We start from the raw sequence: 128196 nt of genomic DNA, 5'->3' as shown, positions 1-128196 counted from the left end.
CACACGACATTGTTTGAGGGAAGAAAGGGAATCCTCAATAGTCAGGACCAAAAATCAGCGAGGGTACCATTGGTCAAAAGCTTTTAAACTGCTCAAAGAGTCGTTATGTGTGAGGAAGGACTCACTGGTGCAGGGGTAGATATGCTTAAGAGCATTAGAGATGGCTACCAACTCCTCAGTGGAAACACTGCAGCTGTCCAGCAAGGAACAGAGTTCATTCCATCCTGTATGAAGGTAAGCAAAGCCAATGTAACTGGAAACCATCGAGCCATCAGTGTAGACTAGATATGGACCCCAAAATGCGCCGAGAATGGAGAACTGTTGGGGGAGGGCTTCAGGACTAGCTGAGTCTTTTGGACCTTATGATAGTTCAAGACAGAGATGTGGCGAGGTATGTGCCATGGAGCTGTACATGAGTAGGTCCAGAGACGAGGTAGTAAATGGGAAAGCTACAGTTCAGAAAAATGGAACAAGATGTGGATGGCGATCATAATTCCAGATCTGGGCTGACGTTGCAGGAGGTGGTTACACGTATCTAGAGAGAGGAGACGGTAGTTTGGGTGCTCTGGGGAGCAGCACATGCATAATGCATAACCTATCAACTGCTATTGGTGCAGAGACTGCAATGGTGGAACCTCTGCCATTCATTAGGAGGCTGATCACAGGGCTATTGCGAGAGGCACAAGCATCTTTAATCTAGAAGGTGATGCTGAGATGTTTGCAAGACTCTCGAAATTAAGATGGGACTGGACTATTGTTGTGTAGAGCCATATCAGCGTAGAGGAGTCTATTCCCCAGTTCGTGTTGTTGTGGCACTGAAGAGCATTAAGGTGTGACCAACATGTCTACTTCAGTTGATGAATATGGGGAAGCCAAGTCAACTGAGTATCAAAGATCAGTTCCAGAAAAAGAGTCCACTACATTGAGGAATGGGCCATGAAAGTATAAATACAGATGGGAAGGATTGTACAATGATGAGAGACATGCATAATATAAGTCTTGGCAGCTGAAAAATCGAATCCTTGAGAGAGAGCTCAAGATTGCATTCAGTGTTTTGCTCCCTGCAGTCTGCATTCAGCAACATCCATTGCGAATGAAAAAAAAGAAATGAAAAATCATCAGCATACAAAGAGGGGGACATTGTAGGCCCCACCGCCACCATAAGACCAGTGATAGCCACTAAAAAGAGAGGGACACTGAAAACAGAAACATGCAGAACCCCATTCTCCTGCAGATAGGAGGTGCTACACGATGTGCCAATTTTTATCTGGAAAGAGCGACAGGAAAGGAAGTTCTGGATAAAAATCGGGAGCAGGCCACAAAGGCCCCATTCATATAAGGTGGCCGGGATGTGGTGCGGTATCATAATCTTTATGCAGATGGAAGTAGATTGCAACAAGGTACTGATACTTCGCACAAGCCATTCAGATAGCTAATTCCAGGTAGACTAAATTATCTGCAGTAGAGTAGCCTCGGCGAAAACCACCCCGGGTTGAAGCCAAAATGTCCTGAGTTTGAAGGATACAATACAGTCTTCCACTCACCATGCTGAATTAAGTTGCAGAGGACATTTGTTAAACTGACTGGACAATAGCTGTCCCTCTGAAGCTGCAGTTTACCAGATTTCAAAACTGAAATAACGACACTTTCTCGCCATTGGGAATGGAATTCGGTCTCACTACAGAGACAGTTAAAAAGGGCAAGTATATGGTGTTCCCTAGCCTGATAAGTGTTGAAGCATTTGGTTGTGTACCTGGTCCGGTCCAGGAGCTGTGTCGTGACAGAGAGACAGGGCACTGGCGAATTCCCTTTCACTAAACAGGGTGTTATAAGGCTCTAGGTGAGAGGGTGGGGGGGGGGGAGGAGGGAATGATAGATAAATGGAGTCATTCCAGATGGCGTTTGAGAAGATGGAATGCAGGCAGATAAAGGACTGATACTGAGGCGTGGATGAAATGCCAAGCAAAACGCTCAGCAATAGAATCTCGGCTGGTGAGGATAATACCATTCAGGGAAACTTCCCAGGACATCTGTATGAGGGTAGTGGCCAGAAATGCACCTGATGTTTACCCATACCTGCGAGGAGAGAGTATGCAGCCTTATGGAAGTGACATATCGTTCCCAACAAAACCATGTCTGTCGTTTAAGAAGATAATGAGCCCAGACACGAAGCTGTTTAAAGCTCAGAAGGAGGTCAAGAGATAGATGGCGTTTGTAGCATTGGAGGGCATGATGGCTGTCTGATAGCTGCAGCAGTTTCGGCGATCCACCAAGAAACAGTCGTCCACCAGCGAGAACCTGAGGAAGAAGGAATTGTCGAATCCATTGCGAAAAGGATGGCATCGGACAAACTCTGTACAGACTCTTTAGTGTAATCGTGTGGTGAAGTGGCTGAAATAGCAGACAAGGAAAAGGCATTCGAATCAGGATTAGTAAAGGCCCACCTGAGAGTTATCCAAATGAGTGGCGCTGGAGAAAAGGTAAGATGATCAGAAATGATTGCTGTCACACAAATCGTCATGAACTCTTCGTTGAACAGGGGGCAGTAATCTAGGGCTACATATGGAAAGATCAGTGGGCGAGAAAATGCAGTGTGCCACACTAAAGTGTATGGGGACTCCAGTGTTTAGGAGTTAAAGATCAAGCCTTGGCAGCAGGTCTTCAAAAGTCTGCCCAATCAGTGATCTCAGAGGATTATGGACATTAAAATCCTCAAGGAGAAGGAAGGGGAAGAGGCGCTGAGGAAGATGGGCAAGAAAGACAGGACGCATAGGAGGCCAGTCTTGGGGGAGATAAAGATTGCATTTCGTTACTGCAGAGTCTAAATTGATCCAAATGGCCACAATTTCCAGTGAAGTATGAAGAGGAACTCAGGAATTGGCAATGTCTGTGCAGACTGACATAAAGACATGACCAGACGCTCGCAGAGCACCAACCTGGTTCTGACAGAAGGCTTGGAAACCATGAAGAGTTGACAAATGAGTACCCACAAAATGAGATTTCGGTAATACAACACAAGCTACAGAATAGAGAGAAAGAAGATACTGGAATTCTGGGAGGTGACATTCTACTGGAGGGAAATAGTACAGGAGGACAGATGGACATTGAGTGTCTCAGAATTGGTCGTTGTACTGTGTCAGTGTCCATTGCCAGTAAGGATGAAGTGATGTTCATTAATGTGAGATCAGACCCTCTTTGAGACGGAGAGGCTGGGATGTTGGGTGGGCCTCGTCCCGAGAGTTACACATAATCTTCTTCTCCTTCAGACGGCGAGAGGAGGTGTGGTTAGGAAGAGAGAAAGTTGCAGCAGTATCAGGATATGAATGATGATGGTGGCCATGACGCCTACAGAGCGTGATTCACGCATCTGACTCGAAGTAACAGTCTTTTTGTCCTGGAGACAGTGGATTCCTAGATGGCGCCTCATCCCCAGTGGATGTCAGACGAGAAGATGGTTTATTCTCGAACTGAGGAGAAGGAGTTGTTCCGTGACAGGAGGGAAATGGAACTGCCAGGGAGGAGGAAAGGGAAGGGGGACGGGACAGAGGTAAGGAAGAAGGAGGAGGAAGAAAGGGCATAATGAAAGTAAAGGCAGACCTTAAAGATACTGGGTGGAGACAGTTGAATGTCTGCCATACCTCAGAATATCATACACGATTTTGAATTCCTGAAACTTTCTGTCCTTTTTATAGATCGGGCAATCCAGCAAGCGAGGAGAATACGGGCAGGAGCAGTTCATGCACTTAGGTGGTGGGATGCCATATCTCACCACATGGAGAGAAAAGCTGCAGTCGCTGCAAATAGGATTCACCTCACATCGCGAAGACATGTGACAAAATGGAGACACCGGAAATAGCGCATGGGAGGTGAAATATAGGGCTTCATGTCTCAATGATAAACCATAACTTTGATTTTTCCGCAAGAGTATGACCCTCAAAATCCAGAATGAAAGTACTGGTATCAACAAGATTATTCTTAGGACCTCTCTGAACTCTCTGGACGAAATGAACGCTCTGCCATGTCATATTAGTTTCGAACTCCTCGTCAGATTGAAGTAGGAGGTCCCTGAGGAAGATAATGCCCTGGGTCATATTTAAGGACTAGTGAGCAGTGATGCTCACTGGGATATTTCTTAAGAGTTCGCAAGCACAAAGGAAAGCCTATTGACTGGCAGAAGAGGTATTAATCAATAGGGTACCAGATTGCATCTTAGTGAGTCTACTTCACCAAACTTATTTTCGATATGTTCTACAAAGACTGTTGTGGAAGGAAAGTAAGTTCGAGCCACCGTTAGTGATACCAGCAAAGTTTACAGAGGGGATTTCAAAGCAAGCACACGATGACGTGTTATGTGGTCATGGAGTGTTTGGAGCAGAAAACCATAGAGTAACTGAGAGGTGCTGGTGGAGAGAGAGGAAAGCGGATAGGGATCAGTATGTGAGGAACTGCACACAGTGTGCAGAATCTCACTTGAATCGTAAACGAGTACCGTAGTAAAGGCACCCGAAGCATCAAAACAGTTTTAAATGCTTGAGATTGATTTATTAAAACCATTAAGTCGTACATCAGAGGGAAACCGGTTTTTGTTGACAATAATAGATCACTTTTCTTGGTACAAGGAGTTGGGTACTATGCCAAACCAGCAGGTAGTGACAGTCGCGCAAGCAATTGTTAACAACTGGATATTGAAGTTTGGAGTACCAGATACAGTAATTATGGACCGGGATACGAATGTCATGACAGACCTATTGAAGGAGTTATGTTGGTTACTGCATCTGAAGAAGTTTAGAACTAGCCCTGTTGATCCACAGGTCAATGGTAGAAAAGAACAGGTGCACAGAACAATAGGGAAAATGTTACGTTACTATGTTAATACACATATTATGGACTGGGATGCATATTTGAGGCATGTCGTGTCAGTGCATAATTCAAAAGACACATGAACACCTGTTTGTCCCCGTATGAGATGGACTGTGATCAGAAAATGTCATCACCATTCTACTTAATAAAGGTGAAGGAAGGTAAAGCTGGAGATACGCTTCATGAGTTAGCAAGTAGCACGAGACATATGGAAATGAGTACAGAAGGCGAATATGAATGCGTTAGAGAAGCAGGAGGAATCAGCGAGACACGATTAGTTTACCACATTATGAGGTGGGATAATGAGTGATGTTATCCAATCCTTACACACGGAAAGGGAAGACAAAAAGTAGTTCATCACAAGGCATCAAGAACCTTTTCAAGTTCAAATGGCTCTGAGCACTATGGGACTTTAACTGCTGAGTTCACCAGCCCCCTAGAACATAGAACTACTTAAACCTAACTAACCTAAGGACTTCACACACATCCATATCCGAGGCAGGATTCGAACCTGCGACCGTGGTGGTCACGCGGTTCCGGACTGTAGCGCCTAGAACCGCTCGGACACTCCGGCCGGACCTTATCAGGTAGTGGAGACTAGTTGGCCACAAGAGCAACAAAAAGTACAAGTTGGGCGTCTAAGATCTTTTCAAGGTAGTCCAGAGCCAATTCCAGGAGCGTCAAAGAGGAGCCGTAGAAGAATGCAATGAGAAGGAGTTGGAGTACAAGACAAGAAGATGTGGTTGATCCTGTTCACGAAGTACCGAATGCATTAAGGTCAAGACGATGAGGTGTGTTGTTAATGATTTCTTTGGTTTATATGTTTGCATATGTATGGGATTGTAGTGAATATGTTTCGTTAGTACGGAAATTTTTTTCTTTTATTCTGTTGCTTGTGAGTAATCTCGCTAGTGGCTGCAGCCTTCTGAGGAAGGATAAATAGTGATGGTTGTCCATGTCCTCAGTTTACAGTACACTGAGTGCAAGAATGGAAGGTATACAAGTTATGATATTATCGCATTTTGTCAGCCGGATCGGGATGGAAGTGTTGCAAAAGCGGTACCCGGAAGGAGGAATGCTGCTCCCAAAGCAAGAGGATGTGATAGTCACCAACAATCAGTGGATATTGAAAGTGGTTTTTAACGCATGGGAGGTACGAAACGTGGTGAGGAGGTTGGAAGGAACATTCAGCAAGGAAGTTACAGAAAGCAAGGAGCAAGCTTATGCTTGAGTTCAGTCAATTTATGGAACCCAGCAGACAAAACCTACCCTTCTACTACCACATAGCATCAGCAGATGTGAAAACTGGCCAACCACGATTGTATACTCTACTTCGATTCCCGTTGAGATGCAGACATGAAAAATTTAACTGCTATGCCATTCACACGTACCCAGTTAAGTAGGGACTTCTTGGAAAATCCATGCAGGATGCGTGGTTTGTTATTTACTTCGGGAGATGGTATTTGTGACGGCCAAACGGTTAGTGCTGTGTGGTTGCTCTTCTAAACAGCAGTCCACACGAGCAAACCAGCTGCTACGTTACCTGCGGTTACTCGAACTACAGGTACTGGGGCTATGCACAGCTCTGTTGAAAGAGAATGGTACGATGTAGTGACAGGACCGAGCTGCGCACGGCTACTTTCATGCCCCGCAGCTAATTCGCTGAAAATAATAACCTGTAGCTGTGATTCTGCAGTCAAATAGCCCATGTATTGGCTAGAACTGCGAGTTAATAAAATATACAGAAACACAAAATGAAGGTTAAATGAATAATTTAATAATAATGATTCTATTCTAGTGGGTGTAATTGATGTGCTCCTCAGATAATTATGTTGAATAATCTTTGTTCAAGAAAGGACATCTTAGAAAAACGGAAAGTGATCCTACGTTTCTCAGTGAAAATACAGAGATATCTACATCTACATCTACATCCATGCTCCGCTAGCCACCTGACGGTGTGTGGCGGAGGGTACTTTGAGTACCTCTATCGGTAAGAAAGCACGGAGCTTTGTAAAGTTACGCTGAGAGCGTTAAGAAAACTGTAGCAAAATCGCCAAACTAAATAGTCATCAAAGACTCGCGAAAACTAAGCCCATTTCGTGATGACAGTATATGAAATATCTACCAGCTCAAAACAATTCCGAATTCAACATGATGATTCACAAACTGACACATGCGATACAAAGAACAGTAACTCATACTTCCTCTGTCCCCAGTTCCGTAAATCAAGTGGCAAAAGTTAGTCCTACTATGGATCACATTTAGATCTCTCGAAATATAAAATCCCTTCAGAAGCTAAAGTATGGTAGCGGCCATTCACCGCTCAGACTCAAGCACATAGCCAACGGAATCGCACGCGCTACTCTAGATAGGTATGCCTTCATCCTGAAGTCGCCAAAAATTGTCCAGAATCGCTCCGTTGAGCGCCACACTCGGAAGTCCGAGTCCCATTTGACTGCAGCAATGTCCGCCACAGTCCAAGGCTCATTGGTTGAATATACCGTTCACAAGCCCTAAAGACATGGTTTCACTCAAAGTGACAAGTTCTCGGACTAAACTAGTGTTACAATAATATTTAAATAAAGAAATATCATGAACACTCGGTTACATTCAAATTATTCGCAATGATTAACAAATAAACGACACTTTTGAGCAAGTGCGCTTACGTTAAATGACAACAGACTGTCACTGAAAACTGCTTAAACAATTATTTATGCCTGCTTGACAGAAGCGTCTTCTGGTCCTCTTTTCAGTTGTGGCGTCCGCTAACACATGCAACTGACCACTTTTAACTAGCTTAGTTTCTTATATCACTTACAATCAGCATTTAAAATTATTGGCACAATAGTAAACTATTCATTAAATAAAAACACAAAGATGATAAAATATGCTGCATTCATTTGCTGTGTAAATGTGGAGAATACGATGTTCTGATAAACATTTGCACATTGAAAAAGATAAAAAAGACGTCATAAATCAGTAAATAAAATGGATATAGATACGTAGCTTTCAGGGATGATAGCTACAGGTCAACGCTATCATCTGAGATACCGTTTGTTGAAATCGCATGATGTGATTGAAAGTTGTTAATTCAGACGTTCGCTGTGTAAATGTTTATTCACTGTGAAACATTAACTTCTGCAGTTTTAAAGATACTGAAATATTGTTATGTCTTTAGCCGCAGTGTAAATGAATTAAGTCCTGCAGCTCCGCCATGCCGTTAGTAAAACATCTACACTACGTGCCAAAACGCCCGCTAGATGTGCTGTCAGCTGACGGGAGAACAGCCAGATCTCGTGTTGCGTTGTTTTGCAGGAGCTGTTGGCGTAGCCGGTGCGGGTGACCGGGTAGCTTCTGTTGCCTCAGTCGGTGCTGGAACGGGCGACTCGTAGAAAACGTAGACCGGCTTGACTATGTCGATAGTCACAGTGGTACGTTTCCTGTTCAGGAGAATGTCCAGATGTCGTCTCCTCTACTGACGACCTGGTCTCTCTATATCTCTAACGTCGATCAGTTGTAGAATTTTGGAACACGAATTATGATCGAGTATAATGACTTTTCTGGAGACTAGAAATCTACTCCTTAGGAATCAGCACGGGTTTAGAAAAAGACGATCGTGTTAAACCCAGCTCGCGCTATTTGTTCACGAGACACGTAGGGCCTTAGACACGGGTTCCCAGGTAGATGCCGTGTTTCTTGACTTCCGCAAGGCGTTCGATACGTATCCCCACAATCGTTTAATGAACAAAGTAAGAGCATATGGACTCAGACCAATTGTGTGACTGGATTGAAGAGTTCCTAGACAACAGAACGCAGCATGTCATTCACAATGGAGAGAAGTCTTCCGAAGTAAGAGTGATTTCAGGTGTGCCGCAGGGGATTGTCGTAGGATCGTTGCTATTCACAATATACATAAATGACCTTGTGGATGACACCGGAAGTTCACTGAGGCTTTTTGCAGATGATGCTGTGGTATATCGAGAGGTTCTAACAATGGAAAATTGTACTAAAATGCAGGAGGATCTGCAGCGAATTGACGCATGGTGCAGGGAATGGCAAATGAATCTCAATGAAGACAAGTGTAATGTGCTGCGAATACATAGAAAGAAAGATCCCTTATCATTTAGCTACAATATAGCAGCTCAGCAACTGGAAGAAGTAAATTCCATAAATTATCAGGGAGTACGCATTAGGAGCGATTTAAAATGGAATGATCACATAAAGTTGATCGTCGGTAAGGCGGATGCCAGACTGAGATTCATTGGAAGAATCCTAAGGAAATGCAATCCGAAAACAAATGAAGTAGGTTACAGTACGCTTGTTCGCCCACTGCTTGAATACTGCTCAGCAGTGTGGGATCCGTACCAGGTGAGGTTGGTAGAAGAGATAGAGAAGATCCAACGGAGAGCAGCGCGCTTCGTTACAGGATCATTTAGTAATCGTGAAAGCGTTACGGAGATGATAGATAAACTCCAGGGGAAGACTCTGCAGGAGAGACGCTCAGTAGCTCGGTACGGGCTTTTGTTGAAGTTTCGAGAACATACCTTCGCCGAGGAGTCAAGTAGTATATTGCTCCCTCCTACGTATATCTCGCGGAGAGACCATGAGGATAAAAGCAGAGAGATTACAGCCCACACAGAGGCATACCGACAATCCTTCTTTCCGCGAACAATACGAGACTAGAATAGAAGGGAGAACCGATAGAGGTACTCAAGGTACCCTCCGCCACACACCGCCAGTTTTATTGTGGAGTTTGGATGTAGATGTAGATGGTGTGTACCAGTGTGTGTAGGGCAGTCGGAGAGCTAGTTGGATCTCGCCACTACGTAGCATCACGTCAGAGCACGAACTCTGGTCCTTGAGCACGAACAGCGGGCCGCTGCCGTGCCTGGTTGGCTGCGGGGGGGGGGGGGGGGGGGGGGGAGGCGTATCTTCTGGATGTCCTATCTGAGACGTACAACGAGCGTAGAAGGATCCACTTCTTGTTTTGGAGCTGCTTCTACGAAATCACAGGGTAGTCTCAGCGCTTCCCCATATACTAGCTCGGCCGAGGAACTGCTCAAGTCGGGTCTGTATGTGTTTCGAAGTCCGAGTAGGACGACTGTTAAAGCCCCAGTCCACCTAGTCGCATGGCACATCAGGGCTACTTTTAGGGTGCGATGGCATCGTTCCACCATTCCATTGCTTGCCGGGTGGTATCTAGTTGTGGGAAGGTGGTTCATGCCGCAAGGTACTGATAGTTTTGCGAATTGTCTGCCTCTGTCGTTGGTGACGTGGAGCGAGCAGCCAAACCGCGATATCCAATGCGACACAAAGGCATGCGCCAAGTTTTCGGCCGAGATATTATCTATTGGTACAGCTTCCGGCTAACGAGTGATCTGTCGAAGAGGGTGATCTGGTAGCGTTGGCCGTTTGAAGGCGGCAGCGGTCCGACGACGTCAACGTGAACGTGAATGAATCGCACTGTGACGTTGAGGAAATTTCCTAATGGCGCATGTACGTGTCTGCCGATTTTTATGCGTTGGCACTGGGGACAACACTTCGACCACTCTCTACAACCCTTCTTTGTCCCCAGCCACACGAAGTGATCTAGAAACAGACGGAGCGTAGATCTCGTACCTGAGTGGCTCAGATTGTGTAGGGATTCGAATGTTTGCCACCGGAGGCAGGTGTGGACGTGGCTTGGCCGTGGACCATCGTAATACAGTTTCACGCCGGCGCCAGGAATGTCTACGGGTTGTAGTTGGAATGAAGTTCGTGCATCTTGTAACAGGTCCTGCAGATCTTGGTCTGACCCCTGTGCTTCTGCGAGTGCCGCGTAGTCCAGCGTAGATACCTACCGACGCGAGAGAGACAGTCCACCACGATGCTGTCGATCCCGACCACTCTCTACAACCCTTCTTTGTCCCCAGCCACACGAAGTGATCTAGAAGCAGACGGAGCGTAGATCTCGTACCTGAGTGGCTCAGATTGTGTAGGGATTCGAATGTTTGCCACCGGAGGAAGGTGTGGACGTGGCTTGGCCGTGGACCATCGTAATACAGTTTCACGCCGGCGCCAGGAATGTCTACGGGTTGTAGTTGGAATGAAGTTCGTGCATCTTGTAACAGGTCCTGCAGATCTTGGTCTGACCCCTGTGCTTCTGCGAGTGCCGCGTAGTCCAGCGTAGATACCTACCGACGCGAGAGAGACAGTCCACCACGATGCTGTCGATCCCGACCACTCTCTACAACCCTTCTTTGTCCCCAGCCACACGAAGTGATCTAGAAGCAGACGGAGCGTAGATCTCGTACCTGAGTGGCTCAGATTGTGTAGGGATTCGAATGTTTGCCACCGGAGGAAGGTGTGGACGTGGCTTGGCCGTGGACCATCGTAATACAGTTTCACGCCGGCGCCAGGAATGTCTACGGGTTGTAGTTGGAATGAAGTTCGTGCATCTTGTAACAGGTCCTGCAGATCTTGGTCTGACCCCTGTGCTTCTGCGAGTGCCGCGTAGTCCAGCGTAGATACCTACCGACGCGAGAGAGACAGTCCACCACGATGCTGTCGATCCCGACCACTCTCTACAACCCTTCTTTGTCCCCAGCCACACGAAGTGATCTAGAAGCAGACGGAGCGTAGATCTCGTACCTGAGTGGCTCAGATTGTGTAGGGATTCGAATGTTTGCCACCGGAGGAAGGTGTGGACGTGGCTTGGCCGTGGACCATCGTAATACAGTTTCACGCCGGCGCCAGGAATGTCTACGGGTTGTAGTTGGAATGAAGTTCGTGCATCTTGTAACAGGTCCTGCAGATCTTGGTCTGACCCCTGTGCTTCTGCGAGTGCCGCGTAGTCCAGCGTAGATACCTACCGACGCGAGAGAGACAGTCCACCACGATGCTGTCGATCCCGAAAATGTGTTGAACGTCCTTGGTGAATTGGGCAATGTACAGCAGTTGATTGTGTTGCCTCGGCGAGCAGTTCAGATTATTTTTCCGGAAGGTGAATGCCAGCAGCTTGTGATCTGTAAATATTGTGAAGGAGCGAGCATCGAAGTGAGAATGAGAGTATTCAACAGCCTCGTACAACGCCAGCAGTTCGCGATCGTACGCGCTCCATTTCTTCTGCGAGGTGGTCAGCATTTTAGAGAAGAAAGCTAGCGGCTGCCAAGCCTCATCAACGCGTTGTTGAAGCACTTCGCCTGTTGCTGTCTGGCTCGCATCTACAACCACAGCTAACAGTGCATTCGGCTCGGGATGTGCCAACAATCCCGCGTCCGCTATCCCTGACTCTGATTTCTAAAATTCTGACATTAATTTGAACTCGTCGCGTAACTGTGTTGCGTTTTCTGAGCATTGTTTAGCGACTGCACTGATTTCATCTCTAAGTAATTTTGTTGTGGCTGCATGGGTATTACGTATTTCTTGTGGAGCGGATCTAATTTCTTCACTACTATTCCTAACACAAGCCTTAATTTTCTCACGTAACTGTTCTTTGGTATCATGACATTGCACGGCAACGGCTGTAATCTGTTCATTAAGTTGTTTGTAACTGTTGTCGTGTTTTTCATTAAGTTGTCTATAATTGTATTGTTTTTCATTCGACTGTTAAAAATACTTGTCTTGTTTTTCATTAAGTTGTTTGTAATTGTTGTCGTGTTTTTCATTAAGTTGAAGCAATAATGCCACAACTTGATCCATGCCAAAATTAGTCACTCTATTCTCTGTGCTATGTGATAGTGTATCTGCATTTGTCACGTTTTTTTGTAACCATTTGATCATTGCTTGATTCATGAAAAGGTATGCTACTTGGATGTGCACTGTTGGTCAATACATCGGAATTAAATAAATCTGACGTATTTTGAGTACATTGTTCATATTCGCTAGAAACATTTATCTGTTCACTGTGTAAATTTTGCAAATCAGGTGTGTCAAACTGGGCAGCATTCATTGTGGCGGAACGCACCGCGTCTTCAATTATCGTTACATTTACTGTGGACATAATTGAATTTGTTTGCTCATCATTTAGATTAGAATCATTACTGGTGGCCGGCACGCACAGATTATCTGAAATTGGGAGGATTATCATAATGACACTGCATGTCGCTAGTATTATCAGTCAAATTATTAAAGTCTGCTTCTTCACTCATTACGACTCGCGATGTACTGTTGGCAGTTTTTCGTGGAATTTTCACAAGTAAAAAGTAGTCACAAAATCAAACAAAGACAAAGCAAAAATGGAACAAATACAATAACAACAAGGAGCAATAAATAGCCGATGATCTGTGAAAGAAGAAGTGACAAATTAGTAAATCTGTTGCGCCAGATGCAAAGTACATTTAACATTAGGTAAATAAGAGCAGATAAATAACTGAATACTTCTCAGAAATTCACAAAAAATACGATCCTGGCAGGCTGTCGACAAGTGTAACTTCCCAACTCATTAATCCCATAACCTCGCAATAGAAAGGTGACTAACTTTCCAATAAAAAGTGACTCATAAATGACCTTTCAACAGAAATCTCGTAATGTAACCTTTCAATAATTAACTGACTGTGAATCGAAATTGGTAAATCTGGACGTCAGCAGTGCTGCGTCATGGTCCTGAAAAATCATTCTCAATAAACTAAAAAATTCTTACCTCAATGGTGTCGCCGGATAACGCGTATATATCTGCTCTTATAAGAAATTTTTCTGGCACAGCTCAGTGCAAAGCTGGCCACTAGATTTTGTTGTGTATGAAAAACAACTGATTTTCTTTACGATACACTGAAGCGCCAAAAAAAAAACTGGTAAAGGCATGCTTATTCAAATACAGAGATATGAAAACAGGCAGATACGACGCCTGTATAACTTTAGGAACGAAGAGATGGACATGTCTACAGTGCTGACGGTCACACTTTGGAAATTTTACAGGAAGATGAGCTGTATGGAATAAATTCGGACCTTAAGCTTAAGCAAGCTGTCGCCTTAACTGCATTAACCTGCTTTACATGAAATTGTGAAACACTTCGACAGAGCAGGAAAGTTATCAATGAAGGAATTGTTAGCAGAGTTGGAGTACCTGTTCAATTCTCGAGAACTTTTGGCAGCGACCCCACTGAGACAGCATAGTATCCAAACTGGAAATGAACTGTCTGCATATCATAAACTGTACAGAATTCCGCGTCATCTCCATAAAAAGAGATGGAACAAAAGTATATCAGTTTTGTTGCGATTACAGATATCTCAGTAGTTGTTCAGTCACAGATGCTTTTGCGATTCAAATATAATCGAAACTTTGGGTGATCTAGGACGGTGCAGGTCTTTCTCCACCATGGATCTAAGGAGCCGATATTAGTAATTAGAAATAGTACTGAAGGATCGGCCAGAAACAGCATTTATGGTTCGTTCAGGACACTATTAATATCGCCAGGTCGTTTGTTAAATGGAGTTTTGCAAGGATGGAAAACGAGTGTGTGGTAAATTCGGATGTCATAATTGTCTTTGTAGAGGATATGGAAAAACATGTACTATGCCTAAGGGAGAGGTTGTGCACACGTCACCTGACACACATGAAGAAGTCTGGACAGATCCTAGATTAGTAAAAGCTGAACAAGATTTTCTGAAAATGCATATAGAAAAGGAGTTACAATGTCTTTATGCCTAGAAAATTATTGTAGGAAGTCTGTACGGGCATTTGCAGAGATACTGTGACCCGTCATCACCTGTTGAAAAAGGGAATAAAGTTTCATTTGATATCAATGCGCATACATGGGTTTGGTAAATTAAAAGAACTGTTTAAGACTAGTGCAATGTTGCTTTTTCGAAATTACTAGAAGGAAATCTTATCGTCATGAGAGACAAACTGTCATGTGCCTTGGCTGTGCATTGAATCAAGTAGAAGACTGCTCAGAGCCTCACGGCAGCTGAATAAAGTGGGAAGTAAGTACTCTACGACAGAGGAGGAAATGCTGAGCCTCATACTGGGTGTTCGTGTTTAACATACAATCATATAAAGTGTAATAACTTGTGAGTTGGTTGAGATATTTATTGACGGTACGTTTCTACAAGTAAGATAACTCAAAATATTTTTTTAGACACCTAATATACTTTGATACGCACACCATTAGTGGTACGACAGACATCTAATCTGTATTTCACTTCTCTCCAAGTGTTTTGTAGCATTCCAGGCGGGACATTTGCGATGGCTGCAGGAATGTATTTGTACATGTCTGGTAGATAACGAACTGGTGTCTGGTGAACTTGGTTCTTGATAAACGTCACAGAAAAAAATTCAAGTGCTGTGATGTCTAGACTTATAGGGGGCCAAGCAATCGATGGCCTAGCTCTCTCAGTCCAGTGATTACGTCAATAAAGCAATCATGCACAAGTGCACGTGGTAGCAATAGCCGCAAGCAAACACAGAAAACATTTAGAGTTACATACTTGTAAAAGCAAACCGCCAATAACTATCTCGATTACGTGCCAAGTTATTACATTTTAAAAAATGGAAAATTTATGATAGAATAAAAACAATGTTATGAAAAACATAGATTGCTACTCACTATGCCGGCCGGAGTGGCCGAGCGGTTCTAGGCGCTGCAGTCTGGAACCACGCGACCGCTACGGTCGCAGGTTCGAATCCTGCCTCGGGCATGGATGTGTGTGATGTCCTTAGGTTAGTTAGGTTTAAGTAGTTCTAAGTTCTAGAGGACTTATGACCTCAGCAGTTGAGTCCCATAGCGCTCAGAGCCATTTGAACCATTTGAACTCACCATATACAGGAGATGTTGTGTAGCAGACAGGCACAACAAAAACGCTGCTATAAATGTGCGCTTTCGGCCAAGAAGCCTTCTTTTAAATGTAGAAAAGACACTCACACACACACACATTCATGCATGCTCTTTTCACATAGGAATACACACAACCACTAAGTCTGGCCATTGAGGCCAGACTGAGAGCAACTGTCACTGACGGGAGACATATGTGTAACATGGACACATTGTATATAGCGTAACATGCTTTAGATGTTATCTGAACTGGCTGACCTAGGAGGAATGGGCAGTATTCAACAATATGATAGGGACGCTCATTTCAAACAAGGAACTTCATATGGACATATACCCTATCACGAATGCTTCCTGCGATAGCACACATTTAATGTACATTTATGTTTGAGCTAATGGGGCACACATATGTTCTTACCTCTTTGACGTTTTATTCTAGCCCAATCTACCTCGCTGCTTTCAACCTCTTTGCTCTGGACGTCTTTTTGCCATTATACTAGTCCATTGAGCGCACATGTATGTTGATGTGTAGTTACAAAAGGAGTGAGAGGTACTGAGAGTCTATCAGACAGAAGCACAGGTTAGCTATGATTATCAACACACTGGCTAAAATTCCACACGTCTTCCCTAATGAAGAATATGCAGATGTGGTGTATGTTTACGGCTTCTGCAATGTTAGTGCTTCAGCACCGTAGGCGCTCTCCGACATGTCGCTTTCCTGAGCGTAGAATGTTCACCAGACTTTTTAGCACAATGCGCGAAACAGGTATTGTCCAAGTTCCCATTTTTCTTCTGAACGTGTAATTTATGCAGGAATGAAACACAATGTTTAATTGTGCAGCGTAGACTTACTACCAGCCCAAGGCGACTTTCTGCCTGTATCAGTGTCCTATGAACACATGGACATGGGCTTCGTTTCATATCTTCCACAGATTAATGATTAACCTAAGTGTTCATTGGTGACTAGTAAACAACATATCCGGTTGCGAGAAAGGAACGCACCTGCCTCCAACAGTTGAATGCGAACTTCATATGTTACTCCTCCATTGATTCTGTGCAGTCACATCAAGATAATCGCATCCCATCTGGTTGCTCCTGGTGATCCGTCACCTACGCAAAGGCACTTCCACCATCCCTTCCCTTCTTCAAAATCTCGTACATATAAATAGTAAGAAATAATACACGACCATTAGAGAACTACACTAAAGCGCTAAAGGAACTGGTATAGGCGTGGGCTGTTCCATTCGCTCCAAAGCTTTGGTATTGGCTCGTTCTACCGACTGCCATACTTCCTATATTCTTTTAGCAAATTTCTTAACTGATTCACAGACTGGTCTAAATTTAGGAATCAAGATTTCAAAGTGGAGCGACATTTTCTTACTATACATCACCTAGAAATTCGAAAGGACTGTATTGGTATGCACTTTAGAGTTACACACACAAACTATATATTGTAAATATGTATCCCCGTCCGCATGAATGTTGCGAACCTAATAACCCAACATTTGAGAGATTATTTTTTGTACTTGTTCTGTTCTGCAAGTAATCTGTGAATGGAGCCGGCTTGTTTGTAATTCCCGAATATGTAGTACATGACATAACTGTTTCATCAAAGTCAACTCAGTGTATCGTGACGTCGCTGCTGCAGGTCAGTGCCTAAGTTGCGTGCTATGCTGGTGACGGTGGTGGGCGAGGTAAGCGCGGCTCGCAGGATGTAATACAGTGGCGCAGACCGGCTAGTACCTCAGCACTCTCCAAGAACACCCCGCCATGCGCTTAGGTGGAGTCCGCCGAATATGGTCCGGTATGTCAGTTGTCGTGGAGATAGGTCTGGTCATCCACATACATCGACCAAGACTGCAGCAGATGTTCACAATTAGATCATCAGGCTACGTGGATGTGCCTCGCTTGGTCAGTGCGAGAATGCCCGTTTATAGATCAGCTGCGATGACTCAGTGGCAGAGAAGGACTGGCTGCTCACCAGTCTTCTCATCTGCAATGGCCTAGTAGGCAGCAATGGGAAGCCACGGCTGTGGTGTGCATCATGTTTGGGTGCAACTAGGTCAGCAACTAGGTAGTAGATTGATCATCATCGAATAGATATTCGTGATTTTATTGAAACTCATTAGATGGTCATTCTCGCTGCTTCTAACAACGTGCGCAGAATGGCAGCACAACAGAATGTGTCTTGAGCTTCGAAAGCTGCGTTATTTATATGACTTTCGGCCAACGTGCAGCGGCTCTGAGTCCAAAAGCGTATTAGTTCCCATTTATTGGACTATCAGCACTCCTTGCCTCGCTGTGGTAACTTCACTAATGATTTTAGGTTGTCGAGCTCTGCCTTTCTGTCAATGATTTCTTAGTGGTGCTCAGTCACGGAGTTACATAGTGTTACCTCACAGTTCCGTGCTAAGTACGATAGTGTTTTCATTTCTACCTGTTCTCAATGCCTACTGCATTGATGGTATGCCATGTTGAAGTAACGATTGGTACATCACTTCAGCTCTAACCTACCCTGTTCTGAGCTCGTTTGATGGAACCTTAACAAAAATAATAAGTCTGCACAATAAAATTATTCTGCTGTGCAACAATACATATTTTTAAATTGATACTTTTTACCCCCCATGTTTGCTAACTCATGTTTACTAACTGCTGTGGATGTGTAAACCTGACAATGTACTGAAAAATACAGAAAATAAATAACAATGGACATTAAATGTGTTTTACCTTGTGTTCAGAATAGCGCATGTGTCCATATGACGTTCTCTGCTTCAAATAATCTTTCCAGTCATATCCCTGAATACTTACCCTTCCCCTGGGACATAATGTATGGTCAAAGTAATAACTGATCATGCAACATTAAAGCTGCTATTAAGGTTGGAATATCCACCAATCAGGTTAAATTATTTGGCATTAAAACTGATTGAGTTCAGTTCTGAGTTAATCCATCACCCAGGCAGAACACAGGAATGCAAATAGCCTCAGTCAAGAGATTTGTGAACACAAGAAGTGGGTCACACCACTATGGAATGCCTGATTGTGAAAGCTCATGGCATAAGGTACTGCAACACAGCCACAGTTTACTGTGCGGAGCACTCTGTTATATAAGCAAACAAAACTAGGAGCTCATGTTGTGTTTGTTGGCCATGGGGATCGAAGAACCATGGAATGATATGTAGCTGAACATTGAAGGTGGTGAACATCTATGCAGGATGTAGAACAATATGTAAAGATCTGTGTGTCATGTAAACAACAGGTTGAATTGAGCCAGCAGCATAGTCCACCATAAACATCACCAGGTGATAGTAAATGATTTAAAATGATTGGAATGGACATCTTAGGTCCTTTTGGTCGGAAATCACTATGTACTGCCAATAGATCACTACTTGGGAGAAGTAGCTACCCTGAATCAGCAGAATGACATTGCTCAGAACCAATCGTGAGGCTTTATGAAACAATTTTGTCAGTTATTACATATTCATATTTTAAAGACAATCATGTTACAACTATTAAGAAATGGAATAATAGGGAGAGTTAATGTAACAAGAAGGCTAATGCAAAAAACAGCCATCATAATGATTATGATATACTGTTACGATATGCCAGGCACTTAACGGTTAACTGCGGAGTAGTACTGCAGATGTATGTGTACATTAATGTAACTCCGGCTTGGGCTCAGGAGTAATGGACAGCAGCTGGTCGATGAAATGTAGTAATACTGTACCTGCATCAGTTTTTTTACTATTATTTTGTCAGGAAACTGGTTTCGACGTTCAATTACATCTTCATACGTGTCACATGAATGAAACTAAGTGCCTCTCATGCATGTATAAGACAACATGTATAAGACAACGCATCAATATCTGTATCTGGTTTCGTAGATATACAAACTTCATAGGCTCTTCACACATGTAACAGGAGTCGTGTCTGCGAACGAAAATTAAAACCATGTTTATCAAGTTGTGACTCATTCTTTGTGGATGGAATGTTTAAGAGTTGGAACAAATACTTGTATGTTCTTCACATCGATCTTAGAAGTTATTGGGAGGTAACAATCAATATTCAGGCAGTCTACGCTTTGTTACCAGTTGAAAAGCGAAAAATCATATGATCTTCTTATTTAACTATTGAAAACAACGTGTCTGGATGGAACGTTGCTTCTCTTATGATGGCCTTAGAAACTGCTATTTTCCAATCAGCCAGAAGTTTGTTTCCTGAAACAGAGATTATGGGCTGAAGTCATCAAAAAAATGGTTCAAATGGCTCTGAGCACTATGGGACTTAACTTCTGAGGTCATCAGTCCCCTCAAAACTTAGAACTACTTAAACCTAACTAACTTAAGGACATCACACACATCCATACCCGAGGCAGGATTCGAAGAACCTGCGACCGTAGCGGTCGCGCGGTTCCAGACTGTAGTGCCTACAACCGCTCGGCCACTCCGGCCGGCCTGAAGTTTTCATTTAATCAATGTTTGTCGAAGAAGTTCAGTGTTGCGGCCATGTTCCTCCCTATCAGGAAAACGAAGAAATACATTGTTATTAGGTTGATGCATAAGTTCGTAGCGTTTTTCTTTTGCATCTTGGTATTCCGGTTGCTATAGGTTTATTTTCATTTTTTATTTGTAGTTTATTGTTGATATCGGAGTTTACATGTTCCCATTATGTCTTTTGAAGATAGTGAATGGAGCTGTGCACGCTAGAATATGGAGCGCGAAGTGGAGACATCGGACTAGTTCAGACGTATTCTGTTTGAGTTCAATACAGGGGTTACATCAGTGGAGGCAGCCAGAAATATTTGCGTCGTGTGTGGGGAGAAAGCCATTGGACAGAGCACGGTAAGAAAATGAGTTTCTCGTTTTAAGCAGGATTATTTTGGCATTAGCGACTCTCCACGCTCAGGAAGACCTTCAGGATTCGATGTAAATCGTTTAAACGCATTAATCCACAATGATACACGTCAGTGCACTCAAGAACTGGCAAAATTCGGATGTGTGGGTACTGCAACCTCTAAGTAAAAATCTCCTAAAATCAGCGACTGGTGAAATGTGCATCTCTGTTTGCTCGTCATCAATTGGCTCATGAACGGTGCCAAACATTCCTATCCTGTATAGTTACTGGTTACAGGAATTGGTGTCTTTATCCTAACATAAGGAAAAGAAAGGAATGATGAAGTCCCCACAAATCACCAACGCCACGTACAAAGACTTGCGCGTACCTGCAAAAGACGATGTTATGCAACTGGTGGAACAGCGACGGTGTGCTGTACTAGGAATTAATTCCTCGATGTGTATCCATCATTGCTGACGTTCATTGTCGACAAGTGAGGCGTCTTGCAGACGTAATCCAAGAACATCGAACAGGAAGAGTGCGTGGAGTGATGCTACCCCACGATAACATCCACCCGCATTGTTAGACTGACAAAACATTATACCACTGTTGCGTAAGTCATCCCCCACCCAACTTATTAATTTGATTTTACTCCCTCAGATTTTCACTTTTTCCTCTCTCTATCGAAAAACCTTCAAGAAAATCCCTTTCCGTGTGAAAATGCGTTCCGAACATGGCTCGGCGAGTTCTTCGCCTCAAAACCAGTAGCGGAATAGAAAAATTACCGCGGCCTTGGAAGACTGTTGTAAATAGTGAAGGAGAATGTATTATTGATGACTAAGTGTCTGTTACGTAGCATCTGTTTCGTTTATTAAACTTGTAAGTAGGCTGTTTAGGTTTTTATATTTGTAACGCCACGTAGCGCTCTGTATGAAAATCACCGACTGTGCTGTGTGCAGTCTGTGGCTGGTTTGCATTGTTGGAATTTGCTATTGTAGTGTTGGCAGTTGGCTGTTAACAGCGCGTAGCGCTGCACAGTTGGAGGTGAGCCGCCAGCAGTGGTGGATGTGGGGAGAGACATGGCGGAGTTTTGAGAGCGGATGATCTGGACGTGTGTCCATCAGAGACAGTAAATTTGTAAGACTGGATGTCATGAACTGATATATATATATATATATATATATATATATATATATATATATATATATATATATATATATATATATATATATATATATATATATATAATGACTTTTGAACACTATTAAGGCAAATACATTGTTTGTTCTTTATCAAAATCTTTCAATTGCTAACTATGCCTATCAGTAGTCAGTGCCTTCAGTAGTTAGACTCTTTTACTTAGCTGGCAGTAGTGGCGGTCGCTGTGTTGCAGTAGTTCGAGTAACGAAGATTTTTATGAGGGAAGTGATTCGTGAAAGGTATAGGTTATTGTTAGTCAGGGCCATTCTTTTGTGGGGATTATTGAAAGTCAGATTGCGTTGCGCTAAAAATATTGTGTGTCAGTTTAGTGTTGATCAGAATAGGTAAAGAGCGAAATGTCTGAGTACGTTCAGTTCTGCTCAGCTGTTTGAAAATAAAATAATGTAAGAGGTTTATCAGCACAGTCATTCATAAATTTTTCTTAGGGGACGTTTCAAACTTGTGGACCAACCCAATAGATAAAGATGTGGTAGTGTGGTATCCCAATGAGAAATTTTAAACATTTCAGCTCTGAGCACGAGAAACTCTGACTAAAGTTCAGGGAGTAGTTTATCAAGAACGGGCTATACATGTAAACGTCGTAACATAGGTGCAGTATGTGAAAATTTCCTCTTGGGAGAAGGCAGTCCGAGACCGTGTAGACGTAGATTCGATGACGAATATCTTCAAAAGCAGTTATCTCGGTGTACAGAGGAAAGTCTCGGTCTCTCGACGTGAATTCCATAGAAGCACGTTCTAAGCTGAAGTTCTCCGCCTTCGCTTTTGCCTAGCTGAGAAGCAATGCCAAGAGAAAATTAGGGACTGCGTACCACGCTGACAAGTTGTATCATAATTTTAACCTAACTTCTGTATTATCTTCTCATGCTCCATTCTTTCCTTAGTGTTACATGACCTGATAAAAGGAAATGATACCAACAGATTTATTATAAAACAAAGTATGAAACTAAGTATTTACTACTGAAAGAATACAGCTGATTCCTTCAGTCGGAAATAACATCCTAGAATCATGGAAGATTTAATAAAGAGTCATTGCAGAACTCTTACGATATTGTAACAATATTTTTGAGATGATAGAATATATGTAGGACAAAATTTTAGTAGCTTATGCTGTTCAAAAACAGTGCATGAGCAATTACCACACCTGCTTGGAAAAAAGAGTCCTTCGTGGTAACTGTCAGCTACAGTTCTCTCGCTAAAGGAGTGTCACACAACGCTGGTACTGGACTGAACTGACATCTGGAGAGCTACGTCGGTAGCTGTTGTCGAAGTGGTAAAAGACGAAACACAGACGTATCTGCTGTTAACATGTTATCGTCAAACTGCGTCCTTGATGCCTATGACCACATGTGCGGTTTTTGTCTTTCTTCAGTGTGTCAATAGAACACGTAAATGATGCCCGCCGTAATTCTAAATGATAAAAAACTGATGTAGATAAGATCTTTCTCGCTTGCCGTTTGCCGGTCTTTTGTGTGTTATACGTATAATCTGAAAGACCCTGAATCTGATAAAACGCGATAATCTGCAGATAGAATTGTTGGGGTAACCCGCGAAAAATACTGTTCGTACTGATGAAAATGCTACAGTTTTCCCACGAGAGTAGAACAGTATTTACCTAGCGGGAGAACATAAGGACCTACAACTTAAGATATTTTTTCCCATAGTGGGTAATTCCAGCTTACTTAAACAAATGAGCCAGCCTTACTGTGCAAAAAGCGTTGCTTTCTTTGACCTCTGTTGGAAGATAGGACGCACACTTTATAATTAAGAATCATTTGAAAAAGTTATGTTTCATAGCTTATCTTACGCAATGAATATATTTACCTGACGTTATGGTTACTTGAAAAATACTTACAGAAGTCTAGCATGTTTCACACACACTGCTAAAAGGGAAAATGGAAAAAAATGAGGAAAAAAATTGTCTTGGTTTTCCATATGAAATGGACAATAATTGATATGGCAAAACCATGCTGGAAATCATAGCTAGTATTTTTTCTTCAATGTTTCCTTACTTACTTGGAATGAAGACCACGAGTTTATATTTTGTTTCGAACTTGTCTGAAATTTATGTCGTGAGTTTGCTGTTAACGAGCGGATAACTGAAGCACCATGAAAGCTATCTACTGCACTGTGTAATCCGACATTCACTGTAAATGTGGACTGGGAGCAGTCGCTGCCACATTTATTTGTACATCTACGTGTTCTCAAAATTTGACTGTGTATGGATAATTTACTGTTTCTTATGCTGATGCGTAACACTTGAAGAGAGCAACCAGCTGTTTGCTTTGGACGGGTGCCAGTGAGAGTGGCTTGCTATTCGCGGGAAGTGGAGGATGTCTCACAGCTCGCATAGGTGTTAGATCTTTGCTTGATCACTTTCTATGCCACCTGCCCCCTATGTTAATTTATGTACTTCAGAATTATTCCTCTCTGAGTTTACTTCTAGATGAAGCTGACGCTGTCTGTGAGAACGTCGTTCTTCTAGCCACGGCAAGGGATCACGAACTGTGGTTTAGAAGAAATGCTGTGTCTCGCGTCCTTGAACAGTCATTTAATAATGCTTTCCAACGAGCAACATTCTAGGTGTTTCTCAGTTATTATATCTGCCGTTGCATATATCTGTGTTTTCTCGTAAATTGATTGCATAGGACGCACACTTTATAATTAATGGATTGACAGATATAGATGTACGCAACTCAGTTGCTGTAAGCATGCGTAGGTAGGTTTTTTCAAATAAAGTTTCCAAAAATACTACGTGCCATATCTTATGATAACGTATAGCCATTTAAGCATCAATTCCAGAACTGGTTGAGATTTGGTGATTTCCAAAATGTAAGTAGACCCTTTTGTTGCTTGCACTATTCGCTGCTTTTATAAAGACTGTTCAGTGACTGCGTGTGGTTGTCAAAAGCTTTAATCCATAAAATTCTTTGTGTGTCTATGACCGTTCAGTGCACTGTGTATATCCTGTTTGCTATTCAAAGGGAAATCTCAACAAAAGTAATTTCAGTAACTAATATCCAAATCACTAACTAATATCCAATTTTCACAAATATATATTTTCAAATTAATGTTCCTAATTAGGCTGGCGACCGTTCATTTTTTGATTCACTTATAATTTTACCACTTCTGTTAACTCCCAAGGTTAAGGCCCGTTTGGTTTACTGTCAACTTAACAAAGTTCGAAATTATAGTCCGATACCCTTTTCCATTACACACACGTACCATCAAAGTTTGAAATCCTCTCATAGGGTAACATTATATATGGCAATCGTGACAGGACATTTGTTAAAGTCTCACTCACTAAACTACATATTGTAACATAAATATTGGGTGTAAAATAACTGTAAGACGAGCATTGAATGTCCAGCGGCGCGAACTTGCAATAGATCGGGCAAAATAATTAACAGAAAACTTTACAGGCCTTTAAAAGATAAAATATAAAGTGTTAATAAAATTAAAATGGATATAAAGAGGGCAATAGGTCAGAACGAGCGAAACGAAAAAGTACCTAGTGTACCAGGTGGCAGTAGTTCACTAGACAAGAGCACAGATGACGCCATGGGACGGCAACAGGCTTATGTTGAGTACCATACGCACGTCAATGGTCGTGGCAGTCAGCGTCAGCGCGGAGTTCGCGATGCCGAGGAGCTCGCGGCCAACACAGCCGCCTCCGACGCGCCGGAGTCAGCCGCTGGTCGGTTGGGCCAGGCCCGCCGGACGCTCCAGCGGCCGCTCCACACAGGACGGATCCCAGGTTGACGACCCAGGCTACGGCACCGGTTCATGACAGGATAGAACGTCAAGAACGACGATCGACAGGCGCTATTCGACCGCAGAAGACTACACACCATACGACGAAACCGTATTCGGACGTCGGCCATACGTCACATCACGACGGACGCAGCAATGAAGACGACCGCCAGGACTACGCCAGAAGACCCGATATATGTCGGGAGGAGGACAAAGAAACGCTGAAGGACACACAACGCCTTATCCGCTATTCACGAGAAACGCAAGAGCAGGATAGCGACACCTGTCTGGCATCTCCAGCTATGGACTCAGATGTCGAATCACAGCACTCCCACCAAACGGCCGACGACGCGGAGATGGCAGCGGCCTTTCCAGCAGAAAACGACAACGACTCCCCACACACAGAGGGGGACTTTACGCTCGTACACAACAAACGGCGCAGAAGCAACGCAATAGCCAAGGACTTAGCCAACTCGGCTAAGAGACGAACAGAGACCATCCCCACAACGAACCGATTCGCCCACTGACACCGCAAGCTGCGCCTCCATCACCCACCAACAAGCCACAGGCACAAACTTCTAATGCCGCAGAAGTGGTGGACAGAGACAAGAATGTGCTTCGCAAAGTGCCCCCAGTCACTATTTATTGCACAAACGATTACGTTCACCTCAATGAAACGTTCAACGGACTTCTAGAGGGCAACCTTAAAGCTATATACCAAAAGGACCGCATCAAATACCATTTTGAGTCCTTCGAAGACCAAAGACGTGCAATAAAATTCTTTACGTACCACAGCTTCTCCTATTTTACGCATCACGCACCAGGCAACAGGGAACTGAAAGTAGTTGTCAAACGCCTTCCGGCGGAAGTTACCGAAGAACAACTTTACTATGCCCTCAAGGAAAAAGGCTTCAAAGTGATACAAGTCTACCAACTTAAGGAACGCGACGAGAGGACGAAACAACTGATACCGCAACCTGTGTATCGAGTCACCTTCCCATCCGGAAAAGACAGTGACAAGATATATGATGTCAAGTACCTGCTCTACACACGAGTGATAATAAAAACCTATAATAGTAAAGAAGGACCAGTCCAGTGCCGACATTGCCAACGTTTCGAGCATACAGCGAACTACTGCAGCGTCCGCTGCGGTGGCTCCCACAAATTATCGAATTGTACCTATCCTAGGACGGCGCCCCCAAAGTGCGCCAATTGTGAACAAGAACATCCAACGACGTACCGTGGCTGCCCCAAATTTCAAGAACTCCTACGGAAATATACTAGAAGGACACCAAAGAAGTCGACCCCACAACGGCCTATAATTGTTAAGAACTCGGTCATGGCAGCGATTCCGACCACCCAGCAACAAGCGGCACCTCTCCCTGTGGAAACAATCGCTTCTTGACCACAACCGGGTGACTCTACGACAGACAAGGCAACAGCGCTCTTACTCCAAAGCACTACACGCCCATCCACCGACGCCAACACCAGCGGAGACGTCATCTGCCTGGTCGACCGCCTGAGACATCATCTGCCTGGTCGACCACCTTTACATTAGCGTTAACAGATATTCTTCAACTACTCTTCGCCCTCCAGCAGAAGCTGACGTCTATCCTCTCGCCTGTAGAAAGCGTACTGGCAGCTTTTCAAACACCCTAAATGGATAGACGGCATCACACGAGGAATCTTAACTTCTGCATCTGAAATTCCAACGGCCTGAAACTGAAGAAAATGGAATTCTCGGACTTCTTACATCGCCACAGGATAGACGTAGCATTTGTCTCCGAAACACATCTCCGTGAGTCAACCGACCTCCGCTTGAGGAACATGCACATCTACCGGACAGACAGACGGGACCAACGGGGTGGAGAGACCGCACTTCTGATCAAAAAAATGCATTTGTCAGCACCAAGAACATTTACCCCAACTCCAGACTTTAGAGGCCACGGCAGTAACAATCCACACGACGCTTGGAAACATTAGCTGTAGTGCGGCTTACTTTAGCCCAAAGACGCCTCTCCACCCAGAAGATTTTTATGCCGTTACAGAGTGTTACATCAAGATCCTCCATAGAAGGGATCTTAATAGTAAACATGTTGCCTGGAATTCCCGTAAGACTAACCCAAAAGGACATATGTTGTTTGCACTGGATGAGGATTTACATGTTTCCGTCCACGACCCACGGGAACCGACGAGGGTACCTTACGTCCAGACACAAGACCCTCATGTTATAGACATCGCCATAATCAAGAACATCAACCCGAATCTCCATCTGCGGACGCAGGATGATCTTTCGTCGGACCACAGACCGGTGTTAGGACTCATAGAGACAGCTACTTTGCAACTCCCACTGCCGACGACAAGAACTTACGACTGGCAGCAGTTCCAAACGTACCTCAGCAACAATGTGCGACGAACCCAGGTTGTTACTACCAGAGAAGCGATTGATGTGGCAGTCGCAGTACTCACGGAGAAGATTAACAGTGCGAAACAACGAGCACTCACGGAGCGCCTGCAACCAGAAGTCAATTATGACGAGTTTCCACCACCACTGCAGGAACTTAAGACAAGGGGCAATCGATTTCGGAAACGATGGGTCCGTTACCGCCATCCGGATGATAGGCGGGAGACTCACAGACTAACCCGAAAACTCCGGCGGTAGGTTTAGGACTGGAAGCAACACATGTGGGAACTCCGAATGGACAACTTTCTATTACGCACCAAAGATGAATGGCGACTAGTTAAAAGTCTCAGACAGCAGCAGTCCCCCCCCCCCCCCCAAAAAAAGGCAATTCGAGGACCCCATGGTCTCTTGTACGACTCACTGGCGCAGGCGGAGCTGTATGCGGATACATACCAACAACAGATGACTACGCCCCCCATGGAGGATGGAGATGATGCACTCCACCGTGCAGAGGAGGACACAGCGGCGGAATATTACGTCAGTCGTTCTTCATTCAAAATGTTAAGTGGAAAACGCAGATATTAAGTAAGAGTGCGAGAATATAATAATAGAAACTTGATACCTTCTGCTGCATTACACAAAACTATATGGAAATGTCTCGGCAACAGAGAAGCTAAAATGGAAAGTAAGCAAGAAAAACGATTTAATACAATATCAAGTATGCAGAAAATAGAACTGAAACTATAGTTAACAGATACCACATTTCGCCAGTTTCAGATGACAGAGGAAATAGTCTGAGTAGTCCAAGATCGCTTTAAATGTTTAATGTAGTAAAGAGATCAGTTGGATACACGGTTAACTGTTAAAGAAAATGATATTACAGAGGTAGTGGAAGTGTAAAAAGCCATGACTCTAAGAAGTAAAGAAAGGCAGAGGGAAATGGTAGTGTTTGAATAGAAATGTTTAAAGTTGGAGCTGACTTATACAGAAGAAATTTGCAAAAATAGGTACTGAATAACTGCGTAGCAAGACAATTTCTCGCATCCGGTACAGTATTCTACTTCACAACAGGACAGGAAACAGCCAAAATAAAATGTCAGTATCCATGCCGCAATCATATACACTCCTGGAAACTGAAATAAGAACACCGTGAATTCATTGTCCCAGGAAGGGGAAACTTTATTGATACATTCCTGGAGTCAGATACATCACATGATCACACCGACAGAACCACAGGCACATAGACACAGGCAACAGAGCATGCACAATGTCGGCACTAGTACAGTGTATATCCACATTTCGCAGCAATGCAGGCTGCTATTCTCCCATGGAGACGATCGTAGGGATGCTGGATGTAGTCCTGTGGAACGGCTTGCCATGCCATTTCCACCTGGCGCCTCAGTTGGACCAGCGTTCGTACTGGACGTGCAGACCGCGTGAGACGACGCTTCATCCAGTCCCAAACATGCCCAATGGGGGACAGATCCGGAGATCTTGCTGGCCAGGGTAGTTGACTTACACCTTAAAGAGCACGTTGGGTGGCACGGGATACATGCGGACGTGCATTGTCCTGTTGGAACAGCACGTTCCCTTGCCGGTCGAGGAATGGTAGAACGATGAGTTCGATGACGGTTTGGATGTACCGTGCACTATTCAGTGTCCCCTCGACGATCACCAGAGGTGTACGGCCAGTGTAGGTGATCGCTCCCCACACCATGATGCCGAGTGTTGGCCCTGTGTGCCTCGGTCGTATGCAGTCCTGATTGTGGCGCTCACCTGCACGGCGCCAAACACGCATACGACCATCATTGGCACCAAGGCAGAAGCGACTCTCATCGCTGAAGACGACACGTCTCCATTCGACCCTCCATTCACGCCTGTCGCGACACCACTGGAGGCGGGCTGCACGATGTTGGGGCGTGAGCGGAAGACGGCCTAACGGTGTGCGGGACCGTAGCCCAGCTTCATGGAGACGGTTGCGAATGGTCCTCGCCGATACCCCAGGAGCAACAGTGTCCCTAATTTGCTGGGAAGTGGCGGTGCGGTCCCCTACGGCACTGCGTAGGATCCTACGGTCTTGGCGTGCATCCGTGCGTCGCTGCGGTCCGGTCCCAGGTCGACGGGCACGTGCACCTTCCGCCGACCACTGGCGACAACATCGATGTACTGTGGAGACCTCACGCCCCACGTGTTGAGCAATTCGGCGGTACGTCCACCCGGCCTCCCGCATGCCCACTATAGGCCCTCGCTCAAAGTCCGTCAACTGCACATACGGTTCACGTCCACGCTGTCGCGGCATGCTACCAGTGTTATAGACTGCGATGGAGCTCCGTATGCCACGACAAACTGGCTGACACTGACGGCGGCGGTGCACAAATGCTGCGCAGCTAGCGCCATTCGACGGCCAACACCGCGGTTCCTGGTGTGTCCGCTGTGCCGTGCGTGTGATCATTGCTTGTACAGCCCTCTCGCAGTGTCCGGAGCAAGTATGGTGGGTCTGACACACCGGTGTCAATGTGTTCTTTTTTCCATTTCCAAGAGTGTAGAAATATACAGGGTGGTGGTATCTGGAACAGTGTGAAAGTCATCCTACATTTCCATACTCTGTGTTGTTTACCGATGAAACAATGTTCGGGCGTGATGGAGTCTTCAACATGCACAATTCGCATGAAGTGATGATAACCCATATGCCACAGTTACTATCACCCATCAAGTGCGGTTTTTCGTTAATGTGTGGATCGGTGTTGTTGGGGACTGTTTAATTGGGCCGTATCTGCGATCTAGGCCATTAAATGGTAGGTACTATTACAATTTTCTCGCCAGAGCATTGCCAGAATTGCGGGAAGACGTGCCGCTCCCTACAAGACAACGAAAGTGGTTCCAACATGACGGGGCGCCGGCACATTTCAGTCGTCGTGTGCGTCGATTCCTGGACCGACGGTTCACAGAAACGTGGATTGGCAGTGGTGATCCTGTACCATGGTCTGCTCGATCCCCAGATATGTCCCCTCTAGACTTTTTTGTGTGGGCAGAGATGTGCAACCTTGTTTACGCAACTCCTGTTGCATCAGAAGACGATCTGGTTGCCAGGATAGTACCAGCAGCAGGAACAATTTAGGATACTCCTGGGGTTTTTTCCCGTGACAGACAGAACATGATCCGACGGTGTAACCTTTGTTTATGTGTCAATGGGCGCATTTTTGAAAATCTACTGTAACTGAAATTGGTTTGTGTTAATGTATTGTGTCTTGGTCATAAAAAAATGGAAAAGCGTTTGTTGGTTTAATTAATTTGCCTCCAGAGAAATCTTCCTCTACGGGTTTAAATACTCCTCATAGGAAAAAATGATATTAGGGAAAAATATTTGTTTTGATGTCCCCTACAACCTCCCAGAGTTTGTCGGTTTAAATACTTTTCACCCTGTATATGTATAACCACTGCATGAAAGAGGAAAAGTACCAATCAAAAATGTACCCATAGAACCATTTTATGAGATTTTACAATAAGGGTAGTGGAAAACAGCTGACAATGCCTTAAAAACTATCGTTCAGATGCGTCTGAAAGGAAAGTCTAGAACGAAAGTATATCACTAATTTAGACATACCGCAGTGAGGCACGCACCATAACGGACAACTGTTCAAAAACGGAGGGTTTCCGGGCGATTAGCGGAAAAAAGAAAGAAAAAAATAGTAAACAAATAAATGGATCATGAGACAGTCTGAAGTAGAATATACAATTGTGGATCTAAGAAATTCTTTGCTATATTTCTGTAGATAAAAAGAGAAGGAGACGGCAGTCTAATGCGAGATGCGGAAATGAAATTACAAAATGTGCAGGAGGAATATATGTGAAGACCATGTTGCTTGAAAAAGTCTAGAGGAGGCGACATTCAATCGTCGTTACAAAATGTCTGATGATGATGATGATGACGATAAAGATGATGATGACGCGAAGATAAAAGCAAGGGTGATAAAAGGCTTGAAACGAGTCAGACTGACAGTTATACTTCCCCTCGTCCATAATGACAATGGGTCCAAGAAATTTATTACGTATTACTCTGTGTACACTTGCCGTATTTCTAGAATTAGGCAACTGAAGATGTCCGCGTTACTTACTGTAACTTATTGCCTGTACAAAAAACAGTCAGTTATATCTAATGGTGAGCGTAGGACTCCAGCAGTCTCATTTCATATCGAAAAGAAAGTAGCACAAAGTAACAATGAAGTCATAGAACCAGTTTATGACTTTTGCATTTAGGGCAGATGACGATAAAATATGGAAATGACGTAGTGGATAACGTCGGAACTCCATGAGACTTGGGTTGATGCTGTTGTACACAAAGAAGGCAAGGCTAGAAATTGTAACGAAATGCACGTAAACCTGCAGAGGACCGATACATGATACAAGGAAAAGCAGTTGATACTCAGTACAAACAAATACAACATAAATAGGCCCAGTGATCTATAATTATGATTACAAGATTGCCACTACGCAATGGAAGCAGTCACATCCAGACATGGGAGTGTGTATATGAAGCAGTTTAAAGTGGAAGTACCACACAAAACTAACCTTAGAAAAGACAGATGCCAGATAGGCTCATTGGGATAATTCTGAGGTATTGTAGTCCAACCAGCAAAGTCTTGCTAGAGTGATGATTAAATATCGCTTGTGTGGATCTCGAACATGTTTGGGACTGACAGTAGAAATAGAGAACATTCACAGAAGAACAGCGCTTTTTCACAAGTTCGTTTAACAACCACCAAAAAGTCATGGTGACTCCAGAAAAGAGCGGCTCTGCCAAACACGTTGTGCGTTAGGTATAAAATTCCGTGAGCCTACATTCCTGGAAGAGTCAACCTATGTATTTCTTCTTTCTACAAACATGAAGGAAAAGAAACCGCAACAACAAAAAATAATTAATGTAGAGTAATCACCTTTTGGGAATACATTTGTCTAGGTAAGGTATTGAAGTGATTAACACTGCAACAGCACAGGTTAATCTAAGCGCGAGATATGACACAACAAATGTTACATGCTGGTTCGTTAATAACGTTGTAACCACCAGAATGTTGAATGCAAGCATGCAGCAGTGCACACATTGTGTTGTACAGGCGCCGGAAATCAGTTTTTGGGATGGAGTTCCATGCCTGTTGCAATTGGTCGGTCAATACAGGGACAGTTACTGTTGGCTGCGGATGACGCCGGAGTTCTAGTCCTATGATGTCATATATGTGGTCGAATGCAAACAGATCTGGGGAGCGAGCATGCCAAGGCAATATCTCGACACTCTGTAGAGCATGTTGGATTAGAACAGCGGTATTTGGGCGAGCGTTATCCTGTTGGGAAACACCACCTTGAGTACTGTTAATGAATGGCAGCACAGCAAAGCGAATCACCAGACTTATGATCAAATTTGCTGTCAGAGAGTGAGAGATAACCACGAGAGTGCTCCTGTTGTCGTACGAAATCGCAGCCCAGACCATAATTGCAGGTGTAGGTCCAATGTGTATAGTAAGCAGGCTGGTTTATTGCAGACCCCCAACTGGCCTCCATCTAACCAAAACACGGCCATCGCTGTCGCCGAGGCAGAATCAGCTTTCATCAGAAAACAGAACAGACACCACCTTGTCCTCCATTGAGCTCTCGCTTGACACCACTGAGGTCGCAAACGGCGGTCGTTTGGGGATCAGTCGAGTGCACGCCACAGGGAATGCACGCTAGAGGGTGTCCGGCTCGGAGTTGTCCTCGAAGTAAACGATTTGCAACAGTTCGATGTGTAACTGCGGCACCAAATGCTGCTCAAATTGGTGCTGCAGATGCAGCCAGAGCACAACGGTCTTCCCTCTCGGTACTGCCACGTGGCCTTCCGGATTTTCTCGCTATCTTACATTCTCGTGACAACTGCTGCCAGCAATGATGTACAGCAGCTACATTCCTACCAAGTCTTTGTGCAATACTTCAAGAGGAACATCTAGCTTCTCGCAGCCCTGTTACACAACGTCGTTCAAACTTGTGAGGTGTTCATAATAGCGTCTTTGTCGCCTTAAAGGCATTTTTGACTAAATTCAACCCACGACATCCAATCCCAAAGGTAACTAACACTCACGAATGTTATTGGGTGTATTTAAAAGAAACTTGATTTGCATCCTCTCTTCCAGTGCCACTCCTATGCGACTGGCTCGAAATTGGAACAGACGTAATCTTTCTGATATGAAAACATGCCTAGCAACTTTCGTTTATTTCGCACGAATCCTTCTTGGTGAGGTGGATTTTTTTTCCTTCAGTGTAAATCTCGCGAAAAATCCTCCCCCTTACTATCCCCGACCGGAACAAGAAATGGTGGGGAGTGACGGTGATACACAGAGTACTCCCCACTGTTCACCGTAAGGAAACTCGTGGAGTATAGACGTAAACGCACATGTAAATAATGAGTGGATGGACGTGTGTAAAAGAAAAACACTGAAGACTAAGCTTAACTGGAGTTTCAAAAGTAGGTGTACAATGAGCAGTGTATTAACAGTGCAAAGGCACAGCGACGTTTGACAGAAAATGAAAAAGTTTACTTTGAGGGACGAGGTGCGGCGCTGTACCCGCAAGAGGAGTGACAACGTCAGAGGGGGGAGGGGGGGGAGCACCGCGTACATTGTTGCAGTCAGGAGGCCCCCTTATATCACGGCGAGTGCCCAGTATCAGACACCTTTTTGCAAATCGCTTGAAGAAGCTACTTCCGTAAGTCGATTAGGCATGGAAACACACACAACAGTGTGGCTTCCGCACGTTTCGTCATGTAGAAGTAGCTTCCGCAAGTTAAACAGTTCCTAGTTCCTTGGAGCTTGCTGAATCACCTGCTGAGCTTGCCGGTTGCTGCACGTTTTTGTGCAACGTGCAGAAGTGTTGTGTGGACAGTGCAAAACGAAAGTATTGAAATACGTGTGGACCAGTGAAAAAATCAGCGGTTATTTCAGAGTCCAGTGCTTTCCTGTGTTGCGGGTGAAACATATCACGCACCGTCTGGTCGTTAGGATAAGTATGAAATGAACTGTCGACTCCAGCTGTCAGGCTGCCACATATACAGGCTTATACAAACTTTATAACATTCTTGTTTCATTTATCTCATCATTTACAGGCTCAATTTATTAAACTGTTATTAATTCCGTTACATCTCTGCTCTGGTTCGACTGTTACTAATCGACACTTGAACCTAAAACATAAGCAATTGTCATTTTGTAATTCCAGAATCCCTTTCACAAGAAGTGAAACTAGCTTTCCGTTAATATTTATGTGAAGAACACATCTACACGTTAGGAATGTTTTCCGACTAACAGGCTTCATGCAATAAGCAACTTTACACAACCCATTGTTGATGAACTGATTTTACGAAGTTCAATACTAAAAGCCAAAAGCCATAAAAAAACTATGTTGCGATGTGAGAGGAATGAATTAATACGTGATTCCGTGATGTCAGTCTGTACACACCAGCAAGTTTTTGACTGTAGTCAGCAAAATCCTCTGACGTAACCAGTGGTTCTTAAAACAATACACAAGTAGTCGCTAATCAGCCACCAGTGTCTCAGTTTTCCGATAGACTTTGTGAGCCGCTTTTGTTAGAATTTTGTAACCGTATTAAGGAATGAACGTACAATTCTGAAAGAGATACTTCTTGTCAACCTGAATTTCTTGAAATTTCTCTTGGCGTTACTAGATCATTAGCTACGCTGTCAAGAAATCATAAATTTTAGTCAAGCGAATACTCGCAAATTCTTTCACAGCCACTGCAGTATCGATGGTCGCCGAGAAACGAAGATGAATATTTACTATTTAACTGATACGCCTGTGGTCTTTCATGGGCCGCATAACGCGTGGTTTTCAAAAATAATTTAAAGAAGTAGTAAGTACTGGAGATTGAAACTACAGATGCGAAAATACCTAACCAAATTCAAAATTTGTAGACTCGGTACGGTCATAAAATTAAGAAAGCGAGAAAACGGAGAAAGTCGACAAAGTGTAGATGACTTGCACGGAAATTAATGAGAGTTCTTTTGACTCCATGAAATTTATGTTTACCACTCACAGCACCAATAATGTTTGGAAAATCCTATCTATTTGGAAACTATTGGTGATTTGTAGTAATTCTTTTTCTGTAGAAGACATCTAAAATTTTTAAGGACAAAACTATACCTGAAATTTATTCCTTTGAAGATAAACTACGTTATGGTATTTATTTTAGGTATCAGAATTCTTCTGGCAGGAAATTGAGGGTGAGAAAAATTCTGTTCTGGAAAACATAATGATACAGAAGAAAAAAGAACTACTTTGAAAAGAGATGAAATAAGTGAGAGAAATGCCGACGCTATTCTTAACAGGGCGATCGAAACAATGCGCAAGCCTGTTGAGTATCACATGTTCGGAGATTAAGCGTCATATGAGATGCGTTGTTTATCAGACCTTAAGAGAAAAAAAAATTGAGACGGGTGATCCAATATGCAGTACTGTAAGTTTCTACAGAGGATGCCTATATAAACTGCTACGTGAACGCCGGTGAAGTACATTTCACACGCACACCGCCCGAAGGAGTTGTTTTTTCGGCCTACTGCCGAAATACATCATCCACGAGATAACTGATTTATAAATATTCTGTTTAAACGAATTATTTGCGTGAGTTATGAAATATTAACATTCTAACAATCAAATATCCTCTTTTCATAGATTCATGTAGAGCCACACAGCAGTCTAGAGCAGTTCGACAGATTGTGCACATCGGGAATCGGGAAAAATACATAAACGAGTGGAAATTATCCCCTAAAAATAAAAAGAATATTTCATTTGATTGGTGTAAAAGTATAGTTTGGGACAATAAACATTACTTTTATTCGATATTTAAGCGTTTCATTGAGTTTAAAAAACGATTCAAATGGCTCTGAGAACTATGGGACTTAACTTCTGAGGTCATCAGTCCCCTAGAACTTCGAACTACTTAAACGTAACTAACCTAGGGACATCACACACGAGGACATCATGCCCGAGGCAGGATTCGACCCTGCGACCGTAGCGGTCACGCGGTTCCAGACTGCAGCGCCTAGAACCCCTCGGCCAACCCGGCCGGCTTCATTGTCTCACCTGTGGCTAATAACCGAAGAGTAAATAGACGACGATGTCTTGGTGATGTAGCTAGCAGCACTTTTGTATCCTGCTTTCGAAACCATGAGCCTACAATCCACAAGTGATGTTCAAAATTTGCTTATAAGATTATCAGAAAGTTTTTAATCTGGTCGAAGTTCTTTAATTTTAGTTTATTTAATAGCGTTTCTTGAAAACGTAAACACATAGGCCTCTATATCCAGTCATTCACCCAAGAACATCTTTTTTCACCAAGTTATTGTTTTTCGTCACGCTTTTTCCCCAGCAGTAACAATACAAGAATGGTGGCGGTTACCTCTCGTTCCTGCGCACAAAATTGTAACTGCAAGTGGCCATGTGACTCCAGATGGTTTCTTTTCCGCAATTTTGGGAAAAAATATTTTGTTGAGAAAAATTTTGGAGAAACGGAAACCTTGGAGAAATTTCTGAAGAAGAAAATTTCGTTACCAAGGAAATTGCGGGAGCATTTTATCTGCCTAGCTTTACTGCTAATGCCATCTCTGATATTTTAGTTCAAACAACGCCTTCGTTGTCTTATTAGATCTCTCTCTCTCTCTCTCTCTCTCTCTCTCTCTCTGTCTCTTTTCAAATCGATAGATACACTTCCATTTGTCGTCTCTGGTGGAAGCTTCATATTAATGGCTGCAAGATATCAATACAAGGGTCACACATATCGACATTTCGAACTTTGGTAGCCGAAACTGTGTTAAGGCGTTCAAGATCAATACAGGCAAGAGAACAAATATAGAACGTTTATTGAACAGAAAATTATGACTTGAGTAAATGACAAATCCTTTATTTGGATATAATCGTACACACGATCGGGGCTTCGGAGTGTAAATTCATCTTCAAGCGCTACAATAAATGTTGAAGAAGATTATACTAACGAACATTTTACATGTCTGCAAATGTTTGTACAAATGTTAGTCACAAACAAAGTGAAACATTCTTTTACGATTTTCTTTCTGTTTTTCGGCCTTTATCCCGCGCCAACGCTGGGTCGGCTGTGTTATTACGGATTTGGCGGTGTTAGTTGCTTAGGGTGGCCGGATGCTCTTTCTGACGCCACCCCGAAACTCCTGGGACGTAAGCAGTGTACCCCAGCTGTCGACTTCTGGTGTAAGCCATGAAATAATGCGCATGTCTTCAGATGTCTGCGAGTAGTGTAACTGAGGTGGAACGTGGGGACCAGCCCCGTATTCTCCTAACGGGCTGTGGAAAACCGCCTAAAAACTACATCCAGGCTGGCTGGCTTACCGACCCACGTCGTTGATCCGCCGGGCGGATTCGATCTGGGGATGGCGCGCCTACCCGAGTCCAGGAGGCAGCGCATTAGCGCTCTCGGCTATGCTGGTGGGTCAAAACATTCTTTTATGATGTGCTGTTAAAATACCGTTGTCATACAAATGCACACCCAGACTATTGAATACGCTGCAAGGTTACTTGGTATCATGGATTTGGCTATAAGTTGTAAGTAGGATGTTTAGGTTTTTTTTATTGGTAACGCCGCCGCCACATAGCGCTCTGTATGAAAATCACTGGCTGTGCCTTGTGCAGTCTGTGGCTGGTTTGCATTGTTGTCTGCCATTGTAGTGTTGGGCAGCGGCAGCTGGATGCTAACAGCGTGTAGCGTTGCGCAGTTGGAGGTGAGCCGCCAGCAGTGGTGGACGTGGGGAGAGAGATGGTGGAGTTTTGAAATTTGTAAGACTGGATGTCATGAACTGCTATATATATTATGACTATTAAGGTAAATACATTGTTTGTTCTCTATCAAAATCTTTCATTTGCTAACTATGCCTATCAGTAGTTAGTGCCTTCTGTAGTTTTAATCTTTTATTTAGCTGGCAGTAGTGGCGCTCGCTGTATTGCAGTAGTTCGAGTAACGAAGATTTTTGTGAGGTAAGTGATATGTGAAACGTATAGGTTAAAGTTAGTCAGGGCCATTCTTTTGTAGGGATTATTGAAAGTGAGACTGCGTTGCGCTAAAAATATTGTGTGTCAGTTTAAGCACAGTCATGTAAAATTTTTGAAGGGGATGTTCCATATGGCGACCCTGCCAGGATCATATGGAACGTCCCCTTCAAAAATTTTACATGACTGTGCTTAAACTGACACACAATATTTTTAGCGCAACGCAGTCTCACTTTCAATAATCCCTACAAAAGAATGGCCCTGACTAACTTTAACCTATACGTTTCACATATCACTTACCTCACAAAAATCTTCGTTACTCGAACTACTGCAATACAGCGAGCGCCACTACTGCCAGCTAAATAAAAGATTCAAACTACGGAAGGCACTAACTACTGATAGGCATAGTTAGCAAATGAAAGATTTTGATAGAGAACAAACAATGTATTTACCTTAATAGTCATAATATATATAGCAGTTCATGACATCCAGTCTTACAAATTTCAAAACTCCACCATCTCTCTCCCCACGTCCACCACTGCTGGCGGCTCACCTCCAACTGCGCAGCGCTACGCGCTGTTAGCATCCAGCTGCCGCTGCCCAACACTACAATGGCAGACAACAATGCAAACCAGCCACAGACTGCACATGGCACAGCCAGTGATTTTCATACAGAGCGCTACGTGGCGGCGGCGTTACCAATAAAAAAACCTAAACATCCTACTTACAAAGTGACAAAGTATTTACTAAAATTTAGCATACACTGACGCCTAAGTAAGTAGAAGTAATTCGAGGCAACACTAGTCGACGCCCATTGAACTGAGCCTGTATTCTACTGAGGTGTTAATCGCAACATGAGCTTCGTAACTGTCCAGTGTAATAACATCTTCATGAATTTTGGCTACACAATTGTAAAATAAAAATAAAAAAAACCGAATCGCGTAAATACCAATGGCTGCAGCACTCATGACTACCGTCACAACTCTCCTAATGGAGGTATACAATGACATCATTTGTTCCCTTTTCTACCTACAGCACTTTCTCGCCTTATCTCTCTTCATGTAACTGCTCTCCCTAAGAGGAGGAGTAAATGGAAGATTCAGTCTCAGGTGTCACTATTTTCTCTTACCCGATCACTACAAAACTTGTTTTACACGCGTAAGAAACAGTTTCAAGAACTGACGTGTGATGAGAATACTTTAAAGAACTTGAGGAAGTAGTGAAGAACTTTATTTAAAATATGCATGTCCTTTCATTCATCACATTTTTCGCCACTTTAATATTGCCACGTAATTATGTGCAAAAGTATTTTAACATGAAGGGAAGAATGGTAATTTTCAGAGAAGTTTTGTTTTAATGGTTTCAGGCTTTTATATCAAATATTCAAAATTCTGGGTTGTAGGAAACAGAGAAATAACTAAGATTGTCTCATACGATGTAAAATCGGACAAATGATCAAACTTACTGTAAAATCAATATGTCACGAACGGAATAAGCGTTCTAGACATATTTTCTGCAGCTGATAGGAATAACTATCGGATAGAGGTAGAATGCTTAAATCAAAAGCTAAGTTAATCACTGAACACAGCGAAATACAGTTACTCATGTATCAACATAGTACGTTCATTAGAGGGCTCCATAGAAGCACTGAATAATGTCTTCGTTCGTCTGGGGTTCCATGCGGTATCCGGAGATAAGTGCGAAGTGTCTCCCATCTCGGAGTGTTAGGGCTGGGTGCGTCGGCCACAGCGTTCTTTAAGTCTGCATACTCGCAGAAATACAAGTATCCCTTCTCCTGGTCCGTGGCCTTCCAGGATGTCCAGCTGATATTGCTGCATACGTCTGTGCAGACGTAGTAGTCAGTGCCAGGGTTCTCAATGTACGGAGTGTTTACGCCCACGAACACCACAGCTGCCCTAGTGTTAGTGTCGTACACGATCTTCCAGAAGATCTTTGGAACTGGAATGTACTTGCTGCCGTCAGCATAAAGATACAACTCCGTCTCGACATTGTTCACGTCCGGCAGCGTCGTGATGCCGTGCGTACCCGTGTAGATTTCCAGCTCTATCTCGTTGTTCGAAACATAGGAACGTACATTATTTTCCAAGGTGTTCCAGTTGCCACCGTTGAACGTTTGCCACTGCGGCGCAGCATTCACATACAAAAATGAGGCATACTCCAGCGCGCGGAGAATGAAATCGGCCTTAGCACTGAGGTGTCCCCTGGAAAGGAAGTAGTCGCTGGTTTCAAAAATGTACTTGGACCCCAGTTGACTGGACCCCAGCAGCGTGCCGACCGTCTGAATCTGCGTGGCACGTTTGTACTGGTTATCCAAGTCGATGTCGCCGAAGAAGCCGCCGTCCAACCAATCGCGCCGGTCAAAACCGCTCTGCCTTTCCCCCATTTCGGCGATCATCGTAGAGTGGTCGTACACCGTGCTGTAGGAACGATCGTCGAAGCAGGCGTCGATCAGCGTGTAGAAGTCGGCGCCGACCTGGAAGCCTAGCTGGATCACTTGGTACTGACCGCTGCTTCCGCAAGAGCTGCCCGTTTTCTGGCCTGACGGCTTCAGCTGGGATCGGCATCTGAGATCAGCGAAGTCGTACGATCGCCCGTTGATGGAGAAGGTGGAGCCCGAGACGCAGAAGGCCGTTGCTTGGGACTGCCCGGTGGCCTGGAGGCTGTTGTCGGGGCACGCGAGTACGATCTGCTCGTTCCGGCTGAGCGAGATCACCCCCGAGGAGTCCGGCGTGACGAAGCCGTGCACGTCTTTGCTGCCACCGGGTTTCAGCAGCAGCGGCTGCGGGTCGCGCATCTTGGATCCACCGAGCAACCTGCCAATTTGAATACACAGTTCATACTGGTCACACCCATAGGGTTAGTTTCGCAACAGGCTACAAAAAAGATTACAAAAAAAACTCTGGAAAAGCATTTCCACACAGTAAATCGTAAGTTGAAAATTTTACGACCGAATCGTATTAGTTTGCTTCAGTTAAGTATTAAAGTCAGAGAAAGAGTCTGATGTTGCTTAATCTACAATTACAGAAACTGACTACTGTAGCCTATGCAAGAGAAAGCGAAATAATCCTCAGAATTTCACGAAGAATCTAATACACTACTGACCTTGCTAAAAACTTTATAAAGTCAAGATCGTATAATTGTTTCTTTATTTAACACTCGGTTTCGACAGACATTGCTGTCATCCTGAGATCCTGAAAAAACTTTGTTATGAAACGTGTTCATTTTAAGTTGAACCTCTCACCAAGTTGTCATGTGGATAAAAAAACCAGCACATTACAAAAGGTTTATCATAATTAAAATATCTAAAAACATAAAGCACAAACACATCGCGGACGAAGACCGAAAGCACACAACTTTACTACTATGCGGCCCATGATTTGCACATGCGCAAATCATGGGCCGCAACTCAAGAGTTGCATAGGGTTACATCAAACAGAGAGCATCCCAGGGTGCCCCCGAGAGCTACAACACCAACAAGAGCTTCTCGGCTTTTGGCAAGATAAATAGGTAGGTTTTGTTCTAGGTCACACTTTATTGATGAAAATATACAGTCATATCACAAACAAAAAGGGTAAGCACTAATAATTTGCTGTGGATGTCATATATCATTCATTCAACTGTTTATGGATTTTAAAATTAAAAAGAAAAATTACTTTCAAGCTAATTCGTACTTGGATCGTAGCAACCATTTCATTACTGCATGCTTTGAGCACAGTACTCTTTACATCAAGTTTTATTTTGTAAATGTTTCTACTCACAATATTTAAGAACCCTTTAGTAAGTAGCTCTTGTTACTGGTGATCGAGTATGTGCAGCAATCACGGCACACATTTCTTACAATCGCTACACATATCAAGTGTCGGTATCAATTTTAGTTTCGTTGTTACTGAAAACTTAATTTTCATGTTATACACTGGTTTTGTGTGAAACAAGCGTTGTGCTACGCAGTGATGTAGTATTTTCCTTATGTATTTTTAAGTATGTGAGCATCAGCGTCACTCAAGTACCGAATACTCTCAAATCGCTTCTGGAGTCCATAACCATAAGTGAGTATACAGACATTCGAAGATCAAATCCCTGTGCATGATGACGGGAACTAGGAGAGGCACTTTGATAACATAATACCCGTGAAACAATTGTTTGAACTAGCAAGCGTTAAATCACGTCCATAATCAGTATCAAGTACGGACGCCGGTGCAACCCATCATATTTACGTCCGACAAAAATTCATTTTCGGGAGAATATCATCAACACCGAAATAATGGAGGCGATGTAAAATACATAGTACTGTCTTGCTTGAAGCAGAACCACACATTATTTCAAAAGCCATAGCTGTTTTCCCACGCGTACTACGTTGCTATATCATTATTTTCCCAATCACAATATGGTTGACGTAGGTCGTTACAAAATTTTAGAATCGTAATTGACGAACTAGTTTATGTAGGTAGGAGAAACTGGATTTTTTAATAGTATCTATTACGGGACACTGTAAATAACGTGAATTAAGAAATGTTAAATTTGAATTGTGCCAGTGGCCTTTCCTGTGATTTTCCTCTATGCTCAATTTAAGATTTTAGAACTTGACTTTGAGATCTGTATAAAAGGATATAAACCGTACCTTCTGAATCCGTGTGTAACGCTGACTGATATTCATACATATGCCCACGTCGTAGCGAGACTCATACATTTTCGTCGAACATGTTTAGTTTCAGCATAATGTACTGAAGACGGACTAATACGCATTAAGTTCGTAATGGGATAAGAGATGGTTGCAGCTTAACATTATGGTATCGTTTCTGCGTCGAAGAAGCTATGAAGGGAGCTCAAATCAGATTAGCCAGTGATATAAAACTGCACACGGCGGAGGTACCACAGCTGAAGATCATAGACGTTTTAGTCTTTCATCCCAAACCACTTTGGACAGAATGTGGGTTAGGTATAAAGAAAGCTAAGACGTTCGCGGTACTGAGAAGTAGAAAGAACAGCCGCTTGTTTAACAACATAATTTATTAATTACGACAATAGAAGAAGGTACTGGATTCACCTATGTATGAAGATATCAAAAGTAGATTGGAATAAGCGGAGAAGGCTTGTGTAAATAAAAGAGACCTTTTGATGTCACGTATCGATATGGAACAGAAGGGAACTTTGATAAAGCTGAGTAGTGAGTGAAAACCAAATGTGGATTAAGGGAAAAAGCAGGCATTAGAAATGTGTAGCTGTCGTAGAATGTTACAGATAGTGAAGAACTACAAAAAAGGACAAGTGAAGACAACGAAGAAAGATGACTACTGACGACCCTTATCAAACAAGGCACAGGTTAATCGGACGGCACTGCGGCGTACAGGAATAATAAATGAGGTCCTGGAAGAAGTGGGAAAAAATTTTGAATCTGTAATTCACGTACTGTTTCTTTGTCTTAATCTGTATCAATGATGCACTTAAGAAAAACAGCCGAGTTAGATTACCAAATCAACAAGTAAACAACCATCTAAAGCATTTGATTTTATGATGTTGCTCTCACATGTCTCGTACAAACTATTACGCACGTAAAAATACGTCTAAGGAAGAACTTCAGTGATGAGGATAATTAGAGGGAGCAGCCATCACCTGTAAGAGCGCTGCACTAACCTTTGTGGATTCACGTTAAGTCTAATGCGTCATCAGATAGTTCTATAAAATTGGTGTTCAAGACAAGAGTTAATAATTAAATATGGGAAGTGGTATATGGTTTCTGTAGCGAAATAATAAAAAAATGTAGGAAAAATCGAATAATAAAGGTGTAATGTACGATGTGACGATCTATAATCACTTTATAACTGCAATTGACTATAGATTCTTGTTGCACAGTGTAAACGTAGGTGCAAAGGTAGAAAGAAACGTTCAGCAAACCAAATATCCACATTGCGAAAAAAATTTTGAGCGTAGGAGAGAATACCAGATCAAATTAAGCAACGAGTTAGATATATTATAAACTGAAGGATGTATTAACTGAGGAATGGGGAAACTATTTACCTAGAAACAGCAAAGACGTTGGAATTGCGAAGGAAGTAAAACAAAAGAAAATCTTAAATGCAAAGACGTAGCTATTAAAGATGGGCGAGAGGGCTGGGCCCGAGAATACAATAAGAGGAACTTTATACCATTTGCTGAATTAAATAGAACTATTTGGAAATGTCTCGGTGAGATAGAAGATAAAATGAAAATTTAATGACAGAAACATCAGAAGGCAATCTGAAGTGTGAAGGCAATACGAAATATGAAGAAAATGAAACAGAAACTTAGGTTAACAGACACCACATTTTATCAGTTAAGATGGCAGGAAAATAGTAACAGCTTTACAAGATTACTTTAAATGTTTACGTAACTCAGGAGATGAATTAGATACACAGAAACTATTAATGAAAGTAATGACATTCCAGAGGTAACGCAAGCTCAGGTGTGCAAAATCGTTCAGTCAATGAAGCCAGAGAAGGCGGTGAGAAATGATAGTGTTTCAATAGAATTGTTTGTAGCTGAAGCCAATTTTGCCAAGGAATTGGCAAAACTAGATACTGAACATCTGTGTTAAAAAATAATCCTGACTGTTACAGGTAAGAGTAATAGATATGAGCATCCATTCCGTAAAGAGGAAGGAATCTGCATAACACTATATCTAAGAGAAAGTAGTACAGATTAATAATTTTTCATAGAACCAGTTTTTGAGATTTTCGCTTCAGGGCACTTGAGACAATGGATGGGTAAAAAAATGAAGATTTTCGATATATCAAGACTAATCTTTAAAACGAAGCTTCCGATATATCCTCAAAGGGGAGTTTACAATGAGAGTGTATTGCTACTTTTGATTTACAGCAGTGAGCCACACACGATGAAGGAAAACTGTTCAAAACTAATTACGTCTCAGCTATCGTCTAAAACTTAATTATCAAGTAGAAGAAGAATGGGAAAACAAACGGATCATCGAACAGACTGAAATGAAAGAGATAATTGTGGACCTACGAAAATGTTTGTTGGATCCCAAAACATCCTGGAGGAACATGGAAGCGTTTATGTGAAGACCATGAATCATGGAAAAGTCTAGAGGAAGCCTTTGTCTATCTATTCTAAGTAAATGGATGATGATGATGATGATGATGATGACGAGAATATTAACACACGGTTGGTAAATGATAGTACCAAACCAGACAGACAATTAGTTGTTCCTTCACTGGCCAATAATGGCAGTGGGTCCAAGAAACTTAGTATGTCTTATTCTATGTTGAAGTATCATGTGTGTAGGATTAGGTCACTGGAGATGTCTGCATTACGTAACTTACTGCATGCACAAGAAAAGTCACCCACGCAGGCTGATGCCATATCAAAAACGAAATAATACAAAGTCATCGAAGCAGTTTATGACCTCTGTATTTAGGCCAATTGACGATAACATATGCAAATGATCTCGTGGATAACGTCGGAAGCTCCAGGAGACATCGCGGATGATCTTGTAGACAGAGAAGACGCAACGCTAGAATATTGTATAGAAATGCAAGCAGACCTGCAGACGATTTGGCAGTTAATTCTCAATATAAACGAATGTAACGTATTGCGTCTAAATAGGCGTAATGACCTTTTATTATATGATTACAAGGTTGCCGAACATGCACTGGAAGTGGTCCACCAAAGCAGTATCTGGGAGTGCATACACGAAGCAGTTTAAAGTGGGACTATCACATAAAGCTAATCGTAGGAAAGGCAAACACAATACCGATTCATTGGTAGAATATTGTAATTCCGCCAGAAAGGAGGTAACATACACGATCCCTGTTAGAAGCTTTAATATTGTTCGTCAGTCTGGGATTTATTGTAGGTGTCCCAGAAATGCCATGCCAGACATAGAGAGGTTGTAGAGGTTACCTTGAGGAACGAATCGAACATAGGAATCTGTCACCCAAGGACGCTAGAGACTGTCGAAGTTACAGGCACCGGCACCAGCTATTAGCCGGCCGTCGTGGTCGAGCGATTCTAGCCGCTTCAGTCCGGAACCGCGCTGCTGCTACTGTCGCAGGTTCGAATACTGCCTCGGGCATGGATGTGGTTCAAATGGCTCTGAGCACTATGGGACTCAACTGCTGTGGTCATTAGTCCCCTAGAACTTAGAACTACTTAAACCTAACTAACCTAAGGACATCACACACATCCACGCCCGAGGCAGGATTCAAACCTGCGCGCCTAGAACCGCGAGACCACCGCGGCCGGCGGGCATGGATGTGAGTGATGTCCTTAGGTTAGGTAGGTTTAAATAGTTCTAACTCTAGGGGACTAATGACCTCAGATGTTAAGGCCGATAGTGCTCAGAGCCATTTGAACCAGCTATTAGATCGTTCCGTCAGCAGCAAATGTGACTTTGTACGCTGACGTATCGAAGGCAGAAAGACTGGCAATGTTGTTTGTTATTCACTGATAGTGACTGTTTGCCATGATCGCCAGTGGAGGAGATGGAATTAGTTGTTACGTAGAAACTCCTCAGCTCCTACAAATGCGATGCTCTGTTGAGTCGGTGAATGACGGTTTCGGACAATGATTTTCATTCGCAATTTGTTTTTCTCCTGCAACCGTTTAAAATCTCCAGTGTTTGACGGTACACAAGAGAAAAATAAGCTGCAAATGGAAACTATACAGGACAAAAAGTAAACTGCAAATGGAAACCCGTGTCGGAAACAATCGCCCACCGTGACAACACAGGGTCCCATTCATAAGAGATGAGGCCTTTATACACAGCAGCTAGCTCCATATTGTCTACTGGCGACATTTCCAGTCAGTCGTGATCATTGAATAACAAAAGTAACGTTTTCTGCCGAAGGAGTGGCCGAGTGGCAGGCGCTGGCGCCTTAACGTCTGCCCTCTGCAACGTCGTTCGACAACGCTTCAACCATGGCTTTGTCAAGCAGAGTATGGGTTACAGTTAAAATTCCGTGCGCATACTGTCCTGGAAAGGTCAACCAATATATTGATTCGTCCTACGCATATTTCGCGCAAAGGTGCTGAAGATGAAAGTGGAGAGTGTAAAGCTGACGCGGAAGCTTAACGAACAACCGTTCCTCCCGCGTACTATCGCTGTTGGAATCTGAAAGGAGAGAAATGGCAGTGTTACATACATTGCGGTGACAAAAGTCATGGGATAGCATAGGCACATATACAGATGACGATAGTACTGGGTGCAGCTGTCATTTGTACTCAGGTGATTCATATGAAAAGGTTTCTGACATCCTTATGACAGCGCGATGGGAACTGACATACTTCGAATGCGGAATGGTATTTTGAGTTAGACGCATGGGACATTTCATTTTGGAGATCGTTAGGAAATTCAATATTCTGATACCCACAGTGTCAAGACTGTACCGAGAATATCAAAATTCAGGCACTACCTCTCATCATAGGCAACGTAATGGCAGACGGCCTTCAATTAACGGTCGAGGGCAGTGGTATTTGCGTACAATTGTCAGTGCTAATAAACAAGCGACAACGTGTGAAACAATAGCTAGCATCAATGTAGAGCCGGTCGCGGTGGCCGCGCCGTTGTAGGCGCTTCAGTCCGGAACCGCGTGACTGCTACGGTCGCAGTTTCGAATACTGCCTCAGGCATGGATGTGTGTGATGTCCTTAGGTTAGTTAGGTTTAAGTAGTTCTAAGTTCTAGGGGACTGATGACCGCAGATGTTAAGGCCTATAGTGCTCAGAGCCATTTGAACCATCAGTGTAGGACGTACGTCATACCTATCCCTTAGGACACAGTGGCGAAATTTAGCGTTAATGCGCTGTGGCGACAGATGACGGACGCGAATGCGTTTGCTTACAGCAAGACATCGCCTGTAGCGCCTCCCCTGGGGTCGTGACCATATCGGTTGGAGCGTAGACGACTGGAAAGAGTGACTTGGTCACAGTCCAGGTTTCAATTGGTAAGAGCTCAAAAATGGTTCAAATGACTCTGATCACTATGGGACTTAACATCTGAGGTCATCAGTCCCCTAGAACTTAGTCTACTTAAATCTAACTAACCTAAGGACAACACACACATCCATGCCCGAGGCAGGATTCGAACCTGCGACCATAGCAGCAGCGCGGATCCAGACTGAAGCGCCTAGAACCGCTCGGCCACAACGGCCGGCTGGTAAGAGCTGACGATAGGGGTCGGGTGTGGTAAAGACCACACTAAGCTGTGTACCAAAGTTTTCACCAAAGCACTGTGCAAGCTGGTGGTGGTTCTATACTAATGTGGGCTGTATTTGCATGGAATGGACTGGGTCTTCTGGTCTACCTGAAACGATCATTGACTGTAAATGCTTACGTTCGACGTCTTGGAGACCATTTGCAACCAAACAACTACGGAATTTTCATGCATAAAAATACGCCACGTCACCGGACTACAGTTGTTCGCGATTGATTTGAAGAACATTCTTGACAGTTCGAGCGAATGATATGCCCACTCAGATCGCCGTACACGAACACCATCGAACGTGTACAGCACTTAACCGAGAGGTCAGTTCTTGCACAAAATCCTGCACCTGAAACAATTTCGCATTTTGAACGGCTATAGAGGCAGCAACTTCCAACGACTTGTTGAGTCTATGCCACGTCGAGCTGCTGGTATACGGCGGGTAAAAGCAGGTCCGACACGATACTAGTACCTATCCCATGACTTTTCTCATCTCATTGTAAGGTATCCTCCACGATACACCATCAGGTGGCTTTGCGGATTACAGACGTAGGCAGGCAGACAGAAAACGAAGACTATGCTAAACCTGGTTTTCAAGTTTATGATGAGCATGTACTACCAGTTTTATGGCGAAGAGGCCTGGGTGTTTAATGAGAAGTGCTGCAGTTTGGTTCGAGGGACGAGGCGTCGTACCTGCACGAGGCAGCGGTGAGGCGTGGCCAGCCGTGGCCAGCAGCAGAGCCAGCAGCAGCGGCAGCGGCAGGGGGGCCATCGTGTTCACACTGAGGGGAGTGTGGTCGCCGCCCGCTTATATTACGTGCGCTGATACTCTCGCTCTATTTTAAGCTCGTTAGTGGCTGCACGTGTCATAAGAGGACCAACGGGAGGCGAAAGGTTCAACTACCATTCTGAAAGAGAAACATCTTGTCAACCTTAATTTCTTGAAATTTCTCTTGGCATTACCAGATCATTAGCTACACTCTCAAGAAATCATTTGGGTTAAACCCCTTAAGAGATATCTGCTGAAGCTGTGATGGGGTTAGAATTTATGGTCTCGGCGACATTGACTGACTGAAGGCGGAGATCTATAGTTCGATATAACGTAGCTAATAGGCTGGCCATCCTCTGTGACCGAGCGGTTCTAGGCGTTTCAGTCCGGAACTGCGCTGCTGCTACGGTCGCAGGTTCGAATCCTCGGGCATAGCTGTGTGTGAAGTCCTTAAGTTAGTTAGCTTCAAGTAGTTCTCTAAGTCTAGGGGACTGATGACCCCATATGTTAAGTTCCATAGTGCTTAGAGCCATTTGAACCATCACACCCGTAAGAGCTGTTCTTGTCATGTCGGCTACAACTGGATTGTCAATTCCAAAGCATTGTGCTTGCCACTCCTCAGTTAGCCTTGCAATAGGATATTCCTGTAACGTTTAGTCTCGCGTGCGTTTCAGTGTAAAATGAAAGTCCGAAGCTCGTGGTCGTGCGGTAGCGTTCTCGCTTCCCGCGCCCGGGTTCCCGGGTTCGATTCCCGGCGGGGTCACGGATTTTCTCTGCCTCGTGATGACTGGGTGTTGTGTGATGTCCTTAGGTTAGTTAGGTTTAAGTAGTTCTAAGTTCTAGGGGACTGATGACCTAAGATGTTAAGTCCCATAGTGCTCAGAGCCATTTGAACCATTTTGTAAAATGAAAATAGTTGAAAGAGAGGCATAACGGAGACACTATAGCGATCTACACCATAAATCAATTTCAGAATGTGATCGCATTTTTGTAGGAGATACAGGCTTTGAACTTTATACTTGTTACGAGTCAATTATTGACAAAACTGCCATAAAAAAGGAAATCGTCGAAGTTTATACATATTAAATGCAAAGCGATTAACTAATCAGAAAAGATCCATTGCGAAACGAGTTCTTTTGTAATCAACAACAAAAGGTATTTCTGTGAGCTCTACAGTTTTCGAGATACGGAGTTATAAAAATAACTCTGGCCCAAAGTAAAACTAAGAGAAATTTTTCGACAAGCACAGAAATAATACAGAGATTTTTACCACACGTTTACGTGATTTTCCCAAAAGATAAACTTTACAGCGATTTTCAGTGGCCGCGGAGAGCACAGTGCTGTAGTGCTGCGACAGCTGCCTTCAACTGCGTCGCTGCTTTGGAACCTACAACTCAGATGCCACCTAATTTAACAGTGTAGTTCATTGAAAAAGTTTTAGGGAGATGGGGGCAACGAAACCCTATTTGGGGAATCACATTGGCATACCCCTATAATATGTTAGGGAGACGTGGAACACGAAAAATCTGGTTTGTTGTGCAGTGATCGGGACCCTGCTCCATCTGAATGCGAAGCTTTTGCCCCTCCAAATCCGCTACATGTCTCGCTACCTCGTGAGTAGTACGGTGCAAAAAAGCAGCGTTTTCGTCTTTCCACGTTTCTGTAGATATTGAACTTTTCGGATTGTGGTGAGCTGTCAGTACAAATGCCTCAGCTGTAACTAAAATGAAAGTAATGGGATACATATTATAAATGCTTTTAGGCATACCATCACTACTATAGAAGTCGGCAGAGCGCATCCCATGTCAACCACGATGTTGTTATAACTGACTGTATCAGAATTGTTCAAGCAGCCTAAGAAGATGTGATTGGCATCTTCTTTGCTGCTGAAGGTCGGCCGTCGCTGTAGCTTCATCAGATTGTACAAGGTGTTAGTTGTATAAGTGCAGATACTTCTGTTGATGAGTGAGGATCGTGTACTGAGCAACATTACATTAGCTTTTAAATCATTAGCACACTAGTAATTCTAGTTTTTAGGTTGCTACGAGTAGCACATGCAAGCCATTAATGTATATTTTCCCCTGGGAACAGGTCACGTATTCAAGTATGGACATAAAGCAGACAGTCTTCACGGGGAAGGTAACGACTGCGCAGAAAACATAAGGTGGTAAGTAATGTAAGGGGTTTTCGAGAAGACTGTTAGACAAAGTGAAAAAACACTGTACCAATTACCAACATATCTGCACCTATACCCTTAACGCCCTGTATAGTCACTAGAGTCTTGCCTGACTCATTTCTTAAACATGTTACCGGTTATTGTCTTCTGGAAACCTAAAAATTCGGCGCCTAACTTAAGCTTGAGATTTCACTAACGTGCACTAAATATTTTTCAAAAGCAATGAGAAATCAATTCAACTGACTGGAAGAAGAAGCACGTTTTAGTCTTTACATAATTTAAGCACAGCGCGAGGGTGACCAATGTATATGTCACTTGATTTACTTAAGACGTTTTCAGGATGGTTCCTTGCCGAAGGCCATGGCCGGTTCCTTTTCTCATGGTGACCCAAATGAATGTTTTGTAATGGAATTCAAAGTCCATATATTCTTTGTTAACATCTTCTTCTTCAGGAACGAAATTTACAGAAGTTTTTGAAGTTTAAAATTAAATGTATGGCTTCTTCATAGCACCGATTGTCTATGGAATCCGGTACGGTAGCTCAGCCTTTAATAAAAGAAGTGAGAGAGATATTAATCGATGAACTTGAAGGAGTGTCTTATGACGTCTGCCCAGAACAAATAATGAAAACAATTACGAAGAAATGGAAAAGAAAGGGTAGCGTCTTTGAATAGTAATTAAAACGGCTTCGAGCCTCGCCACTGCTTAAATTTTGAATAAAAATGATCAAAAATGCCGGTCGAAAGGTCATAAGGAGTCACCGTCGTTCTACCAACCGCCTTGTCATAGAGGGCAGAGGAGCGGACAGAGGTTAAGGACACTCTCTTGTCTTTGGGCTGAGAAACTGCCCATAAAAGACGAAAAAAATCAGCAATGATCAACGGAACGAGGGTGTAGAAGGCAATGAAAACCACTGCGTTACAGATACACAATGTGTATCCACAGAACATGTGGCCTGTAATTGAAAAAACGTCGTGGTGTTCCCTCCATTGGCAAAAGATTCCCCTATTCGGATCTGCGTGAGGCGACTGCCAAGTGCGAGGTGACTATGAAAAGAAGACTGAATAACCAAAGAAACGGTAACGGTCTACGAATCGGGTCGTGAAATGTCAGACGTTTGAACGTCGTAGGTAAGATAGAAAATTTGAAAAGGGAAATGCTAAGGCTCAATCTAGATACAGTAGGGAAGAAGACAAGGTTTTCTGTACAAATGAGTATAGAGTAAAACCAACAGCAGCAGAAAATGATATAGTGGGAGCAGGATTCGTTATGAATAGGAAGTTAGGGCAGAGAGTGTATTACTGTGAACAGTTCAGTGATAGGTTTGTTCTTATCAGCATCGATAGTAGACAAACACCGACAGTAACAGTTCATGGGGGGACTGGGTTCCAGTTGTAGGGGAGGAAGTAAAAGGAAAGGTTACATTAGAACGTGCACTGTTGAAGAAACAGAAAAGGAGGCGGTATACTTGGAAAGGACCAGTTGGACTGCATCGTGGTTAATTAGAGATTCCGAAATCAGATTATGGATTGTAAAGCGTACCCAGGAGCAGATATAGACTCAGATCACAATTTAGTACTGATGAAGGGTGCACTGAAGTTTAAGACACTAGATAGGAAGAATCAGTGCGGAAAGAAGTGGGATATGGAAGTACAGTGGAATAAAGAGGTACTCTTGAAATTCTTTGAGGCTATAGATACTGCGATTATGAGTAGCTCAGTAGGCAGTTCAGTTCAGGAGGCATGAACAACTCTGAAAAGGGTAATCAAGTTGAAAAGGAAAACATAGGTACAAGGAAAGTACCTGCGAGGAAACCATGGATAAACAAGAAATACTGTAGTTGATCGACAAAAGAAGGAAGTACAAAAATGTGCAGGGGAATTCAGGAACACAGGAATACACCTATAAACGAAATTAATAGGAAATGAAGGGAATCTGTGGCGAAATGGCTGCATGAAAAACGTGAAGAAATAGTAAAAGAAATGATTGTCGAAAGGACTTACCGGCATATAGGTACGGCGAAACAACCTTCGGTGAAATTAAGCAAGGGCGGTAGCGTGAAGAGTGCAATAGTAATTCCACTGTTAAATGCGGAGGAGAGAGCGAATACGTGGAAAGAATACACTGAGGGCCCGTATGAGGGGAAGAACTTGTGTGGTGACGTGATGGAAGAACAAACAGGAGTCTAAGAGATAGGGGATGCAGTATCAGAATCATAATTTGAAAGAGCAGTAGGTATAGATAACATTCCATCAGAGTTTCTAAAATCACGGGGATAGTGGCAACAAAACGACTAATCATGTTGGTGATTAGAATGTTTGAAACTGGCGATATACCATCTGACTTTCGTAAAAGAAAACATCATCCACACACTTTCAAAGATTGCAAGACCGAGAAGTGCGAGAACAGTCACACAGTCAACTTTACAGCTCAGTCATCCAAGTTGCTGACAAAAATAATGTACAGAAGAATGAAAAAGAAAATTGAGAATCTGGTAGGTGACGATCAGTTTGGCCTTAGGAAAGGTAAAGGCACCTGAGAGGCAGTTCTGACGTTGTGGCTGATAATGGACGCTAGACTAAAGAAAAATAAAGATGCGCTCCTAGGATTTGTCGACGTGGAAAAAGCGTTCTTCAGGGTAAAATGGAACAATATGTTCGAAATTATGAGAAAAGTAGGGGTAAGCTATAGGGAGAGTCGGGTAATACACAGTATGTACAAAAGCCAAGAGGAAATAGTAAGAGCGGATGGCCAAGAACAAAGTGCTCGGATTAAAAAGGATGTAAGACAGGTATGTAGTCTTTCGTCACTATTATTCAATCTGTACATCGAAGAAGCAGCGACAGAAATAAAGGAAAGGTTCAATAGTTGGATTGAAGTTTAAGGTGAAAGGATATAAATGATTTCTCTGATGGCATTGCTACCCTCTGTGAAAGTGACGAATTTTTACAGGATCTGTTGAATGAGATGAACGGTCTAATGAGTGCAGAACGTGGATTGACAGTAAATCTGAAAAAGGGGAAAGGAATTAGAAACAGCAGAAATGAGAACAGCGAGAAACCTAAAATCAGAAATGGGGATCATCACGATGTAGACGCAGATAGGGAAGTCAGCTACCGAACCGGCAAAATAACCAGTGACGGACGGAACCAGGAGGAAATCAGACGCAGACAAGGACTGGCAAAAAGAGCATTCCTGGCCAAGAGAAGTCTACTAGAATCAAACATTGGTCTTAATTTGAGGCATACATTTCTAAGAATGTACGTTTGGAGCGAAGCATTGTATAGTAGCGTAATATAAGCTATGGGAAACAGGAACAGAAGAGAACGGAAAAATTTGAGATGTGGTATTGCAGAAGAATGTTGAAAATTAGGTGGACTGATAAGGTAAGGAATGAGGAGTTTTTCCGCAGAATAGGCGATAAAAGTAATATATTGAAAACAGTGAGAAGAATGGACCGGCTGGTAGGACGTTTGTTAAGACATCACGAAATGACTTCTATTTCTCTAGAGGGGCTGTAGAGGGTGGCCTAGTGGGAGGCGCTGGCGCCTGTAACTTTGACAATCTGTATCGTTGTTGGATGACGTTTCCAGACACGGGTTCCTATAATTACAGTATATGGCGCGTATAGAATTATTTTTCATCACAAAGTATCCGGGGAATTCCTTAAAAGTTTTTCAAGCAGTTTCTGACTACCCTGTAGTTATATCTTGACTAATTTTATAACTAAACGTCAGTTCATGGCAGTTCCCCACATATCATCGCCTTGACAAGGTAGTCCTTGTTCGATCTCTCCTATACTTTGAAGCTGCGCCGACTGGAGTTTCTAATATTATGTGAGTGGCATTCCGAATCACATGGTTTAGTCTACTAGGGTGTCTTAGTGTGCTTCATGAACCTATGCGTGGCATTATGCGCATTAGGACCTGAGCCTGCAGCAACATGCAAAAGGGTGATGTGATAGTCTAAGGCCTCACGAAGGTTATACAGGATGTTACAAAAAGGTACGGCCAAACTTTCAGGAAATATTCCTTACACACAAAGAAAGAAAATACGTTATGTGGACATGTGTCCGGAAACGCTTACTTTCCATGTTAGAGCTCTCTTTATTACTTCTCTTCAAATCAAATTAATCATGGAATGGAAACACATAGCAACAGAACGTACCAGCGTGACTTCAAACACTTTGTTACAGGAAATGTTCAAAATGTCATCCGTTAGCGAGGATACATGCATCCACCCTCCATCGCATGGAATCCCTGATGTGCTGATGCAGCCCTGGAGAATGGCGTATTGTATCACATGCGTCCACAATACGAGCGCGAAGAGTGTCTACATTTGGTACCAGGGTTGCATTGACAAGAGCTTCCAAGTGCCCCCATAAATGAAAGTCAAGAGGGTTGCGGTCAGGTGAGCGTGGAGGCCATGGAATTGGTCCGCCTCTACCAATCCATCGGTCACCGAATCTGTTGTTGAGAAGCGTACGAACACTTCAACTGAAATGTGCAGTAGCTCAATCGTGCATGAACCACATGTTGTGTCGTACTTGTAAAGGCACATGTTTTAGCAGCACAGGTAGAGTGTCCCGCATGAAATCATGATAACTTGCTCCATTGAGGGTAGGTGGAAGAACATGGGGCCCAATCAAGATATCACCAACAATGCCTGCCCAAAAGTTCAAAGAAAATCTGTGTTGATGACGTGATTGCACCGAAGTCAACATTACCTTCCTTCAATTGGGCCAACTGGCGGTGAATCGAGGAAGTACAGTACATCCTGACGAAACTAAAATCAGCTCTAACATGGAAATTAAGCGTTTCCGGACACATGTCCACATAACATTTTTTCTTTATTTGTGTGTGAGGAATGTTTCCTGAAAGTTTGGTCGTACCTTTCTGTAACAACCTGTATGTATCCCAGACGAACAGGTATATACGAGTTTACGTCGCTTCGTATCGGCGACCGGAAGAAGCAGTTGCAATGGGCGTGCCCAAGTTGTACATTGGACTGCAGGTGAATGATGGTTTACCTGGCTAACCGACCGAAATTTTTTTATCTTCGGCCAGACCAAATAGATAGCAGCTGGTATCGAACTGAAACCAGTACCTCGTTCAGCTACCGAGTGGATACTGGTTTCCGGAATTTACGGAGTAAACGTTATACTCGTGTTTTCTGTAAAGAGTTCTTGATTGTAACTGTGAAGCAAAATTCAGAATTTGAGTGGGTACTGGGAAATGTGTGAAAGGAAGCGGTATTTCGTTCCACAACAGCGGTTGCCACATTCTGTTGTAAGGTCGCCATTGAATTGTATTTACTGAAAACGGAATCAATAGTCAGAATACAAGAAGAAACTGCATGAGCAGAACCTGATTATGTACTTACAGATATTAGTTACAGAATTTTGTTAGTTTCATTTGAGAATCAGTGCAGAAAGCGGGGATTTATGTAAGTCCTCAGCTACTAAGTTAACTGGTAGAACATTAGGTCAAGGCAATCAGTGTTAAGAAAGACTGCTCACAAAAGACTTGTGCGGTCCATTCTAGCATGTTGCTGAAGTGAGTGCAACATGTACCAAATAAGGCGTACAGGGAACATTGAACATATACACGGGAGGACAGAGCGAAAGTTCACTTATTTGTCAGGCCCATATGAAAGAGTCACGAAATGCTAATGAAACTGCACTGATAGACACTTGATGATTAACGTAAGCCGGTCATGGTGGCCGAGCGGTTCTAGGCGCTACAGTCTCGAACCGCGCGACCGCTACGGTCGCAAGTTCGAATTCTGCCTCGGGCATGGATGTGTGTGTTGTCCTTAGGTTAGTTAGGTTTAAGTAGTTCTAAGTTCTAGGGGACTGATTATCTCAGAAGTTAAGTGCCATAGTGCTCAGAGCCATCTGAACCATTTGATTAACGCAATCCTGTGGAAGTTTACGAAGTTTCAAGAGAGAAATATAGGAATAATCCCGTAGGTCCGCGGAACAAGACAAAATGACGTCAATTGTAGCTCACGGGGCTGTCATCCTTCTCCCGCTCCAAACTCGAATGCAACGGTTAGAAATCCTTCTAACTGGTACAATGCGAAGTACCCTCTACGACGCGCTTCACAGAAGCTGTAGGGTACAGATATAACCCTACAAAGATGGAACAGAGAGTCGTGGAAAGCATGAAATTTTAGTGGTTTTCTCAGTTCTAAAACAGAGCGAGAGTGACTATCAGACTGCTGACAGGGTTAGTGCTTCCTGGTAAACTGCCCATCCCCAAAGGAATGTCAAATGATGTACGCTCTACACTGATCTGACATGTGCGAGCTGCGTCAATAGGTTGTACGTTGTTATTGAAGCAGTAAGAGAGGAAATACAGAAGTGACTAATGCTATCACATTGCCGCATCATGACTAAATGTGCGCTTTTTTTCTCCTCGGTGTGTCAGTAACATACCGTAATTCGGGATGATAAAAGCTGATGTAGATAAAATTGTATTTCATTTGCCATCTACTGAACGTTTGTGAATCATCCGTATAATTCGAAACATTCTGACAGAAAGTAATAATCTGCAGACTCTAATGTTGGAGTAATCCGCGGCAGATACCGTTCACATTGATGAATGTGCCAGTTTTCCTACTACAGTACCAGGCACGATGTGTACCTAGCAGCTGCACGTGCGACCGACAGCCTTACATTTTTCCCCATACTAAGGAATTTCTGCTCATATAACAGACTTACAGGAGTAAACGTTGCTTTCTTTGTTCCAAGATAAATATAATGATTACTATTTTAATGTCATGTCTAATAAACACTTGGAAAGGTTATCTTCATCCTATGTTATAAATATTATTACCTGACATTGCGGTTACTTGAAGAATAGTTACAGAAGTCTAACAAGCTCCACACACGGAAAGGAAAAAAAATAGGGAAATTTTCTGTCTTGCTGTTCCCCTGGTTGCTTACACTTACAACTTAAATATCTTCAGTATTCCCTTCGTTGCTTATACTTAAGACTACATTTTTATATACACTGAGGCGACGAAAGTCATGGGATAGTGATATGCACACGTATAAATGGCGATAGTATCGGGCACACAAGATATAAAAGGGCTCTGCGTTGGCGGAATTGTCATTTGTACTCAGGTGTCTCATGTGAAAAGATTTCCGATGGGATTATGACCGCATGACGGGAATTAACAGACTTTGAAGGCCAGAATCGTAGTTCTAGCTAGACGCATGAGACACTCCATTTCGGAAATAGTTAGGGAATTCAGTGTTTTGGGATTCAAAGCGTCAAAAGTGTGCTGAATACATTTCAGACACAACCTCTCTGCACGAACAATGCAGCGGCCTTTACTTAACGACCGAGAGCAGCGGCGTTTGCGCAGATCTGTCAGTGCCAACAGACGAGCAACATTGCGTGAGATAACCGCAGAAATTAGTGAGGGACGTACGACGAAGCGTATTCGTTAGGACATTGCAGCGAAATTCAGCGTTAATAGGCTATGGCAATAGACAGCAGACGCGAGTGTCTTTGCTAACAGCTCGGTATCACCTACAGTTCCTCTCGTGACCATACCGGTTGGACCCTAGACGACTGGAGACCTGGTCTGGTCATATGAGCCCAGATTTAAGTTGGTAAGAGCTGATGACAGAGTTCGACTGTGGAGCTGACACCACAATGCCATGGATCCTAGATGTCAACAAGGCACTGTGCGAGACAGTGGTGGTTTCATAATGGTGAGGGCTATGTTAACATGAAATGGACTGGGTCCTCTGGTGCAAATGAACCGATCATTGATTCGAACGTCGCTGCTCTCGGTCGTTAAGTGAAGGCCGTCGACCGCTGCGTTATGTGTGGTGAGAGGTAAAGCGTGAAATTTGTTATTATCAACACACTCTTGACATTGTGGATCACGAAATAACGAATTCTCTAACTTTTTCCGAAATTAAATGTCTATGCGTCTAGCTCCAACTAACATTCCGTCCGTTAATTTGCGTCATGCGACCATAATCACATCGGAAACGTTTTCACAATCATCCCCTGAGTATAAATGAGAGCTCCGCTAATGCACTGCCTTTTAATACCATGCGTACGCGATACTACCTCCATCTGTACATTTGCATATCGCTATCCCATGCCTTTAGTCACCTCTGTGTATAAAAAATCACAACAACGGAGCGAAAAGGATTAGTAACACAAGGAACACAATGCTCTACCTACTTACTATGAAGAGGAGAGACTATGTGTATTATGGTATTAGAGGGACTAAACACCTTGATTATGAGTCCCTGTTCACTGGAAATAACGTGACAAGAGACTGGATTAGTCACAGTGCGGCCGAGCTGTTCTAGGCGCTTCAGTCCGGAACCGCGCTGCTGCTACGGTCGCAGGTTCAAATTCTGCATGGAGCATGGATGTGTGTGATGTCCTTAGGTTAGTTAGGTCTAAGTAGTCGGCACGCGGGATTAGCCGAGCGGTCTCGGTCGCTGTAGTCATGGACTGTGCGGCCGGTCCCGGCGGAGGTTCGAGTCCTCCCTCGGGCATGGCTGTGTGTCTTTGTCCTTAGGATAATTTAGGTTAAGTAGTGTGTAAGCTTAGGGGCTGATGACCTTAGTAGTTAAGTCCCTTAAGATTTCACACACATTTGAACATTTTTTAAGTAGTTCTAAGTCTAGGGGACTGATGATCTCAGATGTTAAGACCCATAGTGCTTTGAACCATTTGAAACAGTCACAGTGAAACACGAGCACGTCTTCAATTAGAATCAATCTTAATGACACGGTGCTTAAGGCACGGACTCGCTTTTTGGAAGATCAGAGTTCAAATTGCCGATTAGGCTTGCAGATTAAGTTCTCCATGGTTTAATAAATAAATGTGAATAACAGGATGTTTCCTATGAAAACCCCACGTCCGATTTCTTCGTCATAATTTTGTTTTCTGATCTGGTGCCCACCTCTGACATCATCGCTAGACCTAGTCTTCCTCCTACCTTACTTTCAACCGAGAAGTTTTATTTAGGCCAGCTATGGACCCCGTTTGATAGTATTTTTACATTCATCCTTTCGCTGATTTCTGGACTTTGTTCTTCTGCGTAAATTCTTATTTACTGGAACTTCCTCCAGTCCCCTGAAATCCCTTGGACGTGTTCACTCGTTGTATAGATCTGCTTCTTATGCAGCATAAGCTCTTTTCTTAATATGGCGAAATCAGTAGTTACTTGCTGAAATCATTCTGAGTAACGATTACTCTTGTCGTTCATTCTTAACAACTGTTAGTAAAACTGTGGCCTCGTTTCCCATTAGTGTAACCATTCATTCCGTCTTCTGGTACAATTATTTATTAGACCTAAGAATCCTCGTTTCACCTCTCATCTTTAGTCCAAAATGTTTTCAAGCATTTATCTGTCTACTTTTTCTAACTCCAGTCTTCTCTTTTGTGTAATATGGAGTGAATACCAGAGCGTAGATGTGACAACAGTACCCAAATGCTTTAATTTCGATGTATATGGTAACATCTTATCGTTAGTTCGTAACTGATTTTCCCTACAACTCCTCAGTAGTAACGCTCACCCACCAGTTGTTATGTATTATTCTCCCAAGAGCTTAAAACTCTACTCTTTTCCATCTACTAAATCCAAAATGTGTAAGATATCCCTGGTGTTCACCATTAAGCCAATTTCATTGCGGACTAAAACCTTGATACGAAATCGAGAGTGTTCTTGAGGGTGTTGTTTCTCAAGACAAGTGGAACTCGTGTACCCATCGGCGTTCTTCGAAATGCAGGTATTTTTCTGTGCTCCATCTACACTGAAAAATGTTGTACTGGAAACGGAATGACAGCACAGCCAGCAGCGGCGCAGCAGTAGGTACAATGGCGGCCCCGATCGTAACGGAAGCAGACGCCACGGTTCCCGGGATATCCGAACTGGTACGCTTCGAGGTACGTGCGGCGCTTCATGAAAAAGACGCTCTCTATCGGATTGCTGGCGCTATATCAGATGCAGTAACTCCAGCAACCAGACTAAGTCGAGAAACTACTGAGAATAATACTGCTGAAATTACCGCTTAAAAAAATCTGAGTACGAGAGAAAAACATGAGATCTGGATGAAAAACTGGCGTAGCAGAAGATATGGCGGGAGCTACAGCCGACTTGCTTATACAGGGTGCATTGCAATATTAGGCACTGCATTAAGTAATGCCGGAATTGACAGGAGCCATCGGGTCCACGAAGAACCGCGTCCAATTAGTGTGAAGTCGGGGCACACCCAAAAAGGGCGGAGATTGCATGCTTTCAAATAACTACGCACACTCCGACTCAGAGTTGAAATATTAAAAGTTTTAGCTGGTTTCGTTGTATAGGGGCTCGGATACATATTTGCCTCATTAGAAGCTGACTCTACAGTATACAGTATGAGTAGACACATGAATCGAATGGTCGACGGTACCTATCACTCGGCAATTGCGAATTTTGAACGTAACATAGACGCTTACACTACTGGCCATTAAAATTGCTACACAACGAAGATGACGTGCTACAGACGCGAAATTTAACCGACAGGAAGAAGATGCTGTGATATGCAACTGATTAGCATTTCACAGCATCCACACAAGGTTCCGCCGGTGGCGACACCTACAACGTGCTGACATGAGGATTGCTTCCAACCGATTTCTCATACACAAACAGCAGTTGACCGGCTTTGCCTGGTGAAACGTTGTTGTGATGCCTCGTGTAAGGAGGAGAAATGCGTACCATCACGTTTCCGATTTTGATAAAGGTCGGATTGTAGCCTATCGCGATTGCGGTTTATCGTATCGCGACATTTCTGCTAGCATTGGTCGAGATCCAATGACTGTTAGCAGAATATGGAATCGGTGGGTTCAGGAGGGTATTACGGAACGCCGTGCTGGATCCCAATGGCGTCCTATCACCAGCAGTCGAGATGACAGGCGTCTTATCCGCATGGCTGTAACGTTTGCAAGACAACAACCATCTCCACGAACAGTTCGACGACGTTTGCAGCAACGTGGACTATCAGCTCGGAGAGCATGGCTGCGGTTACCCTTGGTGCTGCATCATAGACAGGAGCGCCTGCGATGGTGTACTGAACGACGAACCTGGGTGCACGTATGGCAAAACGTCATTTTTTCCGGATGAATCCAGGTTCTGTTTACAACATCATGATGGTCGCATCCGTGTTTGGCGACATCGCGGTGAACGCTCATTGGAAGCGTGTATTCGTTATCGTCATAATGGCGTATCGCCGGTCGTGATGGTATGGGGTGCCATTGGTTAAAATACGTCTTGGTCACCTCTTGTTCGCATTGACGACACTTTGAACAGTGAACGTTATATTTCAAGATGTATTACTATCCGTGGCACTACCCTTCATTCGATCCCTGCGAAACCCTACATTTCAGCAGGATAATGCACGACCGCATATTGCAGGTCCTGTACGGGCCTTTGTGGATACAGAAAATTTTCGACTGCTGCCCTGGCCAGCACATTCTCCAGATCTCTCACCAATTGAAAGCGTCTGATCAATCGTGGCCGAGCAACTGGCTCGTCACAATACGCCAGTCACTACTCTTGATGAACTGTAGTATCGTGTTGAAGCTGCATGGGCAGCTGTACCTGTACACGCCATCCAAGCTCTCTTTGACTCAATGCCCAGGCGTATAAAGGCCGTTATTACGGCCAGAGGTGGTTGTTCTGGGTAGTGATTTCTCAGTATCTATTCACTTAAATTGCCTGAAATAATTATCACATGTCAGTTCTAGAATAATATATTTGTGCACTGAATACCCGTTTATCATCTGCATTTGTTCTTGGTGTAGCAATTTTGATGGCCAGTAGTGTAATTAAAATCTGCAGGTACTATCTTAACGACTTTAAATTATGGGTACGATACTTGAAGTACTTTTGAGAATGCGGTATATTTCTAGAAAAAACTTATTGGTGTCGATGGACCAGCAATTAAACTAAATGCTATTTGAATTACAGGGAAACAACAGATTCGTACTTCACGTAATTAGTTGTGAGCAACAACATAGTTCGCGAGATATTTACTTCTAAACACATACTAAGTCTTCACTGTAGAAGCCACGGAAATCACAGAAGAGCACAAGCCGGCACTACGAAATATCTCTGTCTCGTCTGAGCACGCGCAAACTGCTCCAAGTCTTTCCCGCGACTCCGCCTCCGTCGCGCCGTCGCGTCCAGCTCTTCCCGTGTCGTGTGCCGTACTCCCCTTCACTCCCGCACTGCTCATAACTACCTCGTGTCCTCTCCGGAGACGATCGCTGCGACTGACTAGAGCACTCCCGCCCTGTCTTCAAGCCAACACCCACTCACAAACATAATGAAACATACGAAATACTGGAGTTGCATTTAAATACCTGAAATTAATTAAATATTCATAGCGGCTGGACCATAAACACGCTCTAACACACATTATTAAATACATAAGCATTTAAATAAACATATATAAAAAGAGAAGCAGCACTAGGTAGGCCTGTAGCCTAATGTCTCTGTGCTTTCTAAAACACAGTAAATATTTCACCAATTTCTTCATGAGTAGTATATGTCGGATATAAACAAAGACATAGACGAATAAATATATGTATAAGCATGCTGCTACAGTTTTCTCGTGTAACTGTGCAGAACTTATGGGCTGACGCGATCGATGGTAATCGGGCACCTTGACCTCCAATAACTCGTGTACTATTTAAGTTACAACGCCTGTAATTCATACCAATTTAGGTTTACACTAACAGTTTTTTAAAGACACGGCGATCGACAAAATCGGATGAAGCGTTTATAATTTGGAAATTTGTTGCTGGGTGTTACTTGTATAATTTACCGTCAGATACTAAACTTTAAACTAATAAAGATATTGAAAATCCGATTACACCATCAGAATCGTCGTGCAAATAATGGTAATGCGCATGTTTCTTTTTGATTAATCTGGCTACTATTAATTTCTATACGAACTGTGAAATGTCTGCTATTATGGTTTCCGAAGTCCGCTATCTTTGGTAATCACGCAATAGACATTTCCTTCAGCGGCACAAGGCACCGTCCTCGTTACAGCGGAATTGCCAGCCACGCGGTCGGGCAGGACCCCTCTTGTTTCGGCCAACGTTCGACACCAGGTGTTTGCTGCCGGGCCGCGGCTTTGACGAGCGTCCTGTGCGACCGCCCCAACTCCCAACATATAATATTTCCAGGGCGCCACAACTCGCCCGTTACCTCACAAGATCTTTAGTCACAAGAAAAAATTAGCAAGAACAACGCTTATAATAAGAGAAGATGTTACACTGTAAGACTAATGATTTTGAAAGATGTTATATTCCATTTCGGCCTTCATAGTGTGTGGTCTCAGATCCTTAATGGAACATGAGTGAAATAAATAGCATTAAATGAAAGAATGAGAGCCAAAATGAAAACTTAAACACCTCTTGCCTTGGTTTAATTCTAGCCAATTGTAATATCCCCTGTACTGTAAATACTATCTGGAAATTGTATTAATTCTGTAAATATCTTTTATCTTTTCCATCCTACGGTCGCAGGTTCGAATCCTGCCTCGGGCATGGATGTGTGTGATGTCCTTAGGTTAGTTAGGCTTAAGTAGTTCTAAATTCTAGGGGACTGATGACCACAGCAGTTGAGTCCCATAGTGCTCAGAGCCATTTGACCCTTTTTTTTCTTTTCCATCCCTTATTGTTCTTGTAACGGTAACCCTGTCTCCTCGTAGTTTTGAAGATTCTGAAGTATTTTGCTAGTACCTCACAATTTCCTTTGTTGTTGGTAATCTGGTCGCCTGTTGAATCTTTGAAGTGAAGACTCACCGGCTGGTACCCTGTTATTTCTTCTTTGAAAACTTCGTAGAGGTCCAAATGTTGTCCTGTCTGAAAGTTGCATATATACACCTTCACTTACCGCTCTTATATTACCCTTGACACTTAATTTTAGTTATTACTAACACAAAGTATTTTTCTGAGTTTTCTCTACTTTGTGCGTAATAGTAGCAATGTAATTATTATTCTTTTCCTGATTACTTTACTGACTCACCTTCTTGGTTTAAACTACCAAGGACACAATCACAATTAATATTATTTTAGTAATGTCTAATATAATTGTTAACTTTGTATGTTAATCTTGTAGTTATCCACCCTATGTTTTATATACTGGCAGCGTCGGCCTTGTAAAGAAGCCCCTTTCTTCTCCCGACTGAACAAACCACTAACTACTTTTCAAAATTTAATACAAATTGTTTTTACAGTCGTCACGATTCTCAACTATATTTCCTCATAACGAATACCCTCTGTTTCCCAGTCCTCTGCATTCGCGCCGAATGTCTTTAATTGCAGCCGGAGATGTGTTCAAGAATTTTCTAAACAATGGTCCTCCCTAATCAAAATTCAGACGTATGCGTCCTTGCTCAAACCTTACACTCTTGGGCCAACTCATTATACAGCAGACAAACCTCTACCGATATATTCGTAACCAAGTCTCTAGAGTTATTCACACTGAACAAGCCTCGGCACTTGGCTTGCATGCTCGTGATGTGGTAATCATGACTTATTCGTTGCAGTTTCCAAAGGAAAAACCGCAAATGGAAACTCTCAGAGATTTTCAGCGTTTCAATACATCTGCGTTGACAGCCGACGCCTGTTGAGACCTTCGATCACAGATGTAACATCCCACGAAGGGGTCAACTCCTATTCCTAATTTACTTCCAACCACAACATGATGGTAAACATTGCACAGAAAAGTACTCCAGGAGGTAAACAAGTCTTCATCACTGGAAACAGTGCTGCAATAAGGCCATCGGATTCTGGAAAGCGTAGAACATCATGCAAAGAAGTGTCGGAGCTTCCTACAACTTCTTGCATACGGTCTAAGAAAAACATTTGCTAGGCTCACTAAACATCGACACTTTCCTAAAGACTAGATGTATTAAAGACGGATGTATTAAACAGATGTAGAATATTCATACTAGCACTTCGGGAAACCAGATACCGAGGTGGGAACACATTTGAATAAGAGGGTAACAGAATTTATAAGAGGAAACAGGTCATAAAGAATACACAGAAAGTCACTGTGCTTGGAATAGCTTTCATGGTCAAACGGAGTCTATTGTAAACCATAACAAATTTTGTGACCCCCATCGGAGTGAATATAACTTGTAGATCAGCAAACAAGGGTCATACCATCATAAATGCACATGCACCTACCAATAACGACAACAGAAAAAATAGTGGAAAGTCGGGTAATCTTGGGAAACAATAGAAAACGAGACATCAAAGTACAAAAGCACTACATAAAACAACTTGTAGGAGACTTAGACATATAGGTCGGCAGAAAAGAGAAATTTTTCTGCGCAATAACGCACCAATAAGAACGAATTAATGCTCATTCGAATTAAAACTAATGTCAGCCATTTACAGAAAATTCCCAAAGAGAAAAAAACCTGGTATTCTCCTAATACACATTTAGGATCAAATCACCACAGAGAAATCAAGAACATACGGGCCAGAAGAGGACTAGGCACAGATTCGGACCAGTTTCCAACAGAAATCAAAACCAAATTGGCACAGATTCGGACCACTTTCATCCAGAAAAATCTACTCCAATACTTTAAAAATCCGCAGAATCGACACAAAATTGTTGTCATACAATAAGAACGTATTCGTTAAAAAACTTTACACAAAGAAAATAGGTAATTGGGATGAGATCAGAGACGCATTGATAGAAACGATGAAAGAACTAGGACAACCACGAAGGAGAAAGAAACATAGGTGGTGAAATAAGATATGTGACGAATCGTTAGAGCGAAAAATGGAACTCCTGTAAAAGGAAAGGCCGGCCGGTGTGGCCGTGCGATTGTAGGCGCTTCAGTCTACAACCGCGTGACCGCTACGGTCGCAGGTTCGTATCCTACCTCGGGCATGGATGTGTGTGATGTCCTTAGGTTAGTTAGGTTTAAGTAGTTCTAATTTCTAGGGGACTGATGACCACAGATGTTAAGTCCCATAGTGCTCAGAGCCATTTGAACCATTTTTTAAAAGGAAAGAGATCAGAAAACAGATATCAACAATTATTCTAACAGAGAAACGAAAATATTACAAAAAAACACTTTCAGACAGGACAGCATTTGGACCTCTACGAAGTTTTCAAAGAAGAAATAACAGGGTACCAGCCGGTGAGTCTTCACTTCAAAGATTCAACAGGCGACCAGATTACCAACAACAAAGGAAATTGTGAGGTACTAGCAAAATACTTCAAAATCTTCAAAACTACGAGGAAACAACACAAAGACTAATTTTCAGTCACCTTCAGAACCACTCTCATTGAATCAAACTGAACTATACATTGACCATTTGAAAAAGGACGTGTAGCCAGGAGAAGACTGGACGTTAGCGAATATATGGACACTGGGCAGCTGCAACCATTTATGAGGTTATTTAAGATTTCTGGGAGAAAAGATGAATAGCCGACGACTGGAAACAAGCCATAATCCATCCGCCACATAAGAAGGGTCACAGGACTGACATAAACCATTAGCGAGGCATAACTCTACTTCCAGTCATCTAGAGAATTACATGCACAGCTCGTTGAATAAGATAGAAGATCAAGCAGAACACAGGACTGATGAATACCAATCGGGGTTCAAAAGAAAAAGAACTTGAAAACTGTCTTCAGGATCAGATCAGTGCGAAACCTTAACACGGTCGTTACACTAACTTAAAAAAGCCCACGTTTCTGTTGACACAGACAGACAGTATTCTAACACTGGAAGAATTAGGTATCTACGAAAACACCAGACAATTAGTCGAACATATACCCACAGACACAACTCAAAAGCTAAATTCCTAGGAGAAGTTTCTGAACCATTCATAATTAACGCGGGTGTTCGGCAGCGCGATGGGATCCAACCGATTCCCTTCAGTTTGGTCTTAGACAATGTATTGTGAGAGTGGGACAAAGAACTACAAGAGAAAAACAGCGAAAGAATGCATCTAGCACAAGGAAGAAGAAGACTTGATGAAATGTCTCGTTTTTGCTCACGGTATTGTAATAATTTTTAGGACAAGACAGATGTACAGATAATGAGAGAAACATTTCACGAAATTCCAACTAAAACCGGATTACAAATACCGTATGAGAAAATGGAGTACATTGAACATAAACGCAAAAAGGAAAAATATATACAAACACAACAAAAATGGTTCAAATGCCTCTGAGCACTATGGGACTTAACATCTTTGGTCATCAGTCCCCTAGAACTTAGAACTACTTAAACCTAACTAAACTAAGGACATCACACAACACCCAGCCATCACAAGGCAGAGAAAATCCCTGACCCCGCCGGGAATCGATCCCGGGAACCCGGGCGTGGGAAGCGAGAACGCTACCGCACGACCACGAGATGCGGGCTACAAACACAACAAAAAAAATATATACAACACAACACGGAAACATCGAAGGAGTTGATAAAATGTGGACATTTTGGAAAATGGATACAATCAAATAAATTAAAAGAAAGATCGAAGAAAATGGAATTAGCATACCAGCTCAGCCAAAATCGATATAGTAAAAAGTCATTACATACTAGGCAAAAATTAAACACTGTGCAATAGTAATTAAAGCGGAAGCACTTAACGGAACTGAAAGCCTAATACTGAATAAAAAAAGGTGAACCAAAAGAACTGGAGAAGAACGAAAGAAAAATACTCAGAAAAATTTTAGGACCGCAAAAGAATAAAGACAAAAATTAGATGAAGAGGAGTAATGAAAATCTATGCAGACGCAATAAGAAAGAGGAGTTTAAAGTTTTACGGTCGTATGTACAGAATGAATGATAGTAGGCGAATGAAGAAAATTTTCAATTTCATTTACAAGTTAGAAACATCACGGGATGGCTGGAAAGACAAGAAGCGATATGAGTAAACTTCATACGTACAGCATTTGTAAAGCATTCGCCCGAAGTTAGAGAACTATATGTGTCAAGTACCTGAATTACGAACTACAATGACAGCAAACTGTCACGACTTTGACGTCATATTTCACAGAATGTGAAATCGCAGTGTGTACTCATTATCATAGGAGTGTATCTGAGAACTCAGGTTCACTCACCATGGGTATTCAATTGTGTAAATGGGAATGCCCTCTCTTTTAGTCGTTTCTTCTTGCGCTCAGAAAAGGCAGTCTTATTTTTTTATTAGTGCAAGATAATTCATTTTCTGTCTTGAACTTGGTTTGTCGTTATAGCTGTTGTGTCACAAACCGTGGTCTCACCCCTATAGCTTCCCGTGATTTCGTGATTTTCCTTATTACAATATGATGATCGTTTCTAGTTATATATGTCGGCGTCAACAAAATATTTTAACCTTCAGAGGAGAAAGTTGGTGATTGAAATTTCGTGAGAAGATCCCGCCGCAACAAGAAACGGCTTTGTTTTAGTGACGTCCATCGCAAATCCTGTATAATGTCCGTGACACTCTCTCCCTTATTTTTCGACAATACAAAACATGCTGGCCCTGTTTAAACTTTCTCGATGTATCCCGTTACTCCTGTTGGTAACAATCCCACACCGCGCAACAGTACTCCAAAAGAGGACGGATAAACATAGTGCAGGCAGTCTCTTTAGTAGATTTGTTGCCTCTTCTAAGTATCCTGCCATTAAAACGCAGTCTTTGATTTGGCTTCCCCCACAACATTTTCTATGTGTTCTTTCCAATTTAAGTTTTTCGTAATTGTAATTCTTCTGTATTTAGGTGTCACTGATTTTCCGTGCAACCGAAGTTTAATGCATTCCATTTAGCATTCATGTGGATGGCGTCATACATTTCATTATTTATGATCAACTGCCAATTTTCGCATCATATAGACATCTTATCTAAATCGTTTAGCGATTGGTTTTGACCTTTTAATGACTTTACTATACGATAAATGGCAGCGTGATCTGCAAATAACCTAAGACGGCTGCTCGGATTATCTCTTAAATCGTTTATATAAATAAGGAAAAGTAGGGGGCCTATAACTTTACCTTGGGGAACGCCAAAAATCACTTCTTTTTTTTACTCGACGACTTTCCGTCAATTACTACGAATTGTGCCCTCTCTGACAGGAAATCTCGAATCCGGTCACATAACTGAGACGATATTCCATAAGCACGCAATTTTATTACAAGCCACTTGTGAGATACGGTGTCAAAAGCCTTCAGGAAGTCTAGAAATACGGAATCAATTTGAAATCCCTTTTCGAAAGCACTCAAAACTTTGTGTGCGTAAAGAGCTAGTTGTGTTTCACAATAACGTTTTTTTCTAAATTCGGATTGATTATATCAATAGACCTTCTCTTCAAGGTAATTCATAATTTCCGAACACAATGCATGTTCCAAAATCCTACTGCATATCGACGTTAATGATGTGAGCCTGTAAGTTAGTGGTTTACTTCTACTGCGTTCCTTGGATATTGGAGTGACCTGTGAAAGTTTGCAATCTTTGGGTACAGATCTTTCGTCGTGCGAGCGTTTGTATAAGAGTGTTAAGTATGGGGCTATTGCATCAGCTACTCTGAAAGGAAGCTAAGTATACAGTCTGGATGGGAAGGCTTGCTTTTATTAAGTGACTGAAGTTGTTTCGCCACTCCGAGGTTAACTATGCTAAGTTACTCGTGTTCTTGATTCGATTGGTGAAGAAATTTTGGAAGGCTGTGATTAGTAACTCTGATTTAGTAGAATTGTCATCGATAGTATTTCCATTGGTATCGAGCAGAGAAGGTATTGAGTGTGTCTAGCCGCTAGCATAATTTACGTACGACAAGAATTTCTTTAGATTTTCTGCTAGGTTTCGACACAAAGTTACGCTGTGAAAACTATTTTCGGGATTCTGTGAAAGATAGCCAATCTTGGGTGTTTTGCATTCGTTTTAAGTTGACATGCTTTATTGCGTTCTTCTGACCTGTTTTGTGTACCATGGGGGGTCACCTCCATTTTCATGTCACTTTATTCTCTGAAAGGTAGCTGAGAAATTTGTAAATATTATTTTTGTAGGTGCGTCATGACCCCCTTGAGACCATCCCCTCCCCTCCCCTCACCAGTTCTTGGATCCGCGTATAACAGAGCGCGGGAACGATTTATTTATTTATTTCGGATCTCCGTACGCAAATGGAACGGGAAGAGACATTAACAACTGATACAGCAGGAATTACTTGCATAAAATTCACAGTGGGTTTCAGACTGTGTATATGGATGTAGATGTAGGTGCCCAAAAGTACCTGTCACGAACATCTGCAATATGAAGTGTACAATATGCTCAAAGTGAAACAAAATCTAAAGTATGTTTACTGAAAAGGACTTCAGCAGAACCTATTGAAAATGATTCGTAAATGCAGTGCCAGAATGTTTATCGATGCACAGGAAAATCAATTACAGGAACTTTGGGGCAAGAGCAGAATACGGGAATGAGTTTTATAATATCTTTTCGCTTTCAATAGACACTTTGTTTCTTTAGTATTTGCGACGACTATTTGTTTACTGGCGACAGGTATCTTTAAAAAAGTTTATGTCTATATCTCCGTGATTACTCTGGAATTCACAATCAAGCGTTTAGCACAAGATTCATAGAACTACTATCAGGCTATTTCTCTGGCGCTGCACTCCCGAAGAGCACGTGGAAAAATGGAAACCTAAATTTTCTCGAGGGAGCTCTAAGTTCTCTTATTTCATCACTAAGTCATTTCTTCCTAGATAACTGAGAATCAACAAAATATTTCCCCATTCGGAGGATAAACATAGCGATTATAATTCGCGAAAAGATGCCGCCACAATGAAAATGCCTTTGTTTTAACGATTACCACCCAAACTCGCTTATGATATCATTAACACCCTCTCTCCTGTTTTGTGATACTACAAAACGAAGTGCCCTTCTTTGGACTTTCTCGACGTCCTCCGTCAGTCCTATCTGGTAACGATCCAACACCGCGCTGCGACTCTGCAGAAGATCAGTTCAAAAGGCTTCGTCCGTGATACTGGAAGTAAAGAGGAAAGTCATAGGAACTCGTAATAAAGATGAATGTGATAGAGACTTTTGAGCCCTGGTCCTCTTGAACGCGAAGCCATTATTTTAGCTAGCTTATCGCCTCACTGTCCACTCCCGGTAGCTGAGTGGTCAGCGTAACGGATTGTCAATCGCCTGGACCCGGGTTCAATTCCCAGGTGGGTCGGGGAATTTTCTCTGCCCAGGGACTGGGTGTTGTACTGTGTTCATCATCATCCTCTCATCCATCGCAGGTCGCCGCAGTGGCGTCAAATTGAAACACCGGCACCCAGTGAACGGTCTGCCCGACGGGGGCCCTAGCCATACGATTAAATAAATAAAAAAAAAAGAAATCGCCTCATTGGATTGCTTAATACAGGTATATAATGAATTTATATCTAGGGACAGATCACGGCGGAACGCTGCACTAATAGTTGGCAAAACATATGGAAAACGGAAATGGACTCGTTGTGAAAGGTTTGACAATCGTTTCTTCTCAAAGGAAACGTTATGTAGCGTGTATTGACAGTCTGGCAGAACTCCATATAAATGCAATCCTTATAACGGCTACTTGCCAAAACACGACGAAAAAACATGTTTCATTGCTGAAAAAGCGGTGTCGCCCTAAGAAACATGGAAAATACACTCCTGGAAATTGAAATAAGAACACCGTGAATTCATTGTCCCAGGAAGGGGAAACTTTATTGACACATTCCTGGGGTCAGATACATCACATGATCACACTGACAGAACCACAGGCACATAGACACAGGCAACAGAGCATGCACAATGTTGACACTAGTACAGTGTATATCCACCTTTCGCAGCAATGCAGGCTGCTATTCTCCCATGGAGACGATCGTAGAGATGCTGGATGTAGTCCTGTGGAACGGCTTGCCATGCCATTTCCACCTGGCGCCTAAGTTGGACCAGCTTTCGTGCTGGACGTGCAGACCGCGTGAGACGACGCTTCATCCAGTCCCAAACATGCTCAATGGGGGACAGATCCGGAGATCTTGCTGGCCAGGGTAGTTGACTTACACCTTCTAGAGCACGTTGGGTGGCACGGGATACATGCGGACGTGCATTGTCCTGTTGGAACAGCAAGTTCCCTTGCCAGTCTAGGAATGGTAGAACGATGGGTTCGATGACGGTTTGGATGTACCGTGCACTATTCAGTGTCCCCTCGACGATCATCAGAGGTGTACGGCCAGTGTAGGAGATCGCTCCCCACACCATGAAGCCGGGTGTTGGCCCTGTGTGCCTCGGTCGTATGCAGTCCTGATTGTGGCGCTCACCTGCATGGCGCCAAACACGCATACGAACATCATTGGCACCAAGGCGGAAGCGACTCTCATCGCTGAAGACGACACGTCTCCATTCGTCCCTCCATTCACGCCTGTCGCGACACCACTGGAGGCGGGCTGCACGATGTTGGGGCGTGAGCGGAAGACGGCCTAACGGTGTGCGGGACCGTAGCCCAGCTTCATGGAGACGGTTTCGAATGGTCCTCGCCGATACCCCAGGAGCAACAGTGTCCCTAATTTGCTGGGAAGTGGCGGTGCGGTCCCCTACGGCACTGCGTAGGATCCTACAGTCTCGGTGTGCATCCGTGCGTCGCTGCGGTCCGGTCCCAGGTCGATGGGCACGTGCACCTTCCGCCGACCACTGGCGACAACATCGATGTACTGTGGAGACCTCACGCCCCACGTGTTGAGCAATTCGGCGGTACGTCCACCCGGCCTCCCGCATGCCCACTATACGCCCTCGCTAAAGGTCCGTCAACTGCACATACGGTTCACCATCACGCTGTCGCGGCATGCTACCAGTGTTAAAGACTGCGATGGAGCTCCGTATGCCACGGCAAACTGGCTGACACTGACGGCGGCGGTGTATAAATGCTGCGCAGCTAGCGCCATTCGACGGCCAACACCGCGGTTCCTGGTGTGTCCGCTGTGCCGTGCGTGTGATCATTGCTTGTACAGCCCTCTCGCAGTGTCCGGAGCAAGTATGGTGGGTCTGACACACCGGTGTCAATGTGTTCTTTTTTCCATTTCCAGGAGTGTATATGGGGACGTATATTACAGTAGCTGCATCATAATCAACAACTTTTTCGTAGACAACAGTTTTAATACAACTGCGTATCAGCACTTCTAAGAAAAGTAACTTCTATCAGAAGAAAAACTGCAGGTTAATATTGCTGCACTTATCTCTGTCACTCATCTGCGTTGTATTTAACTGAACCGAAGATAACGAAGGTTTAAATGTAATCCAGCGCATTATAGATGTCACTTTTCTGGAAAAAATCTCTTATTTCACAGAACAAGATATCTTAAACTGATGTGAATACTACATGAATTTTCTGGAAAAAATCTCTTATTTCACAGAACAAGATATCTTAAACTGATTCGAATACCTACATGAATCGCTGCCTCAGATGACACAGGTGACCCCGTCGCATTGTTTCCCTCTCTAATGTTAAAAACTTGAATCTTATGGTAAGCAGAAATTTATTTGTGCGTGTTCTTTGTATCACAAATCTCGAAATTAACTTTTAAATTTAAATTTTTGAGATGATAGTTATTACGATATTGCAATGCCCGTGTTGCTCCAAAGTACGATGGAGGCACTGCGGCGACTACAGCCTTTATGAGATACGTGAAATGTATTCGTATTTGTGAATATGGCCAACCGTCAGCTGTATAATGGCGTGACTAGAATGACAGTTTTTCTATATGCAATAATTTACCAACAGCCGTATGACTGGTCACCAAGAGCTGTTGCATAACGATTTGATTCACGGATCCAGCTATATGGCTCTTTCCGTGTATAGCGATTTTATCATTATGACTTGTGAGGCCCGAAGATGGCATCAATGTAATGCCGAAACTGGTAGCCCATAAGAAGTTCATGAAATAAATTTCTACAATACATACGGCTGTTGGTAAATTATTGCTTCAAGAAATACAAGCCAGCCGTTGTCCTATGGTCCATAATGGATCAACGAAGACAATGACAGTTGGTGCCGGGCCGGGACTCGAACCCAAATTTCTCGATTATAGCGAACTGTCGCCTTTAAATTTGGCTACCACGAGAACCGATCACGGACAGACCCAAACTTCGATATGTCTTCAACCATGTGTCAACAACCTGTACTCGTACATTCATTATCTATATTCCCTTACAGGGAAGAGATTTTAATTCGAAGTTGCTTTCCCAGCGTCGGCGGATTAATAAGATGTTGCATTAACTGTGTTGTTCATAAGTACGATGCAATGTTTCTTCGGACATGCATGCATGCCCGGTCCAGCACAAATTGTCATTGTCGTCATTCCATTACAGTTGTCCATTATCGGAACTGCGAATACATTTAGTGTATTTCATAATGGTTGTAGTCGCCACAGTTCCTGTTCCTTCGGACATTTATGCATGTCTGGAGGATATTGCCTCGTACTTTGAAACAAGACAGCACTGTAATACCTTATTTATCCGCCGACAACAGGCAAGCGACTTTCATTTAAAACGTCTCCCCTGTAATATACACTACTGGCCATTAACATTGCTACACCAAGAAGAAATGCAGATGATAAACGGGTATTCATTCGACAAATATATTATACTAGAACTGACATGTGATTACATTTTCACGCAGTTTGGGTCCATAGATCCTGAGAAATCAGTACCCAGAACAACCACCTCTGGCCGTAATAACGGCCTTGATATGCCTAGGCACTGAGACAAACAGAGCTTCGATGGCGTGTAGAGGTACGGCTGCCCATGCAGCTTCAACACGATACCACAGTTCATCAAGAGTAGTGACTGGCGTATTGTGACGAGCCAGTTGCTCGGCCACCACTGACCAGACGTTTTCAGTTGGTTAGAGATCTGGAGAATGTGCTGGCCAGGGCAGCAGTCGAACATTTTCTGTACACTGAAAGGCCCGTACAGGACCTGCAACATGCGGTCGTGTATTATCTTGTTGAAATGTAGGGTTTCGCAGGGATCGAATGAAGGTTAGAGCCACGGATCGTAATACATCTTGAATGTAACGTTCACTGTTCAAAGTGTCGTCAATGCGAACAAGAAGTGACCAATACGTATTTTAACCAATGGCACCCCATACCATCACACCCGGTGATACGCCAGTATGGCGGTGACGAATACACGCTTCCAATGTGCGTTCACCGCGATGTCGCCAAACACGGATACGACCATCATGATGCTGTAAACAAAACCTGGGTTCATCTGAAAAAATGACGTTTTGCCATTCGTGTACCCAGGTTCGTCGTTGAGTACACCATCGCAGGCGCTCCTGTCTGTGATGCAGCGTGAAGGGTAACCGCAGCCATGGTCTCCGAGCTGATAGTCCATGCTGCTGCAAACGTCGTCGAACTGTTCGTGGAGATGGTTGTTGTCTTGCAAACGTCCCCATCTGTTGACTCATGGATCGAGACGAGGCTGCACGATCCGTTTCAGCGATGCGGATAAAATACCTGTCATCTCGAGTGCTACTGATACAGCACGGCTTTCCGTATTACCCTCCTGAACCCACCGATTCCATATTCTGCTAACAGTCATTGGATCTCGACCAACGCGAGCAGCAATGTCGCGATACGATATACCGCAATCGCGATAGACTACAATCCGACCTTTATCAAAGTCGGAAACGTGATGGTAGGCATTTCTCCTCCTTACACGAGGCATCACAACAACGTTTCACCAGGCAAGACCGGTCAACTGCTGTTTGTGTATGAGAAATCGCTTGGAAACTTTCCTCATGCCAGCACGTTGTAGGTGTCGCCACCGGTGCCAACTTTGTGTGAATGCTCTGAAAAGCTAATAATTTGCATATCACAGCATCTTCTTCCTGTCGGTTAAATTTCGCGTCTGTAGCACGTCATCTTCGTTGTGTAGCAATTTTAATGGCCAGTAGTGTGCATAAAGGTTGTACGAGTACAGGTTTTAGACAGGTCGTTGATGACACAAAGAAGTTTGAGCCTAACCGGGAGTCGTGCTGGGATGGCCTAATGGAAAGACGAGCGGGGAATCCGGATAGTCCCAGGCCAGAACAGATTTTTACTGTCATCATTCCATTATAGAGGTGATGGTTGCGCATATTCGTAACTGGGAATGTATTTCGATAGTTATTGTGTGTATCTTACAAGAAAAAATATCCAACAATTTAAGAACGTCACTGGCAGCTCAAATTTAGGATTTTTCTACCATCTGATAACACTTTCTCTGCTATATTGGCCACAAAGATAATTATAACTATAATTATAATATATAACTACTTCCGTTTTGAGAGCGTTCTGCGCCATTGCGGGGGCTGTTAACAAGAAACTTACACGATGTGAACTACGGTACACTGTTTCGTTTACTTTGCAGATATCTGAGCATTCCGATGTGTCTGCTGAGGTCGACAAAGAGCGAACTCATTCTCGAAATTAAGTGAAAGATCATTTAACCTTAAAAAAATACTGCGCAGCTGTTAGAACTAAGGCCGAGCCAGTACAAATCTGCTGAAACCACGAAAAGAAGCCAGCCACTGACTCCAATGTGCATGTTACGTTAAACATTAAGATTTTGTGCTAAAGGAAGCTTTCGGATGCCGGTTGGCGATTTGTTCAAAGACATGTGGCAACAGCTTGCAGAGTTATCCTCAAGGCGTCGGTCTGCATTGCCTGACTGAAGAGAGAATTCATCAAAATACTACAGAAGGATACAGCGTTGTTTTTATCAAATATCACGTTTTCCTGCTATTTTAGGCGTGGTAGACTGTACCCACCCCCACCATATCTGTTGGTGACAAAAGTGCAGAAATATGTAGGAATCGTCACTGATGGTTTTCGTTAAATGAATTACCAATCTCGTACTCTAAGCTTAACCAGAGCGTATTTAAATGTGTAAATGCATCGTAAGTAATTTCAGGACGAAAATCTTTCCACGAAGACAGCCCAGAACCAACAGAAAATGAAGCTAACAGGAGTTTACAATGCAATGAGTGTGGAATTTGATAACAAAGTATTTACAAAAAAAAAGCTAACGTCTTTTCCTTGTTGGTCGTAGCAACTTTATCAGTTTTTTAAAATTCTATTGTGTCATTGTATTGGCTCAAAGCTATTTCCAGTAAAAAAAACTCTTTTTATGGGAAGACGTTCGAAGACGTTCTTTATCTGTTTACTTTCCTCCATATTCATAACACGACATTTTCGATTATAAGTACTATATATATACTATGTACTATTAATATATGCGTTCGATGCGTGATAATCGTGACGATAGCCGATTTCTGTGGTTTTGCCAAGCAAGTTAGTTTGTATCTTAGATCAACACTGAACCACTTTTGGCGGATCCAAGTTTAGTGTTATACAATGGAGTGGAGTCCTGAACAGAGTTCAATTTCTGAACAAACGTCAAAATTGATCTCCAATCAGCGGCCATTAATGACAGATCGTGGTCATTTTACTCACGACTGACGCCAAATGGCTGACTGTTGGCGCGCGAAACATAGCTGCCGTTTATGTCCGTGCTTTAGCAGCAGTAATCGAAACTTTATCGTCTTTCTTGTGGTTTGCATATTTCCAATTTATATTTCATGACATAAAATTATGTTTATCTTTTCAAATAACCCTGTATTTCTTGTTGCCCTTCGTACTGTTTTCAGCGACTTTCCGACTACTTATGAAAACTACACGAGAACTTTTGGTTATCCTCTTCATGAAGTATGCTATGGACCGGCCATTTGCCTGCATTTGCTCTCGTTATTCGCCCATAATATTACAAATACGATTCAGTCCTCCATTTGTAGTTACGTTCACTATCTCCATACAGTTACACCTCTGACAATTCTCGAAGAAACCCAATAGCGAAATGTCCTCACCAAGCAATTTTCGCCGCGCGGAATCAGCTGAGCGATCCGCCGGCACGGTAACTCAGCGTGTTCGGTCAGAGTGTTAGCTGCCCTCTGTAATAAAACAACTGAGTTAATAGATCAACCACGAACTGAATCGGGTGTCTTCCGACGTCCGCCCCGAGCAGATACAACGAACTAAAATGAACAAAATGAGATTTAAAAAAAAAAGAAGCGATCTAAGGCGCTGTAGTAATGGACTGTGCGGCTGGTCCCAGCGGAGGGTCGAGTACTCCCTCAGGCATGAGTGTGTGTGTTTGTCCTTAGGATAATTTAGGTTAAGTGGTGTGTAAGCTTAGGGACTGATGACCTTAGCAGTTAAGTCCCCTAAGATTTCACACACATTTGAACATTTTTTTGAAGCAATTTTCATAATAACACTGTGTGAGAAGCTACACTTGACCATGCAGGCACTATCTACTGGGACTCATTGCCATATAAACAACAGTTCCACTAGTGGGTTATTTTACTGCAGTCGTGAACATATACTCCATCAATATGTATATATCAATTTTTATTTTGGCAAGACGGGAAGTGAATCGTACTACAATTGTCACGTAGCATAATTATCAGTGATCAGCGATTTATGTCAAGTTTGGACATGTTGTCAAACGAGTCGTAGAGCAGTTATTCGTTGTTGGCCTAAGGTAATGAGATCATTTCTCATGAAACTATGATCTGAGAAAACGGAAATTGGAAATTTTGCATTTTCGCTTAGTTTAAATAGTTAGTTCTGCCTGTTGCTAATTAACGTCACTCAAGTAGATGCTACAGGGAAATAACAAAACTAAAAGATAAAAATTGATGGTGTATTTACGAAAAGTACTACATTGCCCTGATCCCCATTACGTCACTTGTGAAGAACAGCAGAGCAAAATCTCCGATGTCGTTGCCGGAAAGATGAAAGGGCTCTGATATATATCTACTGATATCTGATATTCTTATCTAAATGCGAATTAGAGCGATTACAGATGTGGAAAGTAAGCGATTCACACCTCGTTACACGGAGAGAACTCTTATCCATTATATGTTATCACATCACACCGCCGGAGATCCGGATGTGATAGGTGTATGTGCTTGAGCACTCAGGACAGAACGGGTTTTCCACTAGCGAGTCCACGTGTTGGTAACACTAAAAGAATAAAAAGAACAACAGAGGGATGTAGAGTGTACCGGAGGATGCCGTTTTCGGCGAGTACGTGCTCTGTGACCAGGCTGCTTCTGCAACAAAGGAGTTATCATTTTCTCTCCCGTTGGAATAAACGTTGCAAAGTCAGTCTTGACAGACTTGTTGATAACAGTTTTTGACCTGTTTTAAGACACACATTGTAAGTCGTCCATTCCAGGTGCAAAGACACACTATGCACGCGTTTCGTCTGTTATGATTGCCACGGTATTTGGCTGCATAACGAAGGTACACTGTACGCTAGCTGTCTGACCAGTATGGTGTCAATGTGGCAGAGTTTAAATCAGTGTACCTGAGTAGATGGCCAGAAAAATCAGGCTAATGTTTGGGATATCGACAGGACTAGATGCCTCCAGTAATTCGGAAACTGCGTCTCATATTTCACTTCGATGGGCACCTCTGTGCTGCAACATACGATACTTTATAGAGATATCATTGCTTCAAAGTGCACATTGGCGTAATATTTCATTCGAAGAGCTTTTATCTTCAGTAATCTAAACGCCGTAAACTGAAATAAATACCTAGAAATTACAATTACGAAGAAGTTAAACTGGAAAGAAATGTTGTGGGGAAGGCTAACCAAAGACTGCGTTTTATTGGCAGGACACTTAGAAAATTTAACAGATATAACAAAGGGACTGCCTACATTACGTTGTCCGTCCTCTTTTAGACTAGTGCTGCGCGGTATGGGACCCTTACCAGAATGGACTGACGGAGAACATTGAAAAATTTCAAAGAAGGGCAACATGTTTTGTATTATCGCGAAATAGAAGAGAGAAAGTCACGGACATGATACAGGATTTGCGTTGAACATCACTAAAACAAAGCCGTTTCTTGCTGCGGCGGGATCTTCTCACGAAATTTCAATTACCAACTTTCTCCTCAGAATGCGAAAATACTTTGCTGTCAACGATCTACATAGAGAGAAACGATCGACACGATAAAATAAGGGAAATTAGAGCTCTTACGGAAAGATACAGGTGTTCGTTCTTTCCCCGCTCTATAAGAGATTGGAATAATAGAGAATTATGAAGGTGGTTCGATGAACCCTCTGCCAGGCACTTAATTATGATTTGCAGAATATCCATGTAGATGTAGATGTAGCGTCTGATTGTAATCAGATCGCGTTATTATTCATTCATGGGTCAAATTTTGGAAAAAAGGGGAAATTTTTCAGGGGTTTTTCACTAAAGGTATACAAGTTTTGCATTCAGCTTGGTTAAAAGAAGGAGCAGGAGGCTTTCAAATTTGGTTTTTAAAAGCCCCCCTACATCATTTTCTTGAGTGGTCAGTATCAGTCTCCTGTTTCAAAATCCACAGTGTTGTTAGAGTGGGAAACGTAGTTTACTAGGAACTTCATGAACAGTCGAAGGATATGTAAAACCACCGACGAGGCCAGAGCGAGTGTACATTACTCTTTCAGGGTGCGTGACGACAGCAACGTGTCGCTGTTGCTGTTATTTGCCTGTTACACGCTATTGATGCTCGCACCTGTTACACACCACAGTGGAAAGAGTAACGGAATTATAATATTAGGTCTGAGAGGCATGTGCAACACTCGTGATAACATGAACGTATAATAACGACTCCGTGTTACGTATTTTGTTGTGCTCGGGAAAGAATAAATGCAAAATTGTTCCATTGCCGCATAACATCGCATGTGACGTCTGTTGGGGGGGGGACCTCTAGATGTTTAGAAGGAATTTTTAATTCTCTGTATACCATTAAGATACTTTTGATAGAGAACAGGCCATAGGAAAATGTTATTTTAAATTATCACAAATCTATGATAAACACCTAGAATAGCCGTATGTCATAATTACGTCCTTTAATTATGATTTACCTCCGTTTTTCCGAGAAGCACATAACTTAAAATTGAGAATAATCCAATGAATTAAACATGCTTTCAGCCACAATCCATGTGTTTCACAAATCATTCTCACTCATGAAAGATATATCTTATCCCTACGACATAGAGCAAGTACTTCTATTACAGAAAAAATTTGCCAGATGCGTTTAGGACCCGCGCACTGAGGTTTCGGTACAAACTTAATTATATACATATCTAGACAAGTTCACCCATTCCTCGACCGCTTTTCCCTGTTATTAATACTGGCAAGCTATCGGGCTCAGGGATTTCAAGATTTTCGAGATTGTTTTGAGTTCAATAACATAAACGTGAGATAGTCACCTGCAGGAAGTGCTTAAAAATAAAGCCAAGCTGCCCGGTGTAAATAAAACTTTTGTTACAGTTGCGAAAGACGGAATATTTCTCAATATTACATACGACACCTATGTGGTACTTAAATTAAATGAGATATTGTTATACAGTAAATTTTATTTTCATTCTCAACATTGTGGCAACTAAAATCGACCATACGGAAAGTATACTCTATGGACTTTTACCTCTGCAAACTCTTCAAAATTTCGTGCCATGGTTTACTACATTTAAAGCTGCATAATAACTGCGTAGAACATCGAAACAAAATTAAGTCATTTATGGGGGGAAGGTATCAGTCAAGAAGATGTGCAAAAATCTAATTTTTGGGCCAAATAGTTTTTGTGGAATCGAATAATAAGTGCGTCAAAGCAGTCGGATTACCATGTGTCAGCACAGGCCAGCAGTGCAGTGACAAAATCGCGCACAGCGCGGAATGCGGGAGCACGTCTCAGCGAAAGGGTTAATGCGGCCGTGGTGGCTTTTTAAACTGCGCGCTCCGCCCTAAACATAAGCTTGCGAACTATATGTTATACTATGGCGCTGCTTCTCTTGGCGCGTACGTCGTGTATAACTGGCAACGCAGCAGTCTCCCGCGTCTGGGCGGGCAAACGCGAGCCGCCAAGATATAAGAATTCAACTATAGACACGCGGTTCCAGACTGTAGCGCCTAGAATCGCTCGGCCACTCAGGCCGGCAATGTCATAAGTCAAACATCCGCTAAGGAATGACTTTATTGCTCATATGACGCATTTCGGAATTTATTCATCATCAGATACCCAGAAGCGATTAATGCACATATACATGGCGTTTCAAGTTGTATGTGAAACAAATACAGACTGGTCTGTCGTATCTATATACGGTAATCGCTTCTGCTATCTGATGATTCATAAATCCCGAAACACGTTATATGAGCAATAAAGTCATTCCTGGCCTGATGTTTGACTTTTATCAGTCTGAAAGCGGAATCACTGACTGTTTCAATTTCAAGTTTGAAGCTAGGATAACAAATGGTGAACGAAACATTTTTTTTTCGTATGATGTGATTACAAATTAACAATTTGCGACTTTTTCCTTTTCTTGCACTGTGAAACCTTACTTCTTGCCAATTTTCATCATTTTAATCAGCGGAAAGTATCCTATAGATTTTTGTCTTAAGTTTTGCGAGTATGAATGTAAGTGACATACACTATGTCATCAAAAGTATCCGGACATATGGCTGAAAGCGACTTCCAAGTTCCTGGCGCCCTCCATCGGTAATGCTAGAATTCATCATAGTGTTGGCCCACCCTTAGCCTTGATGACACCTTCCACTCTCACAGGCGTACGTTCAGTCAGGCGCTGGAAGGTTTCTTGGGGAATGGCAGCCCATTCTTCACGGAATACTGCACTGAGGAGAGGTGTCGATGTCGGTCGGTGAGGCCTGGCACGAAGTCGGCGTTCCGAAACATCCCAAAGGAGTAATGTAGGATTCAGGTCAGGACTCTGTGCAGGCCAGTCCATTACAGTTATGTTATTGTAGTGTAACCACTCCGTCATAGGCCGGGCGTTATGAACAAGTGCTCGATCGTGTTGAAAGATGCAGTCGCCATCCCAGAATTTGTCTTAAACAGTGGGAAGCAAGAAGGTGCTTTAAACATCAATGTAGTCCTGTGCTGTGATAGTGCAACGAAAAACAACAAGGGGAACAAGCCCCATCCATGAAAAACACGACCGCACCATAACACCACCGCCTCCGAATTTCACTGTTGGCACTACATACGCTGGAAGATGACGTTCGCCGCGCGGAGTGGCCGCGCGGTCTAGGGCACCATGTCACGGATTGCGCGGCTCCTCCCGCCGGAGGTTCGAGTCCTCCCTCGGGCATGGGTGTGTGTGTTGTTCTTAGCTTGTTAGTTTAACTAGTGTGTAAGTCTAGGGACCGATGACCTCAGCAGTTTGGTCCCTTAGGAATTCACACATATTTGAACATTAGATGAAGTTCACCGGGCATTCGCCATAGCCGGCCGGTGTGGCTAAGCGATCCTACGCGCTTCAATCTGGAGCAGAGAAGGCAGTGAAGAAACGGCCACCAATGGTGCGCGGAATCGGACCGCGCCGTTCCAGGCGCGCCCCCTGCACATAAACGCAGCTCCTGGTAGCCTCGGCGGCACAAAGTCGGCCCGAGTCTGCAACGTGATTAGTGCTACGCTGTCAGTATCAAGTGTTTCCTTGGACTCTGTGTATAAAAAGAACTGTACTGTTTTCACGTCGCATCTTGCTAGCGACATTTGCTGTAAAGAAGGTTAAGTATTGTCAATTTGCTTTCTGAAAATAAAACTACTATTGTTATTGGTTTGAAATTGTTGTATAGCATTCTGAGAACACAGTATCCCACAGGCACCATATTAGCGACGAGAACAGGTTTGTGCTTATGTCTAAGTAATTTGCGTGTGTACCGCTGAATGAGAAGGAGGTACTATCTATGAAAAATAACTGAAGTCAATGATTTTCACTTTTAGGGCTCCTTGCCTCAATCGGTAAAAAAAGGTGACCATTGTGAGAACGCTTTGTTGTCTGTCTTAAGTCCGACTGTTAAAAACCATTTTCCTCAGGACATCACACACATCCATGCCCGAGGCAGGATTTGATCCTGCGACCAAAGCGGTCGCGCGGCTGCGGACTGAGCACCTAGAACCGCCAGACCACCGCGCCCGGCGGACAAACGACAATCATATGATAAATGACAAGTCTTTTTTCGTGTGATTTCATTACAAATTTACCCTTTTTCAAATTTGTTAATTTGGTTGTAATGTAAAAGCCCTCTTTCTGCCAAATTTTATAATTCTAGGTCAAAGGTAAGTGCCCCACTCGTTTTGAGGATTGCGAATGTCAAAATACGTGACATAAATGGCCACATATTTTGACCATATTGACCAAGAAGCTTCAATACTGTACACTACCAAGGGACAATAGACCTTAGTATAAGGCATAAGTTATAACTTGATACGTCTAACCGTTCATAAGAAAAGTGAGTCTTTACAGACGAACGAACAGACTGACAGTCAGATGAGAAATGACAAAACAAATTTCGCATGATATAATAACAGATTTGCAGTCTTCAGACTTTTTCCTTTTTGAGAATTGTGATACCCCAATTTTTGCCAAATTTCAGGATTCTAGGCCAACAGGAATTACCCTACAGCTATTGATGAGCGAATTTGCGAGTATTAAAATCTGTGACATAAATGGCCGTATCTTTTGACTGCATTGACATAGAAGCTAATCGTAGACACATGAATTTCAACTTTATACGTCTACCCATTCCTGAGAAAAATGGTTTTTAACAGACAGACAAGCAGACAGACAAGCACAATTTTTCACACGATAACAGAGAAAAGCACAATTTGAAGAGCAAAAATAAGAAAACACATTAACATAGCACTGAAAATAATATCTACTTAATTGCAAGTGCAGCTGCGAAATACTTGGTGCAAACCTACATGCATGCCACAACTGTTTTACTGTACAACAATGAAAGACTGCAACTACAGAGGAAATTCTCTGTATAATTACGCTCTAGCAATAAACAAAGGCTACACTAAATACACAAACTACAAGAAAAAAAATCAGAAGATTCCAGTGAGGTATCCTCGGCTAAGGGTCGACATATGAAACGTCCCCTTAGAACAATTATACACGACTGTGCTTAAACTGACACACAACAATTTTTAGGGCAACGCAATCTGACTTTCAGTAATCGCTACAAAGAATGGCTCCGACTAACATTAACCTATACGTTTCACAAATCACTTACCTGACAAAAATCTTAGTTACTCGAACTACTGCAATACAGCGAGCGCCACTATTGCCAGGTAAATAAAAGATTCAAACTACGGAAGGAACTAACTACTGATAGGCATAGTTAGCAAATGAAAGATTTTAATAGAGAACAAACAATCTGTTTACCTTAATATCATCAAAAATCATAATATATATATATATATATATATATATATATATATATATATATATATATATATATATATATATATATATATAGCAGATCATAAAATCCAGACTTACAAGTTTCAAAACTCCGCCATCTCTCTCCCCACATCCACCACTGCTGGCGGCTCACCCCCACTGCGCAGCGCTACGCGCTGTTAACAGCCAACTGCCCAACACTACAATGGCAGACAACAATGCAAACCAGCCACAGACTGCACATGGCACAGCCAGTGATTTTCATACAGAGCGCTACGTGGCGGCGACGTTACCAATAAAAAAACCTAAACATCCTACTTACAACTACTCACCTGAAATCGATGAAACTGACGTTACTTCTCGACGTAAATGCCCTGCAGACGTACACATTTTTCACAACGCTGACGCCATGATTCCATGGCAGCGGCGAAGGCTTCTCTAGGAGTCTGTTTTGACCACTGGAAAATCGCTGAGGCAATAGCAGAAGGCTGGTGAAGGTGCGGCCACGGAGAGTGTCTTTCATTGTTGGAAAAAGCCAAAAGTCACTAGGAGCCAGGTCAGGTGAGTAGGGAGCATGAGGAATCACTTCAAAGTTGTTATCACGAAGAAACTGTTGCGTAACGTTAGCTCGATGTGCGGGTGCGTTGTCTTGGTGAAGCAGCACACACGCACCCCTTCCCGAACGTTTTTGTTGCAGTGCAGGATTTAATTTGTTCTTCAAAACATTTTCGTAGGATGCACCTACTACCGTAGTGCCCTTTGGAACGCAATGAGTAAGAATCACGCCCTCGCTGTCCCAGAACATGGACACCATCATTTTTTCAGCACTGGCGGTTAACCGAAATTTTTTTGGTGGCGGTGAATCTGTGTGCTTCCATTGAGCTGACTGGCGCTTTGTTTCTGGATTGAAAAATGGCATCCACGACTCATCCATTGTCACAACCGACGAAAAGAAAGTCCCATTCATGCTGTCGTTGCACATCAACATTGCTTGGCAACATGCCACACGGGCAGCCATGTGGTCGTCCGTCAGCATTCGTGGCACCCACCTGGATGACACTTTTCGCATTTTCAGGTCGTCATGCAGGATTGTGTGCACAGAACCCACAGAAATGCCAACTCTGGAGGCGATCTGTTCAACAGTCATTCGGCGATCCCCCAAAACAATTCTCTCCACTTTCTCGATCATGTCGTCAGACCGGCTTGTTTGAGTCCGAGGTTGTTTCGGTTTGTTGTCACACGATATCGCCAACTGTCGCGAACTGTCGCACCCACGAACGCACTTTCAACACATCCATAACTCCATCACCACATGTCTCCTTCAACTGTCGATGAATTTCAATTGATTTCGCACTACGCAAATTCAGAAAACGAATGATTGCACGCTGTTCAAGTAAGGAAAACGTCGCCATTTTAAGTATTTAAAACAGTTCTCATTCTCGCCGCTGGCGGTAAATTTCCATCTGCTCTACGGTGCTGCCATCTCTGGGACGTATTGACAATGAACGCGGCCTCATTTTAAAACAATGCGCATGTTTCTATCTCTTTCCAGTCCGGAGAAAAAAAATGGGAGGCCTTAGAACTTGAATGCACCTCGGATGTACATCCATCTAAAGATAGTAATCACACTGCACAGTTGATTTTCTTGTTCTTTCCAAAGTTGGGTTATTTGTATGCCTTTTCCAAACACTGTTGAAGTTAATTGTTTTTAATTGTGAGCTGAACTAAAAAAGTACGTAAACAGCTGAAATCATTATCCTCATCCCCGTAACATACATATCCAATCCTCAAATAAAGTAAATACATGCACTAAATCTATGAAGAGTGTGGATCATATGTAAATCCTTTTATTCATGTTTAACTGATGTTGTTGTGGTCTTCAGTCTAGAGACTGGTTTGATGCACCTCTCCATGCTACTCTATCCTGTGCAAGATTCTTCATCTCCCAGTACCTACTGCAACCTACATCCTTCTGAATCTGCTTAGTGTATTCATCTCTTGGTCTCCCTCTACGATTTTTACCCTCTACGCTGCCCTCCAATACTAAATTGGTGATCCCAAGATGACTCAGAATATGTCCTACCAACCGATCCCTTCTTCTAGTCAAGTTGTGCCACAAATTTCTCTTCTCTCCAATTCTATTCAGTACCTCCTCATCTACCCATCTAATCTCCAGCATTCTTCTATAGCACCACATTTCGAATGCTTCTATTCTCTTCTTGTCTAAACTATTTATCGTCCATGATTCACTTCCATTCACGGCTACACTCCACACAAATACTTTCAGAAACGACTTCCTGACACTTAAATCTCTACTCGGTGTTAACAAATTTCTCTTCTTCAGAAATGCTTTCCTTGCCATTGCCAGTCTACTTCGACCATCATCAGTTATTTTGCTCTCCAAATAGCAAAACTCATTTACTACTTTAAGCATCTCATTTTCTAATCTAATTCCTGCAGCATCACCAGATTTAATTCGACTACATTCCATTATTCTCGGTCTGCTTTTGTTGATGTTCATCTTATATCCTCCTTTCATGATCCTGCACATTCCATTCAGCTGCTCTTCCAAGTCCTTTGCTGTCTCTGACAGAATTCAATGTCATCGGCCAACCTCAATGTTTGAATAACATCTGGGAGAGGCTACCACCCTGCCTCACACCCTTCCCAACCACTGCTTCCCTTTCATACCACTCGACTCTTGTAACTACCATCTGGTTTCTGTACAAATTGTAAATAGCCTTTCGCTCCCTGTACTTTACCCCTGTCACATTCAGAATTTGAAAGAGAGTATTCCAGTCAACATTGTCAAAAACTTTTTCTAAGTCTAAAAATAATAGAAACGTAGGTTTGCCTTTCCTTAATCTATTTTCTAAGATAAGTCGTAGGGTCAGTATTGTCTCACATGTTCCAAAATTTCTACGGAATCCATACTGATCTTCCCCGAGTCTGCTTCTACCAGTTTTTCCATTCGTCCGTAAAGAATTCGTATTAGTATTTTGCCGCAGTGCCTCATTAAACTGATTGTTCGGTAATTTTCACATCTGTCAGCAGCTGCTTTCTTTGGGATTGGAATTATTATATTCTTCTTGAAGTCTGGGGGTATTTCGCCTGTCTCATACATCTTGCTCAACGGATGGTAGACTTTTGTTAGGCCTTTCTCTCCCAAGGGTATCAGTAGTTTTAATAGAATGTTGTCTACTCCCAGGGCCTTGTTTCGACTTAGGTCTTTCAGTGCTCTGTCAAACTCTTCACGCAGGATCAACTCTCCTATTTCATCGTCATCTACATTCTCTTCCATTTCTATAAAACTGTCCTCAAGAACAACGCCCTTGTATAGACCCTCTATATACTCCTTCTTTACTTAGAATTGGGTTTTCATCTGAGCTCTTGATATTCATGCCTGTGGTTCTCTTTTCTCCAAATGTCTCTTTAATTATGCTGTAGGCAGTATCTATCTTACCCGTAGTGAGAAATCCTCTACATCCTTACATTTGTCCTTTAGCCATTTTGCACTTCCTGTCAGTCTCATTTTTGAGACGTTTGTATTCCTTCTTGCCTGCTTCATTTACTGCATTTTTATACTTTCTCCTTTTATCAATTAAACTCAATATCTCTTCTGTTACTGAAGGATTTCTATTAGCCCTCGTCTTTTTTACTGATATGCAATTAGTATGCAACTTTCCTCAAGGACATTATGTATCCTATGTAATATATTCTCTCACGATGGTGAAGAAATGTACAAACACTAAACGCCTGTAATCTTTTGAGCTTTGTATTGAACATTCGATTCCATTTACACGGAGAAACAGCTGATATCATACAAATGTCTGCTGTAGGGGTTCATCCGTAAATTAAGACTCCAACAGCCAGCGGGGGCAATTTTGCTATTTCCTGCACATTAAGCGAGTAATATGTTCTGGCGTAGCTACCAACGCCGGAACGAAGATGCGAAACGAAAGAGCAGAGAAGGCAGTGAAGAAACGGCCACCAATGGTGCGCGGAATCGGACCGCGCCGTTCCAGGCGCGCCCCCTGCACATAAACGCAGCTCCTGGTAGCCTCGGCGGCACAAAGTCGGCCCGAGTCTGCAACGTGATTAGTGCTACGCTGTCAGTATCAAGTGTTTCCTTGGACTCTGTGTATAAAAAGAACTGTAAAGAAGGTTAAGTATTGTCAATTTGCTTCCTGAAAATAAAACTACTATTGTTATTGGTTTGAAATTGTTGTATAGCATTCTGAGAACACAGTATCCCACAGGCACCATATTAGTGACGAGATTACGCGTACTTTCGTCTTTGATGAATATCAAAGAACAGGTTTGTGCTTTTGTCTAAGTAATTTGCGTGTGTACCGCTGAATGAGAAGGAGGTACTATCTATGAAAAGTAACTGAAGTCAATGATTTTCACTTTTAGGGCTCCTTGCCTCAATCGGTAAAAATAGGTGATAGGGATACCTCACTGGAATCTTCCGATTCTTTTTCTTGTAGTTTGTGTAGTTAGTGTAGCCTTTGTTTATGGCTAGCGCGTAATTATAGAGAGAATTTCCTCTGTAGTTGCAGTCTTTCATTGTTGTACAGTAAAACAGTTGTGGCATGCATGTAGGTTTGCACCAAGTATTTCGTAGCTGCGCTTGCAATTAAGTAGATATTATTTTCAGTGCTATGTTAATGTGTTTTCTTATTTTTACTCTTCACAATAATGGCGTGTGAAAAACGTAATACTAGGCTCCAAAGTAAACTGAGAAATGACAGTGAAGACGAAAGCAGTGTGTTAGCGTCACCATGTAATGAATTAACTAATGTTCAAAGTAGTAATTTGGTAATAGTGCATAGGGAAATGGAGCGGGCTGCAAATAATGGTGTAGGCAGTGAAACAATTAGTGAACAGGGAAGCAATATCGATCGATCGGTCGGCAACAGCTCGCCTCAGGATTCCGAAATGACAGGACACAATCTTACAAATAGTGTAGATTCAGATTTTGCGTCCTCACCGTTTTCTCAAATAAATCAAGACACATTTTCTGCTTTACAAAATGCGAATATTGCCGGTTCAAATGCACTGCCGAAAAGTACTGAGGAACATGTTTCACACACCAGTGCATTGTTATTATAGTTAATGCAACAAATGGGACAAAGGCTACAAAAGTTAGACACAACGCTTGAACAAAATCAGAAACAAATGGGACAAAATCTTCAAAAGTTAGACACAATGGAACAAAATGAGAGACAAACACAGCAAAAGCTTGAAAAGTTAGACACCACACTTGAACAAACACGTGAAGATTTAACTAATGAGTTACATAACATTGAATCGAAATGCCAAAAAATCTGTAATGAGGTAAAAACATAAATTTGTGAGCATTTTCAATCTATTTTTTCGCGGCTTGAAAATGCATTACAGAATCATGAAGCAGCCATAAAAGAACTGCAAACTATTGTTCGAGAAAATCACGACACCTTGCAAGCTAAAATGGACTCAGTTGCATCCACCGATTCGGTTACGCAACTTGCAAGAACTCAGGAAAACTTAAAAGACACAGTAGATTCGATTTCAACACAAATGGACACTCTGAAACTTGGTTCAGAAAATCACAATGAGGAAATGTGTTCACTATCGGAGAAAGTAGCCGAACTTTCAGATCAGTTCACTAACTTATCTACAAAGGTAGATGATGATCTGAATGATACAGAAGAGTGCGAACAATTTAGGAAATTCAAACAAAATCAGAATAAAATTAATACGCAACACCAAAGAGAAATCCGGGAAGTACAAGATCAGCTGACACAGGTAATACAAGAATTACGTATTTCAGAGGACACTCGCATTCCAATACGGGATGAGGGACACAGAAATACGGAACAGCTACAAAATAATTACACACGGCATTTCGGAAATTATGAAAGCAATTGGCAAGGTGCACCGAATTTTGAGATGGTCTCTGCCGACACTATGTAATAATGACCGATATGCTACCCTCCGACACGATGATTTTGACTATAAGCTGTTCATTACTGCACGTTAATTCAAAACATTTAAGAATTCTGGCAACGACATTCATCCACAAACGTGGCTCCACCAATTCTCTCATTGTTTTCCTCCAAACTGGTCATTAGAGCACAGATTAGAATTTATGTGTGGCTACTTGGAGAATGAACCAGCTGTAAGAATGCGATCGGTCATTCACGATTGTCATAGTGAAGGAGAATTTTATAGTGCCTTTCTCTCAGCATATTGGTCTCAAGCTACACAAGACCGAGTAAAACATAGCATCATAATGATGAAACATTTCGAACAATCTGAATTTTCCAGTCTTGTCAAATATTTCGAAGACATGTAACATAAGAATCAGTATCTTTCAAACCCATACAGCCCCTCAGAACTCATCCGCATTTGCTTAATCAAATTACCTGAACATTTACGACATATTATTTTAGCAGGACGATGCAAAGACGAAATTGAAGCTTTTCAGGGACTGTTAGAAGAACTGGAAATTGACACTGACAATCGCGGAACGCGAAAACAGGAGCACAACAATTACAGGTCACACCTGTCACAATTCCGCGATGACAGAAATAATACACGACAAGGCTATTCGTACAACGTAAATCGTGACCAAAACAGACACCATCCGTATGACAACCGTTGGCAGAGTAGTAATTGTTACAGGGAAAGATCACCTCTCCGCGGTAATGACTATCACAGAGACAATCAGAGAAACAGACAATATGGAAACCAAAATAATTATTATCAAGCGGGACAGAATAACTTAAGACGCAACGGTCCAGCGCGCAGTTACGATTCAGGGAGAAATTCTCCACCACATGACCGACAAACAAGAAACTATGTAAACTACTGACAAAACGACAGACCTGAATTCCATCAGAACTGGCGAGCTTCAAACAGGGCAGGGCCTTCTCGTCAAGGTGAATTTGTAGACGTTAGGTCTCCTAATACCAATAACGGCGCGCGCCAACAGAGAAACAGTCAATGACTCGCACCGCAGGCAGCCACCTGCGCCTGCTAGCTCAGAGAAAAATAACAAGAGACACTAACCTTGAGAAAAGATTTAGCATTCCTTATCGACGTATAAAACTTGATAATTGCGTTGAAGTTGAAACTCTGCGTACTAGGAAGAGTAAAGGTTTACACCACATTTCACATGAAAAACCGTTTATTGAAATATAATCTGCTTTTTAACTTTGTCTTTGCCATAAAACATTTCACTTTACATTACTAGTATGCTTTGTCAGACTTAAGAAATCCTTAACATGCAACAATGTTTGAAGTTAAATATCCAGTCAAGAACCAAGAGAACTTATTTAAACAGAAATTGCGAATGCATTGTTATAGTGAACAGACGACACAGTGTTGTATTTGTACATTCTTGCTTGTTAGTTGCACGATTACATAACGACTATCAGGCTTACATACTTAGGACATATACTGGTACTGCTAATGAGATTTTAATGCAATATTTTGGTTTACTTGAAGATACATTCTGGATTTGAAGTACTATCTGTGAGATACCAGATGACACAGTGGTTAGTTTATGTGACAACTACACGCATTTATCACGACGCTACTAATGAGTGACAATTTACAATGTTGCTTTTGCGGCGTATCTGTTTTATATCTGCATAGTTTTTCTGAATTCTTCTGGAAAGGAAAACATGTTTTAGTAGTAACTTTGTGGTATAGCTACAATGAGACAGCCTTTTCTGTAGCATAACAATACGTTACAGTACAGTACTTACTTCATCACGCCAATAAGCGTAGTAACTACGATATCTATACGGAAAGCATTTCATTTTGGTTTATGATGAGGTAAGTACATTGACTTCAGCAGAACTTTACTTACAGAGGACGATAACTACGACAGTTCCACAGAATTATCTTACAGCAAAACGCACATTTAGCACTACAGGGCACGCATTTGAGTGATTAATTTGGTACTTAAACCATTTATTTTTCAAGATCGTTGAATTACAAAGAAAGTTTTTCGTGATACATTTCATTCCATTGCTGTAATCTGTAACACCTGAGGGTATAATTACATTAATCCTCAGGGGGGTACACTCTTACTTTGTGTACCATGTGTTTGGCAAGCATAAGGAGCCCTAGCTAATACGGTATTTGCTTATACAACTTTACACATCGGTACCATATTTCTCTAACACAGAATTACACAGCTATCTGATCATTTAACTGAGAGAGACAAATATTTATTTTAATACATCAGTGACAGATGTTTACATAATTACACAGTTGGATAAATTCACACTTATGAAATTGTATTTTGTCTGTACTTTGTGAAATTTTCTTATTTTTTCGGAACCATTGTGATACTATGAGAGCTTCGAATGATGTATTTGGTATGGGATCGTGATTTTTAAAGTACGTTTGAGGCAGATGACACTTTTGACATGAGCAGAGAATTTTTTTAGGTTTTGAAATTATTGGAGGAAGGTACGACGATTTTGAGAGTTGACTGAGGTGTTATGGTGTTATTATTACGATGACTATGTGTATTATGCTGCTGAGGTATGTTTATGATCAATAAGCTGATGCTATATGAGGAATTTGATTATGCTACGTATTTATTATGATGAAATATTGAAGAAGTGTCTACGAATATTTATATGTATAATAAGGTAAGGAATAATGAGTAGTGGTTAGGGACTCTGGTTTGTGAAAAAGGATGTTGGAAACCGAGAATCATACTTTAAGATTTATGAAATGTATGTAAATGCGTGAATGTATTACAATGCCGACAAAATTTTTTGGACACTATTATATTTATAGGATTTTATTTTCTACACATTTGTAACGCAAATTCTTGACCTGTGAAATTTTTTATATGAGATTGCCACTGTAGCGGCAACTGGCAACTGGTGTCGTAAATATTTCAGTAAGAAAGTTAAGTGACCACCTGCACGTAATGCGTCGTGGGCACCCAGCTGGGCGACAGCCACCTGGAAACAATCCATTAGTGTGTGCCTTTCAGAGGCACAGGTGGAGAAAAAATAAAGAAGCCACTATCCTCGCTATTGACATTCCTTTGTAGATAGCATCGCAAAAACGACACGCTCGTTACTTGGAAAGATACTTTCTTACATCTGCACATCTGATAATGACAAGCGTCTTTCTACGAGAGTTGTGAGAATTTGTACTAACTTATGAAATGTCACATGACTATTGAATGATATTTTTATGCTTTGCCTTTCATAGTTGCTTGTTTCATTTGATATCTGTTTTCCAGCTGTGTTACAGCAGTGGTTTTATAAAATAAAATTAAATCATTTGCTAATGTGAAAACTTTCAGTCAAGAGATATGTTAAATAATAATTTTATGATCCACATTATTCAAAAAAAGGAGCACTTGGAAAGGAAAGAACAATAAGAAGTGACTAGTAAGAGTAACTGCATATATAATTTTCTTTTCCAGTACTTGGTAATTTTTTTTAGAATTAGTTTTTGTAGTGCGCCACTTTAATTTCATAGACATTGAGATGTGAATATACATTTCCATTACCTGCATTGTTATCTTTAGTGTACTATTTTTTTCTGCTTGTGGGTTTGTCATGTTTAGATATAAGTTATTACATTTACTGCTGGTTGCTTTGCCAATTTCCTTTTTTTTGTTATTGCTGTTTGTATTAATTGTTTTGTGCTGCTCCATTGCCTCATCCCTTAGTTTAGCATCTGACTCAGTAGCTTTAAGTTAGCTTAAGATGGGGTAGGTTATAAAAGAGAACGAGTTGTGATGAATTGGAAGAAATGCATTGAGAAGCTATAAGAAATGATTTGGCCAAAAAAAGTAGTGTACAGTGGATAAAAACTATTTTTGAAAGAGGATGTGAACAAAATACAGAAAGCATGCTTGGATAGGATATTTTTGGTGGAAACAAATGTTGATATATGACGAAAGATCTACAGAATGAAGTTTTGGGTTGGACTGCAGTACCAAATGTTACACTGAAAACAAACCCTGTCCTTTCCTTCTGTTATCCCACTATGTGTTTGTGTACCCTTGTGTATTTATGTTCTACCAGTCTTTATATGTTTATCTGATAAGACTTATGTTGCAGAATTTTTCTAATACTAAGCTACATTCACTATGATGAGGAATACTGTTATCCTCAAATATAATTTGCATTAATAACATGTTATTTACTTTGTAAAGATGTTTACACATTATTTATTCTGTTTTGTTCTAATTCTCATGTGTGAAGTTGATGTTTCAAAAGTTATTCTGATCTTTTATGTATGTACTTATGTCGTAATTTTTGTAACACTGATGTATTTGCTATTTCGATTCTTTTGTAAAACCTGTACTACTGCAAATGTTATCTGTATTGTTATGTTCTTTAAAGATGTATTTTGTACCTTTGTTATTGCATTCTTGTGTTATAAAATTGTAATTGACACCAGTTCATCAAATTAAGTAACTTGTAAATTACATTTCACTGCACACATTTCTGTTGGTCATAGTATATGGACAATATGTGAGAAGTATGGACTGATAGTGTTTGCATGTGTGTTAATAATTCAGTAAGGGACTGGATAACAGCATTGCTGGTTCTAAGGACATTTCAAAAACAATTTTTGTGAGTGCATAAGTGGTGGTTATGGACTTGCTATATTATCCGCAAGACTCTTCAATGGTGATTGTGCGCCTGCACAGTCAAACAGATGGCTGCTGGCCATCTTTACAAGGATGACTCACCAATACCGTTACTTCTACAAGGACTGCAGTGGGTCTGCACCTCTGGTGGCCCACCAATACCGTAATCTCTACCAGGACTACAATGGGTCTACTCTGTGACGACCTAGCTACCAATATTCTTTAAAACTTCGACTGACTCTGCTGTGGGTTTGCTCTGTTGTGGCCCATTACTTGTCTGCATGTCAAGAGTCAGCACTGTCTTTCCGTTGGAAGGACAACACTACTTCTTCCAGACTGCATGGAAATCCACTACTTCTGTGTTCATTTTCTTTTACTACTCAGACTTTGATTAAGACACTGCAATTTTACTTTGATGAATGATCAGGACTGTCTTCATGGACTGTGAGAAAATATTAGCTTTTGACCAACATTGTATCGATAAGTGTGTGCATTTCATTTCTTTGTTATTGTAATTATGAAAGAATTTTTCAAATCTGTATTGGCCACTGCCCAAAACAATTTGTAAATTTTTTTGTGGGGAGCATGGGGGCTACGTAAGTAGGATGTTTAGTTTTTTTTATTGGTAACGCCGCCGCCACGTAGCGCTCTGTATGAAAATCACTGGCTGTGTCATGTGCAGTCTGTGGCTGGTTTGCATTGTTGTCTGCCATTGTAGTGTTGGGCAGCGGCAGCTGGATGCTAACAGCGCGTAGCGTTGCGCAGTGGAGGTGAGCCGCCAGCCGTGGTGGATGTGGGGAGAGAGATGGCGGAGTTTTGAAATTTGTAAGACTGGATGTCATGAACTGATATAAATATATTATGACTTTTGATGATATTAAGGTAAATACATTGTTTGTTCTCTATTAAAATCTTTCATTTGCTAACTATGCCTATCAGTAGTTAGTTCCTTCCGTAGTTTGAATCTTTTAGTTAGCTGGCAATAGTGGCGCTCGCTGTATTGCAGTAGTTCGAGTAACTAAGATTTTTGTGAGGTAAGTGATTTTTGAAACGTATAGGTTAATGTTAGTCAGGGCCATTCTTTGTAGCGATTACTGAAAGTCAGATTGCGTTGCGCTAAAAATTGTTGTGTGTCAGTTTAAGCACAGTCGTGTATAATTGTTCTAAGGGGACGTTTCATAGTTAATTAGAAAAAAAAATCGGAGGCCTTAGAACTTGAATGCACCTCGTAAAAACGTTTTTATTAATCTTTTTTCATGTAACAGTTAGCGAGCAAATTTCGTGATAGCGCGTCTTTACTTTTAAGGAGTCACTTTGTAGGTAAATAGCACTGTTTAAACTTTGTTAAGGTATTTGTACAGTTCAAACTGGAGCCGTTTTTGCTTGGCGCTGCATCACGTGGGACAGCGTTGCCGGTGGCAGCAGGAGTGAGAGAAAGAGCCGGAACACAGTGGCATGTTCCACAGGTATTCGTCTTGTGCCATCGACCTCAACCCTTTCAAGATTACGACGACCCGCGATTCTATATTGTACACGGGACGCAAAACGCACTACTTGCATCTCCGTCAGGAAAACTGCTACACGTTTAGTATTTTATCTTCCGTAGGAATCTTCATACGGTGATACATCTTCTGCCCCATGATACACATAGCAAGGTTAGTGTGTCTCAGTTAATCCATTGCCGTGCGTCGTGTTTGTTTGAGTCACTAAAGTTTGGCGTATTTTGTGTTGTGATTAATATTTTGGTACAGTAACAGAAACACCTGTTTATGTCCTCCTGCCTCAACGTCCAGTTATTCTCATAACGCCTTTATATTTAAGGTAGCTTGAACTTTCGAAATACAGTTTTCAATTTCAGTAATGTTCTTTGGTGGTCCACTCCGCTGGTTTACTCGTTTCAATTGCTTTTATATTGTAATATATTTTTCCTTGTAGGCTTATATTTCATTTACTTATTAGTACGACAACCGTTATCACACAAGAACATAATGAAAATTTATCCCTTATTTCACAGGGAGGATTCATGATTCGCGCTCGATTCATGTCACATGAAACATAGCATAATTACGAATTACGTATACGACCCGCAACTAAATCCAACCGCCTTTTAGAAGAGAACCTAGACTCTACTCAGTGGCCAGGCTTAGTTACCTGAACGCAAGCAAGAAATCTGTGTAGCACATTTCTTACAAACAAAGCGAAAATAGCTAATTCTACAACAAGAAGAAACATTGAGTTGAATAGATATGGAATCTATAGCAAAAGTATGGGCCCTAATAGTATCTTCATGGAGGACTGCTTCCAATTTGCGTGCAGGTGTTTATTGTGCTCAACAAAAGTGCTCATTCAAAATCACTTATTACTTACCTCCTATGTTCACTACTAAGAATGTATAAAATTTTATCCAGAGTGACGTCATTCATTGATCACGCATGCATAAAGGCGGTGTCACACCAGACTTGATCTAGTTCTGTTACTTTGTGTTTCAACACTACCAATTTTGTGTGTGTGTGTGTGTGTGTGTGTGTGTGTTTCCTATTTATCTGCCTTGCATAACCTACGTTTATTCTAACCTTTACTATGTACAGCCGTCATAAACTTAATCAAATTTCAGTAGAGTACTGTAGAAAGTTAGAAGTTTGGTTTAGTCCCCTTCAAGGAGAAAATTTTGTTTCAGTTCTACGTCTTACCACATCTCTGAAATAATTTGCCCCAAAACTTCTTTAGTAGCCTATAACTACAAAATGCTTATATTGCCCTAGCGTTATTTACTTGTATGTAAAGAAGAAACACGTAAAGTCACCTCGCATTTGTGCGTGTGTGTGTGTGCATGTGTGCGTGTGTGCGTGTGTGCGTGTGTGCGTCTGCAGTGGAGAATATACTCCTTACTAACAGATTATATTCATTGTTTCTTTCTTTCAACTTCACATTATTAATTTCACGCTAGCAAATCCACACTTCAGACTGAGTTATTGTGTAAGAGTTTGCTGGAATTGTACTTTGCATCATAATTTTCAGCCAACTTACAAAATCATACTTCAAGTAACAAAAATATATAGTCTCCTTCAATGTCATATACTGTCATTACTTTATGTAAGAATATAAGTAGTCACACCTCCGAGAGTAGATGAGAGACTCAATCTTCCTGAACGTTAGGGCTCCTCAATAATCAGTTAAAACATAATCTAATGAGTCGTTCGTTACCCCATATATAGGTCATAGCTCTTCGATTCACCAGACATGCCAGGATACCTTTGTGTATACTTCAATTGCATTGAGAAACAAAGCAACATTACTCGTCATATACTTTGTAGCTGTTACACATGTGTGCCTACTTACTTCACCAACCTCTGTAAACTTTCTTTACAGCTAGTCGTGTCCCTTGTGTTTTATATTGTTTTTCCCCATTTTGGCGTTCAGGAAGCATTATTTCCCTGTCTACTAAGGCGTTAAGCACTTGTGGTTTTTGGTTTGTTTACCTTTAAAGTCTTCCTTACTTCCAGCAAAACTGTCATGTAATTTGACAACATGGGTTTTTGGAAGTGTTCTCCTTGTACTTCTGTTTCCGTCCTAATATTTTTGTCACTGTTAGTTTAACATTACATTACATTTTTAAAAAACTCAAGGAAACCGTCACACTTTCAGAAAACGTCACCCGTGCAATACCGAAGATAGCAAGGGCAGATAACTGAGACAACTATTGCACAATAAACTTAACGGTTCAAACGTCCAAGATGCCAACAACAATAAACATACAGAAGAACAGAACATAAAACTGATGATCTATTACACGACAGTCAGCTTGACTATAGGAAAGGCAGATCTGTCGTTGCGACTAACAATGGAAGCAAGACTTAACAGAAGACATGTTCATAGGATTTATTGTTTTCGAAAAAACGTTCGACGGTATGAAATGGTATTAGGTGTTCGAAATTCAAAGGAAAAGAGGTGAAGTCTATAGATGAGTACGATTAATAAACAATATGCAGAAGAACCTCCCCCCATGAACCATGGACCTTGCCGTTGGTGGGGAGGCTTGCGTGCCTCAGCGATACAGATAGCCGTACCGTAGGTACAACCACAACGGAGGGGTATCTGTTGAGAGGCCAGACAAATGTGTGGTTCCTGAAGAGGGGCAGCAGCCTTTTCAGTAGTTGCAGGGGCAACAGTCTGGATGATTGACTGATCTGGCCTTGTAACAATAACCAAAACGGCCTTGCTGTGCTGGTACTGCGAATGGCTGAAAGCAAGGGGAAACTACGGCCGTAATTTTTCCCGAGGGCAGGCAGCTTTACTGTATGATTAAATTATGATGGCATCCTCTTGGATAAAATGTTCCGGAGGTAAAATAGTCCCCCATTCGGATCTCCAGGCGGGGACTACTCAAGAGGATGTCGTTATCAGGAGAAAGAAAACTGGCGTTCTACGGATGGAATGTCAGATCTCTTAATCGGGCAGGTAGGTTAGAAAATTTAAAAAGGGAAATGGATAGCGTAAAGTTAGATATAATGGGAATTAGTGAAGTTAGGCGGCAGGAGGAACAAGACTTCTGGTCAGGTGACTACAGGGTTATAAACACAAAATCAAATAGGGGTAATGCAGGAGTAGGTTTAATAATGAATAGGAAAATAGGAATGTGGATAAGCTACTACAAACAGCATAGTGAACGCATTATTGTGGCCAAGATAGATACGAAGCCCACACCTACTACAGTACTACAAGTTTATATGCCAACTAGCTCTGCAGATGATGAAGAAATTGAAGAAATGTATGATCAAATAAAAGAAATTATTCAGATAGTGAAGGGGGACGAAAATTTAATAGTTATGGGTGACTGGAATTCGGTAGTAGGAAAGGGGAGAGAAGGAAACGTAGTAGGTGAATATGGATTGGGGGTACGAAATGAAAGAGCAAGCCGCCTGGTAGAATTTTGCACAGAGCACAACTTAATTATAGCTAACACTTGGTTCAAGAACCATAAAAGAAGGCTGTATACATGGAAGAATCCTGGGGATACTGACAGGTTTCAGATAGATTATATAATGGTAAGACAGAGATTTAGGAACCAGGTTTTAAATTGTAAGACATTTCCAGGGGCACATGTGGACTCTGACCACAGTCTATTGGTTATGACCTGTAGATTAAAACTCAAGAAACTGCAAAAAGGTGGGAATTTAAGAAGATGGGACCTGGGTAAACTAAAAGAACCAGAGGTTGTACAGAATTTCAGGGAGAGCATAAGGGAGCAATTGACTGGAATGGGGGAAAGAAATACAGTAGAAGAAGAATGGGTAGCTTTAAGGGATGAAGTAGCGAAGGCAGCAGAGGATCAAGTAGGTAAAAAGACGAGGGCTAGTAGAAATCCTTGGGTAACAGAAGAAATATTGAAATTAATTGATGAAAGGAGAAAATATAAAAATGCAGTAAATGAAGCAGGCAAAAAAAATACAGACGTCTCAAAAATGAGATCGACAGGAAGTGCAAAATGGCTAAGCAAGCATGGCTAGAGGACAAATGTAAGGATGTAGAGGCTTATCTCACTAGGGGTAAGATAGATACTGCCTACAGGAAAATTAAAGAGACCTTTGGAGATAAGAGAACTACTTGTATGAACATCAAGAGCTCAAATGGAAACCCAGTTCTAAGCAAAGAAGGGAAAGCAGAAAGGTGGAAGGAGTATATAGAGGGTCTATACAAGGGCGATGTACTTGAGAACAATATTATGGAAATGATAGAGAATGGAGATGAGGATGAAATGGGAGATGCGATACTGCGTAAAGAGTTTGACAGAGCACTGAAGGACCTGAGTCGAAACAAGGCCCCCGGAGTAGACAACATTCCATTGGAACTACTGACGGCCTTGGGAGAGCCAGTCCTGACAAAACTCTACCATCTGGTGAGCAAGATGTATGAGACAGGCGAAATACCCTCAGACTTCAAGAAGAATATAATAATTCCAATCCCAAAGAAAGCAGGTGTTGACAGATGTGAATATTACCGAACTATCAGTTTAATAAGTCACAGCTGCAAAATACTAACGCGAATTCTGTACAGACGAATGGAAAAACTAGTAGAATCCGACCTCGGGGAAGATCAGTTTGGATTCCGTAGAAATGTTGGAACACGTGAGGCAATACTGACCCTACGACCTATCTTAGAAGCTAGATTAAGGAAGGGCAAACCTACGTTTCTAGCATTTGTAGACTTTGAGAAAGCTTTTGACAATGTTGACTGGAATACTCTCCTTCAAATTCTGAAGGTGGCAGGGGTAAAATACAGGGAGCGAAAGGCTATTTACAATTTGTACAGAAACCAGATGGCAGTTATAAGAGTCGAGGGGCATGAAAGGGAAGCAGTGGTTGGGAAGGGAGTGAGACGGGGTTGTAGTCTCTCCCCGATGTTATTCAATCTGTATATTGAGCAAGCAGTAAAGGAAACAAAAGAAAAATTTGGAGTAGGTATTAAAATCCATGGAGAAGAAATAAAAACTTTGAGGTTCGCCGATGACATTGTAATTCTGTCAGAGACAGCAAAGGACTTGGTAGAGCAGTTGAATGGAATGGACCGTCTCTTGAAAGGAGGATATAAGATGAACATCAACAAAACCAAAACGAGGATAATGGAATGTAGTCGAATTAAGTCGGGTGATGCTGAGGGAATTAGATTAGGAAATGAGACACTTAATGTAGTAAAGGAGTTTTACTATTTGGGGAGCAAAATAACTGATGATGGTTGAAGTAGAGAGGATATAAAATGTAGACTGGCAATGGCAAGGAAAGCGTTTCTCAAGAAGAGAAATTTGTTAACATCGAGTATAGATTTAAGTGTCAGGAAGTCATTTCTGAAAGTATTTGTATGGAGTGTAGCCATGTATGGAAGTGAAACATGGACGATAAATAGTTTGGACAAGAAGAGAATAGAAGATTTTGAAATGTGGTGCTACAGAAGAATGCTGAAGATTAGATGGGTGGATCACATAACTAATGAGGGAGTATTGAATAGGATTGGGGAGAAGAGAAGTTTGTGGCAAAACTTGACCAGAAGAAGGGATCGGTTGGTAGGACATGTTCTGAGGCATCAAGGGATCACCAATTTAGTATTGGAGGGCAGCGTGGAGGGTAAAAATCGTAGAGAGAGACCAAGAGATGAATACAGTAAGCAGATTCAGAAGGACATAAGTTGCAGTAGGTACTGGGAGATGAAGAAGCTTGCACAGGATAGAGTAGCATGGAGAGGTGCCTCAAACCAGTCTCAGGACCGAAAACCACACATGCAGAAGAAGGAAAAAACAAGAATAGAAGATCAAGAATGAAGAACTCTGATTAAAAAATGTGCAGAACAGGGATGCAGTCTTTTGCCCCAACTATTCAGTCTATATATCAAATAAGCAATGGCTGAAATAAAAGATATGATACCAACGATAATATTCACTGATGATGTTGAAATACTCAGTGAAAGCAAAGAAGAATTACAGGAACCATCAAATGTAATTAGGTACAGAATGTGGATTGAGAGTAAAACGAAGAAAGCGAAAGTAATGAGAGGTAGCAGAAAAGGAATTAGCAGTAAACTTACATCAGAAATGGTGTAAACGAAGTAGATGAAGTGCAGGAATTCTACTATAGTGGAAGCAAAATAACACAAATAAATGAAGTAAGAACGACGCAAAAAGTGGACCATTATAGGAAAAAAATGCATTCCTGGCCAAAAGAAGTCTGTTAGTATAATTTTTATTTCTTTATTGTAATTTCATTCCCCTGCCCCACATGGGCCAGTGGCACAACCCACCTCTCTTCAGCCAAATGGCTTTATAAAACACAGAAAGGGGGATTCGTACATAAAAAGGGGGATATAAAGGGGACATAAGAACACTGAAAATTGAGATGAAGGGAGTTAAAATATACACTAATAAGGGTACATGCACTGGGGGACAGTTAAAATTCGACACAGCTGGCAATATGAAGTGCATTTAAAAAAACACTCAAGGAAATCAACGTAAAAGGTGGCCACAGTATAAAAAGCATATGAACAAGGATGGACTATATACAGGTCGAGCACACAATTAAAACGACATCACTAGATGACACTGTATAACGACACACTTGATAATGAATAAAAACCTGGGAGAATCTGCCAGGGGGGGGGGGAGGGGGGAGAAGAGAAAAGGAATTGAGAAGGAGAAGAGAGAAAGAGGGACAAGGTGAGGGAAGTGCGCCAAAGGAGGGTTGGGGAGGGAAGGGATAGGAGAGGAAAACAGCTGAGAAGGGGGTGCAGCGATTCAGGGAGGGGAGGAGGAAAATTGCTCTGGAAGAAGGAGGGGAGAGCAAAAAGGGGGCCCTGGGGAGGGGGGAACAAGACCAGGCTACAGTTGGAAGGAGGGGTAGATGTCATGGCGAAGTTCAACATCTGAGAGGGGAGAGGTGCTGGAAATTGCCCTGACGAAGGAGCTGGAGGGTGTGGAGGTGAGAGAGGGAGGGATACAGCGATAGATGCACGACAACAGGCGGAGGGTGGAGAGGAAGGAGGAAACCAGGGGGTTGGGGGATCAAACCTGAAAAGAGTGTAAAGGATGCAGAGATGTTGGACGAAAAGGAGGAGGTGGAGGAATGGGATGAGGGGATGAGGTCATATAGGAGTCGTGTGGAGAGAGGAAGGTGGATACAGAAGGTAAGGTGGAGCATGTGGTGTCCAAGGATTTGGAGGGCCTTGTAGAAGTGGGTGGGTGGCAGAGATTCAGGCAATGCTGGCATAACAGAGGACAGGACTGATAAGGGATTTGTAAGTGTGGAAGATGGTGGAAGGATGCAATCCCCAAGTCCGGCCAGGCAGGAGATTCAGGAGGCAGTGGGAATGGGCTTCCTGCTGGGTGGTCAGTAGGTGAGGGGCCCAGGTGAGGTTCGAGGGTGAAGCCAATGTGTCTCAGGGTGGGGGTGAGCTGGATGGGACGACGATAATTAGTGAGGCAGAAATCGTGGAGATGGAAGGAGCGGATGGTGCGGCCTACAACGATTGCCTGGGTTTTGGAGGGGTTGATAGAAAGGAGCCACTGGTTACACCAAGTGGTGAACTGGTCAAGGTGGGTTTGAAGGGTGCGTTGGGACCGTTGAAAGGTACAATAGAGAGCCAGGAAGGCGGTGTCATGAGCATATTGGAGGAGGTGGACAGGGGATAGCAGCAGTGGGATAAAAGATACGGGAGTTGGTGTTGTGGAGGGTGACATAGGTAACACGGTATGAGAGGAAGGAAGCGACCAGATAGACAAAACTGCTCGGCAGGGCGTAAGTCTGGAGTTTAAAGAGGAGACCGGGATCCCATACATGATCATAGGTATTTTAGGGGGCGAGGGAAACAAAAATGGAAGAGCAACTGGAGTTAAGCTGGAGGGAAGGAAGGTGGACGAGTTAGTATCAAACACTGGCCGTAATTTGAGGAAATTCTAAGGGTGTACATTTCGAGCGCAACACTGAATGACAGTGAATCACTGAGTATGAGAAAACTGTAAAAAATCGGAATGATTAAGCTATGATACTATAGGAGAAGGATGAAAAATAGATAGAAGAATCAATGAAGAAAGAACATATGCAAAACGCTGACAAAATCGAGGAACAGGACGACAGGACATTTGTAAATACTTCAGGAAACCATACAGAGGCCGCTGTTATGCGCTGGATCTTTTTCCCCATTTTCGGCCGGCTAGTGACTTTTGAGGATTTAGTCCACAATGGGTCTTACTCTAAATGGTTAGTAGGTGGGGTTACAAATTAGCGTTTGATGGGGTGTTAGTCCAAGGTACTATTTGAATTAGACAAGTTGTGCGATTGCAAACTGTAACATAGTTCCGCATAAGTTGTAAAGTTAGGGTTGATATAATTATTGCCTGCATTTTAGCATGGTTGTTGGAGAAGTAATAGAACACCAGAATGATAAGAGTTTACGAGGGGCATTCACTAAGTAATGAACCATATTTTTTTCTGAAAGCAGATACGTTTTATCCAGGATTCCAATACACCATATTACTCCCTACTCTTTCGGCTGCAAAACCCTTTGTTCAACACAATCTCCGTTGAACGCGACAGCCTTAAGCCACCTTACTGGGAGGTTATGTATGCCCGCATGGTACCACTCTACTGGTCGAGGTCGGAGCCAACGTCGTGGTGCATCAATAACCTCATCATCATCATCATCATCCACGTACTGCTTCCACAGAGTGCATCCCTCATGGTACCGAACAGATGGAAGTCGTAAGATGCGAGATACGGGATGTACGGTGGACGAGGGAAAACAGCCCAGTGAAGTATTGTGAGGTCTCAGGTGGGCAGTCCACAGCTGGTGGTCTAGTGTCCAGCGTTGCTACCTCTGGATCACGGGATCCCAGGTTCGGTTTCTGGCCAGGTGGAAGATTTTCTCCACCCGCGGACTGGATGTTTGTGTTATCCTCATCGTTACATCATAATTTGGGAAAGTGGCGAGACTGGATAGTGAAGAGACAGGGAATCTGTATGGGCGCTGATAACCATGCAGTTGAGCGCTCCACAAATCAAATATCACCGTCATCGGGTCTGCAGACTTGTGTCAGGCCTTGCGCTATTGGAAGACATCAAGATGAATAACACTCTCCGAGTGCGAGAAGACCGTCACCATGAGTTTTTTCGGCTGAGAGTACGGCTTTTAACATTATTTTTCGGAGGACAGGTGTCGTGGCGCAACTCCATTGACTGCTGTTTTGTTTCTAGTTCTAAGTGATGAACCCATGTTTCATCGCCTGTGACGATGTGCGACAAAAAACTGTCACGTTCAGCCTTAAAGGCGCAAGCAACGCCACACCGATGATCCTCCGTTTCTCTTTACAGTCTTCTGTTAGACGGCGGGGAACCCAGCGGGTACACACCTTTGAGTACTCCATCTGGTGGACAGCGCTACCAAAACAGACGTTCATCTGTGCAGCGAGGTCTTTGGTTTTACCCCGTCGATCACCTCGAATGAGAGTGTCCAATATTGGAGGAATCACAGCCTTGGAGGGTCGGGCGACACGTGGGAGGTCGATTAAGTTTGCGACAATGTCAGACACCTCGCCCAATGAATCGCCGTGCTCTTGTTCAATGCCAGGTGGCCGTAGACATTCTGCAGGCACCTACAAATATCTGTAATGCTCTGGTTTTCAGCCAATAGAAACTCAATGACACCTCTCTGCTTGTAACGCAGCTCCGTTACAGACGCCATAGTGAATGAGAAATGTAGAGCCGCCACCCATCGGAACTTCATGAAAGTGTAGGAGCTGAAGCTCGAATATTTCACGATATCTCTCCACAAATTCAGCCTTTTTCAACCGATACTAACAGAGAAAAAAATTGTGTCTTATTTAACGCCACACGTATAGTAATGTCAGTGGATGGCAGTGCACCTACACATGATTTGCTTACCTTTTGATGACACTGTGAAGAATAATAATAATTATTCGAAATTACAGCGTAACTCACACTGAAATTATTATGTAACCTTCATCCATTTGAGGGTTCTTCGTATGATCCCAAATGGTAGAGGGATAGCGGCTCTGAGTAGTCATCAAAATGTCCTCAGTCCGTGTTCGAACACCCCCTCGGTCAAACTTTGAAGACTTCCGAGATAAGAAGTCAGCCTCATTCTGCCAACGGCCTTGTTAAAGAGGGCGGAGGAGTGGACAGAGGTTCAGGGCACTCTCTTGTCCTAGGGGTGGGAAACTGCCCCTAAAGGTGGAAGAATCAGCAATGATCAACGGGGTGAGGGTACAAAAGGCAGTGGAAACCACTGCATTAAAGACACAGAATGTATATTCACAGACCATGTGGCCTGTAATCGAAAAAGTGTCATGGTCATCATAAAACTAAAAAAAGGTGGTAACAGTAACAGTGCAATCCGAATTTCGCTGTTAAAGGCAGAGGAGAGAGGTGGAAAAATAGATTTATGGCCTCTATGTGGGAGAGGAATTGTCTGATGACGTTATAGAAGAAGAAGCGGAAGTCGATATAGAAGAGATAGGGGATCCAGTATTAGGATCAGAATTTAAAAGATTTCTGGAAGACTAAAAATCCAATAAGGCAGAAAGGTGACATTCCATCAGAGTTTCTAAAATCATTGGGGAATTGGCAACTACTCACGCTTGTATGTAGGATGTATCAGCCTGGCGATATACCATCCGACTTTCGAAAAAAAAAAAAAAAAAAAGTCATCCAACTATTCCGAAGGTTGCAAGAGACGACAAGTGCGAGAATTATCGCACGGTCAACTTAACAGCCCATGCATCCAGATTTTTGACAAGAATAGTATACAAAAGAATGGTAGAGGGAATTCAGCACGTGCTACATAAGAATCAGTTTGGTTTTAGGAAAGGTAGAGACACCAAAGAGGCAATCCTGATGTTGCGGTTGATAATGGAAGCAAGATTAAAGAAAAATCAAGACACGTTCATGAGTTATAGCTGCTCTAATCTTGGCAGTATGGCATTCCACTGACGTTACTAAGTTCTTAGGTTGCTGATATCGATTTGATTCGATCGTGTGTCGCGAGCTAAGGTCTTTGGTCGAGGTGTGTGTGCGGTTGATTTGGAGTTGGAGGGCCCTGCCGAGTCAGTTGGCTGTGGTGCACGTGGCTGGCAAGTTGTCGCTCTTGGGGGTCTCCGGCAGTCCGGAGCCGATCTCTAGAAGCGGTGTAAGGTTAAATCGGTCGGGGGCAAGCCTGGCCGGCTCGCTTAAGAACTGGCAGCCGCGGGCAGCCCAATGACAGACGGACATCACGTGCAATCTGGTTGGCAAGTGCCAAGCTTACTTTGCAAACATATGGTTTGCGGCACGTCGACGATCGCCTGTGTGGGTTGGAGGCAACGCACTGACTGGAATCCTGCGTGTCGTGGATCCTTCACACCTGAATGGAGTTTAGTGTTGTTTTCTTATTTTGAGTACATTGTGTTGTTAGGCCATGTCTGTTATAAAGAACCGGACCTGTTATATTAATGCGGCCGGCTGGTGTGGCCGAGCGGTTCTAAGCGCTTCAGTCTGGAGCCGTGTGACCGCTACAGTCGCAGGTTCGAATCCTGCCTCGGTCATGGATGTGTGTGATGGCCTTAGGTTAGTTAGGTTTAAGTAGTTCTAAGCTCAGAGCCATTTGAACCATATTAATGCGCCTACGAGAAATTACGACGCAAATACGCAGTAGCTTTTCCCTCTCTCTTTTCGCGAGAGGATTAGGAAAGGAAATAGTAATGTTCCAAGGTACCCTCTACCACACATCATACGGTGACTTGCGGACTACGTACGTAGGTGTAGTTGTTTCCTTTCAGAAGAATTGTACCGCAACAATATCGTAGGGTTGAATGACTATCTCTGACGAATAATATACACACTGATATAAGTATATATAATATTACATCTCTGATTTCGGTCAGGTGGTCACCACTCTGCAACAAACTGCATGGACGATTGTGAAGTACAGATGTAGATGTAGAAACGTGCATCAATATCACGGTGACTAGTGCAAGATGATGTTTTTAAACCATGTAAGATACCGTAGGCTAGAAATATTGATAGATAAAGCAAGCTTAACTGTAGCCACTTGGAATTTAGATTACGAGGGCTTTGCATAGGACGTGACATTTTCCTATGCTCCTGACATGTGTCACAATGACAGACTCGTATGATAATCGCTACTAACGAAGATAAGAGAGATTTGCAATAAGGACACTAGCGTCTGCCAAAGGAAAGGTTGAGGATGATCTGGAGCCGAGGTCGTGACGTGCAGCTGTGTGTCCTTGTGGTGGTGGCGCTGGCCGTCCTCCAGCAGGCAAAGGCGGCCGCCTTACTGCGATAAATAGGTAGAGGATCTCTTGGTACATCAAAGCTGACGAGATAACCTTCCTGCAACAGCTTATTGGCAACTGGTTTGATATTTCAACTTGTCACGCGTCATCTAGCACTGACACCACTATGCCACCGACAGCAGAGACTTGCATAGCGTACAGACAGTCAGCGGGAAATTTCGGTGGAATTCTGTGTTATAGCAATCTTCATGAACTGACACAGCGTGTGTTTCAGGAATGGCAAGCATTCCTCGATATGACATTCGGAGGCTGTTTCGTACCTTATATCGATGATGATAATAATGATTATGACGTAAAATAATTCCGAATTGAAACTTTTATCATTTATTACTCATTATGTAAGGAAGATGTCCTCATAGTTTGATAAATATCGGACTCTTTCTTCACGGTGTAACACTTTCCATTTCCATCAGTGTGTGAACTGAAAAAGGTTTACAGGATTTGGACTTCTGGAGGCCATAATGACAGTGATCAAAAGCAAGGGTGGAAACAATAAGAGTGCAGTGGGAATTCAATTGTTAAAAGCAGAGGAAAAGGCAGGCGGGTGAAAAGAGTAAACTGTAGGCCTTTGTCAGGGGAGGACTTGTATGGTGACGTGATAGAAGAAGAAATTGAACATGTAAGACATAGGGGATCCAGTATTAGTCAGAACTTAGTAGACTCTGGAAGACTTGGGATCAAACAAGACAAAATGGACAAATAACACTCCACTTGAATTTCTAAAACCCATGCGGGAAGTGGAAACCAAACGGCTATTTAGGGTGTCGTGTGGACTCTTTGAGACTGGGAACTACCATTAGCCTTTCGGAAAAATGCCATTTACAAAATTCGAAGACAATGATGACAGATAAGTGCAAGAACACAATCGGCTTAAAAGCCCATGCGTCCTAGCCGCTGACAAGAATGATATCCGTACGAATGGAAAAGAAAGTTAAGAATCTGTTAGGTGAAGATCACTCTGGCCTCAGGAAAGGTAAGGGCACAGTAGAGGCAGGTCTGACTTTTACGGTTAATAATGCAAACAAGGCTGAAGAAAAATCAAGACAAACTCATAGGATTTGTCGGAATAGAAGAAGTGTTCAGAGGCAACAATGAGATTGGAAGAACAAGAACGAAGCTCTCGGATTAAGAATGGTTTAAGAGAAGGATGTAGTCTTTCGCTCCTACTGTTCAATCTACACATCGAAGAGGCAATGACGAAAATAAATGAAAGGTTCAAGAATAGGACTAAAATTCAGGGTAAAGGGATGTCAATGATAAGATTCTGTTCATGACATTGCGGTCCTCGGTGAAAGAGAAAAAGAATTATGGGATATGCTGAATGGAATGAACAGTCTAATGAGCACAGAGTATGGTCTGGGAGTAACCCGAAATAATACAAAAGTAATGAGAAGTAGCAGAAATGAGAATAGAGAGAAAGTTAGCATCAAGATAGGTTATGACGAATTAGACTAAGTTAGGAGTTCTGCTACCGTGGAAGCGAAATAAACGATGACGAATGGAACAAGGACATCAAAAGCAGACTAACACTGGCAAAAGATGCATTCGTGGCCAAGAGAAGTCTACTAGTATCAAACATAGGCCTTAATTTGAGGCTGGCCAGCCGGCCAGAGTGGCCGAGTGGTTCTAGGCGCTACAGTCTGGAACCGCGCGACCGCTACGGTCGCAGGTTCGAATCCTGCATCGGGCATGGATGTGTGTGATGTCCTTAGGTTAGTTAGGTTTAATTAGTTCTAAGTTCTAGGGGACTGATAACCTCAGAATTTAAGTCCCATAGTGCTCAGAGCCATTTGAACCATTTTGAACCTTAATTTGAGGAAGAAATTTCTGTAAATGTACGTTTGGAGCACAGCATTGTATGGTAGTGAAACACGGGCTGTGGGAAAACCGGAACAACAGAGAGTCGAAGCATTTGAGATGTGGTGCTATAGAGAATGTTGAATATTAGGTGGATTGATAATGTGAGGAAGTTTTTGCACAGAATCAGAGAGGAAATGAATATGCGGAAAACACTGACAAGGAGAAGGGACAATATGATAGATCTGTTGAGACATCAGGGAATAATTTCCATGGTACCAGAAGGAGCTGCAGAAGACAAAATCTGTAGAGGAAGACAGAGACTGGAATACATCCAGCAAATAATCGAGAACGTAGGTTACAAGTGCTACTCTGGGATGAAGGAGAGGAATTCGTGGTGGGTGGCATCAAGTGAGTCAGATGAGTAAAAAAAAGTTTTGGTGAGGAAAACCATGAAATAACGATGAAGTGAGAAGGGCTCCATCTCCCAGTAAAGATGATAGCGCTCGTGTGTGTGTGTCTGTGTCTTTCTATATGTTCAAAATGTTCAAATGTGTGTGAATTCCTAAGGGACCAAAGTGCTGAGGCTAGAACCTTCGGCGGGAGGGGCCGCGCAGTCCGTGACACACCGCCTCAAACCGCGCGACCACTCCGCGCGGCTTATGTGTAGATACAAATACATTCAATAATTTTTTTTTTCTTTGTTGTATTTCGATTCCCCCCCAAGGGGACGGGCTGGCAGCAGCTTATTACGCTGCTCTGCAGCCTACAGACTGTTTAAAAACACATTCAATAAATAAATACACTATTAAAGTGCGGAGCGCGCGCGCGCGCGCGCGCGTGTGTGTGTGTGTGTGTGTGTGTGTGTGTGTGTGTGTGTGTGTAAGATATTTCTAAATGAATAAATATGCGAACATATTCCGACATGTAAATGTAACATTAAAGCGTGATGAATACCTAAAGGATCTTGGATTCAACAAAAATGATAAGATAGCCCTCTGGTATAGTGCTCAAATTCAGGATTAAAGCCTTAGACAGCAGTACCCGCTGCGGGCAGGAAGGCGATCGCTTCTACCTGCTGGAGGGCGGCCAGCGCCGCGGCCGCCAGCAGGGCCCACAGCTGCACGCCACGACCTCTGCTCCACATCATCCTCAACCTTTCCTGTCGCAGCCGCTGGTGTCCTTTATAGAAAATCTCTCTTATCTTCGTCAGCAGCGATTATCATACGAGTCTGTCACTGTGACACATATCAAGAGCATAGGAAAAATCACGTCCTATGCGAAGTCCTTGTAATCTAAATTCCAAGTGTCCACACCTAAGCTTCTTTTATCTATTAATACTTCAAGCCTACGATATCTTACGTAGTTTAAATACATCATCTTGCACTAGTCACCGTGATATTGACGAACGTTTCTACATCTACATCTGTACTTCACAACAGTCCATGCAGTTTGTTGCAGGATGGTGACCGCCTGACAAATCAGAGTAAAAGAGAATCCTTCTCCATCGATATATCAGAGATAAGCAGTAAATATCCAACGCCTTTGCAGTGAGCATGATTTTAAGTTAAAAATACACTTATTTGTAAAACAGATCAATGCAATTTCAGCCAAGGGTTTTTTTTCAGTTCTCATCTCACCCTCGTGGTCCGATTCTTTAAATAAAGTGCGTTTTTCAGTCACAAATTTCGTTGGCTGTGAATGTACGTGAATGTTAGACATGTCATATGAGCGAAATGGAGTAGATGTTGAAAAAGTACGTGCTATTTGGTGTGTTGTTCAGTTAGGAAGGGTACTGAATTTGCAATGTCGACCCATGCGCAAATTCTTCTTTCACAATTCCTCCCAAGTACTTGTGTATTTCTCGCCAGATAATTCTTTACGCCTCGCAAAAGGTATCAATAACAACAATTATGGCCGGCCAGAGTGGCCGAGCAGTTCTACGGTCTACGGTTCTACGGTAGCAGGTTCGAATTCTGCCTCGTGCTTGGATGTGTGTGTTGTCCTTAGGTTAGTTAGGTTTAAGTAGTTCTAAGTTCTAGGGGACTAATGACCAGAGAAGTTAAGTCCCATAGTGCTCAGAGCCATTTGAACCAACCAACAATTCTGTTTGCTTAGTATTAAGAAAAACAGTCTTAATCGCCTTTTATATTTATTTATTGCCAACCTGTTTCAGCCCATCACAGGGGTCATCTTCAGGGCGAACATATGGTCGATTGCTGGTGGCGTCACGTCTACCAAGGTGTGGTAGGAGACACATTGGTAGACGTAACGCCACCAACAGTTTCACCCTGAAGACGGCCCCTGCGATGGGCTGAAACCGGTTGGCGCTAAATAAATATAAAACGCGATTAAGACGGTTCTTCTTAATGCTAAGTTAATTTATATTAATCGCTGTCAATCCATAACCATGTTGTCCAATTCTTTTTGCGTTTCAGAAAACAATGACAGTAACATTTCCGACAGGCTTCGGCTTCTTTGGTGCAGGACCGGCGGTTTCCGGACACAAATTTGATTCCTGATTCATAACTGGCTTGTAGTTCATCCGCAGCAGCAAATTTATGCACAAAATCGGATGAATTTCTTTTCCATAAGTTTAGACATGGATGTCGAATTGGTTTCCGCATTCGTTTGGCCAGCGTTCAGTAAATTCACGCAACCTCTCGCAGGGGGTACACTGGAGAACCAAATCAAAATCACCACTTGGTTAGTAGCTTCTTCGAACACCTTTAAAACGTAATACTGCAACGATTCTGCATGACGGATTCGACAAGTTCTTGGAAATATTCCACAGATACACTGCTCTGAAAAACTTTAGAACGAAAGTACTTTTCGCATGATATATCACTGTCAAGTAACGTAGCTCGATGAAACTTTGATCATGCATAGGTAGAACTGCTACAACATAGTAGAGAAAGTAACTGAAAGAAGTACGTAATAAGAAGAACAGAAATGACACTTTTATTCAATCACAAAAACTACACTGAAGTCACCACAATTCGTGATGGTCGTCTGTACATTACACAGAGCGGGACATGATTCTTGATAGGGTGTATGATTACCACGTACGTCAGTACTCCACTGCGTCGTGCTCCCATGCTGACCACAAGTATGGCAACGAGTTCTTTTCGTAGGGCGTGCCATTCCTTCACTAGCGCCCATGACCTTGATGGTCGTCGGTGTACATGGACGGTGCTGCAGTAAGTCCCCCTAACGCATCCCATACGTGCTCGATGGCAGTTAATTCGGCGGAACAGGCAGTCCAATCCATTCGCCTTTTATCATATCGTCTAAGAATTCCTCAACCTGCTCTGATACGTCGCACATTGTCATCCGTAAAATTGAAGTCATGACCGAAGGCAACCGTTGAAAAAAACACAAACGAGAGGGAGGAGTATTATGTCATAAAAACGTTCAAAGATGATTGTACTGTATTCAGAGACTTGGAGGTCATAACGCCCATGCAACATTGTGTCTTCCCGCAACATAATACCTAGTCCACCAGAACAATACTTCTGGCTGTACTACGTGTTCCCACCTTCCATCGTATGAGAGTACGTTGAGCACTGTGGAACATTACTGTTTTGGTGGTCCAGGTTTTATGGTGTGTGTGTGTGGGGGGGGAGGTGTTATTTTGCATGGGCGTACTGACCTCCAAATCTTCGAACGTGGTACAGTCTCCAGTCAACACTCTTTCACCTTGTGCGTCTTTTCAGGGGTGTCCTGTTTTCATTCTTATAGATGACAATGCGCGACCACATACTACAGTGTAGATGAAGGAGCTCTTGCAACGAGAGGACATTTGGCGAATGGAATGGCTTGCCCATTGCTCCCTATTAAATCCCGTCGAGCAAGTGTGGGACTTCCCACCCAACGTTTATCAACCGCGCTGTTGAAGGAATGGAAAGCCCTACAGCAAGAACTTCTTACCAACCTTGTAGCCAGCGTGGGAGCACGTCACAGAGCGTGCACTACCGTCATGGTCACCACATACCCTATAAAGAACCATGTCTGCCTTTTTTTATGTCCAGAGAAAGTTCATGAATTGCTGTAACTTCAATGCAATTATCGCCTTTGAATAAAAGTGTCTTTCTGTTCGTCTCATTTCGTATTTCTTTCAGTTGCCTTCTGTACTGTACTGTACTGTACTCTACTATGCTACAACAGTCCTTTGTATGTATGGTCCATGTTTCTTCGAGCGCTGTCGTTTGGCAGCTACAGATCATGCGAAAGTTAGTTTAGTCGTAAAGTTTTCCACTCCACTGTATGAGGCACCAGGTGTCTACGCGTCAGTTGTGCAATGTCAGTGTTTTGAGGCCGCGGAAGCGACGCCCGATACCACTCCCGAAGTGCTCCATCTGGTTGAGATGGTGGCTAAGACATCAACATGAGTTGACTACCATGCTCCTCAAACCACTGTCGAACCATTCTGGCTTTGTGAACTGACTCATCCTGCTGGAAGACGCCGTCACCGTCGAGGACGACATCGAGCCTGATCAAGCTTGGAGTGATGCAGGCGGTCCGCATCAGTCTGTTGCCCTCGATTACTATCTCAGTCCTGACTGGAGCTTAAGTGAATAGTAAATATACATCGTAACATAATGCAGCCACTGCTGACCTGCGTTTGTAGGGCAGGGCGTGTTCGGAATAGCTGTTCGCCTGGATGTCGGCGTTTACCGACACGACCATCGATCTGGTGTCACAAGAAACGTGATTCGTCAGGCCTGGCGACGCCTTTCGATTGATCCACGGTCTGAGCATAATCATCCCGTAGCGACTGCAAACGCAATTGAAGATTTCGTTGAGTCAACTTGGGAACATGTACGAGTCGTCTGCTGCAGAGGTGAACAGCGTGCTCCGAACACTTGTTCGCATTAGCATTATACTCTGCTGTCATATCTGATTTAGGGAGCTAGCTAGCCTCTTTCTCCCAAGATCTGTGACGAGGCGTAGACCACTAATACATTGTAATCCGCTTTTCCTACACGTGCACGACAGTAGCAAGCGACCAACCGACCATCTTCCCCGCTTCCTGCAAGCTTGTTCTCAGGTGCCATCCCAAAACAGACTTCCCTTTGTCAGAATCGTTTATGTCAGTGGGTTCGCTCTTTTGCGACGCAAATTGTCGTTAGAATGTTTCTCCAGACGTATTCGCTCCGTTAATACTGGGTGAGCCAGCTAAGACAGGCCACCACAGATATATCCAGAATGTATAAACATATCGAAGTTCACCATGTTGCAGAGGACAATATGGCGATTTCCATGACATGAACAACTAATTTTTATCGTTGACAGTCGCCGCATGATGACGCTGACTTTGCTTTTTTCTCACGAAATTAAATATTTTCTTGTGTGGCATTTGAAAGAAGCTTCTAAGAGAACTTCAACGACATAACATGCATGGGACATTACCCAATACTATGAGATAACAACGTCGGAAACCACTGTCCCGTCGTCAGGAGAAGAGGTTCCACAAACGTCCGCTCTATTACACCAAATGTGAGCCACCACGAACAGTATTTATTGTTGCTATTGTGTTTATACCAAGTGCCCAAAATGTTGACCTTGAGCACTGTTACACACTACAAAGTTATTCTGGACGTCAAATTTTATCTGGAGTTAACGGCAGGGCAGACCCGTCTTATAGGGTATTTTATGCCTTCGGGAGTCGTCGGCATTTCCTAATAGGTCTCTTGTTTTAATTTTCGCCACAGATAAAAGTATAGAAGGGTTAAGTTTGGTGTGTGAGTGCACACACCATTTTACGTTTACTGAACGATTGTTCCAACGTTCTCCAAATGTTCTGTTAAGTGCGTCCGTCATTACATGGGAGCAATAATCCTTCATGCTGGTACCATACTAAATGCCTGCTCTTAGATTCCCGTCAACAAAACAGGGACCAATGATATGGGTCTTGAGAAACACACACCCAACATTCATAAGCCCATAGCGTTGTTTTTATCCACTTCTTAGAGTCAGCTTGGATTTTCAACTCACGATTATTGCACATTGCGAAGGTTTACTTGCGCTTGGTTTGTAAACAATTCTTCACCATTAAACAAAATTGTGTACGGATTTACGGCACCAATTTTCGTATGAGTAGATACCATACAGAGGATTGTAAGCAATTTTGGAGGTCACTGTCGTAAAGTTGTAGATGCAGCGAAATGTGAAGAGGATGGAATGCGAGGGAATGTAGTGCTCGCAGGGCACTTATTTGGTTGATCTCTTCCATACTTCCGAGATGGATTAGCCGAGCTGTCTAGGGCGCTGCAGTCCTGCACTGTGCGGCTGGTCCCGGCGGAGGTTCGAGTCCTCACTAGGACATGGGTGTGTGTGTTTGTCCTTAGGATAATTTATTTAGGTTAAGTAGTGTGTAAGCTTAGGGACTGATGACCTTAGCAGTTAAGTTCCATAAGATTTCACACACATTTGAACTTCCGAGATGCCGCTTAGTGACACAAATTATGTGTTACTGCTGCTAAAATGTTAGTTTCATTTTTTTTCGCCTGCGCTCGTCTTTTTCCTTGGCGTACTTTACTTTCCACTCTTACAGTTTCTAAATTTTTTATAACGTTTGCAAAGACAGATGGTGAGTGCTTGGCACGATTTGGGCACTCTTCAGCATACAACCGCATAGCTGTTCTAATACTGGGTGTTGCAAAATGAATATATGTGTTTAAGGTTTTGTACCATTTATTATATTCAAGTTACAATTATAAATAATACATCAAATGAAAGAACAGATGATGCCGTTTTGTTTGTGTGCGTAAAGGCAAGGACATAGATTGAGGAAGAGTGACTGAAGAAAGTGTTGAAGAAGCGAGAGTCTTTCGCGCGTAGCCCCAAGAAATCAGTTTGGAGGGCTGATCTTGAACTTGCAATTCCACTGATATCTCTGTGGAGACTTTCAAGGAGATCCTTACAACTACACGCTTATTGTTTACAGACTATGGTTTACACGCCAACTTTGCAGACGAAATATTCCTGCATGACGATGAATATTTCATGGACCGCGTGTTCTTCAGTGATGAATCGACATTTAACTTAAGCAGAAATATGAACACACATAATCTGTGCATCTGTGGATTAACAAATCCCTACGAGATGGTACAAAAGCAACGACTCTTCCCTAAATTGAATGTTTTTTGTGCCGTATCCAGCCGGAAAGTTTATGGGTCTTTCTCTTTTGGTGAAGCAACTCTAACTGGTGTTTCTTATGATGATGCGCTAGAGCTATGGCTGTTTCCTCAATTGGAATTAACTTTATTGGCAGCACGACGGTACACCGCCTGCCTGACATAACTCAGGACGCGATTGATCAAACGAGACTGTACCCGACACATGGATTGATCTCCAAGTTGACACACGACCTGACCCCATGTAATTTTTAGCTTGGGGGTTCATAAAGAATCACGTGAATGTGCTCCCGCTCCCGGCTATCTGCCCTACTTTACAAACAGCATCGTTGTAACAGTTACTCCAGACAAACTGAAATCCGCAGTAGTGATACGTATTATGTAAACTGAATTTGGAGGGGGAGAAAGGAAAGGAAAGGGATATTGGAATGAGTTTTACCAGGAAGAAGCTAAAGGCCAGCACAAGGGCTGTGGTGTGGAAGGGGAACCCAGAGGAAAGCAACGGCAACACCATTCACGGATAAAAATTTAAACAGAAAATTTATTTAACGATTTGCAAGCTTTGTTTGATACAGCAACCTCAACCAAATAGTTGTATTTATGATTATGAAATCTTAAGGAAACAATTTTTCTTTTTTTTAAAAAAAAAAGCTAGGACTCATCTTCATTAAGGCAATCAACATCTTGAACTACTCTAAACTCTCTGAATTCAAAAAAATTTAAGGCTAACAGATACAGACGTGAAGAAAATGTCCGACTGAATTTTTAAGATCAAGAATACCAAAATAACACATTAAGTAGAGTTAAATTGTCAAGTGGCAAGCAAATTAAGAGAGATACTTTAATAGAAACATTTAAACTTATTAACATTAACACAACACTTATGTACATAACTTAGTCCTTAATAATCCAAGGCCAAGGCCTCAACCTCTATTCCTTTGTCTTAGCAATATAACAAATTCGGTTACTGCATCGGGCAGTTTCCTTCCTCCAACAACTGACCAGCCTAGACCATATGGACCGTCTTGACTTGATACCCGAGGTCTAGGGGTGAAGCCGGCCTGGATACAAGCCAACAGGGCCGTTGAAGAGTCCTGCTTTCTTTTCTTTTTGTAGTGAGCTGTTTAAATCAAGACGGCGTTGGGAGCCATTTTTCCGTTTGGGTGCGTTGATGGCACCTTTAATTTCTGTACGTGGTTTTTAGCACATATAAAAAGATAAAAAGGTCGCAAAACAGCTGAAATTAAAATCAAAAATTTTAAAAATAAAAAAAGGAAATGTCTCATCCCGTGGACCATGTCCCCAGAAAAGGGAGGGTGGGAACATTGTGACCAGGCGTCGGGTTGTGAGCCCTGCCCACAGTGCCTCCACCAGCCCTTGAGCTGATCCCGAAGAAATACTAAAGCAGTGTCTTCGATAGGAAAAATACAAATAGAAAAGCGAAAAAATAAATTAAATAAAAAAGGGATAGCGTCTTTGATTGTCAAAGATGGTGGAGGAGCGGACAGAGATTCAGCGCATTATCATCTCCTTTGGGGTGGGAAACTGTCCCTAAAGCCCGAAGAATCAGCAATGGTCAACGGCCGGCATGAGGCTGCAGAAGGCAATGGAAACCACTACATTACAGATACATAACGTGTATCCACAGGACAAGTGGCCAGCAATTACACTTTCATTATGATCTCTTCATTGGCAAAAGATTCCGTAATAATTTCCCATTCAGATCTCCGAGAGGGGACTTCCAAGGGGGAGCTGATCATGAGAAAAAGATTGGATAACCGTCTACGAGTCGGGGCATGGAATGTCAGAAGCCTGAACGTTATAGGAATACTAGAAAATCTGGAAAGGAAAATACAAAGGCTCAATCTAGATACAGCAGGTGTCAGTGAAGTGAAGAGAAGAGAAGACAAATGAAAAGAAGACAAGGATTTCTGGTCAGGTGAGTGTAGGGTAATACCAACAGCAGCAGAAAATGGATAACGGGAGTAGGATTCGTTATGAATAGGAAGATAGGGCAAAGAGTGTGTTACTGTGAACAGTTCGGTGATAGGGTTGCTCTTATCAGAATCGACAGCAAACCAAAACCGAAAACGATGGTTCAGGTATATATGCCGACGTCTCAGGCTGAAGATGAAGAAATAGGGAAGTATACGAGGATATTTAAATGGTAATGCAGTACATAAACAGATGAAAACCTGATCGTCATGGGGGAGTGGAATCCAATTGTAGGGGAAGGAGTAGAAGAAAAAGTTATAGAAGAATATGGGCTCTGGCAAGGAATGAGAGAGAAAAGAGACTAATTGAGTTCTGTAATCAATTTAAGCTAGTAATAACGCATACGGTTCAAGAATCACAAAAGGAGGAGATGTACTTGGAAAAGGCCGGGTGAGACGGAAAGATTTCAATTACATCAAATCATGGTGAGACAGAGATTCCGAAATAGATACTGGATTTCAAGGCGTACCCAAGAGCAGATACAGCCTCATGTCAATGTACCAGTGATGAAGAGGAGGTTGAAGTTTAAGAGATTAGTCAGGAAAAATCAATACGCAAAGAAGTGGGATACAGTAATACTACGGAATGACGAGATACGCTTGAAGTTCTTTTAGGCTGTAGATACAGCAATAAGGAATAGCTCAGTAGCCAGTACAGTTGAAGAGGAGTGGACCTCTCTACAAAAGGGTAATCACAGACATTCGAACAAGAAAAACATAGGTACAAAGAAAGTAACTGCGAATAAACCATGGCTAACAGAAGAAATACTTCAGCTTATCGATAAAAGGAAGTACAAAAATTGTCAGGGTAATTCAGGAATACAGAAATACAAGTCGTTGAGAAGTGAAATAAATAGTAAGTGCACGGAAGGTAAGACGAAACGGCTGCAGGAAAAAAGTGAAGAAATAGAAAAAAAATGATTGTCGGAAAGACTGACTGAGCATATGGGAAAGCCTAAATAATCTTCGGTGAAATTAAAAGCAATGGTGGTAACATTAAGACTGCAACGGGAATTCCATTGTTAAATGCAGAGGAGAGAACGGACAGGTGGAAAGAGTGCATTGAAGTCCTCTACGAGGGGAAAATTTCCCTGATGTGATCGAAGAAGAAACAGGAGTCGATTTAGAGGAGACAGAGGATCCGGTATTAGAATCAGCTGTGAAGGACTTACGATCAAAGAAGGTAGAATGGATTAGTAATATTCCATCAGAATTTCTAAAATGACTGAGGAAAGGGGCAACAAAACGACTATTCACGTTGTTTTGTGGAATGAATGAGTCTGGCGACATACTATCTGGCTTTCGGAAAAATATCATCCACACAATTCCGAAGACTGCAAGTGCGAAAATTATCGCACAGTCAGCTTAACAGCTCATGCATCCAAGTTTCTAATTAGATTAATGTACAGGTGAAATGAAAAGAAAATTGAGGATGTGTTAGATGACGGTCACTTTGGCTTCAGGAAAGGTAAAAGCACCAAAGAAGCACTGTATCGTAGCGATTGATAATGGAAGCAAGAGTAAAGAAAAATCTGTACACGTTCTTAGGATTTGTCGACCTGGAAAAGATGTTCAAAATTCTGAGAAAAGTGGGTGCTAACTATAGGGAGAGACGGGCAGTATACTATACGTGTAAGAGCCAAGAGGGAATAATAAGAGTGGACGACCCCTTCTGGTCAATCTGTATATCGAAGAAGCAATGATGGAAATAAAAGAAACACTCAGGAGTGGAAATAAAATTGAAGGTGAAAGGATATCAATGATACGAACCGATCGGAAGTGAAGAAAAATTACATAATCTGCTGAATGGAATCAACATTTAATTGAGTACAGAGTACGGAATGACAGTAAATCGAAAAAAAAGCCGAAAGTAATGAGAAATAGTAGAAATGAGAACAGCGAAACATCAGGATTGATGGTCATGAAGTAGATGAAGTTAAGGAATTCTGCTACCTTGGCAGCAAAACAACTAATGATGAACGGAGCAAGGAAGACATATAAAGCAAACTAGTACTTAAAAAGTGCATTACTCGCCAAGAGAAGTCTGCTAGTATCAAACGTAGGCCTCAATCTGAGGAAAAAATTTGTGAATGTACGTTTGGAGCACAGCACTGTAAGGTACTGAAACATGGACAGTGGGAAAAGCGGAGCAGAAGAGAATCGAAACATTTGAGATGTGGTGCTACAGACGAATGTTGAAAATTAGGTGGATTGATGAGTTAAGAAATGAGGATGTTCTGCGCAGAATCGGACAGAAAATGAATGTGTGGTAAACACTAACAAGGAGAAAGAAAATGATAAGACATCTGTTAAGACATGAGGGAATGACTTCCATGGTACTAGAGGGAGCTGGAGAGGACAAAAACTGTAGAAGACAGAGATTGGAATACATCCAGCAAATAATTGAGGATGCAGGTTGCAAGTGCTACTCTAAGATGAAGAGGTTGCCAAAGGAGAGGAATTCGTGGCGGGCTGCATCAAACCAGGCTGAAGACTGATGACTCAAAGAAACAAAAACAAAAAAAAGACAACTTCTTGCCGAGGAATATGGAGGGGTGGGCGACCAATTACAGGAGCCGAGGATTAGTGAACTAAAACAGACTAAGCTTATAACAATTTTGAGCATGGACGATAATGCAGCAACCGTAGACGAAATTTGTAATATTACTTCAAAATACAGCTCTTCGGTTGCACAGGTAAAATATTTTTTCAAACCCTACTTAGGTTTCAACTGCTCTAAGGCAGCCTTCATCAGAAGTAAAAAAAAATTTACATTACTTTCGTCCAGAAAGGTGTTCACTGTTCAGTAACACATTTTTAATAACTTAACCGTAGCCATAAAATCTTTAAACCGCTAATAGAGTTCAGTTTAACAAATGCTTAAAGGATTTGCTGATGGACAGCTATTCCATTGACGAATTTTTAGTAGAACCAACTGAGTTGTGTCTTTCTAATTGAACATTTGATAATGTGCCACGGTTCAATTAGAAAGACAACTCAGTTGGTTCTACTAAAAATTCATTAATGGAATAGCTGTCCATCGGCAAATCCTTTAAGCATTTGTTAAACTGAACGCTATTAGCGGTTTAAAGATTTTATGGCTACGGTTAAGTTATTGAAAATCTGTTACTGAACAGTGAACACCTTTCTGGACAAAAGTAATGTTAATTTTTTTTTACTTCTGATGAACGCTGCCTTGGAGCAGTTGAAACTTAGGTAAAGTTTGAAAAATATTTTACCTGTGCAACCGAAGAGCTGTATTTTCAAGTAATATTATAAGCTTATAACATCACTAAAATGCCTGGGATAGCAGGACAGAGCTAATTAGGTTGTGGAAAGGGACCAAAATAAGTTGCTGTCAGTTGCACTCAACATACAAACTTCACTTATCAACACTCAGTATTACAACAAGGATGCAAAACTCTCAAAACTTTAATTGATCTCCTCTGATTAACTTTAGATCGGCTCTAGGCTACACTCAAAATCCAAGACACAAGGCCTAAGCAATAAATTGAAATAGAAGGTTCTTCTGGAGGTTTCACCCAAAAATATTTTCTTAATCTTCAATGTAAACAGGCTGATGGCCTTACCAATTTCATTTTCATGGAACTTGGCTGGAGGACACATATTCAGCAATAAGAAGAGTTTCAATCAAAAGGCAGAAGGCCATATCTTAAAACATTTCATGCAAAATTCGGCTGATGGCCCCATACAAACGCTTAACAATCTTATGCCTTTAGGGCAAGACAAGAACACTGATTTAAGATATATAAAAACTCGGCTTAAGGCCGCACATCAGCAAATAATTTAACAGCTTAAGCCCTAGAGAGAAGAGTTTCAATTTAAAAGGCAGAAGGCTTTATCTTAAAACATCTCATGTAAAATTCGGCTGAAGGCCCCACATAAAAGAATAACAATCTCACGCTGAAGGGCAAGACAAGGACATTAATTTAAGAGATATTGGTACCCGGCTGAAGGCCACACATCAACCAAATTACTAAAACCTAAAGAAGGCAATTACTATGTAACACACAAGGAACGGTGCTCAGAATTTTCCAAGGGTCGGGCCTGGGATTGTAACACTAACTCCCGTTTAGGTGAGACAGTCAGCCTGTCCAACGACTTTTTAACCTGAAGGAAACCCAACCGACAGATAGCCAACCGACCAATCAACAAGATCAGTTCCGCTCCACGCAACCAGCAAACGACCACTAGGTTTCAATACAACGACACACACAATATTGGCGCCCACAACGACCAACAACAGCTCAGCTGTGGAACTACATTTCGTGCTGGACCGCAACAACACGACGAGGAAAATACACTGCCGAAAATTACGTCAACGACCAGGGCAGGTAACTGGAACATCAACGGCCACAAGGCAAAAAATACCTCTGGTCAACTTCAATAACAGGGAATAATTTAAGTTAAACTCCACGGGAAGACGGCTGGAATCTTGGCCGACTTTAATACACACACATTGTTGCTCCCAAAAGCGACAACCAGGATCAAACGAAGAAATGTAAACAGCTGAGGGTCGATAGTAAGTTAAGTGAGGACTCAACTTTCATCTCCAAGACCGGTGGACGACGAACTTCAGAGCACTCACAAGCAGCGCCTCCCACTCCAACCATGCGTGGACACCGCCAGTGGCCCCGGCCAGAGGACTTCCTTGCTCCTCCACGCCAACTGACCGACTGCCCAGGTCCTGAAACGGTAAAAAAAGGACCAAGTATACGTCGGCCGATGAGACGACCAACCGAACGACCAGCCAACGTTCGTCCCGCTCCAATCTCCCTCCGTCGGACAGTTCACGTGTGTCGCCAGCGGTCGGCAAGCACTGGCTGTCCGCGCCTCGCCCGCGTTCCGTCCCCGACTGCACTGCTGGTCCGTCTCCAACTGACTGCCAGACACATGACGACCCGGAAATACTATCGGTCGCTCCAGAGATGGTACGATAGTGTACTTATTGATACGCGCTGCTACTGCCGCTCACTGAGCAAGTAAGGCAGGAAGTTAGTGACGCCAGTAAATGGAATAAGAAAACGAGGCGGCAGTGCTGTAATAGAAGACGACAAACAATAAATGGCATGAACACGAGCCGTGCACGGCTCAGTCACAAAGGAGCAATAGTTGGCCTCAACGAAAACTTATATTGCTTAAAAGGGCGCTTGACATATCAGCTTTGACACGAGGTTACATTTCGTTATCCGACAAGTATTAAACCTGAATGTACCAAGTTACTGTCAGTCTGCACTAATAATGATCAGTGTATATACAGTATTTATAGCAAGTATGACTAGGCATTTGAGCGTTTGCATTTGTAAATGTAATAGACTAGCACATGTAATTCACCTGACCAAGCTGCTCCTCAAAGTCGCGTGCAAACGTATCTTGAGCCTACTACACTTGTGACACTTTTAACCATAGTTAACAGTTTCAAACATTAA

General features: G+C 42.6%; 1 protein-coding gene across 1 annotated transcript; it reads right to left on the bottom strand.

The window, feature by feature from the left end:
* Window positions 1–40471: 40471 nt before the first annotated feature.
* Window positions 40472–114763, bottom strand: LOC126363112 (uncharacterized). The gene is given in 4 exon segments (XM_050007941.1): window positions 40472–41682; window positions 41685–41696; window positions 49771–49884; window positions 114658–114763. Coding segments are annotated over 4 exon segments (1443 nt in total).
* Between the last annotated feature and the right edge of the window lie 13433 nt (window positions 114764–128196).

This window comes from Schistocerca gregaria, chromosome 1 (genome assembly GCF_023897955.1).
Source record: "Schistocerca gregaria isolate iqSchGreg1 chromosome 1, iqSchGreg1.2, whole genome shotgun sequence".
Classification (NCBI taxonomy): Eukaryota; Metazoa; Arthropoda; class Insecta; order Orthoptera; family Acrididae; genus Schistocerca; species Schistocerca gregaria.
This window is presented reverse-complemented; position numbering and strand designations above follow the sequence as displayed.